The 108,226-nt window shown below is 38.8% G+C and overlaps 1 protein-coding gene across 2 annotated transcripts; it reads left to right on the top strand.

The window, feature by feature from the left end:
* The first annotated feature begins 13,476 nt into the window (after positions 1–13,476).
* Positions 13,477–103,793, top strand: LOC134538426 (putative lipid scramblase CLPTM1). 2 transcript variants are annotated; one of them, XM_063379748.1, is made up of 11 exons: positions 13,477–13,650; positions 13,789–14,013; positions 18,477–18,632; positions 27,537–27,752; positions 28,656–28,773; positions 35,452–35,554; positions 37,056–37,297; positions 80,045–80,220; positions 85,023–85,269; positions 86,196–86,363; positions 103,271–103,793. In XM_063379748.1, exons 1-11 carry the CDS (start codon positions 13,549–13,551, stop codon positions 103,438–103,440), a joined length of 1,923 nt encoding a protein of 640 aa, XP_063235818.1. In that variant the 5' UTR covers positions 13,477–13,548; the 3' UTR covers positions 103,441–103,793. The 2 variants fall into 2 exon arrangements, with proteins under 2 accessions (XP_063235818.1, XP_063235819.1); XM_063379749.1 differs by having other exon boundaries at positions 13,530–13,675.
* The last annotated feature ends 4,433 nt before the right edge of the window (positions 103,794–108,226 follow it).

Here is a 108,226-nt window from a genome sequence, read left to right as displayed (position 1 = left end):
TTCACTTTGCTTAAGCTTCGCTGGTCACCTAACCTACAGGCGAGCTGAGTTGCCTTCCTATTAGATGGTGCAGTGGGTTTCACGATGAAAAAAACATAGTTCATTATTGTAAAAAAAATGTAACGAGTAGGTTGAGAACACCTGTTACATACTGGTGTCTGGCAAGTGGCGGCGTTCAGTATCTGTAGCCATTTGTAGCCACAAGCTGACGCCGACCGCCAATGCTCCTGTATGTCGCATAGACCACTATGCCTCATCAACGTCTCACAAAGGTGTGTGCACCGAACGCGCTCGAGCGCGCACCAAAGTGTAGAGCGTGCAACGAGGCGAACGCCAGGCAACAAGTGATACGTCGGCGGAAGGATCCGGCCGGGTGTGGCATATCCCTCCGCCGAACTACAACAAATGTAATATATGTATTTTTTCCACAGGATTTTATTAGACATTATTTTTATCAATTAAGAGTTTAATTCCTTCAAAATTATGTTTCACTGTGCACCTTGTCCCGAACCTGGCCGGTTCAGTTTCCCGCGAAAATCACACGTTTCCGTGGGAGGGCTGGCAGGGGAGGGGGTCACGCGCGGTGAGAGCAGGAGTATCCTTCCGGAGCTCTGAGAGGCCAGCAGCCTCCGCGCAACACGGGACCAGCAACTTTTGTTTTCACCGACATGTAGTTTCAATAGTCGTAATTTTTCTCAAACTTTTCGTACAGTTCCATGGTCGGCCTCAATTTACCATGTGGTATTTCACTTAAATTATTCAGTGCTCCAAGACGAGTGTTCAGCATTATACGTAAGTACTGTGGGGAATCTACGAGAAGTTACATCGGCGCTTCACGCAACAACCTAGCCGACCGGCTAAATAGTTTCAGGCGACACGTGCCACCAAACTTACTAACGAGTCAATATCTGGGACAAGTCTAAGAGTCTAAGAGTCAGGTAGAGTCGCCGGAGTTACGGGCCTACGTGTCAGCCCAGTGTAATACGTAATGTGTAATAGTGAAGTGTTTTATTCGTCAGGGTACAATATGTCATGTTAGGGTTTATTCTGTAACCGCCGCGCGGTATCGTGCCACAAAACTTTCTAACGAGTCAATATCTGGGACAAGTCTAAGAGACAGGTAGGGTCGTCGGAGTTACGGGCCTACGTGTCATTAGCCCAGTGTAATACGTAATGTGTAATAGTGAAATGTTTTATTCGTCAGGGTGTAATATGTCATGTTAGGGTTTATTCTGTAACTGTCGCATCATGTGCAAGAGTATGTCCTTCACACGTAGTAAAATCGTGAGCCGCCACTGAGAAAGTGCCTGCGCGTGTGACTATTCAATTCGGGACAACCATTACGGCCAGGACAGGCAGCACTTTGTATAGGGCTGTGCTGTAATAAATTCATCAGGTATCAATCAGTAATTTTGTGTTATTCTTCAGGCGTCCCGAGTGGCCATAACAGCTCAGGGGGCCCTACTGCGTTAACCCCTACCTCTAGCCACAAGGCCGAACCTACCCTGAGATCACGAATCATATAAAAATCACATAAAACTCAATGGAGGTAGTGGGGATGGCGTCAAAGCATTGTCGCAGTGGCCCACACTTTTAGCGTGCAGATTTAAGTGTAAGGCTGCATACTTTTACCCATAAGCAAATCTGTTTCAAACAGTAGTTGGCATTGTTGGCAAGTGACTCACACCTCTTACTGCATCATGTTATTGGTTCATGGACAGTTCCACCTGGGACTTATTGTGATTTTCGATCAGCTGTTTACTATCTATCCTTATTCCCACACATGCATGAAATTTGAATGACTGCTGGCCTACTCGAAGTTATCTGATGCTCCCCAACCTGAGTCAGAACTCAAGGAGCGTGTAGTTACTTTCGAGCAGGAGGAGTGAGTGTGGCCACATTAGTAAGTTGGCCAGAGAGGTGACAATCAACATAAGAAGGAAGTGTTAAATTCCATAAACATTATTTGGCGAATATAAACAGGACTATGAAACAGATATAATGCATATGTTGTGCGATATTATAATGTGATGGCCATAAGGTTAAAATCTCGATTGAGTATTATATTCTACCTTCTGGTAATATAACGAAGACAACAGTAGAATGGGTGTAATGAATGACTAATAAACATTATTTGTAATAGTTAAACAAAATCTTGTATTAGTATAATAATTCCTCCAGATCACGAAACATTACAAAACATTACTCTTTTGAATTAATGTTGCCAATATGATAGCACACTATTGCAAATGTTCATTAACTTATGCACAACCTGTTATTGCTGTTATATGTTATTTGAATAAGATGCACTGTTAACACAATCGGTATTACATAATATCTACACTCCAGACCACTAGTCTTGGTATTAATGATGTAAGCATTATACAATTAAAAATTATAGAAATCTGCTAACACATATTATTTGAATAGACTTAACCAATATGTCCATTCCTATATGCTATTTTAGCATTTATTAAAATGTAGCTTCAATGTGAATATATATATATATATATATATATATATATATATATATATAATGACACTCAAATCAAAAATGGTCTCAAATCTTACGAAAGTTAATAAACTAACTGGCATTATCAACTATATAAGTGTTTTCATCCAATTGTAAGGAGTAAAAGTCACTTCATTTCAAAGCAGAAATAAGTTGCAGTTTTATATTTTTCAGAGATTTCTTCTATTCTCCTTTTAACCGTGTTATTTGATAGTGGTATTTCCCCTATTTTCTTCGTTGCTTCACCTCGAATCACGAACGCGACCAGAAACTGTGTCCGACTTCGTGACAGGGAGCGCTTCTCTCAGCTGCCTCCCATAGCAGCCCAGTTTCAAGAGCTCAGCTTAGGTTGGCAGCTCCAGCCATGCCCCGTTCTAATGTTCCAGTGCCATTGGGCATGTATCGGCATCTGGCATAAGAGATTTTTCACGAGCTAGCATATCCCACCCCTCCGTCAATTCCAGGAACACCACTCAGACTTGGGCCAGGAACCTCGCCTCCTCAAGGACACCGCGCTTGCCGGCGAAAGGACTGTTTCTGCCATCTCGCAGTGAAAAATACAACTACTAAACTTTAGTTCCAAGAACTTTAGCGGCCGTCAGCTCCCCTCTCCATAGTTAATTATTAGCATGACAGAGCAAGCACCAGTTAGTCCCTTAAGGATCAGACTTACGCTAGTTCCACCTCGTGGGTTTGCTGCGTAATAAAACCGAGACAGTTCCGCCTGTTCCCCGAAAGAGCACACTATTTTAAGAGCGCGACTACCCTTCGTTATTTTTCTTTTGGTAGGTGGAGCGATTCCTACGCGCACTATGTCCAGCTTATCAGAGGTCAGTTCCCCCACTCCCTTTGGCCTTTGGCCCAACTTTTAACTACATTCAGCCTTATAGTTTGAGAGATTCGTCCCCCTGTCGACACTTATCGCCCGCGACTTTATTCGCAAACTATCACGCCACGACTAAATTAAGGGATGTGATCCCTAAAGTTCGGGATTGTTCCCTGACTGTTTATATATTTTTATTTTCTAGTTGGATAGACGACATTAGGTCAGACTAGTAGCTATTTTTGTACCATGTCACGCGACGGGCTACCGCGAGCACTCGTATAGCCTCTTCCGAGAGAATGATTATCTTCATTCCACCCCCAGACTGGTACGTGTAAAATTCAACATCCTTTTGGCTATAGTTGCCTCCCCATTTAATCTTTTTCCCTAACTTCTCAATTTATTTTCTATTCTGACCACTGGATCCCTTTTTTGGTTTCAGTGGGGTTCAAGATTAATGCAAGATTTGGTCCAGAATTAATCGAAGAGATTATGCTAGAGAGCAGGCTTTTGTCCAGCTCAAGCCCATCCCTGAAGTCTACTAAATTTATGCCTGTCCCTCTGGAGTGAATTCTGCGAGTACCTCCCACTTATAGTCACCACCAGTGAACTGTCAACAATTAAATATTGTTTAATCAAATTATGTATAGTCCTGCACTGGTTGGACTAATAAATGTTTCAACTTATTTTTTTGTGAAAAAATGATTGTTAACCTTGTAAAATTTGTAATATATGTAATTGACAACTTCTAATGGCCCAGGCCCCTCCATCATTAATTCTGATCATTGTAATTTTGTAATTTTTAAGAATGTCAAAAGAAAAAAATGAAAATCTTAATTAACAATAAAAAGGGTAAGCTTTAAGCAAACTTATTTGGTTTTGTTTATTCACTTCAAATACGATCCACTTTTCTAGTTCATTTATTGTGAGAACTAAGTATTGTTTTTATTGTTTCTCCCTTGTGTACCTCTGAGTATACAGTTGTTACTATTTCACTCACTTAAAGCAGCTTCCAGAACTTTGATAACAAAATTGATATAAAGTTTTTGTTTAACCACACAAAACCTGAAACAGTACGAAACCATTGCAACCTTTGACACCACTCCCGCTGCCTGAATAAGGTTTTGAGTAATTATTAATCTGAAAATGATCTCAGGGGCAAAAACGGGGATTCGACCTCGTGGCTGCAGGCAGGAGTACGTCGCGACTTGAAAACTACCCGGGCTGTTTAGGCCACCCAGGACGCCTTGGAAATAAACGGTAAACTGATTGAAAAGACACTGCACTTTATTAAGACCGTTACACTTGCTTGTCCAATGCCTGGCCGCGTCTGTTGTCTGACCGTCGCTTCACGAGAGGTTCTATGCGTTGGCGATGCGCGCGAACAGGATAGATGGCAAAACTGTACGTAATGGTTTATCCTGTGGCCGTTACCGACGTGAAGGATGCGGCAAACTATCGCGGAGCTGATAGGCTGCAACGGTATATGCAGTGAATGACGTTAACATGTAGTACGGCAATATATAATTAAAGTTCCTACAGGTGATTGCAATCTAATCCACTACAAATGCGAATGCTTCGAAATGTGCGTAAGCCCGGCTAGATGAAAACATATGAGAGTCACAGCCACTTATTACAGATTAACAAAGTTATGATTTGGTTAGATTGAAAATACATATATTACACAGTTAAATAAGCTGAAAAGAAAACATGTAGATTAAAGAGTTAGTACATGACACACGAGGCTTGCTAGGAGCCCTTGACAAATAAAGATTCGCTGGCTTCGAAGCCTGGAAACTGCGTATGACTCAAGTCCGCTGTCAGAATACTCAGGACGTGAAAATTACGTAGTAAGTTTAAATATCCCTCTTGGAATTAAAATGAATTAAGTTAAGAGCTGCACGAAAAGACGTACGACTGAGTGGGGTCGGGCGCAGAGCTAAATGAAAAAGATATGATAAACTTACAACTATTGCGATGAACTGGACGTGGCGCGAAAACTGTAGGCTCTGCGTTCGCGGAGCGACCGACTCCTGTGAGCTCCCGATGGCAACTGGCGCGAGGGCGCCGCGCGACCTCGCGCCAAGACACGTGAAGGGCGGGAAAACAACTCCGACTAGTTTTGGACTTCAATTATATATTTGACATTACATGATCATTTAACATTTGTACATCATTTTCACATTATTACAGTATCTTTTATTTGTTATTAATTTGGTTGTTTTAAAAATAAGAATTACTGATTTAATTTAGCGCAATGCCACACTCGGCCGGGCGCTGTAGTCGACTTGGTGTTCGTCGCGGCGCACTTTCACTCACTCGGCGAACATCACGCTCGGGCCTGTTCGATGCACTTCAGAGTAAGTGTTGTTGGGATGTAATGGCCTGTGCGATCCAGAGGGAACACCGGCGGTTGGCGTCACCTTTATATTTAAGTCCTGTAGAGACATTTTTCATACTGGTCCTAGTCGATATAAAATCTATTTTCTTATTTTGAAAAAAAAAAAAGCTATATGCTTATTAACACATTCTGGGTGTTTGGTTGAAATGTGTCTTTTTAGCTTAGAAGGCTTAGTGATATGATTTGCTACTGGTTCTTCCTCTGTGCCTACAAATGTAAACCCATATTTAATATAATTGGTACCTACTGTATTTCCTGAAGAAAGTGTTTGATTTCTTTGTATTCGCCTGGACTTTACCCTTTTCAGATGGCTCACCTTCAATAATAGCTACTTGAGAAATTGTCCTCTTACCAAAAGATCCTGTTTTCAACCATTTGTCTATCTTTAAAATTTTACTAAACCAAAACACAACCACAAAGCGAAAACTCAAACAAAACACCAACTCACTGCACGATGTCCACAGTAAGACTGAGTGACTGAGGTTAGTAAACAATAGTGCTCACATAGCGTGACCTTAGGCAGTGTGGAGGTATAACTGGAGGGGGAGCGGCATTGCCAGAGTGTGCACCACCTGTGTGACTGTGTGAGTCATCTGGGGGGATATAGTGATTCTGTTGTCTGTCCCAGATACCAAAAATCAAGAACCAAGAAAACAATCAAAACAAAATTTGATTTGTTTCGATTTTTTTTTATCTTTTCTGGTGGTTTATTCAATGGTTTCTGATAGTTTTAGGATCGAGTTGCGACCCACCAGTTGGGAACCACTGCTATAGGCTATTTACCTAAAGATGAGAGCCAATGCTCTAATAATGAAAATAAAAGTCTGGTAGCACACCTGGCTGTAAAGACAGAAAATCAGCTGAGCTCGGGGAACTTAGATAGAAGGGGATGTAATCAGAATTATATGTTGGTAGATTGGGTAAGTCTTGGAACGATATGCTGCATACGAACAGGGCTGGCATTTGCAAGGAAGTTCCAAGGCTGTCTGAAATAAAATGTCTTTATCAACGATATGTACCTAAAGGGGCCCTCAAACTAGCAAAAATTTTACTCAATATTTTGAAGGTGTCGTGTTTGTACAAAAATATTGAGAGTGTGAGGAAATATATTGCGCAAAAAAAAAGGGGTGCTCAATATTTTGTGGAGTGTTCAAAAGTTTTCTGAAAGTTTAGAAAAGTCAATATTTTGTAGCACGAGAGTGCCGTGTGAGGGGGCTGACAAAATATTGCGCAATATTTTTTCATTCTGTCTGGAGCGTTTGACACGTGTACACAATGAGTGAACCACCTGTGAAACGAGTGAAAGCAGGGAGGAAGGAAGATGAACATTCATTTTTGCTGCAGTGTATTGAGGTAAGTGCCCTACCAAAAATTTACACTAGAAAACAAAAAAAAAAAAAACAGAACTTTACAACAGAAACCAACAGAAATACAATAGGAAACAACAAGATTTGCTATTTTCTATTAGGTTTTGTTGGTTTATGATGTTTAGCATTCTGTTGGTTATGTTGTATTTCAGTGTTTTTCGTGTATTCTGTTGTGTTTTGTTGGTTTCTGCTGTAAATTTTTGGTAGCGTGGTGGGAAACGAGGAGGCATAGTGGAAAATGTTTGATATCGCATGTTGAAACACTTATGTTTGTTGTAGGTGTATAGGTCACTTTCTGCCCTTTGGAAAGTAAAGTCCGATGAATACAGGGATAGGGACAAAAAGGCCCTGGCATGGACTACATTATTGGAGGTGTACCAAGAAAAATACCACTCTGCTATGGAAGATGATGTCAAAAAGAGGTTCAACTCGCTGCCTAGCCTACTAACTTCAGAGCTGAGTTGAACAAAGTACTTGCCAGTAAAAAATCAGGAACAGACCCAGACAGTTTGTACGTATCAACCAAATGGTTCTACGATGATTTTGCACAATTCCTGACAGACCAAGAAACACCGGCCCCTTCTATAAATACCATGGAGGAAGAAAATTAGGTAGGTAAACAATATAATGTTTTTCTTATCAATGTATTGGTTTTGAGTATGTAGGTAATATACATTGAACAACAGTGATAGGTACAGTGTACATATGATAAAGGAATGAACTAAATCATTAAACAATACCAATTGCTTTGTCCTGCCAAGAAACTACACCAGGTCCATTGAAGTACTCAGTGAACGTATCTCTAATATTTTTGCTCTAGTTGTCGGATTCCTGATATTACGACTGTTTTCAAGCAATGTGTCGTATATTTTCCGGTCTCCAAGAACCAGGAACATTTCGCCCAGTCTATACAACCTCCTGATCCACGGAGTCTGCTGGCATACATGCATTCGCTGGATGCTGTTGTAGAAAATTATTTAAATAACAACAAGCCAACATAATTTTCCTTTCTTTTTCTGGAGCAAGTTAAATAGGTGCACGAAAAATCTAAATCTTGAAGCCATTATCCCAAATACATTTTCTGAAATTCGCCGAGCCCTGTTGCATCGATAGTTGAATATTCGCTGCTCTCGAGAGATGCCAGTTTCCGGGTAAGGTTTCATGATGTTTGGCGATAAAGGAAATGCGTCATCACCAACAATAACATAAGGTGTAGTTCTCGGACAATTAGGCAAGGTTTCTCATGAGGAAGGCGTAGGCTACCATTCAACAGCTTTTCTCCAAACTGCGTGTATCCCAACAAACCACCATCAGAAACACGACCGTTTCTGCCACAATCAGCCATTAGAAATTCGTTATTAGCATTTACTACAGCTAGTAGTACAACACTGAATTTTCCTTTGTAGTTGTAATAAAATGATCCAGTGTTGTGGGGTTTGACAATTTACACATGTTTGCCATCCATGGCCCCAATGCAATGTGGGAAATTCCATAGCTCGCTGAACTGCTGTTCCACATTCTCCCACTCAGCATGGTACCTCGGTAACTGTAAAAAAAAGAAAACATGTTAACCAAAATCATTTTTACCTTAGCTTTAATGACTGACTGCAAAATATATCTGTGTAACTATTCTCTACGTATATGTGTGCTACTTGGGTTGTTTTTGAACGTTCAATGTAAGCAGATCAAATTTCTGTTTCAGGGTTTGGTTTTTCTACATACTGAGGACAGTGAGGACAGTGAGAATATCGAGCCTTCCAGCCAGCAGCCTCCTCCAGGCCAGGCTCAGCAGATTAACCAGGGTGCTTCGACTTCTCAGCAGCAGCAGTCACAGAAATCAAATAAGAAAATGAAAAATGTTGGTATTAACCAAACTACTGAGCTTCTTGAACTTGCATGCTCACGACTTCGACAATCTGCCTCTGCTCATGATCATATTGCTACAACTTGGGCACGAGAGCTCGAGCTTATGCAACCTGATCAGCAGATGTACGCCAAAAAATTCATAAGCGAAATCCTGTTTGAAGGACAAATGCATACACTTCACCACCATTCAGTGGTCATAAATCAAACAATGCAGGAAATATCAAGCACTCCCACAACTTCATTCTCCAGATCGACTGGGAACCTCTCCTCCGAACCATCACCAATTGATGACGGCTTCAATACCTTGCACGATGAACAACTGCCCATCAGTAAATTGTTTATTGTCAATAATAATGGTGGTCAACAGTTAGTAGTTGAAGAAACACCCCCACAAGGAGGAAACAACGATTCAATGACGACCTATTTCGCCAATTTCCAATGAACTCTGATAAACGAACTAAAATGTTTTTTTTCTCACTTTTCCCCACATTGTTGAATATGCGTCTCATACGATTTATTCTGTATGTAGTACACGTGTGAATTATATCGTACGTTGAGGTCAATAGTGGGACAACTAAAAAAAGGTGATTTTTGAGTTAAATGCGGCTGCTTCTAGAGGAATACGAAAGCTACAATGGACAACTGAAATGACTCTCCTAGGTACAATAACGGCCATCCAAGGAGTGATGGTTACATTATGCCACTTAAGAGAATGAAAGTTAAACGAAAACTTTCAACTCAATTTACTCGAAATGACTATTTATTAGTTGTCCCGCTATTGATCTCAATGTGCGATATGTATTTGTATTATACATAATTAAACGTTCCTATGTTTATATATTTGCAGTTTTCTTACCTTTATGTAATCCTTTAAGCATATGCAAAGTGCTTTGCAAGTCTCCATAACTATTTCACTGATAGTAGTCGTAGCTATGTACGTTGAAAATTTCAGGTCCTCAAAGCTGTTCCCAGATGCTAGGAAGCGCAGAGTGAGACTTAGTCTTTCAGTTGGAGAAATCGCTGTCCTCAGTCGTGTATCACGTTTTTCAATCAGAGGGCGAACCTTGTTTAACAGTTTCTCAAAAACCTCTTCATTCATCCTCAGGTAATTATGATAAAGTGTAGGTAGCAGGCTCAGTTCACTAAGTAGATTACGATGACCATGAGTAGGTCGATTCTTCAACCAATTACTGACCCACACTCTTTTCTTCTTCTTAAACGTCGCCTTCAACGCTGTACACAGTGTAACTATAATACTTGCAACCTCCGGGTCAGCCCTGGGTAAAAAAACGTAGGCGGCTATGACTGAGTACGACATGAGGCGCTGTGCTTCCATAAAGAATGTTAACTCGAAACTGAAAATTTGTGCAATATTTTTTTGTTGTGTGAGGGATCCAGAAGATTCAATATTGTTGTACAAAAATGAGCTCAATAATTTTGTGCAATATATTGAACGAAATTTTTGCCAGTGTGAGGGCCCCTTTAGCCTTCGGCGATGGGTGTTTGCAACACAATGTGTGGTTCACATATGCCACAAATTATCACTTTATACTAAAATACTTTGACGCCGACCGCCGGTGCTCCCTCTGGTTCGCACAGGTCGTTATGCCACAACAACACTTACTCTTAAGTGCACCGAATACGCCTGGGCGTGATGTCCGCCGAGTGTAGGAAAGTGCGCCGCGACGAACACCAAGACGACGTCAGCGCCCGGCCGGGTGTGGCAATGCGCCTAATTAATTATATAATTATTCTGTCAGATTAAAACAACTAAATTAATAACAATTTAAAAGAGGATTCATGTAAGGGAAATTATGTCTAATTGTCTTATAAGCATATATTGTGTAACTTGTCTTCAAGTCCAAAACTGGCCGGGTCGGTTTTCCCGCGTTCCACGTGTTTAGGCGCGAGGCCGCAGGGCGGTCTCATGCCCAGTTACCGTCGGGAGCTCGCAGGGGTCGGTTGCTCTGCGAACGTCGGGCAATCAACTTTAGCGCTTCTTCAACATATCAGCAATAGTGTAAGTTTTTGTAAATCCTTTAAACAGCTCGGCGCCGACCCCACCCCAGTCGCACGATATTTCGTGCGACTCTTAACTTATTAAATTCATCCCAACAGGGAACTTTACTTTTATACGTAATTCCATGTCCAGTTTAAGGACAGTGTAATAGTTGTACGCAGTTTCGGCTTCATAGCCAATTAATTATCATCATCGAGGATTCTTTGTAACGAGTGTTGAGAATACTACTGACTAACTTTCGTCTTTTAACTTTCACCATTCTAACTGTGTAATTTGTAACGTGTGTTTTAATTGAATAACTTTCAATTCCAAGAAACTTTAGCGTGTACGTCTCCCGTTGGCGTTTCTACGTAATTTTAAAGACATTAATATTTCGTCGCAGGCTAGACTGCAAACCATCCTGAACATAGGATTTTCTCTACGTGTTAACGTGTCTGCATAAGTTTGCCGTCGTCCGGGGTCTCGGGCTCGAGTCCCGGTGTGGCTCCTAGTGGGAAAAGGCGGTTCTTGCTACGTGTTGTCCGGGTGGGCGCCAGACTAGCTCGGTTCTAGTCGTGAGTTTGGGGTCGTGGATGTATGTGCCCCTGCGTGGCCCACTAGGGCCGGCGGCGGTGTTGCGTGAGATGATTTTAAATAATAGGCGTGGAGTTGAGTTGGTGGTGTCGTACCTTTTATTCATAGGAACGAGTCGTACACAATACAACACTCTACAGAGGTCCCTGGGGGGTTTTACTCGTTATTCCGTGGCGCCGTATGGTTTGTGTTCCGCGTTACGTGGCCTCGGACGCTGTTACGTCTCAGACGTCTCACTGGGTACGCAGGTAACGTAATTTCGTAACACAAAGGTGGGACACAATATACACTGAATTAAGGGGGCGCGCACAGGTTACGTGGCACTCGTTACTCGGGTAACGTAAGTTAGCAATACAAAATACGGGATACAAAAATACACTGAATTAAGGGGGTGCGCACAAGTTACGTGGCATTCGTTACTCGGGTAACGTAAGTTAGCAATACAAAATACGCGATACAAAAATACACTGAATTAAGGGGGCGGACGATTGGAGACGGCCAATCCCGTATGCAAATGTCTCGGCGCGGGTGTTGTGCCCACTGTGGTGAAACACGCACCGCAATTAAGTTTGTCCAAGTTCCCTTGCGGGTTTGTGGTCAGCGCCGTGCGCGTGACCTTAAGTAAAGTTCTGTAAGTTGCGGGAGGCGGCCCGTGCCGTATACTGAAGAGCAGCCCCGCTGACCAAGTGTGGTGCAGGGTGTCTTTAAATTGATGCGGCTGGATTAGGTCCTGGGCCGAAAAAAGGGACCGGGTACTCACGGAGAGGTTAAGCAATAAAAGGGGTTCTGTTAATTAGTGACTCCGGACGTTACTTTCGATGAAGACAAAGGATGTTGCCTCTCCGTGGGACGTAGGTCCGCCCCGGTCCGTGAGCTGCGCTGAACTGCCGAACTGGCATGGCGTCCGAGGGAGGCTCGTCCTCTCTCGCGCCAGGCGTGACCTCATTACGCCAGACTCCAAACGGGTGTGTCTGGAAGAGAATTTATTGTCGCTAAAATCCTAATTTAATGTTTCAGGAGGAATGGGTACGGTTCTTCTCTTGTCTACTCAGGTTTCCGCGGCTTTGCCTTTAATTGCTGTTCGGGTCGCCTGACTCGGGTGGGCCATGGCCAGGGGTGTGTTCCGTTAGCGGGAGCGTATACTGGCGGGTGCAGGTCGGGCTCTGGGGTGGTCGTCGGCCAGACGACGTCAAGTTGTTGCAACACCAGTTCCGTGACTTTCTGCCAAATCTTTCATAGGGACTAGTGTTCTCCGTCTCAGCTTGTCGATATTAGTTTGCAATCTATCCTGGTCGCGCACACCGTTTGCGTTCGGGGATACGCGTGTCACAGCGGTCCGACAATGGACGCGGCCAGTACCGGGACCAATAAATGTATCAATACTGAATAAAGCGCAGTGTCCTGTAACTCGTTTACCAGTCATTTACAAGGCGTCCTGGGTGGCCTGAACAGCCCAGGTAAGTTCCGATCCACGACGCGCTCCTGCCTGCAGCCACGAGGCCGAACCCCCGTTATAACCCCTGAGATCTTTTCCAACGCTAATATTTAATTAAAAACTTAAACAGGCAGCGGGAGTGGCGTCAACTTCACCTCAGTATTTACACCTCGACGCCGAGTACTAATGAACGCATTGAACATTCTGGCCATACTATGGGCAATGTCCAATCTAATTGGCAAGGAGCAATACCGCAGACAATAAAGCTGATTGAACAAACTGTAGCCTCCATCATTCAGTGCAGATACTGGATATGGCTTAGGAAACAATAACGCATGTATGTTCTCCACAAAAACATTTGTCAACTATGGTGGACACCAAATAAATAATAGTTCAGTAAAGTCTCTCTCTAATCAAATTTTCTAAAGTAATTTGAGAGAAAAAAATTGTTACCTTGTTGGCTCTACACGAATTTAATGTCTATTATGTGATTTAACTTATGTGTGTCGTCTCTTCTAGTGATTGTATCTATGGAGTTTTGAATATTGAAAATGGCTGAAAGTGGTAAAGTTAATGGTGAAGTAATGGATTCTGCACAACCAAATGGACAACTTGTGACAACAAATGAGAATGATAATGAATCGGAAGTTGATGTATGGGATCGCATTGTTTCTTACTGTAAAGTTATTTATGTGTTTTCATTGGTTTTCCATGGTTAACCTTTAAAGTGACTGTCAGTACGTAATTGGTGTACTTTGAAAAACTGAGTACATTATTTTCTTTTTCTTCAGGTTGCCGCGCGGATAAATCAAGAAAGGGAGAAATATCAGCCAACCAAATTGGAATCATTCCTAGCAATCACTAAAACGTTGATTGTGCGAGGACTTATAATATATTTCATCACATCATTTTTTAGGCAGCCAGCATCAGTTCCTAATTCCAGCAGCCGTTCAGACGTGTCTGGGACTGCCCCTCGGATACCAGCAACCAATATATTTGAAAATGGAACAGTCATGGTGAATTTCAATTTTAATTCTAAACAATTTTCTCAGTATTCTTATCTTGCTATAATTGTATCTTGAAAGGTTTTGTGGAGATTAATGTCATTGGGTCTGTATATATAATATAAGATTAGGAGTTATGAGTTAATGGCGTAAGAAAATACTTATCCTGCTATTTTTATACCATGCATGCTTTATTGTAATTATGGTTTTGAGTCTTATATTAAGTGCCTGTAAACACTATTTCAGCACTAAACTAACGTAGAAAATATTATTGTAAATTACAGACTTTTAAAAACAAAGCCATTAATTGGCCATAATGTGTTTTATTACTCATTTTCCAATAAGGAGATAAGATTTTTTTATGCCCACTGGAGTCAAATTTGGATTTTTTTTTTGTGGGTGGGAACAGGGAACCAATGTTTCAGTGAACCAGTTGGCTCTCTTGGGATACTCCCATTTCCCCCAAAAAATTGCTCCATCTCATAGTTTTCATCCTTCATCTGTCTTTAAGGCCTTGACATGGAACTTTGTTATGCCGATACATATTCATTTAATGTTCACAAGGCTATATTTTTTACAGTAACTTAGAGCTGTGTTGCTATTGGTGCATTTGTCACTGTATATGAGAGTATGTTATACATATATATATATATACACACACACACACAATTGAACTCAGCTCCAGTGTTTTCAGTTGAGTACTCTGACTGATAGACATCACCAGGTCTAGCTTTATTTTTAAAATATTTGGTTTGAAACTTGTCATTGATAAATGTTAAAATTTAATATGAAGATTCTTACACAGTATTTTTCAGCTTGGATAATGGGTAAATATTTACTTGGGCGATATTTCCGAAAAAAAATGTTAAAAATCCGAAAATACCTTTATTTTATGCTCTTCAACTTCCTCTTTTCATTAAAATCGGCGGAGATTAGAAATTCCAAATACTTTAGGAGATATCGAATTTTTAAATTTCTTCATATGTAGTTGAGCGGTATTTGCGAAAAAAAATGTTAAAAATCCGAAAATACCTTTATTATATGCTCTTCAAATTCCTCTTTTCATTAAAAGCGGCGGAGATTAGAAATTCCAAATACTTTAGGAGATATCAAATTTTTAAATTTCAGCACAAAACCAGCACATTCCTGTGGTGTGCGTTCACCATTGTTTCTTGTTTACGTACAAGTATCTATTTTTTTATTGGATAATGATGTCACGTGATTGTTCGTGATAGGCCAGAATTCAAATGAACTAATACGTGATTATTTAGTTCAATTATTGTTTAAAACTGTGTTTAATTACCGCCTCCAACTTAGGTGAGTTTTTAACGTTTCTAATTTTAAAGTCTTATTTGTTATTTTGATATTGTTGCGCAAGTAATAAGTAACAAAAAAATTTACGTGAGTTGTTACTGTACATCCTTTGTTACGGGTTTGTTAGGTAAGGTCAGTTACATTATAAATAATTTAAAAGTAAAGAATAATTAAAATTAATTCACATTATTTTTAATATCGCCTTAGTTTGAAAGTATTTATAATGTAACTGACCTGACCTAATCGACCATTTTAGTTTACTGTTCACCCTCTGTCCGGGTTTGTTTGGTCAGGTCAGTTACATTATAAATATTTTAAAACTAAACAGCCATTAAAATTAATTCACAAAATAATTTTTAATGTCGGCTTAGTTTGAAAGTATTAATAATGTAACTGACCTGACCTAATCAACCATTTTATTAATTACGCATTCACGATTCACGTATTCACGAACACACGGCAAAATAACAAAAATGGCGCCGCTCGAATGGTTCCACAGGTCTTGTATTGCAAAATTAAAAAAATCGATATCTCCTAAAGTATTTGGAATTTCTTATCTCCGCCGCTTTTAATGAAAAGAGGAAGTTGAAGAGCATATGATAAAGGTATTTTCGGATTTTTAACATTTATTTTCGCAAATACCGCTCAACTACATATGATGAAATTTAAAAATTCGATATCTCCTAAAGTATTTGGAATTTCTTACCTCCGCCACTTTTAATGAAAAGAGGAAGTTGAAGAGCATAAATTAAAGGTATTTTCGGATTTTTAACATTTTTTTCTCGGAAATACCGCCCAAGTAAATATTTACCGGATAATGCATGCACGTGTGCATTAAGTTTGTAATTGGTTTGAATGTCATTTTTGTAATTACTTTCCTCCAAAATGAAAGGTGAACCATGTCCCCAACACTGGGCAAGGATTACAAAAAATGGTAGAATCTAAAAAATCCTAAAAATTACCAATTTACCATTAATCACGTAATTTGACCACTCAAGAGGTGTTTAGCAAAAGCAAAGAAGTTGCAAACAGCAGAGTGCAAATATTAAGGCCTTCCGTTGGCATTTCGGTAAATGGAAAAAATGGCGCAAGACTTAGCTTATTGAATTTACTGGTGTAAAAATCCATTGCAATACAAACTTTTAACATGATGTTCAAAATCGTTATACTTGTTTTTGCAGTTACTTGAATTTGCTTAAATAACTTGGGTAAGCGACTAGTTAAAACAAAAAATATTATATACAAATAACGGGAAAATAATCATCTGTAAAGATCATTATTAACAGCACTGTAAGGGCTGTTATTATACTCAACACCAAAATTTTATAATGGAACACCTACTACGTAAAACCATAAGCTATGTCAGACGTGTGGGACCAAAGTGAAGTACTACTGCATAGTGGCATTGCTAAATCGCTACAAGGCAGAAAAGCGAACAAGACAATAAGGGAATAGTATTCCTACATGAAAGTGACTACATCTCGCCACAGACAGTGATTTGTCTATCTCGCCGCAACCACAAATTCCGTGTCAGGAAGTGAGTCGTGACTAGCTCGTTCGTGCACTGGAAAGTAACAGCCGCGAGCCGGCTTGATCTCGTATAGTTAAGGTGCATTCTCTGGTACCAAGGGGGGGGGGGGGGGGAAGAGAAGGAGCTATGCCGAAGAGATGGCAAGGAGATAGTAGCCTCTGAGTGGCCATAGGTCCTGAGCCGCGCTGCCCAGTTGGTTCCCAAGACTGCCGGCAGATGGCGTGCGTGGGCGCTAAGAATAATGACCGGCCGGTAGCCGATGGCTCTGGCTGCAGTTGCCACCTGTTGGGAAGGAGGGGAACTAACTCTGTCTTAGTACTACAGACAACCGACAGGTCGTGAATGAGAAGCACTAGCAGCATGCTTGGGGGTGTGGCTTTGTTCCCCAGCGGGGGAACTGGATTTAGGACAGTCCACAGGTCAATGCTCTTGACACCTGGTTCTAGGAAGCCCAGCGAAAAACAGGGTGCAAGGAGTAAGGGGGTAAAGCTGGCTTAGTGGGAACTTGGCGAAACTGGCCTCTCTGGGTGATGGCGAACAAAATATTCACGCCTGACTGAAAGTTGCCGACTTCAGCTGACATCTTAGAAAGTTCATGGTGATTCAAACGAGCCTGACAGGAGCAGTAACTCCGAGAAGGAGTCTCGCCCGGAGTCACAGTGAGGGAGAGAAATTACATCCAAGCCGTGATCAGGAGCGAAGAGAAAAGAATGAGCCATGCTGAATTAATGTGGGACTGCTGGATCATCAACGCGCTGCACTGGGAAACACAAACAGAAACCAGTCCAGCAAAGTTTAAGTTGGAGAGTACAGTAAGGAAAAGAATTTAAAATAGCTAGATCCATAATATATATTAAAAAAAAGAGGTAAAACTGTAAATTGTGCCAAGCGGTTACTGATTCGCCACACAATTTGCTACTGAATATAGATTTAAAATAATTTTGATTTAAATTAAAAAGTACATTTTCTGGATGAATAAAAAACATTAGTAGCACGTGGAAACACATTTTCAGAGGGTTTAATTTTTGTCGCTCTATTTGCAATGCCCCTAATATCCACAATTACTGTCATGTTCTCAATTGTTGTGGGTTTTATAGTGTGTGCAGGGCGTCCACATTTTGGAAACTCAGGGACTTCACTTGAATTCATGAAAAAGTCATTGAAAAATCTCTGTGATAATAATTCGAGAATGCTGTAGTCTGCCATCGCTCAGACTGTGACAGACAGTATTTTTTTTTCCCCCAGATGGTGTTTCAGTTGTATTTGTAAGGTTCTGTCTGAACTCGGCCAGCTATGGGGATAGTGGTGGCTGGATTTATTACTGAAAATTTTTAATAGGTTTATTGTTTAGAATATAATTTAGTAAGGGAAATTTGTAATTTAGGTAATGGAAAGTCAGGCAAATTTGTAATTTTGGTTAAAAAGGTCAGATAAATTTGTAAACTTTTGTGGAAAGTCAGATAAATTTGTAATTTTGGTTCATGTAAATTCAGGGAAATTATAGTTTTGGTTGTGGAAAGTCAGGGAAATTTGTAATTTCGGACATGGAAAGTCAGGGAAATTTTATTACTGATTTTCGTGGACACCCAGATTACTGTGTTGTGTGGTTTCAGCCTGACTTTTTTTGCAGGACATGTATGTGTACGTGTCAGAGTCGGAGTATCTCGCGAACTTCGACGATCCCTCCTCGTTGCTGTGGCTGGAGACGGGGCTGGTGTACGGGGACTGGACCGGCGGGCCCAGTGGCGACGGCACCCGCACCAAAACCACGTCGGTACCACCGCAGGTACCGTTGCTTATGCCATGGTCGCCAAGCATGCATCCAAGAACTCCTGAGTTAGGCCGGGTTTGTAAACTACACAACAGCAGTTCACGCAGTCACATTTGTTTGTAAAGCCTACTAATTGGCAAGACATTACCAACTCTGTGACTTTAATTTGTAAAACAGTTGATAATATTTTTTTTTTACCCCGGGCTTCTTTTGATAATTCAGTGTCTTCATCAAAACAAAAGGAAATATCAATAATTTGATTTTAAAAATTTATTTTCTATCTCTGTTTAAATGGAAATTTATACTTCTTAATTAGTATACTTCATAATTTGTATAGTTCATGAAGTATACAATAAAAAGAACATTGTCGCAGCTTATGCACATAATGTCTGCGTCTCTTCAATTAAGTTGAACTATACTTGCATTGGCTTATTGTCCCTTGCATAGTTTACAAATGTTTTTGTTTTTGTTTCGTGAACATCGGAAGAAAGTAGACAACATAACTGCAAAATATATTGTATTTGCCGGCGTATAATGCAAGAATGTTATGCTGATTTCAGCGGTCACGATTCAAAAATCATATTATATGCCGTGTCGTATTATTTTTGTATACAAGCGACCACTATCACGTGTGTGTAAAAATTAAGCGCGTATGACAAAGTTAATTGCGCCGGCCGGCGAAAGCTGCAAGCCAGTCTCGCTCTGTGTGAGTATACATCCACCCCTCGAAGTAATGCTGCTCGATTTCCACCAATTAATTAGGGCTCTTTTTGAAGTAGCGTTCTTTTTCATCCACAATTTTTTTTTATTTACACGCGCGCATAATGGCAACAGCACTCTTGTATCAAACACAATGCAACATAATAAATCTTGGCACTTGTATACTTTTAATAAAAGAACGAATTTAAAAAAAACGTTAGTTTTCACTTTTCCGTAATAGTTATTTAATTTTTTGATGCCTGTTTTCGTATGTCTAGTTAAAAGTTTTACAAGCAATAAAATTACGTTAATATATCCGTGGAGCGTGTTTATACAGCCATGTTTATGCTACTACTTCCATCTGGCGAGAAAGGTCAGAAGCTTTCAAGGTCAGTTAATCTCATGCATGCCAGGTTGCGCTAGTTGAAGTTGACAGTGCATTACGTTTCCAGAAAAAAAAAACTTTTTGACGTGACAACGTCTAAGCTGGACTCCCAATCATCCGTTTCATCCGTCCGTCACCCGTCCGTCCGTCAATCACGTGACCTGCAGCCAATCAGATGGCCCGAAAAATTCCATCCGTCCGTCCGTCAAAACCTTGCCAAGCTTTAGCTTTTGACGGACCAACGGATGGTCCACCGCCTTGTTGTCGATCGTCTTCAATACGACTTTCCGAAAACATTGTTCGATTTTTTTAATTTGCATTATATAGAAGGCTGTGTCGTATTGACTGATTATTATTGTCATAATAACGGTAAAGATTGCTTATGAGAATGAGCTTTTCGGAAGAAATGCTGATAAATTACGTCCGGGAAAGGGAGCATTTGTATAATATATATAGCAAAGACTATCGGGATAAGCAACTGAGGGAAAAAGCCTGGATATAAATAGCTTCTTTCTGTTTCTTTTGACGCAGTAATAAAAGAAGCATAATTTTATTCATTGCTGGCATGACTAATGTTATTTTTAAGACGGCACCCGTTTCATCCACTTGTCAAAGCACGGTTCTCGCCTGTCAACATTATCACATTCATAAAAACAAAAGTTAATTATCCCAAGTAAATTATTTTCCCCAAACGTTTACCTAGAATTTGAAAGTATGTGGCGGAAAGTTGTAGCACTGTTATTTTACAATAGTGACGGACGGACGGATGGCGGATGTTTGAGAGTCGGTAATAATTGCAGAGAGAAATAACGGAACGAAATTGACGGACGGACGGGTGACGGACGGATGAAACGGATGATTGGGAGTCCAGCTTAAAATAAATCGATTACCGCCGGCTGCACGCACGAAAAAGTGTCCCGTTACTCACATTGTTCCGTTATTAGAGCTGTAGCAAACCGTATGTATTCGGTACTGAGTAACGGGTGCACCATCTAGTAACGGGTAACGAAACGTTACACACGGCTGCATCTCGTTACTCGCATTTTTCGTATGTTTTACGCATGCGCGCATATTCGGTGAATTTACGTTACAAAGAACTATGTTTGTTTATTAAGTAAAGTATAATTTGGAAATTCGTCGTTCAAGTTTTTTACTGTTTATTAAAGGTATTGTGTGTGTAGACAAAGTTTGAGATTGGAACAGAAACCACGTAAGAAAGTATTTTTTACAAATTAGAAATATATATGTTTTTGTTTTTTATTATCGCGTATTTTCACGTATTTTTTTGTTCTTTAAAAAGCCGCTCTAATGAGATTTAATTGTTTCTTGGTTAACAAAAACTGTTTATTATCAAATATTGTTAATTGTTTATATTCTATTTATTATTATTTACGCGACGTCATACTGTACGCGTACGCAATACGACTCGATTCGTTGCTGCAACATAACATAGCATGTTAGGTGGTATCAGAAGTAACGAGTAACGTAACGATACGATAGTAACGAGTACTAATTGTTATAGTAACGAATACATACGGGTACGCTTTTTTTCGTTACTTTTACACCTCTATCCGTTATGCTGTGTCCCGTTACGCTCATTGTACGCTTGCGCCGCATCTATCTCTCTTCCACTCAACTGTTTGTTAAGTGAAGTGAAAAGTTATTATTCCTTTATTATTAAAATAAAAATTATTCAATTTTATTCATAAAAGTATGCAATCATTTCATCAATGTTTTGTTATGACGTTGTCACGTTAAACTTTCGTCCTTAAACCGACTTTACAGACAACCAATTTTTAAACAGGATAAATGTGGAGTATGGTACAGTAAACATACATATTTCAAAGGCGGGAAAACCAATTATTTTGTTTAACATGCACTCTTTTATGTTAAAAATTTATTTGATCAGCGCTGTTTTGATTAGTGCTCCATTTTTCTTTGGATGGATTACATTACCGTGTTACTTCGAGGGGCAGGTGTACTGTACTCTGTTGGACCGGAACTTGGTTGGCAAAATTGGCATTTGGCAAGTGGCATATCGCACGCAATGTCATGCGAGTTTTATTTATTTATTTTCATCCATTTGACCATACAGACATTCGTACAAGTGGTATAGGACACGTCAACAAATATAAGTTAATACACAAACAGTTTAAGATAAATATCCCAAAAATACCGACATGGGAAACAAAAATAATAAAAACAAAACTGGTACAGGTATATATACAGCCTCTAAAGATAAAAGTTAAAAATTTGACAGTTCCCATGTGGCAAAGATTGGCTGCAGTGTAAAGTAACCTAGAATGAGCTAAATTTTATCATCATAAAGGTATGCCTAACTTTTCTGTGACAAATTTTCTTGGAATCCAAGTTTTTGGTAAAAATATTTTTGTGAACATTTTTTGTACAATTTTTTTTAACATTGCTATTATCCTAATTAGTGATAGTGTAAGCTGTAAATGTACATGAAATTTTTTATTAGTGTACGGGAATTGTACAGGAATTCTGTGACTCAACATGGGTAGACACCCTGATGTATAACATCATTCAGTAAAAATTATAAAATAACCATGCATAGTATTAATATTGAGCATTCGTAAAAGCAAACGGTGTGCCCTCTTTTGAAGTTTTCAATTTACCAACTTTAATTCAAGCAAAACATATACAATACAAAAAAAAAACTTAAGTGTTTTCATAAGTGAATCTTTAGGCTTCTAATATTTCAAAGCTTTACAACAAATGCAAAGCTTCACATCGGATGTGAAGTTTTGCATCACAACCAGAGCTTCAAATAATACAAATAGCAAATTTCCTGGGGAAGTCAAATAAAATATTTAAAAGAGCTTCACTTGATTCGCTAGTCGAAGCTTCGCACAGGCCTAGTGAGGTATAGTGAAAGAGTCCTTGTGGCTTAGCCCTGTTATTGAATGTTTACAAATGTGTAGTTAGGAAAGCTTTGAAGGTTAGTGAAAGCTGGTGAAGGCGGATTGGTAGCGTCAACAACCGAGAATCTGACGTTAACTTAAGGCTGAAGGTCTGCTAAATTGTACGCAAACTGTTTGGAGTTTGTTTACATAGTGACAAGTCTGGTTATTGCACCAACTTCTCTGTTCAGATACACGAGAAAAGAAGGTCCCAAGAAGGAATACGTTACTCGTGTCAGTGCGAGAGTACCTTTGTTGGAACTATATAAAACACATGGTAGGGATTTGTGTGATTTACTAGGTTTTCTGCGATGTAATGTAAGAAAGCCATTCATTATCATAACTAAAAAAAATTCTTTAAATTACTTGCCGTTCTCTTAGTATGTTCCTTGAATGTTAAAACAACTGGTTTGGCAACATGTATGGTCTCTTTAGCATCACTTACACATTTTAAATTAATTAAGTTACATTATTTTCGCAGGACAATTTTTAGTGTTTTATCCTCCTACAATTGTGTCATGAAATTCACTGAAAAATGTAATAAAAGTGAAGGACTGGTCACAAAAGTTTGAATTATAAAATAAATTAATGCTGATTCTTTTGATATATGTTTTTTTTTTATGGTTAAACAGTTAATGTGCTGGCAGTTACAAAACTTTAATTTCACAGCCATGTAGGTATTAACTTGCGTTTTGTTTTTTTGATCTCACTTTAGTATATAGTCCCTCATTAAACAAACAGTTCACTTACTCATTATCATTGAAAATGATTTAACTTTCTAACATTAAAAACATTTCCTGCAAATTTTATATATATTTCATATTATATTATATTTTGCAAGTTGTACATAAAAATTAATTGTGATATAATAAAGTTGTAAGAAAATTTTATTAAAGGCCCTGAAAAATTCCTGAAATTTTTTCACCAGTTATTTGTAGAAACTATAAAATACATTGCAAGGCTTATTGTTTGCTGATGGAAACATTTTGGGTGTGAAGTGTAGCTACTCATTCATTAGTATGGCTGTCAAGTGATGAAAATATAAATTAATGAAATTTACAGTAACATAATAGCAATGACAATTATGATAAGTAAGAGTGACACTGTAACAAAATCTTGAGTGTAAGGTTTAATTGATTCTATTGATGTTTATACTGATTTTATATCATGCAAACTAAAAAAAAAATATAATTAAGTAAGTTAGGTGAGAGATATACAGATATTGAAAAAAATGTGGTCTAAAGAAATTAAAATTATATGTTTTGGGAAGTGACTCCTGAGGAATACGGTGAAAAATATCAGAAAAGAACATTTCGATTAAGAAAGAAGGGACAATAAAGACAGATGTAGACAGGAGAGTAATAAATAGGAAATAAAAAACTGAGGTTAATTACCATTATGACTTGCTGCAGGCTTAAATCGGCATTAAATGTCAGGTAATCGCCCAAGCAAAGCGAGGTCTTCCATTCAACTAGTGTGTTTGGCATTCTTATATGTGTAACTTTGTCCAACGATACCTGTCAAACAGTTGATTGGATTTTTGTAAATTTTGTAGGTAGCTAAGTATGGACATTGGAATTTTTAAGTTTGTTTTTGACCCAAAACAGTCAAGAGGTGTTGATATATTAAATAAATACACATTTAGCTTTCAAAACCACATACATTAATTTAATTTCTGGCTTGAATTCCAAAGAGGATAGCATCCATGCCTCAAAGTGAAGTAAAGAAAATAACAGGCAGTTATTGTACTGAATGTAATTTCTGGCTTGGAATTCAAAAAGGACATTGTCCATAGATATCTTCGTTGATAGACATTGCGAGGTCTGATTTTAGGGGCAAACTTCTAGTTATATTCATAATAGCCGATAAGAGAAATAACCACAGCAGTCCTTGATAGTTTGATAAATTTCACCAACTATATCAGTCAATACTGAACACACAATGAAATCATGGAAACCACTGCTTTCAGTGATCCTAGTAGGAGTTGTTTCTTACTTAATATTGAATGAGATTTGTTATGGTTGTGAATTTCGGTAAATATTAAAACAGAGTATATTTATGTAAAGGGATTTGTAGAACTATTTTTATGCGTCTAGTTAATATATTAATAATTGCAGCATATGTGATAATTTTGCCTGTTTTTGAATGTGTGTGTGTGTGTGTTCTTGCAATGTTGAAATCTGTTGGGATATACTGATAATGGATCAGATGCATGGAAAAATTGGTACAATTTGTGCTATTCACGGATGTAATAATTACAGAGTGCAAAAGAATGTGAATTTATTCCCAAAAACTGACATGTAATTTAATGTTTGTAAACCTTAATTTAATTTTTGTAAACCTTATTCATTCTGTAATTTTTCCCTTCAAAAATATCAAAGAATTTGAAATGCATGTTGATCATATAAATATAAATAATTAATAGGAGCTATACACAGTGATATAAAAAAAACGTATGTGTGGGTTTATATTTCAGGTATCACTGCTTCCATTAAGCATTATGTAAAAGAGGTTATGGATAGTTAAGTTAAAAACAAATTACAGGAAGCTTTTTGACGTGACATCTAATAAATCAATGAACGCCGGCTGATCGCACGAAAAAGTGCCCCGTTACGCACATTGTTCCATTACGCTGTGTCCCATTATGCTCATTGTATGCTTGCGCCGCATCTATCTCTCTTCCACTCGATTGGCCTATGCGTACGAGGAGAAGAAAGACAGCGGCTGCACACAACTTACATCTACACGTGAACTGTTTCGTCGACTGTTTATAAAGTGAAGTGTAAAGTTAATGTGGTTTTCATTGCTTATTACAACAACAATTTCGGCAATAAATGTTAATTATTCTTGCATTTTAAAAATCTGATTACTAGTATAATTTCAAGTATTTATTCTTGTATTATTAAAAAAAGTAGCATGTGGGGTATGTTACAATTGACTAAAAAATTATGGTGATTCATATAATTGATGATAGATATATTTGATTACAGTTTATTTATATGAAAACTTGTTCATAATTATATTTAAACTTTATAGCTAAACTCCAGTTATTAATATTAATTACAAGTCATCTACACATGAACTGTTTCGTGGACTGTTTATAAAGTGAAGTGAAAAGTTAATGTGGTTTTCATTGCTTATTACAACAACAATTTCGGCAATAAAGGTTAATTATTCTTGCATTTTAAAAATCTGATTACTAGTGTAATTTCAATTATTTATTGTTTTATTATTAAAATTAAAATAATTCAATTTTATTCATAAAAGTATGCAATCATTTCATCAATGTTTTGTTATGACGTTGTCACGTTAAACTATCGTCCGTAAACTGACTTTACAGACAACCAATTTTTTTTTGTTATAATTTCTACACAAGCTTTTAACAATAATACGAGGGTCATTCCAAATTAAATAACATTTGATCCTCTAGATGTTTTTATTTAAGATAATGAAACAAAACTTATTTTATAACACACAAAGTCACCACACAAATTTAAACATTGGTCGTAACGTAACCTATCACCAGCTTTTCTACGCCTTCTGCATACTCAGTTACCACCAAGTTGTTGAACCAGTCATTAATGTCCTCTTTCAATTCATCACTCCCACAGTGAAATGTCTTATCCCGGTGAATTGTTTCCTCAACCCTTGTTTTGAGTTTGTCGGTCACAACTGAAGGTCAGTTTGAGCGTTCTTCATAATGAATATTTGTTTGCCCGCCGTTAAACATGATGCACCACTTTCAAACTGAAGCTTATTCATCACATTATCATAAACCTCAGTTATCTTTGTATTAAGTTTTTATAGGCTGAATTTTTTCGTGCTTCACTACGAACCTCACACTTGGCAGACTGTAATTTTGTCACACATTTCAAAGTCACACCATAAAGAGTAAACGACAGTTGCAGCTCGCTGTTAGTCAGACTGGCGCGAAAGAATGGGAAGGTCCACGACTGTTCATCAGATCAAAATGTTCTTTACTTTTAGAATTACCCTCATATTCCTCGTAAAAACTTACAGTTTTTGAGAAAAATCCAAAAAACCAAAAAGTTTGACTTTTAACCTTGAATAACTTTTTTAGCACACATGGGATCTATGGGGACTTTTGGTGCTTTATTTCTACTGGTATACCCAAGGGGTCTACCAAAATTCAGCTCTATTGGAATTTTTGTTATTTGATCACTATTTTTATGTCTATTTTGACCGGACTAAAGTAACCAAGAGTATCGCTCAGAAAGTAACTAACAGGAGTGGGGCGCTTGATTGCAGTGGAACACTCAATTGCACGTTTGCAATGTAACAGAAAGGATTCAGATAGAAAATCTAGGAGCCAGTCTTACAGTGTTCTGCTCATTTAGATTGTTTATCACACATCATACAGCGGACAAGTAACAACAGTACAGCTCCAGTGTAGTGCAGCGTTCGCCACGCTCAGCTGTTTAAAGGTAGCGGTGTTGTCTAGTTGTAAATATGCAATGATTTTAAGAGTTTGGGGCACATTCGCGGAGAGTGAGTTCACTTTGGAGGTTTTATACCAAGTACTTTATTTTATCTATGAGCTCATGTTCTGATGTGCACCACAGATAAAATACACACACCAGTTTAAATATCTTCCTTCTCGTAGACCCCAGTAATTTGTGTACAGCAAGATATTGTAACAACAGAAGTTTCTGATGTTTTCAAACAAAAAAACATTGTTATAGCTTGGTATCTTGGCAGAAGTTAGTCGCCAGCAAGGAAGAGTTGGGCATCGTGATGACCTTGTGCCTGGATTTGTAGAGCCCTGATTTCGCACTTGCATACATGCATACAATTTCTTATCTGTCCACCTGTAAAGTTTCACTTGTAATGCATGTGGCAGCCAAGCACTAATGTTCCCCCCCCCCCCCTTCCCCCCCTACTCGGTGACAGTTGGTGGAAGTGCTGAAGAGCAACGGCTCGGTGTATCTGCACACGTTCGTGACGCGGGACGGCCAGTCCCCGGACCAGCGGGCGGGGAAGGGGTACGCGGGCAAGTACGGCATGGCGCACAACACCAGGAAGCTGAACAAGTACAAGAGGCTGCGGTACACCAAGACCCACAACCTGCTGACGGGAGAGACCGCCGCCTCTGCCGAGGAGATCAAGGTGACGCTTTAGCTAATTTACAGCCAATACGTAGAGGCAGGATTGTATGGTAAATAGTGATTAAAGCAAAATAACAGCTGAATGTAAGTCAATACACCACCAAGCACTGGAATCGTTGTGAATACACCACATACACCGAAATCCCAAGGCCAAACACAAAATAAAGAAAAATTCTGTTCAGTTTCCTAATTTTTTTAATTACATATTGAATTATTTTTATATATCTTTAGTTTAGGCTTTTATTTTAAAAAAAACCTAAAATATTATGTCCTAAGTAAAAATATTAGTTTATTTTCTACATGTGGTTTTTTCTAAGAAAATAAAAGCAGTCTATACTGTACAGATGTGGCTAAAGGCCTAGAGAAACATTACAAGTAAACATATAAGTATAATGATTTTTTGATTCATTTTGTAATAATAAAAACTTGGCTTTAGGCTTTGCAGTTTAAAAATTGTTTAGCTGTACTTTTAATTTTCATATTTATAACTTTCTCATGACCTAAGGAACTTATTGAATGTTTTAGTTGCAGTATTTGTTAAACTTTCATCAATATATGTATAATTGTTTTAAGTAAATATTTAAAATATCTTACTATGAAATGTTGAAGCAAATGATAAACGTAATTGGGATTGATATACTTATTATTAGCCTGCATGTGTTTTAATTTAATAAAAATGAAATCCATTATATTTAATAACAAAATTTTTCTTTTTTATAACACCATAAAATCTTGACTCCACCGATATGGTATTTCAAGATTTGAGCGTAATGTTTTAAAGTGTGTTTTAAATGCAGCCTGTGTAATACATTACTACTGAAACTATTTTTTACAAATTTTTCTGCTGAGTGTTTACTTCCTTGTGCATGGTACCTTTACTACCTTTATTTTTCCTTTGTCGTAGAAAGCAGAGACAATGAAGGAAGAGATCGTTTCCCACTGGCACCCTAACCTCACGATTAACTTGGTGACGGACCAGACAGCTTGGGTCCAGGGTTCGGTGCCACCTCCTCTGGACGAGTGTGAGTGTGTTCGTCTTCTTAAGAGTGCACTAGACATGAAACACTAATGAGACCACTTCTTTACTCTGAAATAAGCTACGTGGAATTTTTAAATGTGTACTGACGTATTGAGTGAAAATGCAATAAACTCTCAACTATCCGTGTTAGTTGGGACCTGCGGATGCCTGGATAGTTGAAATACTGGTAAAATAACCGAGATAATCTATTTCATGGTATGATGATAATTTGTCTCCAGTAAAATTTTGAGCACAAGTGAATTTTTTGGGTATTGTGTTTCAGCTTATTGGAACACATTAATACGGCTTTTGTGTCACCATGCGTTCTTTCTTTCTGCTGGGGAGGCTGCAGTCAACCATTCCTTTTCCCCCCCCCCTCCCTCCCCTTCTCACCCTTTTTATTTCTATTTAATTTTCTGCTTCTCGGTGGCAAGATATTCTTTCTTCTCAGTTCCTAGTCAATTCATAAAAATAGGACTTCAGTACATTAGTTTTTTTTTTGAGACGTGCTTTTCACAGACCTAACACACTAACACAGGAAAGTTTCCATAAATCAGAGTGATGCAGCAATACATGCGCATCTTGCTGAGCCATGGCTGTAGTGTTCGTCATGAAATGTTGCAGTTACGAGCATGGGAAATAAATAGCACGAGAAAACAATATTGTTGGTGTCATGAAAACCTGTCGTGATAAGACACGTGAACATTGCCTTCACGTATGTCGCTAGTTCACGGTCATTTACAATGTCCGGAGAGGCAATGTTAGATCGGCATTTCTCAAAATAAGATCGCGCCAACCATGCAGACACAAATTCTGACTAGTTTTTTTTTTTCCTGTGTCCTTCCCTCCAGCCAAATGCCAGCCAGTCACGTCACTCGCTGGGCTCTTGTCCGATTGACAGGCGGGCGTAAAGTAGCAGTATAAAGGCACGTGACACACTTAAGACGTGAAACGAACAAGCCGGTGACTGGAGACGTGAAGCAGCAGTCAGGGCATCCCCCTGGGGTTGAAAGTGTGACACATGTGACAGCTCAGGGGTTGGGTGACACAAAGGGTCGGTTCAACAGGGTTGTTAAAAATTTAGAACGGCCAGGTGAAGAAGTGCGCCTGAGCGATACTACCTTTTTTTTTTTATAGCTTCAGAATACAAAAAAAAACTAATAATTTAACACAATTTTAGCTTGGATAACCAGATAATAGAGAGTATACTGTAATTCATTTTTAACATTGTGTCACAGTACGTAGTTTCCGGTATGTAAGCCTGCACAGTATATTAGAGGTGAGGCCACTGGAACTGGGAGACTAGTAGGTTTATAAACAAAAGGAAGTGGGTTAGATTTAACTACCTTCTGTAGCATAGAAAAATAAACTATACCTATTCCAAAATAAAGATGACAGAAAAGAAAACCAACATGATTGTGAAAACAGTAAAAACAGTCCTAGTTAGTCAATATTTTTCAAAAATAGTTATTCCCATCCTTTGTACAACAGTAGCATAACTACCTCTGGGTGTTAAGTTTCCATGAGGGAGTCTGTTGGTCAATAAAATCAAAAAATAAACAGTATCACAGCTGAAATTAAGAAAACTTGAATGTCAAGCTAGTTTTGATTTTTTTTTCTCCCTTTATTTCATATACACACATTAAATATAAATAGTGGGAGACTTAATTAAATCATGTGAAAATTATCTTCAAAAAGGTTTTAGCATTTTAACATTACTGCGAATAGTAGATCTATTTTGTACTATGTTAAATTTTGCTTGTTATGTATGCAAAATGACCCTGTGATAAATAAAATAGCAAGAAAATTTTATTTAAATGTCCTAAATGATTCCGGGTCGTTGTAGATACAGTCCATGCAACAACTTCATAAGTACGTACTATGACATTAGATGTCCTGTTATAAGATGAGAAGCAGCTTGAAGCTCTTCTAACTTATTCTCGTTATATATACCAGTAAATACAGTAATTATGTAGAATCTTTGCCTTGTTTGTTTTATACTAAGTAAATACTTTTGCTGCTCGTGCAGAGTGATTTTAATCATAGCAAATTTATCTCAGGTTTCCCCGTCAACATGAATTTCTGGTTACACTTGTTCTGTTACTTGTTCGTAGTTACTTGTTATTTTTATTTATTTAATTAAATGCTTGGTTAGTTTTTCTAGTTGCATGTAAATAATGGCTGTTTATTTCTTATAAGTGGTATTTGTGCATTTGCCACGTGTTTTATAATCATTATTTACATTATTGGTTTTTTAATATTTTTGTGATGAAGTCACTTGAAGGTACGTAGTTTTAACTATTTTTGCTTACTCATTTAAGTTATGTGCTTTCACATTATATTTTTTTGGTGATATTTTCTGTCATTCTTAATCTGAAAGCGGGATGATGCAACATCTCATGACAAGAAAGTCAGTGTAGAAAGAGACAGTGATGGTCAAGTGAATTCTGTAAGCATGGGGAAGACTCGTGAGTTGGTTGATTGCTGTTGCTATGTGCCCATGATTGGAAGATTTTCAATGAATAATTTTGTGGTTGGTTGGAAAATACATCACATGAACACCCTTGGTTCTTCCTGAGGAAGAAAGGCGGCCATATTAGTCAGTTGTCGTTCAAGTACTGTGCTGAAAGGACGTATGGGGCGGTGGCTCATAAAAAAATTGGTTGTCTGTAAAGTTGTGATTTACGGGCGATAGTTGAACGTGACATGAAATGATTGCATACTTTTATGAATAAAATTGAATCATTTTTATTGAATTATCACTACATATTTTGTATGGATACAAAGAAGGAGTGAAATGAAATCTACACTTTGATTGATAAATTTTCTTTTATTTGCACTCATTAACAAATATGTTTATTACTTTAACAAAGAGATTATTTTAACTATAACTTTTATACATGTTTGCTATTTAACGTCTTCCATTGTGTTATTCTGTTAAGGATAGGACGATGATAGGAAAAGTAGGAAAGGAATGAGAGTGTTTAAAGTTTAATATGCCTCGAAAAAGTCAAATCGATGGTTGTTCCAATCGTGTGGAAGAGAGATAGATGCGGCGCAAGTGTAGAATGAGCGTAACAGGAAACAGAGTAACTGGACAATGTGCATAACGGGACACTTTTTCGTATGTGCAGCCGGCATTTATCGATTTATTAGACGTCACGTCAAAATATGAGCACATAGAGGTGAATAATTTTTCTGGGATTGGGGTCATTCAGCAGTCACTTTGTGTGTGTGTGTGTGTGTGTGTGTATATATTGGTGTTTTAAGTAGAAATTTAGGCCCCAGATTGGTATGTAATTTCAACTGGAGCAGTCTGTTTTACAACCAGTAATAGTTTTGAGTAAATCAGTTCTGGACAGAACTTTACACCGAACTACCTGCAACATCCGACAAAAATTTTTTCAAGTTTTTTCTATATGTTAAAGGAACTATAATCGTCTTACCCAGGCATTATTGTGACTTGTTATAAATTCTATTCTATTCTTTTTCTATTTCTTCTTTAACAAATTTATTCTTAAACAAAAAATAATCCATGTGACTGACAGACATGTATATAATTTGGCAATTAAGTTTTGGGTATGAGAGAATAATGGTTCACTCAATGGGAAAAAGCCTTTCAACATGGCCTTAGTATTTCACGAGAAAAGAGGGTATAAAAAAAGACCAACGTAAATTTAAAAAAAAAGGTAATTTTAAATGCCAAAATAGTTTTAAGTCATGATTATAACTTTTTTTCTGATGGCAAAAAATTAATAATTTAATGCTTTGTCGTGTTTATAAAAATTATCAAGTTTTGAATTTTCAGAAATATTAATTAATTTATAAACATTCATTATTCAATTATAAATAACATAGTGTTTTACTATAATGTTGCCTTGTAAGACTATTTCTATCATTTCAATTACACCCGCCCCTCGAAGTAACACTGTTCAATTTGCGAAGTTTTGAAGTAATGGCGGCAGTCAATTATGGCATGATTTGAAGTTTAGTGGTCATAAATTCAAAGTAGTGCATTTTTCTTTTACATGAATTTTTATTTGAATTTGCATACAATGGCAACAGCACTTGTGTAGCATTAAATACAAAGCAACAAATTAATAATGTGACAAATCAGATAACAATATTTGGTTTTTCCTTAATAGCTATGTATTCGCTTTCTTCATTGTGTATTTATCATTGACGAACGGCCAGAGTGTTCATCCAACGTTTACATTACTCCATCCCGTATTTCAGCGGCATTTCTGGAGAGAAAAACTAGAAGCTTTCAGGGCTAGTTTACCTCACGCCTACTAGGATGCACTAGTTGCAAATCATGGCTGACATGCATTTAGTAAACGTTTCGGGAATGAAATGTTAACAGGTTAAATAATCTCTCTACTAATATAAAACATTTAGTTAATGATTTTTCAATCTTATTACAATCGAAATATACAGACATCCTGTATTAATAACATTATTATTTTGTAACCCAAAAATGTTGTTAGGGCCTCTTAGCAATGTTATGCCCAAGCATTATTATGTAAACAATGTGGTCCGTGAATTTTTGATATGTAAACATCTTAGCTTTCAGTATATGGCATTTGGTAGGACGAATTTTGTGAATGGAACATAAATCAATTGGAATGGAAATGTGAAAACACAGTGCTGACATCTATGGTAGTCTCAGAAATCTGAAGAAAAAAATGGCAGACCAGTGTGAGTCAATATGTATGTATGTATGTATGTATATATATATATATATATATATATATATATATATATATATATATATATATATATATATATATATATATATATATATATATATATTAACTTTTGTGAACATCGGGGTTGTACTAATTGTTGTGCCAAAGTAAACTTTATGATGGTACAACTATCCTTTAATACTTTATGTTATAATTAATAGTCATAAAAAGAAATAATGACAAGTTGCAATTAATTATATCTTGTTACTATTCAAGTGTACAAAGTGTATTACAGGATAGTTTACCTATCATAAAGTTAACTTTGGCACACCAATACGCTTAGTACATCCGCCATTGTTTAAGAAAGTAAATACATACAAATGCATATTGCCACATGGATTTGCCATCTTGACCACTTTGGCTCGTGGCTATAGCAATTTTCTGCACGCATGAGCATCTGACTTTCAACTTGTTAAATTTCCTTTGTGAAATGTATGCTTATTTAATTAAATTTCTGGTGTGTACTAAAATTTCACCCTCAAAGCAACGAAAGAAATTGAAGGGTACAAAAGCTCCAGGCATACAGAAGTACTAATCAGTCCCTTCATGTAGGAACAATGTGAAAAGTGTTAGTTCCCCTATGTGTTTCAACATTGACGTAAGGAAAACCATTTCAAAGGCAAGGCAAATTTATTAAGGTACAAACAACAATAAATGCTTCTACACACCCTAATGCAAGGGTTCTACAAACAAGGCAATAATATGCGAAGCGTGTCATGCGGATGTCGATCATGATAAACAAATCTAATAGACTTGTGAAACCAAACTTTAATTTAGAACGTGGCCACGAAACAAAATTTAAGTATAGTACAATCACTACCACAAGTCAATATGCCACTAAGCCACATCGCGAACACTAACACCGACGAAGGCCGAAGACAGCCGAAGGCTCACTGTGGCGAACACAAGTTTGGCGCAAAATATAACCTCAAAAATATAGCTGATGATATTTTTAGTCTGGAGGAAAATGTCATAGGTTCAGCATTAAGGCATTTACATTCAAAGTGTTCAGTTCTCCTGTTCGGCTAGCCATGATAAATTAATAGTACCATCTTGTTGAACAGAATTATTGTTAGGTTTTAAAAAGGGAAAAAAATTTTACAATCTTTTTCCTAAAATTAAAATTTTTCATATATTTGTCATGCTTGGCATTATTTTAAAGCATTCTGCATTAAATTTTGTGTCCGTGTTTCGTAGTATAAGTTTATTTGCAACATGAGAACACATGATTTTTGCTCATTCCCGAGGTCAGATGTTTACACATCACTGGTGAGTACTGTAAGACTCACATATTTGTCAAATTTATTTTAATTTTAGGTTGTTTAATTTCAAAATGTTACTCAACTGTTACAGAAGTAGTTTCTTGATTAAAATTATTGTCAGCAAATTAAATTTGATTTATATATGCTCTTATGGAAAAAATTATTTTATTAGCGCTGTTTTGATTAGCACTTTATTTTCCTGGAACGAATTAGGGCATTACTTCAAGGGGAAGATGTTCTTAAAATGAAAACAAAATAAACTGGTATCATTAAACTGAAAATAACAGTGTGGCTACCAGTGGTGGAAATCACGAAAAAGTTTTGAAACTGGACTGGTCTCGAAAAGGTCCCTGAAGTAAACAGTAATGGTGCTGAAAGTTTCACTTTGCACTACACTTCCATTCAAATGTTGCTCATCTATGCCATTTTGTGCCTATCTGTATTTTGTGATTTCCATGTAAAATTAGATCTATGTTTATTTTATAAATTCATTAAGATATTATTTACTGTTACATAAGGAAGGTTATGTTTTCCAACTTTTTCACTTTTTTTAATGCTTAATATTATGCAGAATTCTGTTTTCTTTGCTTCATTTTCTATCTTTTTTTATATTACAATGAAGTTGTAGCAAGTATCAAACGTAAGTGATGTATTGTTCCTGTACATTTGCAGATATACAGTTCCTCCCAAAAGGAAACAAGTACAAGCCTGTGATATTCTACAATGATTTCTGGAACTTGTTGAAAGACTACAGGCCTATCAACAAGACAACAGAGTAAGTCAACTCCGTAACATTGACTTTCCATTTCAGAAGTAATAAATTAAGATTTTCTATAAACGTCTAGTGCCTTCAATAGTGTTGCATATATTGTCATAGATTTTTTTTTTTATTTCTTTTTAAGTGTATTATATTCTATACAGCAGTCATGTATGGTCGTTAACATTGCAGGCTGAGAGAACAGAATGTTATTTTTTTAGTAAAAAATTAGTATCATATATTTTAAACAAATACAAAATTAATTTGCCTGTCATCTATTCAGCTTGTGTGACAACAATGTACGATTTTGTCGCACAAAAATCATGAAGCTGTTGTGTTTGTTTGTAATTTATTCAGGTTGTGGCCACGTCTGCATGATTACGTGGTAACCAGGTGAAGCTTTTTTTTCTCTTTTTCCTTCCAGCTCAAGGTCTGCTCCAAGTTGTAGTGTTTGCATTGTGAAGTTTTAAGCAATAACTTTAACTCCTGTAATACTGTGTTCTCTTTTATTATACTCTGCATCGGTGTTATCTTACAATGATCATAAACTTCTTAATTCATTATTAAGCTTGCTAATGGCAGCCAAGCCATGGCGGTTGCGAAGTATCTACCTTAACTGCTTCCAGTGTTCTGAAGACTTTAACTAATCATCGCGCTTCCTGCCAAGCGCTCGGACCCTGCTTGGGTCCTACTTTGCGACTGTCCTCCTCCAGCTTCTACGAAAGACTCTCTCAACCCCGATAGCTTCATCTGCCTTTATTTCTACTCTGTCTCCACCCTGTGACCGGGGGGTCACTCTGTAACAACCTCGTGACCTGGAGGTCAGTTCCTGCCCTGTTTCTGTAGACATGGTTGCTCACATGTTTTTACTTCCAGGCCAAGAGGCTGTGTGTTATTTACCCAAGTTCCGCTACTGGTTCACGGTACATTTCCTGTTGTCCCGTGACATCAGGCTCCCGCAGATAAACTATTGACTCTGTACACACTCTGTCATCTCGACAACATGCCAGACAGCTCAAGAAGCTAATACATTAACTAAAAATAATACACATAACTCAATACATACAGTAAAAGTTTCACATCTATCACACTCTGTAGCAATGAAAATATTAAAATTCTATGTTTTTACCTATCTATGTTTTGTTAAATCTTTTTATCTTTCAGAGGGGTGCATTGGTATATAAAATCAAGCATATATTGAATTCAACGTTTTGTCGAAATTTCAAAGCAATCATTGAAGAACTTTGTGAGATTTAAGATTTTGAACGAATGAACGTTTACATATTTATTTATATAGATAATAGGCTAATATTATAATTGCATTTATTTCACCAATTTTGTCAAATCAAGATACAATGGCACCATCGCCGGTTGGTTTATTGAGCTCCGGAAAGAGCGGAAGGCTTGACAATCACCACTATGCTTCTGCTTTTTATTTCGCGTGTGACAAGGTAAAAAAAAGTGACTCGAACTACGTCACAGCATGCCGTCTCCAGGAGCGTGTGCGGTGTTTCCCCAGGAGGCTGGAGTTGTCGCTGACCTTCCAGCCGCTGTCGCTGTTCAAGTGGCAGGTGTACTCGGCCCAGGAGATGCGCAAGTCGTGGACCAGCAACATGCTGGGCGGGGGGCTGGCGGAGGAGTCGGACGAGGACCAGGACACCCTGAAGGAGGCGCTCCTCGAGACGTCCCCCTACCTGCTGGCGCTCACCGTCGCCGTCTCCATCCTGCACAATGTCTTTGAGCTGCTCGCCTTCAAGAACGGTGAGCCGCCCCCTGCTCCCCGCTTTGTCTCCACTGTGATAATACTCTTTTATTGCCTTTTAAGTATGATTATTTTTGTGTTTTTTTTACCGAATAAATGTAGATGGGCAGGTCTACAAATTTTATGTAGATTCAATCCAAGTTTAGTATTTATACCTTTGAGTCAAATGTATATTGTATATATATATAAAAGGGTGTCTGTAAAGGGGGGGGGGGCACTTGCTCCCCCTAGAGCCCTAAAGCAGGGTTGCCGTTTTTACGGATTTTATCCGTTTTCACGGATATTTTGGGGTTACACCGGATTAATGGATAAGCACTTTGAATCACGGATATTTTAATTGACGAACTCACAAACATAAATATTTACTTACTGCTTCCGCTCCACTTCATAGATAACATGTCATCAAGAGACACTTCACTTTGCTACGTCGTTTCAGTTTTTCTAAGATGATAACAATTCACGCTCTACCTTTTATGTCTGGAAGCATATTTTTATTTCACGGATGAAAGTATACATTGCATCGTAATATCTATGACAGTTGTTTTAGACACCGTGTTCTGTTTCTCTCTTCTGCGCAATGGTGCGTTCGTGCGTGTAATGGAACACGCCCAGTAATATTTGTGCGGAGTGATATCTGTGACGGAGTTTTTACAGTCTGTGTTATACCGTGCAATCACGATTTCTATGATGGATTGACGGAGTGTTTACAGTTTGTTGTTGATTTTAAAGTAATTGTTTCATACAAAAAATTCGGCTTGCATCTTTGTGGAGATTGTAATTGAAAGAAATGGAAAGAAAACGCAAGGCATCTCCAGATTGAACGCTGTATAAACAAAGATACAAACGTGAGTGGGAAGTAGAATTAAAGTGGCTGAAACCCGGTAAAACGGACTTTACTACAGTGTGTTCATTGTGTCAGTCGGACTTTAACATTCAAAAGGGTGGTCTGAAAGATCTTAGGCGTCACGAAAGCACACAAATACACCAGATAAATCAGAGGGCTGCTGAACAATGTACTTCTCTCACATCTTTCATCAGCAAACCAGACAACAAAATTGTAGATGCCGAGCTCATGTGGGCGAATTTTATTTGTGAAAACAATTTGCCAATGAAACTTAGCGACAGTTTCACAAAACTCGTCCCACAGATGTTTCCTGACAGCGAAATTGCTAAGAATTTTCACTACTCGCGTACAAAAACGAGCCAGATCATTGTTCAGGCATTGGGTTCCTGTATAAAGTGATTGAATAAAGTGGTCAGGCTAGTGGAGAAAACTTATTTAATTTGGTAAATTCTTCATTTGAACAAGACTGTATCCCTTGGGAAAACGGTCTCAGCATGTCCTCCGATGGTGCCAAAGCCATGGTAGGTGAATTTAATTCTGTACTTTCACGTGTGAGGCAACATCAGGGAAATGTGTGGTTTCTGCACTGCACATGCCATGTTGCTCATTTAGCAGTTTCCCACGCCTGTAATCAGTTACCAGATGTATGTGAGCAGCTTGCCAAAGATGTGTATGTTCATTTCAAGTCATCTGGCAAAAGAAAAGATGATTTCAGCACCATTCAAGATTTAATGGAAGTATAATATCATAGTATTCTGCGGCCTTGTTTTACCATGTGGTTGGCCCTTTTGAATTGTGTGGAGCGTCTCTTAGAACAATGGCCAGCTTTGGCAGAATACTTTGACAGACTGGATGGAAAAGAGGCCAATTCTGAAGCTGTTAAACGGATTAGAATTACCTTGCAGTCTGATGCAGCAAAAATTTATTTCTATTTCCTTCAGGCAGTACTCCCTAGTTTCACAAAATTTAATGTCATGTTCCAAAAAGAACGGCCTTGTGTTCACAAGCTCCATCCACAAATATGTATTCTTCTACGGCAATTCATTGCTAGTTTTGTACAGTTTGAAGTCATACAGAAATGTGAAATTACAGCTGTTGATTACAAGAGAGAAAACCAGCTCACAGATGCAGGCATATTCATAGGCCATAAAACAAGAAATTTTCTAGAAACTGCTGATGCATCCCTAGAAGAAATAAAAAACTTATTTTCAAGTGTGAGGGACTTTTATGAGACAGGAACCCAAGAACTGTATCTTCTCTTGCCCCTCAATGATGAAATACTTAAAAACATAGTTATTTTGGACCCTGCATATAAGTCATCAGTAGAGCCAAGATTATATGGTTTTATGCAAAATCGCGAATTTTCACGCGAAATTCATCCCAAACCGCGAAAAATGTGAAATGGTTTCTAACCACAAACCACAAATAAACACCTCAATATTGATTTAAATCGTTAACAACCGACTATTGGTTGATTGACAAAAATTCCGTATCTGTTTGTAGAAGAAATGGTCGTCATCCAACTGCAGTGTGGTGGTTATTTAATGCGTTAATTATTCATCTTAAAAAATTACAAGCTATCACAAAAATTGACGATTTCACGAACAAAAAAAAGATCGTTATCGGAGTTAGGTTAGGGTTTTTAAACGCATCTAGCCACTAGAGATCACGCAATATTAACAACTGACGATCGTAAACTAAAATTAACAAGTTAACAAACACAACAATGTGAAAAATCTCAGCACCTTGTTTGCTGTATCCTTTGAAATATACACGTGAACAAAAACTGCATTCATTAAATAAATACGTATGAAAATACAGACCTGCCAACTCTCACGATTTTGGTGTGAGGCTCACGATTTTAAGGTCCATCTCACGCCCTCACGCCAAAATAGTGTTTCCTCACGATTTTTTGGGGCCCCAAGATTTTGTTTGTAAAAGTTACTAAACAAGTTTTACGAAAGCTTACAGTAACGAGTTTCCATCAATACTCGAGTCACGTAAAGGAAGCAATTTTGCGTTTTGTAGCATGTGCCGTGCTGATTTTTCTATCTCGCATAGTGGAAGAGGAGACATTGTGAAACATATCGCTACAAAAAAACACAACTAATACGTGAAGTGTATTGCTTCCAATAAAAAAATTAATTTTGCTGTGAACAGTGATAATAGTGTTACACGAGCAGAATGTTATTTTACATCTTTTTTAGTTGCGGCCTTGCATGATCACTACACGACAGCGCTAAATTATGTTCAACTAAATTAAATCTGCAACCTATAATTTGTTGAAATAAATTTTGAAGCAGAGACCATGTAACATATGTACAGGTATGTCACTTAAATTTAAAGATTCTCATTTGTTGTTTTTTATTTCTAACTTGTATTTATGGGCCTGAAAATTTTTATCGAGGACCTCATGATTTTTTAAATTTGAATGTTGGCAGGTCTGAAAATAAAATAAAAGCGAATATTGATATTTAATGATAACTTGATATTTAATGAAATTTCACTGTAACGCAATTTTGTGTGCTTGTTGAATAAGCAGTTTACCGTGAAGCCTTCATTTTCATTTCACACTTCACAGGCGAGAGAGCCAAAATCTTAACATAATCGAAGTTTTCCGATCGCTAATGAAAAAGCACCATATTGCAAGGATTTATTTATTTTACGGTCATTAAATATTTTAAATAACGCTTACCTACCCAACCCTTCCGGAAAATAAATAAAAACATTTATTTCACTGACCTGACATAACCTAACCTTTTACTTCGGGTATAAGGCTCTCTCGCTTGTAAAAAGTAGGCTTCCCGCGGTTTATTTTTTCGCTACAACTTCAGTAAATACTAGTTTTTGGTACCTCCGGGCTTTGTTTACAAATGACGTGCATAAATGAAAGCTAAATTTCTTAATCATGCCGAAAAATAAAGCTACTGCGGCATCACGTGCTGACGAGTTTAAGAATGAGGGATTATACGTCAGTGACGGAAAAATACTTTTCTGTAAATATTGTAATTGCCGTTTGGAGCATGAACGTAAGGACACGGTAAACAAGCACATAATTAGCGACAAACGTGTAAAAGCTAAACGATCCCCATGCACTTTGAAACGACAGCTTTCTATCCCAGAAGCAGGAGTGGCGCAAATATGCGCAAAAAAACAAAAGGAAGATTTTGTTCTCGAAACTGTTGAAGCCTTTGTAGCTGCAGGTATTCCTCTTGAGAAACTTGACAACAGCAAGCTGACTGCATGGATGCAGAAGAATGTAAGTGGTGCTGGTGATCTTCCAACAGCGGATTGGATGAGGAAAAAGTACATTCCCCTACTTAGAGAGAAAAAAGAAGTGGAAATCAAGCAGCAGCTCTTGGGGCAAGATGTGGTCATACTCGCAGATGAAACCACTGACAAGAGTAATAATTGTGTTTTCAACATCTTGTTTAAAATTCTGAAACCAGGTGCTGAACAAGATGTTATCTTAGGGGCTTCTTGTGTCCTTGATGCAGCAAATGCTGTTTGTTGTTCTCGGGCAGTGATTGATGTATGCTCCAAATATGAAGTCAAGGAAGAAAACATAATTGCGTATGTTACAGATAGTGCCAGATACATGACAAAATCTGCTGGCACCCTTGAAGGTGTATTTGGTGACCACATGTACCACATACAATGTTGGGCCCATAAAGTAAACATTGTTGGGCAGATCTGGCAAAACAACTTGGAAGAACTGAACCTCTTCGTTTGTAAGGTAAAGATGGCCTTTCTTAACACCAGAAAGAGGAGGCATGCATACCTTCAATTTCTTCTCCAGAAACATGGAGAAAACAAGGCTCTGGTCAAGTTATTCCCCATGCCAGTTGTTACACGTTGGAACACATGGTTTGAATCTGTATCATACCTCGCACTCCATCTGCACGACATTGTGGAGTTCTTTGAGCAGCTTAGCGAAGATAACTCTGGTGTTAAATATATCAAGGGACTCCAGAAGGAAGAGTTACAATGTCTTGAGGCCACTCTTACATTTGTGGCTCAAAACTGTAACACCTTTGTAGAGTTAATTAATTTTCTTGAAGGAACAAAGTATCCTACTGCTCATCAGTTGTGCACAAAATTGAGTAAACTGCAAACTACTCTTGATGTCTTGGCTAAGGGAATATTTCCTGAAAATGTTGAAGACATTTTGGCTGAAATGAAAACTGTCAACTCTGCAGCCCTTACAGAGCAGTTCAAGAACACAGCTAAACTCAGTCTTATAAAACTGATTGATCTGGTGAACACTGATCCATCTCGTCAACTATTTCTGGGAATCAGCGCTCTAATGAATCCTCAAAATGTAGGAAACATTCGTGTGGAGGAAAAAGAATTCCAGAAACATATTGGGAACCTACCTTTCCTTTGCAAGGTGCAGAAGACCTCTGTAGCGACAGGCTACATAACACTCCAAAACCTGGTTTCCCAAGAGCAGAAGAAACCGCATGTGAACTATATAGACATGGTGGACATACTATGTAAAATGAAAGCGGATTATCCTGAATTTGCAGCTGCTGCTTTAAAGTTAATATGGATACCTGCAACGAATGTGGACTCAGAAAGATCTTTTTCTAAGTATTCTGTAGTTGTAAGTGACAGAAGAAGATCTCTAAAACCACAGAATGCTGAACTGCTGACAATGGTGGCTTTTTCCTGAGCTTAATTATATTGCATTTATAGAACAAAAGTTTAACTGTAGTTTATTATATTTTAATTAATTTAGACTCTCTCCTGAACTCAGGAACAGTACTTACCTGCATAAGAATACTGAATATTTTAGTTGTTAATTTTTTATGTACTTTTATGTTTATGTTTAATGTGCATATTTTAAGTCTCTAACCACGAATTATTGAAGCATTTGATCAAGGCAGCTCTGCTAGGTGTGTACATGTTATTACATGTGTTTTAATTTTTTATGACGATAAAGACGAAATCCACAATTCTTAATGACGAAAAGTCCTTTTTCATAACACCATAAAATCTTGGCTCTAGTCATCAGGTGACTGGAAAAAACTGGAAGCACTAGTGGTTAGGTTCCTGAATATCATTCCAGATGACAAACGGGACGAGCTACAGGAAGAATTCATCTCATACTCACTGAAGGAACCTGAGGAAAATTCATCTGTGATGGATATTGACACCTACTGGCACACTGTATCCGAAGCAGAAGAAAATGGAAAACCAATGTTTCCGTTACTTTCAAGACTAGCTAAAGCGATGCTTTTTGTCTTCCTCACAACAATGCTGCTGTAGTAAAAATTTTCAGTAATTTGAAAATTGTGAAAACTGCAAACAGGTCACGTTTAGAAATGCCAATGTTGAATGCATTGTTGCACTGCCACAACAGGACCAAAAATTTGGGGCTAGAATTCAAACCCACTGATGAGCTAAGAAAAAAAGCTAGGAACCTGAAGAAGTGAAGCAGTTGGAGTGTTCAGGCAAGAAATGTCTGCAAATATGTCATAGTCTGTGTGTATATTTTTTAAGTGATTTTTGTGAGAACCTCATACTGGTACTTAACTCTTTACATGTAATTCTTATCAGTTTTTTTTATCTACATTCATTATTATTATTTTTAAGTAGGCCTATGCAACTGAAATGAAGTAAAAGCTGATTTTTGAAGAAATATGCTTATAATACTTTGTTTTCTCGTGTCTTAGCTGTAAAAAAATGTTGGCGCGAATGAAAAACCTGTTTACATAAATTTTCTTCTTACAGGATTTTACAGGATTTTTTATGGTCTAATACAGGATTTTATAACCATTCTTGGTGGCATCCCTGCCCTAAAGATTAAAAAAAAAATAGCCAAATGCAAAAATATACATACTTTTCCCACAACTTCCCCCCCCCCCCTTCCTAGGCCATCGGCTAACGGCGCCCTTGTGTGTTGTGTGTGTGTGTACACACACACATACAAGAATGGATTATGCAACAATATTAAGGGTCAAAATTAATAATGCATGTTTTTCACTATTTATGTTTTCCTGCATTTAATGAAGTTTTCTTAAAGTAGTGATAATTTTACTAATTTCACTGCACAAAAAATGTAACACAGAACATATCCTTTTGAAAATGATAAATTATTAATTTTTTTAATTTTCATTTTTGTTTAGTGATTTTTTTCCCTTATTTATGGTAATGAAATGCTATAATAGTTATAATTTCACACAAAAATATGAAATTAAAAGTTTATACCTAATGTTTTCACTTTTTAAATAACCTAATTGACTCTTTTTTAGTACCATTGAATGGACATGATTAAAAATCTTTTCCTAAAATATAATATTAACTTTAAAAAGTGTAAACCCAACATATGGAGAAAGGTAACTCTTCCATTTTCTTCTGCCATGTTTGGTAAAATTATTGATCACTTCAAAAATGACAATCCAAATGCTTGTCACATTTAAAAAAAATGGTAATAAACTAAATGCAAAATGCATAAAGCCTCTTTTATAAACAAAACTAAAGTCGTCCAACATTTTGAATATATAATCAAAAATATGAAGATACAAGATGTGATACTTTTGGTTTTGCTACATTTGTGTTGAACATCAATACTATCGATTGACACTTAAGTATAAAAAAGTACACTAGAGAGATTAAAAAAATTTGTTTTGCTGTGTTGCATATCTATGGCAAACAGCTGACCTTTCATTTCAAAATGTCATTGATTTCTAGTATTTATAAATATAAAGAGTTGAATTTACATTTTTTGTGCAATGCAATTAGTCAAAATCACTACTTTAAGAAAACTTCATTAAATGCAGGAAAACATAAATAGTGAAAATGGAAATACAGGAGAATCCTGTTATAGCGAGCACGGTAATAGCGAGAACACGGCTATAACAAGGTCTTTTTGAGGAATTTACGGCGTGATCGCATGAAGCGCCCCTTTGTTATTTGTCTGCTTTATCTCCACCCCTCTCGCTCGCCACTAGACATCTTGCCGTTGACACCTGTCACATTCTTCAGCCTTGCAGTCGCCATCTAAGTGCGTGGCTTTAAAAATAGAATCCCGTCCTTTCTTTTATCAAACTTCCGCTTGGCTTCAAGGCCAAGGTATGCTCGACTCGAATAAATTAAGCCTTTGAATATACATATACAGTAGAGCACCCCTCAACCGGAATCATTGGGGGGAGGTCTATTCCGGTTATGGGAAAATTCCCGGTAAGGGGAGTTGCGGTGGGGCCGGCCTCCGGGCCGGTTGAATGACCTTCATTCAAGCAAGCTGGCAGGCACGTGTTTCTTATCTCTGTGGGTGGGTGCTTGCGTGAGCGAAGAGGACAAGAAGAGGGATCGGGGGAGGTAGTATGACTACAGCTGCAGTATTGTGTTACTTCTGTGTTGACGTGCTAGTGATTCACACTTCCGGAGAGTGTATAGTCACTGCCACGCACAGTTTACATTTCACTAGAGGTGTAAAAGTAACGAAAAAAAGTGTACCCGTATGTATTCGTTATTATAACAATTACTACTAGTTACTATTGTATCGTTACGTTACTCGTTACTTCTGATACCGCATAACATGCCATGTTATGTTGCAGCAACGATTCGAGTGGTTTTGCGTACGCGTACAGTATGACGTCGCGTAAATAATAACAAATAGAATATAAACAATTAACAATATTTGATAATTAACAGTTTTTGTTAACCAAGAAACAATTAAATCTCATTAAAGCGGCTTTATTATATTATCTCTTTTAAGATAACAAAAAAAACGTGAAAATACGCAGTAAAATACAAAAACATACATATTTCTAATTTGTAAAAAATACTTTCTTACGTTGTTTCTGTTCCAATCTCAAACTTTGTCTACACACACAATACCTTTAATAAACAGTAAAAAAAACTTGGACGAATTTCCAAATTATACTTTACTTAATAAACAAATATTGTTCTTTGCAACGTAAATTCATCTAATATGCACGCGCATGCGTAAAACATACGAAAAATGCGAGTAACGAAATGCAGCCGTGTGTAACGTTTCGTTACTCGTTACTGGATGGCGCACCCGTTACTCAGTACCGAATACATACGGTTTGCTACAGCTCTACATTTCACATAAACAAGAATAACACTTCAAGCATCTCGTTTAAAAACAGAGATAGAGAAATACAGGTCAATGTAGGCTGTTTAACCATATATTAACGTATAAATATGTACACAATACATATTTGTACTCTAAATTATTGTCTACAAACTGAAAGCAATACACGTTGGAAGTAAATGTTACTCGCTATCACGTGTGTCAGCGTGTGTAGTGGGAGTCGGTGTACATACTCTCGGGCCGGCCGGAATTTTCCGTTTACTTGACATAGTGAAACAATAAAACTACTTGTAGCATAAACATCTTTATAGTAATTCACGTCCGACGCGAAAACCAGCTGTATATATACGCAATGCGCGGGAAAGACCGGCTATAATTAGCTCTCTGACAGACGTGCACGCGCGCGCCTACAAGACATGTACAGTCAGGCAAAAGCAAAAACGCCTCGTTCCAGTGCGGAAATGTTTTGGAGATGTTTTTTAATGCTTTAATATTTTTTGGAAAATTAGTTCCGGATATCGGGAGTTCCGTTTGTGGGAATTACGGTTGAAGGGTGCTCTACTGTACTTGTATGCATTTCTTATCATTTAGAAAATAGACAAAATCTATTTTTTTCCCGCCATTAAACATAACAATGTGCACTTTTTTTTAAATATAAATGCTCTTAATTAATTTGTTGGGACCTTTTCATTAACGAATAACAACATTGTTTATAACTCTGTTAGGCCAAAAAAGTCAGAGTCGTCTTTATACTTGTTGCAAATAAATTGCGTTAATAATACACAAATATTTATAAACTTGTTTGGAATTATTTCAGTCGTGGCACGTTTACAAACACGTCAGGTTTTTTATTTTATTATTTGACAAATAGCAGGCTTTACCGTATTTATTTCCAAATTGCTAGGACAGTTTTCATGTAACTTTTGTTTCTGTCAGTTGTTGGGGCATCTGTCCGGGAAGGGGGTGTTGATAGTTTGAGTTTAATCCCAAATTTATTTTCTAAAAAAGTTTATAGGTTTCTTTAAATGAAAAAAGTATAGTTTTTCAGCGACTATTTCGTTTGAGGCGTACGTGCGTTGCCGCACTCCTGTTTTTTTGCAAGGAATTAAATCGTCCGCTACACTAGCGCCGTCTGTTATCAACATCCCGAACCAACATGGCCGCCAGCAGACAGCTCGTGTCGAAAATGATAGCAGGACAATGCTGCGTCGGCCGCGGATTGCGGGCTGAGATGCTATACTTACGTGGCGTGGTAGGGTATTCTGGTTATTTTGACGCAATCGGTGATCGCATCCGTACTTGTGGGGTATCATTTTAAAGATAATTCAAACATCTGCTCACAGAAAATAAGATTTCGTTAATATAACCTGTTATTTTCCAATTATACAGGTTTAAACACAATTTTTATGCTATTTTCGGTTTATTTTTATTTTTTGGGGGCCAAAATCTGTCCAATTCAGTTATAGCGAGGACACGGTTATAGCGAGGATCAAACCCGGAACCATGACACCTCGCTATAATGGGACTCTAGTGTACAAGGTTTCACTGTAAGGTTTTTCCAAACCAAAATTAGTGGTATGCACATGTTAAATACGGTATGTATCAAGTTTTAACAAACCCTGTCGAGTACAATTAACTCCACTTTCAAACTAAGTCAGACTAAATCTGTTTACTCAATTCAGTTTTGAGTTTTTGAGTCGCAGGCTATCCATGCAAATGAGCTTTGAAAACTTTATACTAGAGTTGAACGAGCGTGCAGATTTTTGTAGTTCAGTAATAATACCGTTGAGTCGAGTCCATGCTTGATATTTTTTTGGTTCAGTCGAGTAAGTGCTTAAAATCTAGCTCAAGAACTTGCAGAATTCTAGAGAGTATTTTTTTTTTCTGGTGTTAATAATGTACCATTAGCATTATATTAAAGTTCATATATGTTTTAGAGTGAGTAATTTTTGTTAAGTGAATAATGAATATATAACTATCAATCATACCTATTTATAATTTCTTTGAGAATTAAGTATTTTATAGCCACTGAATTCTGGAGAACTCAGTAGATTTAAAGGCTTTTGAAGTCAACGAAAATTGTGTGGTAAAGTGAATTTAAAATGAGAATATACCATGTTTTCTCGCATAATCGTTGCACATTTTACTCTAACATCAAGTTGGAAAATTAGGGGTGCGACAATTATGCGGGAAAAAAATTTTTTGTTTTTAAAGTTATTCATAAAAACAAAACCCATTCATGGAAAGTACGTTTATTTAAAAAGGGACGTATAAAAGAGCACGCCAAACAATTTAAATTAATAAGTCATACAACAAAAACCTTTATTCAACTTTAAATAGAAAAACATCTGTGATCCAAATGCAAATTGCAAGCTGAATGAACGCATAACTACCGTAGTACACAACACAAAACAATGCAGGCTATGAAATGTAGTTAACTCAGCACCTGATAAAGAGCACCTAATAGTCAATTACGTTAGGTTAGCTGCATTATAAATACTTTAAAACATTGTGGATGGTTGATTTGGTTAGGATAGCTACATTAAAGATACGGAAAAAAAAACGTAAACTTCGGGGAACTTCGGGTTTGTGCTCTCTCGTCTGTGAAAAGAAGGCTTCCCTGGGTTCGCCGGCGCGTCTCTTCGGGAACACGAAAGCCAGGGAGCGAACGAATCATCACATCGCACGCGAAGACCGATCGCAGTTTGTTCACCGAGCCAACACAGCTGAATCTTAGTGCAAATGTTTTTTTTTTTGTCAAATTGTATGCAATCGGCAAGATATAGATATTCAGCTACGTGCGCGCGCTCTATGCGGAAAGCAACATAACCAAACATTAATGATTGCAACGAGCGCTGGCTACAGTTTTGTACGGGATACACCGTAGCGACGCTGACGAACAGATGAAGGTTATAACGTTTAAAAAGTTTTTGAAAGACAATTTACACGTCAAACAATGTCGTATTTCCGTTAATTAAATAAGTAAGTGGTAATGTCCGAATATATATTAGATTTCTATTTAAAAATACATTGTTTTATACGGAAAAAATACCCACACAACGCGCTCTGAATCTAATAGCGGGACCAAAAAATATATTCGACGTTTACGCAAGAGGTTTTTTTGACGTGATAACGTCTAATAAATCAATGAACGCTGGCTGCATGCACGAAAAAGAGTCCCGTAACACACATTGTCCCATTGCGCTGTGTCCCGTTACGCTCATTGTACGCTTGCGCCGCATCTATCTCTCATCCACTCGATTGGAACAGCCATCGATTTGACTTTTTCGAGGCACATTTAACTTGAAACACTCCCATTCGTTTCCTTCTTTTCCTATCATTGTCCTATCCTTAACAGAATAACACAGATTGGAAGAAGTTAAATAGCAAACATGTATAAAAGTTATATTTAAATAGTAAAAGTTAAATAATGTCTTCGTTAAAGTAATGAACATATTTGAATTAATGAGTGCAAATAAAAGTAAATTTATCAATTAAATTGTAGATTTAATTTCTCTCCTTCTTTGTATCCATACAAAATAGTGATAACTTGATGTAAGTTTTTGGACATACGCCATTGCTAAGAACTTTTTCTGTTGAAGAAAAACTAATAAATAAAATAAATAAATAAAAATAAAAATAAAAATACTCAAAAAAAATACTCAAAAAAAGATACAAAAAACACACAAAATTAAGCAAACAATTGCTGTTGTCAACAAGGATATGAACACCACAAAATATTCCGAAACAGGAATATGGTCAGCAAACAAAAAAAAAAAAACAAAGAAAAATGTACTAAGAGAACGAAAAAATCCCCACAAATGATGACAACACAAAAATATTGAAACCCAAAATAATTCAGCACAACAGTTGAAGCGAGACAAAAAACATGACAAAACGAAAAAACAAACAAATACAATAGTTTTACCTAAACAGAAACAAGCGACGTTTCGGGAACTGCTATCTGCTCCCGTCCTCAGGCAGAGACGCACATGGTACGGAAACACAGGTGCGACTGAGAAGGGGCTGGAAAATGAGGGTATTTATCAGAGAAAGGGCTACATCTTGCTCAGCCAATGACAGACGAGCTGTCTCCCCATTGGCTGTGCACCATGTAGTTAAAGCGGATTGGTTATGGTGGGTTGAGTATTGGCTATTGTTTTGTGCTGCAGGGATGTTTCTCTCTTTATCAAAGGGATCCACATATTTTTTAATTCAACGCTCTGCTGGCCGAAAATATTTTTATTGCTAATAATGAAGGCTGATTCCCTGATTTTCCCTTTTATTTTATCGGATTCCTGTATGAGTGGTGTGGAGTCTTACCAGAGAATTTTGTGGCCATTTTCCCATGTATGTTCAGCAAGTCTGGATTTTAGGGTTTCACCCTTCTTGCAGTTGTTTTTGTGTTCTTTGATTCGGGTGGATAGAGCTCTGCCAGTTTCACCTATGTACATGTGGCCACATTCACAGGGGATTTGATACACACAGTTGTGAGTTTGTAATTTTTTTGTGGCTGGTTTCACCTTGGTAACAATACTTTTAATAGTAGATTTAGAACGGAATGCTGTTTGAAGTCCATATTTATTTCCTAGGCGTCTTATTTTTTCTGAAAGCCCTTGAACATATGGAATAACTAGGGTTCCTGCAGGTTTCTCAGTTTCTGTGGATTTGAGTGTTTTGTTGGATTTCAAATGCTGTTTGATGGTGTTGACAGGGTAACCATTGGCTATGAGTTCTTTTTTTATATGATTGTGTTCAACCGCAATAGATTTCTCATCAGAACAAATAATCTCAGCTCGGTTGGTTAGTGTGTGAATTATGCCAGTTTTTGTTGTTTTGGGATGGTTGGATGCAAAATTAAGGTATTGGCCTGTGTGCGTAGGTTTCCTGTATACTTTTGTTTCCAGGCTGTTGTTTTTTCTGCTGACTAGTACATCCAGGAAAGGAATGCTACCTTTGGTTTCTTTTTCATATGTGAATTTTATTGATGGCCTCAGAGAGTTGAGGTGGTTCACAAATTCCTCCAAAGTTTCAGGTCCATGTTGCCAGACAGTGAAGGTGTCATCCACATAACGGAGCCAGATTTTTGGAGGGCTATTACTTTTGCTAAGTGCTTCTTGCTCAAAGTTTTCCATAAATATATTGGCCATAAATGGTGAAAGAGAAGAGCCCATTGCCATACCATCGGTCTGTTTGTAGAAAATATCCTTGAACTGGAAATATGTTGTGGTGACACAGAGGGTAATCATTTCCATGATGGATGGGATTGGTATTATAGTTCTGTCCTTTAGGGTTGGATCAGCTTCCAATTTCGCCTTGACAATGCTGAGTGTTTCGGCTACTGGCACATTAGTGAAGAGGCTTTGGACATCAAAACTCACCAGGGTATCATTGTTTTCTATTTTCAGTGTTTTGACTATAGAAATAAAATGATTAGAATCTTTGACAAATGTATCTGTCTGTCCTGCTAGTGGCTCAACAATTTTCAGGAGATATTTTGATAGTTTCTGGCATGGGGAATTACAACAACTGATGATCGGGCGCAGAGGCATGTCGGGTTTATGAATCTTTGGAAGACCGTAAATGTGGGGTGCTTTACTGCTGTGTGGTGTCAGTTCTGATCTAGTTTTTTCTGGGATGTGATTCTGATGTTTTTTTAGAGTTTGGTACACTTTTCTTTCAATGCTGGCTGTGGGGTCTTTTACCAGTTTTGTATATTGATCTGTGGTGATCAAATCAGTAATTTTTTGCTCATAGTCTGGTTTGTCAAGTATGACTGTAGCACGACCCTTATCGGCTGGGAGGATTACAATGGTATGGTCGGATTTCAGAGTTTTGATGGCCTTTAGTTCATCAGGCGGCAGATTCGGTTTAGGTGGACCAGCTGAAGTGATTGCTGTACGCACATTCCAACGAAATTCATCTTGTTTGGCGGCAGGAAGTTTGTATATTGCACTCTCAACAGATGAAACTATGTCAAGTGCAGGAATGTGTCGTGGAGCAATGCTGAAATTGAGGCCTTTTTGTAAAACATTTTCCTCGCTATTGGACAGCTTTCTTGAAGATGAATTAACGACAGTGTTGATGCTCTGTGTTGTGGGATGTGTTTTTGTATTCATCTTACTCGTCAGTTTGGCTAATTTATCTTTTTGCTTCTCTTTGCACTGTAGAGACCTCTTTTGGACCAGATTCGTGATGGACTGATAGATGCGATTGAAATCTTTAGTATTGAGGGTAGACTGAATTTCAAGCTGTAGTGCCGAAATTTCATTGTTCAAATGTGATTTTTGGCAGTGATATGCGGCAATTCTTTCACTCGGAAGCTTTTGGCTGGCTTTCCGGGTTATTTGTTGAGCCTGTTTGCTGTTGACCGGGGATTTGATTGTGAGTCCTCTAGGAATGACTCCCTTACTGCGACATTTACAGAGAAAAGTCAAGTTGTTCGAACATTGTGATAAATCAATTAATTTCTTTTCCAACTTCCTCAGAGAAATATGCATACCGGGTCCATACCGGGCATTGATGTTATCTTTAAAAGATTTGTGCAATGGGAGTGCATGACTTGATGTAAGTTTTTGGACATACGCCATTGCTAAGAACTTTTTCTGTTGAAGAAAAACTAATAAATAAAATAAATAAATAAAAATAAAAATAAAAATACTCAAAAAAAATACTCAAAAAAAGATACAAAAAACACACAAAATTAAGCAAACAATTGCTGTTGTCAACAAGGATATGAACACCACAAAATATTCCGAAACAGGAATATGGTCAGCAAACAAAGAAAAAACAAAGAAAAATGTACTAAGAGAACGAAAAAATCCCCACAAATGATGACAACACAAAAATATTGAAACCCAAAATAATTCAGCACAACAGTTGAAGCGAGACAAAAAACATGACAAAACGAAAAAACAAACAAATACAATAGTTTTACCTAAACAGAAACAAGCGACGTTTCGGGAACTGCTATCTGCTCCCGTCCTCAGGCAGAGACGCACATGGTACGGAAACACAGGTGCGACTGAGAAGGGGCTGCCGCCGCCGTTTCCTCATATGCTCGGCCGGGAGCGTGTGACAGCGATACCGGGAACTATTACGTTCCCATAACTCGCTATGTGGTCGCCAATATAAATAGTGCAACCCCGTCACTTTGATCGAATCATTGGAAACGTCGGCGGGGCGCGATGTGTGTGATTTTAAGATTAAAGGTGGCTCACGGTCCAGAAGAAGTAAAATAGCTGTCGCATGTTGCTTGGCTCTATTTTTAATAGTGTAGGTGTCAGGCGGGGGGAGGTCACCCTTTCCCCTCAGTTAGTTGGCTAACTGATGCATGAGAGTGTCGTGATGTCTGTATTTAGAGGCGTGTGGAGTGTGCGCAAAAATGGCCTAATTAATCTCGTTGTGTGAGTGTAGTGTATAGCTCCAAGGCCGCACATACCCGGCTGACCAAGCAGGCATATCATCGTGTAAGTTTACCGATGTGTAGGAGAAATTACATAGATTAGTAAACACCTGGCCGCCTTAAGGACCGAACTATTGCGTTCCAGTATAGTTCGGTCAAAGTTAGGCTAAACCAGTATTGCTGTAGTTAGCCCCCAGGCTGTTGTCGTCTAAACCTGAATAATAGAGAGTGAAATTAGTAAATGAATGTCATCCTAATCTATTATTGTTCGAGCAGAGAGATGCCCTCGTCCAGTGTTTTTTTTTTTTTTTTTTTTTTTTTTTTTGTCGCAATTCAAAAACCCATGCCTTCCGAAACGCGGCCGGCACTGGAGGTGAAGCCTGCCAGGCGGGTCTCGCCCTTCAGGCATACGGAGTCAGCCCTAACACACAGGCAGTGGACCGCTGCATGGGTCAAAACCTACACCTGCATGCTTCGGACCATTTCGAATTAGCAAGAAAATGAAAGTTACATTAATGAATTAATTAATAATGGCTGGGGAAAACAACTAGCAAGGACTAGTGGAGGAGGTGGGGGAAGGAAAGATTTGGTAATTAAAGGAATTTGGGCCTGCGGTCGAGTTGTCGCTGGTTTATAATTAGAGCCCCGCTGGGTCAAAGGTAGTGTTGACGCAATAAAATAGAGCCCCGCTGGGCCAAAAGTAGTGTTGACGCAATATTTACGAGTCCTGGGCATGTCAATCATTGGCTAGTCCAATGTTGATTATTTGCACCGCAGGACGTAGACAGGCACATCGGGGCCAGAGAGAAACGTCTGCTATGTTTGCTAAGTTGCCCTGCGTACATGGGATGTGTGGATTCTAGTATAACCTGGCTTAGGCAAGTCGCGGTTTTTTAAACTGTCGCTGTGCAGCTGGGTCGTAGTCCGGAAGTGAATTCATATAAGTATTGGCATGTTCAGGGAGCTGGCCATAAAAAGACCTGTTTTGCCGTTTTATATATTCCTCTACATATTCTACTTTGAGTAGCTGGTGTACTTCTAGTGTGCTGGTGTACCAGCCGCAATCTGCAATGGCTCTAAGAAATTTATTTTGAGTGACCTGTACTTTATCGATATGGCATTTTGCTGCATAGCCCCAGATTTCGCAAGCATATAATAATTGAGGGCGAACTATTTGTAAATACAGCTGTAATTTTTTCTTTCTAGGAAATTGGGGGGCCTTAAACATTGAGTATAGGCTGCGCAAAGTGCCTCGCGCAAACTGTGTCACCTTAGTGGTGTGAACTTTCCAGGTGAGCCTGGTATCTAGAGTTAAACCTAAATATCTAGCCGATTTAACAAATGGTATGGCTTGATTAAAAATTTTTAATTCGCGGTCGGGGGCGGTGTATTTTTTAGTTAAAATTAAAGTTGTGGACTTGGCTCCATTTATTTTAATGCGCCAGCGAGTGTACCATTGTTCGAGTGAGGTAAGCTGCCTCTGAACTTTGGTTAAAGCAAACTTCAAATTCGGGGATTGATATATTATTGCAGTGTCGTCTGCATATAATTGCACGTGGGCATGTTCCCGCGGGATGTCGGCTGTGTAAACATTATAGAAAAAGGGTGAGAGTGGGGACCCCTGCGGCACACCTGCTGTCAGCTCCCGAGTGGATGATTTCGCCCCCTCTATTGATACAAAAAATTTTCGACGCCATAAATAGTGGGCCACCAGATGAATATACGTGTCTGGAAAGTTAAATGTAATTAATTTTTGAATTAAGCCAGGTATCCAAACTTTGTCGAAAGCTTTTTCCGCGTCTAGCATCGTTGCGACAGTAAATTTCGCTCGTGAGTTAAAACCGTCAGTGGCCTCTTCAATGAGCTTAATTAGGGGGTGAGAGGTAGAGTGGCCCCTTCTAAAACCAAATTGGTTATCTGGAATGACTTCGTGTTCGTCCGAATGGTGTTGAAGTCGTTTGAGTAAAATTTTTTCGAAAATTTTACTCATGCTATTTAGGAGGCTAATAGGTTGCCTGTTTTGTGGTAGTGACGCATTTTTTCCCGGTTTTGGAATGGTGATAACTTTAGCAAGTTTCCATGACGCTGGGTAGGATTTAAGAATAAAAATAGCATTTATTATTTTAAGAAAGTATTGTATAGCCTGAAATGATAATTTCTTTAAAGTATCATAGTTTATTCCGTCAGGTCCGCCTGCTTTATTTTTTGGTCGCGAGTGAATAGCTTCTAAGAGCTCTTTAATTGTTACGAGTTCCGGCTCGGCTTGTGGAACGATTTGTAAATAGTTATTAACAGCTACTGTCGTGGTCCTAGTAAACTGAGGCTCGTTTATGTCCTCGTTTGGTGAAAATTGTTTTTCAAAAATGTCTGCTATAGCATTTGCTTTATCTATCGCGTCATATTTAATGCCCGCGTTTGTAACAATGGCCGGTGTGGAGATAAATTTATTTTTCCCTCGTAAATTGCGTGTGAGCCGCCACATTTGCCGAGGTTGAGTTGCGCACTCTGTTATTAAGTTTCCGTATTTTTCTATTTTTAAATCTTTAAGTTTTCGCGAGACTTGAGCTTTAAGGCGATTGTATTCAGTCCTAGCTTGCAGTGTTCTCGTTCGTTGATAAGTGTTGCGCGCCTGACGTTTTAAAACGATTAGCATGTCTACATCTGGGTAATTTATTCGCGTAAATTCTCTTTTATTCACGATTTTCGTGTGTTTTTTGCGCACGTCTGTAATTGTGTCGGTGAAAAGTTTTACGTGAGTTTCGAGCTCATCTGCTGTGTCTATCGCTGGAGTTTCTGTAAAAGTTAATTCCAGGTCTTCGCGAAATTTGTCCCAGTCGGGAATACCAAAAGTGCGGCTAAATATCGCTGCGCAAAATTGAGCATTAAAAGTTAATTGAATTAGTACCGGAAAATGGTCTGAGTCAAGCTCATCTAATTTTTCTGAAATAACCTGCGCACCTGGTATGTTTGTAAGAGCTATATCTAATATGTCAGGCATGCCGCCATTCGTTGGATAGCAAGTTGGCGAGCCTGGAGCAAAAATTTCGTAATTATTTGCTACCGAATGATCTAATAATTTTCTGCCTGCTGGGTTAGTATTTTTGCATCCCCAGTCTTCGTTTTTGCTGTTTAAATCGCCTGCGATGAAAAAGTGTTGCTGTGGATTAATTAATTTATTTAAATCCCTAGAAAGTAGTGGCTTATCTGGGGGTTTATATACTGCCGACATGCAGACATGCGCATTTTTATTACGAATATTTATGCTGGTGGCCTCTAGGTGCTCTAAGCCAGTTATTTCTATCGGATGGTGATGAATCCCGTGTTTAATTAATATGGCTGTGCCGCCCCCACGAGTGGCGCGGTCAGTGCGGTAAGTGGTGTAACCACAAATATTAAATCGATGATGCGGTGATAGGTGAGTCTCGGTAATGAATGCCACATCAATCCCATATATTACAAGGCACTGTTCCAACTCGTACGACCGAAGGCGGAGACCACATGCATTAAAGTTTAGGAGTTGTAGTGTTTTCCCCATATTTACTGCCATTTACTGGAGCACTGTCGCGAGTGCTTCCAATAGAATGGTTTGGCGGTATTTAATGCTCTCGGTGGAGCGGATGCGTGCGTAATACGGTTCGAGTGCCTTCACTAAATTCCAATAATCGCACATGCGTAAGATCTCTGCGAGTTCCGCGAGGCTAGTGATATTATTTGTTGGCTGTGCTTCTGGCGCGGTTTCTGCTCTATGTTGACTTTTTTCGACGCGAGCCTGCACAATTTGCTCCGCCGTGCGCCGCGGTGCGCTTACGCCTGACGTAGCTGCCGCGTATGACGTGGAAGCTACTGCCTGTAATTGAGTTATGCCCGGTTGGCTGGCCTGCTCGCTGGGCCGTGCGTTTCGCGGACTGCGCTCTGTTGTTGTTGTTGTTCGGTGCACGTGTTCCCTGATGGGCGCGGGGGGAGGGGGGAAACTTTCCCGCGTCGGTGCGGCCGGCTGTGCTCGCGAGGCTGTGCGCGCAGCTTTCTGTGCTGCCTGTTCCGCGGCGGCCTGTCTCCGAGACTCTACGATCTTTAAAAACGCGGGGCACTGTCGCCAGGCCGCGGTGTGGCCTGTTTCCCTGCAGTTCGAGCACACCTTTGGTGCCTCCTCTGGGACGGGACATTCGCTGCGGGGATGCAAACCCGCGCACCTAATGCATTTCGGAACCTCCGCGCAGTTCTTTGTGGTGTGTCCGAAGGAACTACACCTCTTACAAAGCGGGACGTCCTCCGCGCGAGTCGTGTACCGCTCGATCTTTATTCCACTTGTGTAGTACAAGTGTTTTACGGCGTAGATGTCGTGCGCGCTTGGTGCCACGCACACCACGAATGACGGAGTTGGTTCAAAAATTTCCTGCCCTGAGTTGCGGTCTGTGAGCCGCCGACTAAGCTGTTTGATGAAGTTTACCTTGAAACCTAGCGCGGTGAGCTCCTCGGAGATCGCGTCTACTGGCGTGTATTTACTAAGGTTTTTAATTACAACCTTCTCGCCTCGCTCGCTGGGCTGGGAGAAGGTGTGGTAGGGCACATTGTTGGCCTTGAACCACGCGGTCGCCTTGTCTTGATCGGATTTACCGTCGAACGTGATGCGAATTTCTTGTCGTGAGAAGGGGCTGGAAAATGAGGGTATTTATCAGAGAAAGGGCTACATCTTGCTCAGCCAATGACAGACGAGCTGTCTCCCCATTGGCTGTGCACCATGTAGTTAAAGCGGATTGGTTATGGTGGGTTGAGTATTGGCTATTGTTTTGTGCTGCAGGGATGTTTCTCTCTTTATCAAAGGGATCCACATATTTTTTAATTCAACGCTCTGCTGGCCGAAAATATTTTTATTGCTAATAATGAAGGCTGATTCCCTGATTTTCCCTTTTATTTTATCGGATTCCTGTATGAGTGGTGTGGAGTCTTCCCAGAGAATTTTGTGGCCATTTTCCCATGTATGTTCAGCAAGTCTGGATTTTAGGGTTTCACCCTTCTTGCAGTTGTTTTTGTGTTCTTTGATTCGGGTGGATAGAGCTCTGACAGTTTCACCTATGTACATGTGGCCACATTCACAGGGGATTTGATACACACAGTTGTGAGTTTGTAATTTTTCTGTGGCTGGTTTCACCTTGGTAACAATACTTTTAATAGTAGATTTAGAACGGAATGCTGTTTGAAGTCCATATTTATTTCCTAGGCGTCTTATTTTTTCTGAAAGCCCTTGAACATATGGAATAACTAGGGTTCCTGCAGGTTTCTCAGTTTCTGTGGATTTGAGTGTTTTGTTGGATTTCAAATGCTGTTTGATGGTGTTGACAGGGTAACCATTGGCTATGAGTTCTTTTTTTATATGATTGTGTTCAACCGCAATAGATTTCTCATCAGAACAAATAATCTCAGCTCGGTTGGTTAGTGTGTGAATTATGCCAGTTTTTGTTGTTTTGGGATGGTTGGATGCAAAATTAAGGTATTGGCCTGTGTGCGTAGGTTTCCTGTATACTTTTGTTTCCAGGCTGTTGTTTTTTCTGCTGACTAGTACATCCAGGAAAGGAATGCTACCTTTGGTTTCTTTTTCATATGTGAATTTTATTGATGGCCTCAGAGAGTTGAGGTGGTTCACAAATTCCTCCAAAGTTTCAGGTCCATGTTGCCAGACAGTGAAGGTGTCATCCACATAACGGAGCCAGATTTTTGGAGGGCTATTACTTTTGCTAAGTGCTTCTTGCTCAAAGTTTTCCATAAATATATTGGCCATAAATGGTGAAAGAGAAGAGCCCATTGCCATACCATCGGTCTGTTTGTAGAAAATATCCTTGAACTGGAAATATGTTGTGGTGACACAGAGGGTAATCATTTCCATGATGGATGGGATTGGTATTATAGTTCTGTCCTTTAGGGTTGGATCAGCTTCCAATTTCGCCTTGACAATGCTGAGTGTTTCGGCTACTGGCACATTAGTGAAGAGGCTTTGGACATCAAAACTCACCAGGGTATCATTGTTTTCTATTTTCAGTGTTTTGACTATAGAAATAAAATGATTAGAATCTTTGACAAATGTATCTGTCTGTCCTGCTAGTGGCTCAACAATTTTCAGGAGATATTTTGATAGTTTCTGGCATGGGGAATTACAACAACTGATGATCGGGCGCAGAGGCATGTCGGGTTTATGAATCTTTGGAAGACCGTAAATGTGGGGTGCTTTACTGCTGTGTGGTGTCAGTTCTGATCTAGTTTTTTCTGGGATGTGATTCTGATGTTTTTTTAGAGTTTGGTACACTTTTCTTTCAATGCTGGCTGTGGGGTCTTTTACCAGTTTTGTATATTGATCTGTGGTGATCAAATCAGTAATTTTTTGCTCATAGTCTGGTTTGTCAAGTATGACTGTAGCACGACCCTTATCGGCTGGGAGGATTACAATGGTATGGTCGGATTTCAGAGTTTTGATGGCCTTTAGTTCATCAGGCGGCAGATTCGGTTTAGGTGGACCAGCTGAAGTGATTGCTGTACGCACATTCCAACGAAATTCATCTTGTTTGGCGGCAGGAAGTTTGTATATTGCACTCTCAACAGATGAAACTATGTCAAGTGCAGGAATGTGTCGTGGAGCAATGCTGAAATTGAGGCCTTTTTGTAAAACATTTTCCTCGCTATTGGACAGCTTTCTTGAAGATGAATTAACGACAGTGTTGATGCTCTGTGTTGTGGGATGTGTTTTTGTATTCATCTTACTCGTCAGTTTGGCTAATTTATCTTTTTGCTTCTCTTTGCACTGTAGAGACCTCTTTTGGACCAGATTCGTGATGGACTGATAGATGCGATTGAAATCTTTAGTATTGAGGGTAGACTGAATTTCAAGCTGTAGTGCCGAAATTTCATTGTTCAAATGTGATTTTTGGCAGTGATATGCGGCAATTCTTTCACTCGGAAGCTTTTGGCTGGCTTTCCGGGTTATTTGTTGAGCCTGTTTGCTGTTGACCGGGGATTTGATTGTGAGTCCTCTAGGAATGACTCCCTTACTGCGACATTTACAGAGAAAAGTCAAGTTGTTCGAACATTGTGATAAATCAATTAATTTCTTTTCCAACTTCCTCAGAGAAATATGCATACCGGGTCCATACCGGGCATTGATGTTATCTTTAAAAGATTTGTGCAATGGGAGTGCATGACTTGATGTAAGTTTTTGGACATACGCCATTGCTAAGAACTTTTTCTGTTGAAGAAAAACTAATAAATAAAATAAATAAATAAAAATAAAAATAAAAATACTCAAAAAAAATACTCAAAAAAAGATACAAAAAACACACAAAATTAAGCAAACAATTGCTGTTGTCAACAAGGATATGAACACCACAAAATATTCCGAAACAGGAATATGGTCAGCAAACAAAGAAAAAACAAAGAAAAATGTACTAAGAGAACGAAAAAATCCCCACAAATGATGACAACACAAAAATATTGAAACCCAAAATAATTCAGCACAACAGTTGAAGCGAGACAAAAAACATGACAAAACGAAAAAACAAACAAATACAATAGTTTTACCTAAACAGAAACAAGCGACGTTTCGGGAACTGCTATCTGCTCCCGTCCTCAGGCAGAGACGCACATGGTACGGAAACACAGGTGCGACTGAGAAGGGGCTGCCGCCGCCGTTTCCTCATATGCTCGGCCGGGAGCGTGTGACAGCGATACCGGGAACTATTACGTTCCCATAACTCGCTATGTGGTCGCCAATATAAATAGTGCAACCCCGTCACTTTGATCGAATCATTGGAAACGTCGGCGGGGCGCGATGTGTGTGATTTTAAGATTAAAGGTGGCTCACGGTCCAGAAGAAGTAAAATAGCTGTCGCATGTTGCTTGGCTCTATTTTTAATAGTGTAGGTGTCAGGCGGGGGGAGGTCACCCTTTCCCCTCAGTTAGTTGGCTAACTGATGCATGAGAGTGTCGTGATGTCTGTATTTAGAGGCGTGTGGAGTGTGCGCAAAAATGGCCTAATTAATCTCGTTGTGTGAGTGTAGTGTATAGCTCCAAGGCCGCACATACCCGGCTGACCAAGCAGGCATATCATCGTGTAAGTTTACCGATGTGTAGGAGAAATTACATAGATTAGTAAACACCTGGCCGCCTTAAGGACCGAACTATTGCGTTCCAGTATAGTTCGGTCAAAGTTAGGCTAAACCAGTATTGCTGTAGTTAGCCCCCAGGCTGTTGTCGTCTAAACCTGAAAAATAGAGAGTGAAATTAGTAAATGAATGTCATCCTATTCTATTATTGTTCGAGCAGAGAGATGCCCTCGTCCAGTTTTTTTTTTTTTTTTTTTTTTGTCGCAATTCAAAAACCCATGCCTTCCGAAACGCGGCCGGCACTGGAGGTGAAGCCTGCCAGGCGGGTCTCGCCCTTCAGGCATACGGAGTCAGCCCTAACACACAGGCAGTGGACCGCTGCATGGGTCAAAACCTACACCTGCATGCTTCGGACCATTTCGAATTAGCAAGAAAATGAAAGTTACATTAATGAATTAATTAATAATGGCTGGGGAAAACAACTAGCAAGGACTAGTGGAGGAGGTGGGGGAAGGAAAGATTTGGTAATTAAAGGAATTTGGGCCTGCGGTCGAGTTGTCGCTGGTTTATAATTAGAGCCCCGCTGGGTCAAAGGTAGTGTTGACGCAATAAAATAGAGCCCCGCTGGGCCAAAAGTAGTGTTGACGCAATATTTACGAGTCCTGGGCATGTCAATCATTGGCTAGTCCAATGTTGATTATTTGCACCGCAGGACGTAGACAGGCACATCGGGGCCAGAGGGAAACGTCTGCTATGTTTGCTAAGTTGCCCTGCGTACATGGGATGTGTGGATTCTAGTATAACCTGGCTTAGGCAAGTCGCGGTTTTTTAAACTGTCGCTGTGCAGCTGGGTCGTAGTCCGGAAGTGAATTCATATAAGTATTGGCATGTTCAGGGAGCTGGCCATAAAAAGACCTGTTTTGCCGTTTTATATATTCCTCTACATATTCTACTTTGAGTAGCTGGTGTACTTCTAGTGTGCTGGTGTACCAGCCGCAATCTGCAATGGCTCTAAGAAATTTATTTTGAGTGACCTGTACTTTATCGATATGGCATTTTGCTGCATAGCCCCAGATTTCGCAAGCATATAATAATTGAGGGCGAACTATTTGTAAATACAGCTGTAATTTTTTCTTTCTAGGAAATTGGGGGGCCTTAAACATTGAGTATAGGCTGCGCAAAGTGCCTCGCGCAAACTGTGTCACCTTAGTGGTGTGAACTTTCCAGGTGAGCCTGGTATCTAGAGTTAAACCTAAATATCTAGCCGATTTAACAAATGGTATGGCTTGATTAAAAATTTTTAATTCGCGGTCGGGGGCGGTGTATTTTTTAGTTAAAATTAAAGTTGTGGACTTGGCTCCATTTATTTTAATGCGCCAGCGAGTGTACCATTGTTCGAGTGAGGTAAGCTGCCTCTGAACTTTGGTTAAAGCAAACTTCAAATTCGGGGATTGATATATTATTGCAGTGTCGTCTGCATATAATTGCACGTGGGCATGTTCCCGCGGGATGTCGGCTGTGTAAACATTATAGAAAAAGGGTGAGAGTGGGGACCCCTGCGGCACACCTGCTGTCAGCTCCCGAGTGGATGATTTCGCCCCCTCTATTGATACAAAAAATTTTCGACGCCATAAATAGTGGGCCACCAGATGAATATACGTGTCTGGAAAGTTAAATGTAATTAATTTTTGAATTAAGCCAGGTATCCAAACTTTGTCGAAAGCTTTTTCCGCGTCTAGCATCGTTGCGACAGTAAATTTCGCTCGTGAGTTAAAACCGTCAGTGGCCTCTTCAATGAGCTTAATTAGGGGGTGAGAGGTAGAGTGGCCCCTTCTAAAACTAAATTGGTTATCTGGAATGACTTCGTGTTCGTCCGAATGGTGTTGAAGTCGTTTGAGTAAAATTTTTTTCGAAAATTTTACTCATGCTATTTAGGAGGCTAATAGGTCGCCTGTTTTGTGGTAGTGACGCATTTTTTCCCGGTTTCGGAATGGTGATAACTTTAGCTAGTTTCCATGATGCTGGGTAGGATTTAAGAATAAAAATAGCATTTATTATTTTAAGAAAGTATTGTATAGCCTGAAATGATAATTTCTTTAAAGTATCAAAATTTATTCCGTCAGGTCCGCCTGCTTTATTTTTTGGTCGCGAGTGAATAGCTTCTAAGAGCTCTTTAATTGTTACGAGTTCCGGCTCGGCTTGTGGAACGATTTGTAAATAGTTATTAACAGCTACTGTCGTGGTCCTAGTAAACTGAGGCTCGTTTATGTCCTCGTTTGGTGAAAATTGTTTTTCAAAAATGTCTGCTATAGCATTTGCTTTATCTATCGCGTCATATTTAATGCCCGCGTTTGTAACAATGGCCGGTGTGGAGATAAATTTATTTTTCCCTCGTAAATTGCGTGTGAGCCGCCACATTTGCCGAGGTTGAGTTGCGCACTCTGTTATTAAGTTTCCGTATTTTTCTATTTTTAAATCTTTAAGTTTTCGCGAGACTTGAGCTTTAAGGCGATTGTATTCAGTCCTAGCTTGCGGTGTTCTCGTTCGTTGATAAGTGTTGCGCGCCTGCCGTTTTAAAACGATTAGCATGTCTACATCTGGGTAATTTAGTCGCGTAAATTCTCTTTTATTCACGATTTTCGTGTGTTTTTTGCGCACGTCTGTAATTGTGTCGGTGAAAAGTTTTACGTGAGTTTCGAGCTCATCTGCTGTGTCTATCGCTGGAGTTTCTGTAAAAGTTAATTCCAGGTCTTCGCGAAATTTGTCCCAGTCGGGAATACCAAAAGTGCGGCTAAATATCGCTGCGCAAAATTGAGCATTAAAAGTTAATTGAATAAGTACCGGAAAATGGTCTGAGTCAAGCTCATCTAATTTTTCTGAAATAACCTGCGCACCTGGTATGTTTGTAAGAGCTATATCTAATATGTCAGGCATGCCACCATTCGTTGGATAGCAAGTTGGCGAGCCTGGAGCAAAAATTTCGTAATTATTTGCTACCGAATGATCTAATAATTTTCTGCCTGCTGGGTTAGTATTTTTGCATCCCCAGTCTTCGTTTTTGCTGTTTAAATCGCCTGCGATGAAAAAGTGTTGCTGTGGATTAATTAATTTATTTAAATCCCTAGAAAGTAGTGGCTTATCTGGGGGTTTATATACTGCCGACATGCAGACATGCGCATTTTTATTACGAATATTTATGCTGGTGGCCTCTAGGTGCTCTAAGCCAGTTATTTCTATCGGATGGTGATGAATCCCGTGTTTAATTAATATGGCTGTGCCGCCCCCACGAGTGGCGCGGTCAGTGCGGTAAGTGGTGTAACCACAAATATTAAATCGATGATGCGGTGATAGGTGAGTCTCGGTAATGAATGCCACATCAATCCCATATATTACAAGGCACTGTTCCAACTCGTACGACCGAAGGCGGAGACCACGTGCATTAAAGTTTAGGAGTTGTAGTGTTTTCCCCATGTTTACTGCCATTTACTGGAGCACTGTCGCGAGTGCTTCCAATAGAATGGTTTGGCGGTATTTAATGCTCTCGGTGGAGCGGATGCGTGCGTAATACGGTTCGAGTGCCTTCACTAAATTCCAATAATCGCACATGCGCAAGATCTCTGCGAGTTCCGCGAGGCTAGTGATATTATTATTTGGCTGTGCTTCTGGCGCGGTTTCTGTTCTATGCTGCTGGCTCTTCTCGACGCGAGCCTGCACGATTTCCGTTGCCGTGCGCCGCGGTGCGCTTACGCCTGACGTAGCTGCCGCGTATGACGTGGAAGCTACTGCCTGTGTTTGATTTATGCCCGGTTGGCTGGCCTGCTCGCTGGGCCGTGCGTTTCGCGGACTGCGCTCTGTTGTTGTTGTTGTTGCCCGGTGCACGTGTTCCCTGGTGGGCGCGGGGGGAGGGGGGAAACTTTCCCGCGTCGGTGCGGCCGGCTGTGCTCGCGAGGCTGTGCGCGCAGCTTTCTGTGCTGCCTGTTCCGCGGCGGCCTGTCTCCGCGACTCTACGATCTTCAAAAACGCGGGGCACTGTCGCCAGGCCGCGGTGTGGCCTGTCTCTTTACAGTTCGAGCACACCTTTGGTGCCTCCTCTGGGACTGGGCATTCGCTGCGGGGATGCGAACCCGCGCACCTGATGCATTTAGGTACTTCTGAACAGTTTCCGGTGGTGTGTCCGAAGGAACTACACCTCTTACAGAGCGGGACGTCTTCCGCGCGAGTCGTGTACCGCTCAATCTTTATACCACTTGTGTAGTATAGTTGTTTGACGGCGTAGATGTCGTGCGCGCTAGGTGCCACGCACACCACGAATGACGGTGTTGGCTCGAAAAACTCTTGCCCTGAGTTGCGGTCTGTTAGCCGCCGACTGAGCTGTTTGATGAAATTTACTTTAAACCCGAGCGCGGTGAGCTCCTCAGAAATCGCATCAACCGGCGTGAATTTACTCAAATTCTTTATCACTACTTTTTCCCCTCGCTCGCTGGGCTGGGAGAAAGTGTGGAAAGGCACATCGTTTGCCTTAAACCAAGCGGTCGCTTTGTCTTGGTCCAATTTGCCATCAAATGTTATGCGCACTTCTTGACGCTTCGTCAGCGTCATTCGGTTTTTGATGCCGAGTCGCGCGAAGGCAGGGCCCAAGCTGCCGATTGCCTGACTGTTGCGGATTACGAATGGTACGCGTTTGTAGCGCGGAGCCTCGTCAGTCGGTGTCCGTTGTTGCGGTGTCGGTACCGCTTGTGACGCATCGCTATTACGCCTGCGTTGTCTACGCTCAACAGTGGTGAAGCCACTGTTGTCGTCCTCGGTTGTGGTGGGCTGGAGCCCTGACGGTTTTTTAGACTGAACAGAGTGTTCAGTCTCTGAGTCGCTGCCCTCATGCGTGCGCTTCGTCGCGGTGCCGACCTCCATCTCCTCGTCGCTGCTACTCATCGCAAGTAGGTGCCCCGCCTTGAAAAAAGCAGGGCACACAACAGGCGTATCGTCCGACCTAACTAGCGTGGTATTCCTATCTGTTCGCCGCGTCCTAACTAGCTAACGACCTAGCACCTTACGCACTGGCCACTGACCTGAGCTTCCTTTTTAGGAACGCCAGGCTAGGCAAAGAGAGAGGCTGACCCTTCTCCGACCAGCACGCGGTAAAGAAAGAAGGGGCTGGAAAATGAGGGTATTTATCAGAGAAAGGGCTACATCTTGCTCAGCCAATGACAGACGAGCTGTCTCCCCATTGGCTGTGCACCATGTAGTTAAAGCGGATTGGTTATGGTGGGTTGAGTATTGGCTATTGTTTTGTGCTGCAGGGATGTTTCTCTCTTTATCAAAGGGATCCACATATTTTTTAATTCAACGCTCTGCTGGCCGAAAATATTTTTATTGCTAATAATGAAGGCTGATTCCCTGATTTTCCCTTTTATTTTATCGGATTCCTGTATGAGTGGTGTGGAGTCTTCCCAGAGAATTTTGTGGCCATTTTCCCATGTATGTTCAGCAAGTCTGGATTTTAGGGTTTCACCCTTCTTGCAGTTGTTTTTGTGTTCTTTGATTCGGGTGGATAGAGCTCTGCCAGTTTCACCTATGTACATGTGGCCACATTCACAGGGGATTTGATACACACAGTTGTGAGTTTGTAATTTTTCTGTGGCTGGTTTCACCTTGGTAACAATACTTTTAATAGTAGATTTAGAACGGAATGCTGTTTGAAGTCCATATTTATTTCCTAGGCGTCTTATTTTTTCTGAAAGCCCTTGAACATATGGAATAACTAGGGTTCCTGCAGGTTTCTCAGTTTCTGTGGATTTGAGTGTTTTGTTGGATTTCAAATGCTGTTTGATGGTGTTGACAGGGTAACCATTGGCTATGAGTTCTTTTTTTATATGATTGTGTTCAACCGCAATAGATTTCTCATCAGAACAAATAATCTCAGCTCGGTTGGTTAGTGTGTGAATTATGCCAGTTTTTGTTGTTTTGGGATGGTTGGATGCAAAATTAAGGTATTGGCCTGTGTGCGTAGGTTTCCTGTATACTTTTGTTTCCAGGCTGTTGTTTTTTCTGCTGACTAGTACATCCAGGAAAGGAATGCTACCTTTGGTTTCTTTTTCATATGTGAATTTTATTGATGGCCTCAGAGAGTTGAGGTGGTTCACAAATTCCTCCAAAGTTTCAGGTCCATGTTGCCAGACAGTGAAGGTGTCATCCACATAACGGAGCCAGATTTTTGGAGGGCTATTACTTTTGCTAAGTGCTTCTTGCTCAAAGTTTTCCATAAATATATTGGCCATAAATGGTGAAAGAGAAGAGCCCATTGCCATACCATCGGTCTGTTTGTAGAAAATATCCTTGAACTGGAAATATGTTGTGGTGACACAGAGGGTAATCATTTCCATGATGGATGGGATTGGTATTATAGTTCTGTCCTTTAGGGTTGGATCAGCTTCCAATTTCGCCTTGACAATGCTGAGTGTTTCGGCTACTGGCACATTAGTGAAGAGGCTTTGGACATCAAAACTCACCAGGGTATCATTGTTTTCTATTTTCAGTGTTTTGACTATAGAAATAAAATGATTAGAATCTTTGACAAATGTATCTGTCTGTCCTGCTAGTGGCTCAACAATTTTCAGGAGATATTTTGATAGTTTCTGGCATGGGGAATTACAACAACTGATGATCGGGCGCAGAGGCATGTCGGGTTTATGAATCTTTGGAAGACCGTAAATGTGGGGTGCTTTACTGCTGTGTGGTGTCAGTTCTGATCTAGTTTTTTCTGGGATGTGATTCTGATGTTTTTTTAGAGTTTGGTACACTTTTCTTTCAATGCTGGCTGTGGGGTCTTTTACCAGTTTTGTATATTGATCTGTGGTGATCAAATCAGTAATTTTTTGCTCATAGTCTGGTTTGTCAAGTATGACTGTAGCACGACCCTTATCGGCTGGGAGGATTACAATGGTATGGTCGGATTTCAGAGTTTTGATGGCCTTTAGTTCATCAGGCGGCAGATTCGGTTTAGGTGGACCAGCTGAAGTGATTGCTGTACGCACATTCCAACGAAATTCATCTTGTTTGGCGGCAGGAAGTTTGTATATTGCACTCTCAACAGATGAAACTATGTCAAGTGCAGGAATGTGTCGTGGAGCAATGCTGAAATTGAGGCCTTTTTGTAAAACATTTTCCTCGCTATTGGACAGCTTTCTTGAAGATGAATTAACGACAGTGTTGATGCTCTGTGTTGTGGGATGTGTTTTTGTATTCATCTTACTCGTCAGTTTGGCTAATTTATCTTTTTGCTTCTCTTTGCACTGTAGAGACCTCTTTTGGACCAGATTCGTGATGGACTGATAGATGCGATTGAAATCTTTAGTATTGAGGGTAGACTGAATTTCAAGCTGTAGTGCCGAAATTTCATTGTTCAAATGTGATTTTTGGCAGTGATATGCGGCAATTCTTTCACTCGGAAGCTTTTGGCTGGCTTTCCGGGTTATTTGTTGAGCCTGTTTGCTGTTGACCGGGGATTTGATTGTGAGTCCTCTAGGAATGACTCCCTTACTGCGACATTTACAGAGAAAAGTCAAGTTGTTCGAACATTGTGATAAATCAATTAATTTCTTTTCCAACTTCCTCAGAGAAATATGCATACCGGGTCCATACCGGGCATTGATGTTATCTTTAAAAGATTTGTGCAATGGGAGTGCATGACTTGATGTAAGTTTTTGGACATACGCCATTGCTAAGAACTTTTTCTGTTGAAGAAAAACTAATAAAAAAAAAAAATAAATAAAAATAAAAATAAAAATACTCAAAAAAAATACTCAAAAAAAGATACAAAAAAAACACAAAATTAAGCAAACAATTGCTGTTGTCAACAAGGATATGAACACCACAAAATATTCCGAAACAGGAATATGGTCAGCAAACAAAAAAAAAAAAAACAAAGAAAAATGTACTAAGAGAACGAAAAAATCCCCACAAATGATGACAACACAAAAATATTGAAACCCAAAATAATTCAGCACAACAGTTGAAGCGAGACAAAAAACATGACAAAACGAAAAAACAAACAAATACAATAGTTTTACCTAAACAGAAACAAGCGACGTTTCGGGAACTGCTATCTGCTCCCGTCCTCAGGCAGAGACGCACATGGTACGGAAACACAGGTGCGACTGAGAAGGGGCTGGAAAATGAGGGTATTTATCAGAGAAAGGGCTACATCTTGCTCAGCCAATGACAGACGAGCTGTCTCCCCATTGGCTGTGCACCATGTAGTTAAAGCGGATTGGTTATGGTGGGTTGAGTATTGGCTATTGTTTTGTGCTGCAGGGATGTTTCTCTCTTTATCAAAGGGATCCACATATTTTTTAATTCAACGCTCTGCTGGCCGAAAATATTTTTATTGCTAATAATGAAGGCTGATTCCCTGATTTTCCCTTTTATTTTATCGGATTCCTGTATGAGTGGTGTGGAGTCTTCCCAGAGAATTTTGTGGCCATTTTCCCATGTATGTTCAGCAAGTCTGGATTTTAGGGTTTCACCCTTCTTGCAGTTGTTTTTGTTTTTGTTTTTGTTTATTTATTTATTTTATTTATTAGTTTTTCTTCAACAGAAAAAGTTCTTAGCAATGGCGTATGTCCAAAAACTTACATCAAGTCATGCACTCCCATTGCACAAATCTTTTAAAGATAACAAAATAGTGATAATTCAATAAAAATGATTCAATTTTATTCATAAAAGTATGGAATCATTTCATCAATGTTTTGTTATGACGTCACGTTAAACTATCATCCGTAAACCCGTAAACCGACTTTACAGACAACCAATTTTTAACGAACAATGGTGTTTTACAGTTACACATAATAATTCAAATTACACCCGGGATCTTTTGCACAATGTTTTAAAAAATATTGTAACACATTATAAATAAGTTTGGTATATTTGGGATGCGTATTTGTTATAAAATCGTATTATAAAAACGAATTAATATTATTCCCCTACGGTGCCGCTATCTACGGTGATGGACGCAAACCGAACGAATCATGCTCTCTATCAGCTGCCGCGGGAACTAGGCACTCGTTAATACATATTTTCCAATGTTTATCACGATGGGCGTTATTATTAATGAATTATAAATAAAATTTTGTGCCCGGGGCCACAATTGCATATCATTTTGAGCACTGGAAGACATAAAAATGTAAAATATTCTCGGCGAATTTTAATCTGTGGTTTTGATTGCTTATTACAACAACAATTTCGGCAATGAAGGTTAATTATTCTTGCATTTTAAAAATCTGATTACTAGTATAATTTAGAGTATTTATTCTTTTATTATTAAAAATAGTAGCATCTGTCGGTGAGTGCAGTAATAATAGGTTATGTTACAATTGACTAAAAAAATTATGGTGATTCATATAATTGATGATAGATATTTGATTACAGTTTATTTATAAGAAAACTTGTTCATAATTATATTTAAACTTTATAGCTAAACGTCAGTTTTTAAAATTAATTACAGGTCATCTACACGTGAACTGTTTCGTCGACTGTTTATAAAGTGAAGTGAAAAGTTAATGTGTTTTTCATTGCTTATTACAACAACAATTTCGGCAATAAAGGTTAATTATCTTGCATTTTAAAAATCTGATTACCAGCATAATTTCAAGTATTTAATCTTTTATTATTAAAATAAAAATGATTCAATTTTATTCACAAAAGTATGCAATAATTTCATCAATGTTTTGTTATGACGTTGTCATGTTAAACTATCGTCTGTAAACCAACTTTACAGACAACCAATTTTTTTATCCAAATTTTGACGCCCTAAAATATGGGTGCGGCGATTACGCACGTGCTACCGTTATGCGATAAAAGAGGGTAGTGATAATAACTTAAAAAATATTTTTCTTGTTTCAATTTAGTGCTTCTAACACTACTGTTTCCTTAAATATTAATTTTGAAGGGGAGAATCTTTTCTAGAAAAAATTAGAATTTTTATTTTTTCTAAAAGAGTGTTGTGATACACGAAGTAGATTTCCATTGGTTCGCCTTTGTTTTCAGATTAATTTAACTACATTAAAAACATTGGGAATGGTCATCTGGATTAGCTACATTAAAAATATTGTAAGATCGTTAAAATCGTTAGCTATGTTAAAAAATACTATAAAGTAGTAATAGGGGAGTTAAAAATAGCCACCTTTTAAATTAATATTTCACAGTGTTTTTAACATAATCACACCCTAACCAACTAACTGTTCATACAACTTGACACAATTTTTTCATGTACCAAATCTAATCACTCGTTAAAACGGTGAACTAGTACTTACTACTGGTAAACTATTTGAAATATCACAGTGCCCTTTAGAGGACATCTCAGGAAGTTAAAAAAAAATTAATTTGCTAATTATTGGACGTCGCAGCTTTTTAGAATGGAAAGAAGAAGAAAATTGGAAAATCCCTAAATTTACTCTGAAGGAATGGTGTCTTAATTGCTACGGGTTTGTGAAAAATAATACTTTATAGCTTATATTACTTTACCAGCATTGGGTGTCGCGGCTTTGATTATGAAACGTAAATAAAAACGGAAAATATGTTTTTCAAGTACCTACTAGAGACATCCCTAAATTTACCCTGAAAACATGGTTTTTTAATTCCTACTGATTCGTGAAAAATAACATTTTGAAGCTTGCGTTAAAATTCCTGTGTTTTCACACTGCTGCCGCCAGTCATTGTTTACCTGCAATTGTGTATCTCTTTGTTTGGCACAATTGTAGCCAACTATGGAGAATTAAAAATACGCATATTCTTCCGTTTCATATACTGAAGTTTATCCTTAGATCCTGATGGCTTGATCCTACTAGTACATGATGCTTGCTGTTTTACTTCAGTACGTTGTAAGATCCTGTACATAAAATTAATTTTGTCACATAATAATGTATTATGATCGTAATTCGAATAAAAAGGATTTTTTTTCAACCTACACTCATATGTTGTTACGTTGTATGTGTGGCCCGGCTAAGCACACAGAGAAACTTAACAAAACAAAGACAAACAATGTTCTTTGGGAATTTTTCATTACAGTGGTTGCGTTCTACGTTATTTGGAAATAAAAGAGTTTATTAAATTACCTTTGTTTATTTCGTTTAAAAAAAATGTTTTTTGTCATCGTTACATGGCCTCAGTACACAATTTTACAAATTAATTTAGTTAGAAAACTTCGTTACTTGCACAGTTTTTTGTCTTTTCTTATACAAATTTTTACGATGTCTTTGAATTTTGATAGGATGAGGTCCAAATACATACCACAGCACCATACATCTTGCCGTTGACGGTCGAGGAGTCTTGTCACTCGCCAAAAAAAAAATATACTTTAGTAATGTCCCTTGGTTAACTACATAACTCAAGGTACCGTCGATCGCGGACCGTAATCCAGAGGTGCCAAGTTCTACGAATTGTCCGTAGTTTATACGAATTATTGTGGCTTGCTACGGAAGTACGGATTCCGTTTTTAAGCTACGGAATAATCAGCTTCAGATTTAAAAAAAACGGGCCATTGTCTTATGTCTTGTGCACGTACGCATCTACAGCTGTGTATATCGTATGACGCATCATTTTCCCACGCTCAGAGAGAGTTTTGTTTTCACTTTAAAATTGTGTGGAACTAGTCGAGTTAGCATATTATTGTGAATTATGTGTTTTGTTTATAGATAAGTTGTTTAAACGCGTATGGTGTACAACGTCCCGCTTCGCTTGTTCAAGATACTTCTGTATTTGTATAAGCACGAGAAAAATATTGATTATATACAATCAATCTGTGTATTGCTTCGGGCGTGTGGATTGGCTTTTCGACTAATTCATCGATACATCGATCCGTCCAGTTGTTGGTTGTTCTTTGTGCAGGAAGCGTCATGTGTAGTTATCAAGTTTTACATTTGAAGTTACCTTAAATATTTGGGAAATATAAATGCATGTGAACTCAACATGGCTTCCAAACCAAAAAATTCACAAAAGTATCGCAAAGAATATTCGCAGTTGTGGACAAGTCTAGCCGTGTCTAGTGTATCTGAATACCACGTGTTTTGTAATTTGTGCAAGTGCGATTTTAGTGTTCAACATGGAGGTAAAAACGATTGCCAGCATCACGTAAGTAGTAAAAAGCACATGGACAATTTGCAAGTAAAAAATGCTAATAAAACTTTGACGTCTTTTTTTAAAATTGAGACTGCTGATCCCACTACAAACGCCGAAGTTCTTTTTACTTCATTTCTCATCGAGCACAACATACCACTTGCTGTTGCAGATCATTTCAGCCCTTTATTAAAATCAATGTGTCCAGATTCAAATATCGCACAGAATTATGCTTGCAAGCGAACAAAGACTACTGCAATTGTGAAATCACTTGCAGAGACGTCCCAAGCCGAAATAATTGATAAATTAAAGCATTCAGCTTTCAGTATTGCTACTGATGGGAGTAATGACAATGAAGAGGTTACATTATACCCCATCGTCGTAACGGCCTACAGATCCGATATAGGAAAAATCGTTTCAGAAGTTCTTGCTGTTTGTGCTTGCAAAGTTCAAAACACAGGAGAAAACATCTTCATTTTGATTAATGAAGAGATACAGAAGAGGGGTTTGACATGGAATAACTGCTTGTCATTTGGCACAGATAATTGTTCAACAATGATTGGCAGACATAAAGGAACAGATTCCTTCATAAAGAAATAAAATCCAAATGTGTTCATGCAGGGTTGCGCTTGTCATTTAATACACATTGCTGCACAGAATGCTGCAAAAGAATTGCCAGTATGTATTGAAGATCTTTTGGTTGATTTGTACCACTACTTAGATAGAAGTTCTCTACGTCATCAGAAGCTGCAGCAATGTCAGGTTCTGTGCGATACTGCCACACACAAAATTCTAAAGCATACAAGCACTAGATGGTTATCATTAAATAATTGTATTGATAGGTTTTTGGAACAGTGGCCTGCACTACTCAGTTTTGTTTTTGGTGAAAAAAAGTGTGATGAACGTAATTTGAAACATACTGCTTGCATTTCAGCTGGTGGTAATGAAGTAGGAGAGGCTGGGTGCATACCTGAAATTACTAGTACTTTAGTTCCTTTGAATGACAAAGCAAGGCAAAAAACTTCAAATGTTACCAATATCAAGTCCAATTCGTACGTTCTTGAGAGGCCAAATGCACCTGACAGAGACTCCATACCTCGAGATGTTGCAACGTCTACAACTAAGAAGCACGCTTCGTCTAAGTCAAAGAATGATGAAGCTCCAGCTCAATCAAAACGCAAGATTGACATCTTGTTACGTTGTATGTTTTTGCCCGGCTAAGCACACAGAGAAACGTAACAAAACAAAACAAACAATGTTCCTGAGGAATTTTTCATTACGATGGTTCTGCGTTATTTGGAAATAAAAGAGTTTATTAAATTATCTTTGTTTATTTCTTTAAAAAAAATGTTTTTTCTCATTGTTACATGGCCTCAATACACAATTTTACAAATGAATTTAGTTAGAAAAACTTCGTTGCATGCACAGGTTTTGTCTTTTCTTATACAAATTTTAACGATGTCTTTGAATTTTGATAGGATGAGGTCCAAATACATACCACAGCACCATACATCTTGCCGTTGATGGTCGAGGAGTCTTGTCACTCGCCAAAGAAAAAAAAACTTAGTAATGTCCCTTGGTTAATTACATAACTCAAGGTACCGTCGATCGCGGACCGAAATCACACGAAGTCGGGCCGATGCCGACGCCTAGGACCTAAATTTCTAGTTAATTTTCCATTTGTCTTGTGACTTGCCGACGACGCGACCGAGTTCGGCGACGATCGAGCAACAAGTGACTTGGTCGACGAGATTACCTTGCCTTGTAAAGGTGAAAACAAGGGAGGCAACCCCGTGGGCCAACTGACCAATCAGCGCACATAATTCCAAAACATGACCATATAAGGAAATTTGTACGGGCACATCACTTGAAGCCAGGGCTCGCCCTGATTGGCTGGCTAGTGGTAGCCTCCAGAGACCCTTCCAGACAGTCGCTACAGCTGTGCGTACAACGTGACGCGTAAATCCCAAACACGCATTTACAAGGTGAAAAATAACTTTCTGGCGCCAGAGTGTCGCGCCTGTCCGCTCTTCCTTCTGTACCTTCCAGACTATTCTCAAGATATTACACTAGCAATATCCAATAGAATTTAAAATTACCCAACAAATTCAAATACAATGTTCAAAATTTAGTAAACAAAGTTGAAATTCATACCATATTAGAAACTTTTGTTTAAAAATGATGTCCTGTAAAATTATTTATTATGGACTGGAATTAACCCTCAAATTAATAATCAAGTATCTCAAGGAAATAAGTATTTTAAGGCTTTCCATGAAATTTAACCAAAGTAATTAATAACAATTCTTAACAACTCTGAACTATCCTTATCTACATATTAAATAATTACTATCTTTCATATCAAAATTATTCTTAATCAATATTCTTATGACCCAAAAAAATATATATGTATATAACAAATCCTCATTGTGCAATGCTACAATTTCAAGCAGTCAAAATCCAAAATCAGCAAAAAAAATAGCAACCAAGCCTACGCATCACAGTGTGAATGTACGACTTGATAGGATTAAGCAGGCTTTGTCTTCGCCTATTACAAAATTGTACTGTTTGTTCCTCCAAAACACTACCCCAGTGTTTACAAGAATTAATACGGTGCTGCAAAGTGAAGAACCGCTAATTCACATTCTCCATAGTGAGCTATTGTCACTACTCACTGAGCTTTTTATCAGGTTTCTGAAGCCTGAAAGTATTCGGAGTAACAAAAGTATTTTAGATGTCAAATATTGGGATAGGAATCAACAAAAAGACAAATAAGACCTAGTTATTGGTGCAAAAACAAGAATGTACATAAGTGATAAAGATGTGGGTTTAAGTGAAGAAAACATGGTGATTTTCTTTACCTGTGTGCGAAAATATTTTGAATCTGCTTGCAAATACATTCCGACCAAGTTTCCACTACAGAATGAAACTGTAATCCATGCTGCTGTAGCTGACATACAAAAACGTGAAACAGTTTCCTATGAATCTGTTCAGTATTTTTGTGCGAAGCATTCATTCTTGTTGAATGAGCAGGAGAGCTCTGATCTGGAAGTGGAATTTGCTAGGTATCAGTGTGAAGATCTTCCTCAGGAAATCAAATCGTGTAACAGAAATAGAATGGATGTTGCATGGCATTTGATTACAAAACTGAAGAATGCTGATGGACATAAGAAATTCATTGTCCTTCCTAAAATAATGTTGGCAATTCTTACGATACCTCATAGTAATGCTTCTTGCGAGAGAATTTTTAGCATGGTTAGGAAAAACAAGACAGAATTCAGGCCTACAATGGGTTCTGAATTACTAGAATCTTTGGTTATTCAGAAGACACACATGCTAACAAGTGGCAAAGCTTGCTTTGATCAGAAATTCTCAAGTGATGTGCTTATCAAAGCAAAGAAGGCAACACTCAATATGCTCCAGAAATCCTAGACTTAACTGTGAAGAAGTTTCATACAAACAACATGTGTAAGTTGTATACCTTTCTTGTTTTATTATAGGCCATGTGTGTGAACTATGTCGAACATCTACTTCCACCCCTCCCAAAGCTGGATCCGCCCCTGATTTAATTCACTCTGAAAATATTCTAAAACTACTGATTTTTTTTTATATTTACTACTGATTGCATTGGTAAATGGTTGGCACCTCTGCGTAATCACACGAAGTCGGGCCGATCCCAACGCCTAGGGCCTAAATTTCTAGTTACATTGTCCAAAGATAAAGAATTTAGGTTACAAAAATACGGCCTGGCCCCAGCCCCTAGGCGTTAAATTATCTCTTAGCAACTTTCCATGATGTCTTGTGACTTGCCGACGACGCGACCGAGTTCGGCGACGATCGAGCAACAAGTGACTTGGTCGACGAGATTATCTTCCCTTGCAAAAGTGCAGACAAGGGAGGCAACCCTGTGGGCCAACTGACCAATCAGCGCACAGAATTCCAAAACATGACCATATAAGGAAATTCGGGCGTGCACATCATTCCATGCCAGGGCTCGCCCTGATTGGCTGGCTAGTGGTAGCCTCCAGAGACCCTTCCAGACGGTCGCTACAGCTGTGCGTCCACGTGACGCGTAAATCCCAAACACGCATTTACAAGGTGAAAAATAACTTTCTGGCGCCAGGGTGTCGCGCCTGTCCGCTCTTCCTTCTGTACCTTCCAGACTATTCTCAAAATCCAATAGAATTTAAAATTACCCAACAAATTTAAATACAATGTTCAAAATGTAGTAATCAAAGTTGAAATTCATACCGTATTAGAAATTTTAGTAAAATTATAGTCTACACTGCTTTAAACAAAACAATTACTGAAATTAATTATCAAATATACAAATTAATTATTATGAACTGGAGTTAACTCTCAAATTAATAATTAAGTATCTCAAGGAAATAAGTATTTTAAGGCTTTCCATAAAATTTAACCAAAGTAATTAATAACAATTTTTAACAGAACTGAATAATTATCCTTATCTACATATTAAATAATTTTTATCCTTCATATCAAAGTTATTCTTAATCAATATTCTTATGACCATATATATATATATATATATATATATATATATATATATATATATATCCTTATTGTGCAATGCTACATAACCCCCCCTACTTTTTGATTGAATTTGTAAAAAATTAAATCAAAAAGTACAAAAGTGTCAATTGAAACAAAAGAGATACCTTGACATCATCAAAGTGTAAACAAATGCAACAATTAACCTGAACATAACTATCGCAATATATTTTTAACACAATAACATAACATTACTTTTCGTATGATTATAAATCCTTAAAACAAATTTACAAAATTATAACCCAAACATTGAAAAATTACATACAAAAAATTATTTCAATTCTCCATACCAATTTAAAAAGTGACAAATCAATCTTACAAAAAACACAATTAACACTTGATTATAAGCACTCCATACCAAATTAAAAAGTGACAAATCTATCTTGCATAAAGAACACAATTAACACTTCATTATAGAGCAAGTATAACCTTCAACCCACATGGGTAAACAATGCAAACAATGTATGTTGGCAATTGCGTAAATACATAGGTATTGTATTGTAAACTGTAAACTGTTATTTTTTCACAAACCAATAGGAATTAAGAAACCTTCCTTTCAGGATTAATTCATGAACGTCTCTAGTATAGGGAAAACATATATTCCTATTTGTCACGGGTAAACATTGAATGGCGGTGGCAGCATAAAAGCACAGGTAATGTAATGTAAGATATAAAATTTTAATTTTTTCATAAACTAGTAGAAATTACAAAACCATCCCTTCGGAGTAAATTTAGAGACGTGTATGTTTCTGAAAAGCATGTATTCCTAGGGTTTTTGTTTTTGTTCTAAAAAGCTGCAATGTCCCTTTATTACCATGAATGTTTAATGAACCGGCCAGATTTAAAAAAAAATAACTGCTATTGGCAGCTTAATATACTCACTCAAATATATATTTTTTCTGATTTTTTTTTTTCCTCGAAAAAGTGCTGGCTTTTTCAAGTGCATGCCAAAATCATGTTCTTAAACTATAACCTTCCTGAAAACATAAATGTAAACAAGCCGGAAATTACCTATGTATTAGTTTTCCTTATCTTCTGCCATTTTCTGGTTAGGAACGAATGTCCTGACTTCGAAAACGGCAATACCTAGGCATTTTCAAATGTTGCTTTAATATTTATTTTTAAAAATGCATTAAACTACATGTGCCATACATAATAACTCTTTATGTTGATAAAAATTAATTTGTCTGCCGTGGGTCCTAGAAAGTCGTAGATATAAAGATAATATGATGTAACACTTTCATGTTTGTGCCAAACAACTGTAGTTAAAAAGTATATTTGACATTAAAATATTTTCTGTTCGTAGTTTGTCTGCTGTGTAATAAATCTATGACGTACAGCAGATCATTCCAAAATGGCGTCTTTCCAGTCTTTTAAAAAGTAAATAGCGGAAGAAATGTAAAAAATTTTGGGCAGTGTAACTATGTAGGATTATCAGTACTTCAAGAAAATGGCACAAATGTAATTATGAGATAACGCTCTGAAATGTTTGCAAAAGATTGGTACGTGATTTTTTTCTCGTTCCACATTTCAAATACATATCAAGTTAACAAAAAAAGAGCTGCGTGTCTCATCCTATTGAGTATAATGAACTTGATTGTACTCTGGTTTTCTAGTTTCAGCCCATCCCTACTTAACACTATGTGTTTCTGTGGTTGTGTGTTCCAGACATCCAGTTCTGGAACAATCGTAAGTCCCTGGAGGGGTTGTCCGTGCGGTCAGTTTTCTTCAACGTGTTCCAAGCTGCCGTGGTGTTCCTGTACGTGCTCGACAGTGGGGCCAATTTCATGGTCACCATCAGCTGTTTCATTGGGTTGTGCATCGAGGTGTGGAAAGTGCACAAGGTACGTCACATTCTGTTTCTTGTTTGATTTACAGTAAAACATCACTAATATAAATACTGTTAATACAAAGTTCCTCTCATTAATACAAAGTTTCTTTACGGTCCCTAGAAATCACATAGGAGTTAAAGTGCTAAATAATTTGTTTAATAAAGGTATGGTTAATACTTATCATGTAATACGAACTGTTTTTCTTCCAATTACAACTAGTAAAGGGTGGTGCTAATACAATGTAAAGAAACCATGTCAAGTTTCAACTAATATAATAAGTACTGATGCTATTACTTTGGTTATTTTTATATTGGGGGAAAAAGCTTGGAAATTTTATTCTTCCTAATTTAATGGTAGTATGTATTTTTGTAGGTAATAATCTACAACTTTGCTTTATTCTTCTGTCTTAAATCCTTTACAGTGTAATACAGGAAAAAATATTTTTTTTTGGAGCCACAGATGTAGCCATCCTAAGATTGTCTTTTACAATCCCTAAAAAAGAAAGTATATTTGGTGCAGTATGTTGTGCAAGTTTTAAATTTATTTGAATATTATTTAAAAACTATATAATAATTGTGATTACATTTTGTAATAGTTTGGTTTACACTAACCTCATTATTGCAAAATGACAAAATATGGTCCCTTCAAGTTTATATTATTGACGTTAGACTTTGTTAATTGTTATAGCAACAGACCAAAACACCATGCAGTGAAAAGTTTTTGATGGGGATGGGACTGTTGTAAAAAGGAATCTGAGTTGATTTTCTTTGTCCACAGACTATAGCAACCTTATGATTTTTGACGGGATGGAACATATGGAAGGATAAATGCATTCTTATTGTGTGAGATCTCATTTCTGCAGCCAAAAAAAGAGCAACTTGTAGATATTATGAAAAGAATTTCAGAAGTTATTAGTGAACTGTAAATGTTTCCATCACAAGTACTTGCGAATGAAAGATGTACGAGACGGTCAACATCTTGTGATGCACATTGTAAGCTAAATACAGAGTCCGAACCTTTCGAAGCATGTTCTGTGCCATCAAAGCATCACGGGCTGTTGCTTTTTTTACGCGTTCATATCTTGAGTACTGTGTGTATAAAATGCACAATTTTCCACTGGTACTATTCTTGCTTTGTTACGCAACTTTTGAAGCTTACTACTTACGTTTATGTTCCCAACTCTCTTAACCCACAGTGCTTCTTAGTTTATTTTGGGCATTCTGATTTTAGTTTTCCACAGTTTCCCAAAACTATATTAGGTAAATGCTAGGAAGGTTCCTTACTAAAGGCCAATTTTATTGATTTCTTCGTCAATTTTAACGACCTTGTTTATGTGGCTTAAAACCAGGCCTGTGTGGTTCCATAATTTTTCAGTTCCAGTTGCAGTTCTTTTAAAATACCCATCTTGGAAAAAATTTTTCAACTCGTCAGTTTCGGTTCTTGGTCTTTTTATTTTAGTACATTTCTGTTATCTTGCGTAGCAATTTGTTTATCATGTGTAAAAGGAAAACAAACCCATTCTTTTAATGTTACCAATGTTTTTGGCAATGTAATAATGCACGAAAAATGTGTGGCATAGATAAGAGACCCAGAAATTTCTTGGAGCAAGAAATACGAAAATTTAAGATTACAAAAAGGAAAATCCTTGAGTGAAGCAAAACATTTACAGTGAAACCTCGTTAATAAAATACCGGTTATTTCAAAGTTCGCGTTTATTCAAACACTTTTAATTCCCCTTCAGACTGGGATAGCATATTTAATGTCAATCAATACGGTTAATACGAAATATTCGTTATTATGTATTACAAAGTAACCTCACTTCCGCTCACGTAGTGTACTATTGTTTTATTATCGGATAAACCGAATGAAATTTTAGAACAAGAATCGCACACTTAATCACGTGCACGCAGCTTCACTATAATTCTGTTAACGGCAAATAATTTGTACGGTAAATGGTCTACAGTCAAACCTCTATCTATTGAACTCGCATGTATCGATTGTCCGTGTTTATCGTATACTTTCTACGGTCCCGGCAAAATTGCCATACAACTAAGGTTAAAAAAGTCCGCTTGTACCGATGTTCGAATTATCGTTTTGTCCGCATTGATCGTACAAAATATGTGGTCCCGTCACTATAAATTATAATAGATGATCGTTTAACCATAAAGATTTTGCAGAAATAACCATTTCTTAGAAAGAAACCGTCATAAAAACAGTAACGATAGTATACAGTAGTAAAAATCAACTTAAATCTGCAGCCAAGTGATGGAGCACGTAAATATGAAGAAAAGACAAATGAACAACAACTTAGGAAGAAATTGGATGATGTACCATAACTACAGTACAAACCCAATTGTTATCCTAAGATAATTACCATAAAAAGAACTAAAGATTCTTTGTCGATACCATAATTACTACAGAAGCACGATAGCTACCACATTTGCACTACAGTTACCGTAACAACCGAGATGTATATTTACCGTGACGGTAATGTATTTATTTATGACATATTAAAAATAAAGAACATCATTGAAAAATAGGATGTTAAATTTTTATATGTACGTTTGGCACATGTAGCGAAGAAATAATGCGATCTGAAAAAATGCAGTACTACTACGAAAAGCGAAAAGGGTAATCGTGGATTTTTAGGTTATGGCAGTCTCTCTCGTTTTTCAGTAATATCGGCCGAAAATTGACAAGCGTATCGGAAGTCGGCAGAAATGCCGATTCAACTAAATATTGGCAAAATCGGCTTCTTCAGTACAGCTCTACATTTGATGACATGAGTAAACATATTTCAGACTTCAGGATATTGAAAAAGACTTTAATTTCCATGTAGATTTAATGTGCGTATGATTTTTTTTTGCAAGTGTAAATTGAATTAAGTAAAATACTTCCATTTTTATTTATTTTTCAACTGATTTAACTTTAATGACAAGTAACTGATATATTTCTGACACTAATTTTGAGGTTGAAATATTTTTTAAAAATTCTTAGAGTGAAGTCCACTTCAGCATTAATTGTCTTGGAAAATGTTCTGGCTGCTAGTGATGTAGACGCTGATGTCTTGTCTTCCTTCGACAAACTTTGCAGTGCAGTAAAGGACATTTATGCAACTAAATAGTGCAGATAAAAATCAATGAATTTTTCAAGCCTCTTTAATTCTCTATTTGACTAATTTTCGAGTAAAAAATCAATACTTGATTTTGTTGATTATTATTAATGTGAGCATATGCACCTGTTAATACAAACCTCGTTAATACAAACTGCAAAATTTTAGGTCCCTTCAGGTTTGTATTAAAGAGGTTTCACTGTATAAATAAACAGTGTAAATTAAAGGTTATAAAATGTTGAAGATAAATATCATATCTTTAAAATACAAACCTAAAAGACATTTAATATAAATCAGTTAAATTAGGTAAAAAACTAAAAACAAATGACTTAAAAATGTAAAAAAAAAACTCTTTAAATTCTATAAAACACTTTGCGTGGGTGAGAGACAATATTAAACACATGGCTAATAAGGTTCTTCATAGAAATATGAAGAAAACAGCTCAAGGTTTGTCAAATTCAAATTTGTTCTTTGATTGGTCAGAGCATACAAAAAAGTTTAGGAAAATCTTTCACATTCAACATTGAATACAGGAATCCAAATTTCTCCTAATGCACCATCCACAAAAAACATGTGCTTGGTGAGAAAATATTTTAGTGCTTTATGGACACTAATCACTTAATTTTTCTGCATTTGATCCTTAAGATCTATGTACAGTAAAACCCAGTTGGTAACGACTCATGGTTCATGGGAATAGGTCCCAATAAGGGGGGAAGGGGGTCGTAATAAACATTTTGGACCAACTAACATACCCCCCTTCCCCTCCCACACTTAACAACTAACATGCTTTTTTTTATGTTTCCTTGTAATGTTGAATAATTAGTTTGCCTATAAATTTAGGTTGACATTGTTATCAGTTGCATGCTGCACCCCATTTTGATAGTTCAAAAGTCTCAATGAAGCTAGGGTGCATCCTAAAATTGAGTATTTTCTGCAAATGGAGGGTGCCATTGATAGTAATGGATGCCCCATTATCAAATTATAAAATGCCAGGAAAAAGTAGGTGTCTGTTTTAAGTTGAAGTCACTCTGGTGAGCAAATGATTAGTAGAAAAACCATAGCTGTATAAAGTCCGAGCTGTAAGTGTTTTTAAAAGATTGAAAATAACTCACTAGAAATAATCATAAAAATTAAGCTGTGCCTATCGGGGGAATTTTCCGAGCATACCAATACCAAGGGTCGACACCAGTGCCATATTTCTTACATGTCGATAAGCTGAGAAACAGAACATAAAGACTTTACTTGTAACTGTGGAACTCTACTGAAGACAGATTATGTGATGCGAACCATATTCTAGGGCAATCTTTATGTGCTAACCTATAGGTGTGAACCATACACAGGGGCAACTCTTCTGCGGATAACTACGGTAGTTAATCGGCGTGAAATATCGGTGAGCATGATTCCGATCGCGACGATTGGTAAGACGACAATATCGGCCAATTGATCGGAAATCAATATTGGCCCAGCTCTAATATAAATGCCACCATGAAGTGAGTACCTATTGTTAAATTAAGATTTTAACCACACGTCAGCAAGGAATTAGCATTTAACTTCATTATAACCAAAAAAGGTTTTCATTTCAATATTAACATGACAAAATATACACACCCACTCCTTAACTTTTTACCGCCGTGGAATAAGGTGCATGTTTAATTGGAATAAATTCATTAAAATCCTAAGATGTGATGTGTGTTTGTTTGAGGTGATGGACGTGAAGACGAACTACGAGAACCGCCTGTTCGGGATTCTGCCGCGGGTGACCTTCTCTGAGAAGGGCTCCTATGTGGAGTCGAGCACGAAGCAGTACGACATCATGGCGTTCCGGTACCTCTCGTGGGCCCTGTACCCGCTGGTGGGGGGCTACGCCGTCTACTCTCTCCTGTACCAGGAGCACCGCGGCTGGTACAGCTTCACCCTCAACATGCTGTATGGCTTCCTTCTCACCTTCGGTAAGCTGCAGATAGGGTATAGGGTGGCCATTCGACCGTGAAAATCGGGAAACCTTGTATTAGTGGGGAATTTTTTTAGTGCCTGGAAAACCATGAGAAACTCGTTAATTTGTAAGCCATTAGGAATTTGTTTGTGTAGCTAGTTTAAAAGAACTTAGTTAAAAAGTTGCTCATCGTGGCAAAGAACTACGTCATTTATGCCATTTTTGAGCATTGTATGCTTTTTCTTTTTGAGCGCTGTTTACAGCTTAGTTGATAAACTACACGTCGTGCCCTCTAACTGTGTCACTTATACCATTTTTGAGCGAATCTCAGCAGTGGATGTGAGATGTGACACGTGTAAGATAACACTATGGATTGCCGTTGATTAGCCATGGGGTGTGGAAGTCTGTACTCAATTTATTTTCTTTCCTTTTACATCTGAAGATTTTCACAGCCAGTAATAATAAACAGAAAACAGGATCAAAAACTATTACATATTACAATAAACTCTCAATTATCGGGGCCCAGATTATCCAGTTTTCGGTTTGTCCGTGCTTAGATTTAGTTTAATTATTAGTTTTTTATATTCTGAAGCTGTAAAAAAAGTCATCCTTCTAGCACAATTCTTCGCTTGGCCAACTATTTGGTCCAGACCCTTCTTATCTCCCATCTCTCAGCTATCACATTTGTCACACTTCAAACCCTGTATACCCTACTAAACCCACTTCAAAAGTCATTATGATAGCCATTATTTAAAGAAATTTTGCTGCTTGTAAGTTGTAAATTTCTTAGGTTCTTCATTCTGTTGCTTTTAGTTACATGTTATTTGGATTTCTGTGGGTAATGGAGTTCACTGTACACTCTTTTCGAGTCATCAGTTCGTTAATCTTAGTTTTATTTCCTCTATATGTAAACTAATATGGTTGTGTAACTTTTTTTTGAAGGGTTCATCATGATGACACCTCAGCTGTTCATCAACTACAAGATGAAGTCTGTCGCTCATCTGCCATGGCGGATGCTCACTTACAAATTTCTCAATACCATCATTGATGACATATTTGCTTTTGTCATCAAGATGCCTACCTTGTACCGGATAGGCTGCTTCCGAGATGGTTAGTAGAATACATTTTGTATTTTGTTTTCCAGAATTAATTTGATTGGTGACTCTCCTGTGTAAATAATCACAGAATTGTGCCCTTTGAACATTATAATGAAAAAATTTAAACTTTTGGGGATAGTTTTTAGTATCAGTGTTATAGTGATAATGAACCATATTTGCATCAATTTTTAGATTATACACCAATCCCTCACTTAGCACAACTAATGCGTTCCTAAAATTGTTTGTGTTATCTGAAATCATGTATTCTGAAGCATTGGTCTCCATAAATAGCAAGGCTAATTTACTCAATGTGTTCCAAAATGTGTGGGGAAATATTCTTCACTTAATATAAATGCATAGAATAACACTCAATGATAAATATGTCACACCATTTATCTTTATAAGCATACTACTATTGAATACAAAGCCTACTATTGAATACTTTGTATGACAAATTTGACACCATGCAATGGGAGATACCGTATTTACTAGCGTAAAGGCCCCGCCCGCGTATAAGCCCCCCTCCTTGTTTTGTAAACATTTTTGAGAAAAAATTTAAAAACGTGTTTTTCTGGGTTTATCTGAGGGCAGGGCAGCTTGGCATGCATCAAACAACAAGCCATGTATTGTGACCGGCGGGAGGTGATTTTGTAAGCGGCAGTGATACAGAGACTAGTATTATAGTTTGTCCGTTCTCAGTAGGACCGTCGTGAGGCATGCCAGACGTAAGCAGTTAGTCCTATCTCAAACGACATAAAGATAAAGAAAGCTAGACTCGTTTTTTTTTTTTTTTTTCCTAACCTAAGTTAAAACTAAGTGTGTAAGGGAGGGGTCTAGGTAGGGAAGACTCTAAGTGCGTCTCAGGGCAAGCCCTATACGCTCTAAACATGCGGGTTTTTAACCATGCAGAAAAGGTCACGTGCATCATGTGCTAGGAGGGGATTGGCCAGCCATGGCAGACGTTTTCGCCATGACTAACTCCCCTCACTCTTAATTCTAGACTAAAACTAGATAAGTTGGGCCCAGGTAAAACCTCCATAGACAGAGGGAAAACCCTGGGATGTGGGATGCAAAGGTCATGCATTATTACAAGCAGGTGGATTACAGGAATAGAAGGATGGTCCTGGAAGAAGAGTGGGGCGTGGTAGAAGTTCTACTATGCAAGGGTGGGGCACTTGGACTTTTAGTCCGCATTGGTTTGGTCAGGTCTGGTCATTTTGGGGGCGGCTTATGCCGTTTCCCGTCGTGCTGCCAGTTAGCACTCATTGTCGCTGTGTAATATGATCGTGTAAGTGGGGCGGTCGCGAACTGTGGCGTCGGACTAGACTCCAGAGTGGTGACATAGCTTCAGGTCGACCTGTCGCCAGTAAAAGGCTGTCGGTCAGTTAGAGAAATTGCCACCATCTGTCATTGAAAAGTCCTAGCTGCAGTACTACGCTGTGTGAGCTGCGGTCGCGAGCAGGGCATCGAGCCAGACTCCAGAATGGTGACATAGCTTCAGGTCGACCTGTTGCCAGCAAAAGGCAGTCGGTCAGTTAGAGAAATTGCCACCTTCTGTCATTGAAAGACTCTAGCCTAGCATCTACGCTGTTAATCTTCGAAGGATAATTTACTTATTCCATTAGGGCCCCGCTGGGCCAAAGCACGACTATTTGATTCGCCTGATAGTTTGTGTTGTGCAGTGTGTAGTGGGATGATGTGTGCTTATATATAATTGGGGCCTAATATTAACTTAACTTAATATTAACTTAATGTACGTGAGCTGCCAGCTTGTGTGCGTACGCTCCGCGCGCGTGTTCTCGCGCTCGGAGCAGGGGAGGGGGCGCGCTGATTGGTCCGCGGCTGCCGGCCAATCAGAGAGCAGTCCCGCCGCGTCCGCGTCTACGGCGGGCGGTGTGACAGGATAGATTTTGGGCGTTTATATTTCTCATTAATGTCTGGATCATAATTTCCTAATGTAGAAATATGTGGATTTAAACTATTTGCGCATTTATCGTAAAAAGTTTGTGTAGTTCTGATGTAGAAGTCTTGTAAGGTTTCCGACTTCGTTTCACGATGTAAGGCTGCTACAGCACAATACACTGGGGCGTCTGTAACTGCCCGAATACATTTGTTTTGTACTCGTTGTAGCTTTATTAAGTGCGATTTTGCAGCAGTTGCCCATACTGGGGCTGCGTACGTAATTATGGGGCGAATGAGTGCTTTGTAGAGCAGCAGACCATTTTTTACTGTGCCTCCACATCGCCTACTCATGACTGGATATAGTGAGCTCATTCTAGCATGGGCTTGAGCCCGCTTGGCGTCAATATGATGGCGCCAGAGCAGTTTCCTGTCCATGTGTACGCCTAGGTATTTTACTACATCCTTGTGAGGGATTTGTTCGTTGAACAAATGTATGGGTGGCCTGCGTTCTACAGGCGGAAGGTTTTTGCGGGTAAACACAATAGCCTCTGACTTAGCTGTGTTTACTTTTATTCGCCAGGATGTGCACCATTGCTGGTACACAGCTAATGCATCCTGGAGTCTGGCCGTGGCCAGCTGGAGGTTATATGATCTACTGTAAAGTATAGTATCATCTGCATAGCAACCTATCTTTACTAGGCGGTGTTCAGGGCGTGGTAAGTCATATGTATATATGTTGAATAGGACAGGGCCAAGAATACTGCCTTGTGGTACGCCAGCTCTTATTTGTTTAATATCAGACAGAGCTCCTTCAGTTGACACTCTGAAGGTTCTGTCTGCGAGGTAGGACGCGACTAGCTTAATATAGCAGTCGGGGAAATTAGTTTGAAATAATTTGTAGATCAGCCCCGCATGAAATACCCTGTCGAAGGCTTTTTCTACGTCTAAAAACGTCGCAACTACATAGTTTTGAGCGTTAAATGCGCTAGTGATCTCTTCTGTGAGACGAACTAATTGATGTACTGTCGAATGGGTACTTCGGAAACCGAATTGCTCGTCCGGCAGTAAGTTGTGATCGTGTATGTGTTTGTTAAGCCTGGATAGTAGGATTTTTTCCGCGACTTTCGACACAGTGCTTAGTAGGCTTATTGGCCTGTAATTCTGAGGCAGGGTTTTGTCTTTCCCTGGCTTGTGGAAAACAATTACTTGTGCTTGTTTCCACTGGGTAGGGAAAATATGTAGTCTGAGCATTGCGTTTATGCATTCAGCTAAATATTCTAGTGCTTCGTCGGGGAGCTGTTTTAGGACAACTGCCTGGATGCGGTCGTTGCCTGGTGCTTTACGCGGCTTCATTTGCTTGATAGCTCGCTTAATTTCCTGGGCCTGTGTTAATAGGGGCTCGGAGACTGTGGGCTGGTGCAGTTTAGCGCGTAGTTCGCGGTAAATCTGCGCTGTGAACGGCCTATCGCAGGGCTCCATGTTGGGCTGGAAGGCGTTTTCTAAGACATTAGCGAAAGCTTGTGCCTTGTCTTGGGGCTGAAAAACTATGCCGTTGTTTGTTTGAAGGGGAGGGATTTTATCTGTTTTATTTAAGAGTCGCTTCGTCATGGCCCAGGCACTCCCGTCCTGGATCTTGAGTTGCGAGATCTTTGTTTCCCATTGGCTGCTGCGCCAGAGGGAAATTTCGTCGGAAATGACTGTTTGGATTTCATTTATCCGGCGTTTTGTGGCTTGTGTGCGCCGCCGAGTGTATTCACGGCGTAATCTGTTTTTTTTGCGATATAAGATCGCTGATGTAAGCTGGCAGCTCGTCATGTGCTAACTTAACTTCCTTTTCTGGGATGCACGCGTCTATACCGGCCTGGATTTTCACTGTGAACTCAGTTATCGCCGTTTCAAGATTAATGCTATTTTCTATAGTGAGTTCGGTCACATCCTGAAGGTTTGTGGTCAAGTAATTTTTAAACCCGCGCCAATCCGCGTTTTTATAATCTCTATACTTCCGTGGCGGCTTTGAGTCTGTGTTCGCGTCATCGAAAATTAGGTGAACAGGGAAATGATCTGAGGAAAGGGCGCGGACAACCTCGAGTTCGAATCCCGTGTTGACACGCTTGTTTATGGCGATATCTAGAATATCTGGCAAGCAATCAATGCTATTTGGGTCGTGAGTGGGCTCTGTGGGAGCATGCACGTGGAATTTTTTGTTCTGTTGATCGGCAAACAGTAGCCTACCATTTGCTGTGGTGCGTCTGCAGTTCCACTGTGTATGTTTGGCATTTATATCGCCTACTGCCAAGAAGCTCGGGGCTGCTCCGTACAGGGCGTTGAGATCGTCCTGGCAGAGGGACCTACCGGGTGGGGCGTACATAGAAATGATTTTAAGTTGTTGTTGGTTTATTGAGATATTAATTCCAACAGCTTCAAGGTTATGAAAGTCGGGGAGTTGGCATACTGAGTGCTTAATACTGTTATGAACTGCTAGGGCTACCCCGCCGCCTCTGTTGTTTCTATCGCGCCTATATATTACGTAATTTAGTATCGTTAGGCGATCTATCGGTTGTAAGTGTGTCTCGTTTATAGCCGCGATTTTAATTTTGTAATTTTCCAGGTGGTTTATAAACTCCGGTAATTTATTTTTTATTCCGCGTGCATTCCAGAAAAGAAGGGAGTGGACCTTAATACTATTGGTCGAGGTTGTTAAGCAACTCGGGACCGGATTAGTTGCTACCATTGAGTATGGTATTCAATCCCTGAACAAAGCCCAGCGTAGCTTGGACTTTTTTGGGTAGGTCAAAGCTAGGGTCGCACCATATCGCGAGGAGTTCGCATAGAGGGCCGATGGATGCTGCCAATTTCGGGTCGGTCATGAGTGTGTGGTTGCTTTCCAGGATTTTCTGGAAAACAGCCGGCTCTGCGGGGCTTTGTGCTGTGGGTGCGGGCGGGGCAGTTGGCGGCATCGGCGTCGCATCAACTACCATCGTCTCCACGACTGGAGCCGCAGTTTCCTGGCGCGGCGCTACAATAGGCGCTGGTGTTGTGGCAGCCTTGCTTGCCAGCAGCTTGTCCTGGGCTGGCTGCTGGGGTTTGCCCTGGCCATTTTTGTGGCCAGTCCAATTCTTTTTCGGCTGCCTCTGGTTGCGGCGGCGCGGGTTGTTAGCCAGCGCCGGGAAATTCAAATCGTCCCGGTAGCTGGGTTCGCAGTGTTGTTGGAGGGGCGCGTAGCGGTTTTGGAACGCCTGAGGCATGTACTGGCCCAGGTTGTTCTGGTGTGCCCGCTGGTCCCAGTGGTTGGGCCTAGGCGGGCCCTGGTGGCCTGAAGGGCCGGCCTGCTGGGGCGCGGGCTGCTCAGCTGCGCGCTGATTGGCGCGCATGTCGCGGCGAGATTGTTGCTCGCGTCCCTTGCGAGCCTGGGGCGGTAAGTGACGGCGGGTCTCGCGCTTGTATTCGTGGCAGCCGCGGTAATTCGCGCAGTGGGGCTCGCCGCAGTGTGCGCACTTCTTCTCGGCGGTGTCTTTACCGGCGTGGAGGCAGTTAATTGCACTGTGGTCGCCGCTGCACCACCTGCACACTACGTTGGCGTGGCAGCCTCTGCCAGAATGTCCGAAGCGCTGGCATTTTCTGCACTGGCTCGGGCCTGAAGGACGCTTGAAGTCGTCTACCCTTATACGTAGGCCGGCGAACTCCGTCAGTCCGTATACGCGTGCCTTGTCGAAGGCCTGTAGCACCTCGATGACGAGGGCGTCGCACTTTGAGTTGCGCTGTCGGCTGGTGAGAAACCAGTGGTTCTGCACTGGTAGGTTTTGCGTGGCGAATTCCGCAACGATGAAGTCGTTGGGGATATCGTGGTGAACTCCCCGGAGTACAAATTTGTTCGGCACTTCGTCCTTCTGAAGGAGGACGGAGTGTTGGGCCCCTATTGCCTGAAGGGCCTTGGTCGCGCGGACGTAGTCCGTTATCAATGCCGGGTTGACCTGGATTTGGTCGCGGCCGCGGTTCTGGCAGGTAAACTTCTCTGCCAGAGCTGCCTTTAGGACGCTGTATACCTGCGGGTATTGATGGCCCTTGTCCAGAAAGACGAACAAAGGCTTAATGCGTGGGGCGCGTGTTGTGGGCGCTCCTGTACCTGGCGCGGTCGCCTGGGCAGGTGTCCGGGCGGGAGGGGGGGCACGACATTCCTCGCGGTCGCTGTCGCTGTCTGCATCCCGATACAGGCGTTTCGCTCGCCTATTTGTGACGAGCTCAAACGGGGCGCTTGACGTGGTCGGCTCTGACGGAGCCTCAAAATTTGCGTCGTTATCGAAGCCCGGAAGGGGCGCGCTCATCGCAGCCTCACTGTCCATCGCTAGTCGTTTGTGTGTCGCGTCACAGCCTATATGCACTGAAGCACCCACTGACCGCTTCCCTGGGGCTAGTTAGCCAGGGTCGCGGCTAGGCCAAAGGGTGCTGCACCCTGGGTGTCGACAGTGCTTGTTGGGCGCTGTAGTCTTTGTCCGTATGTCACTCCAGCTTCTCTCTCCGAAGTCGTGTAGTCGGGCTGTGTAGCACTGAGAGGTGCTAGCACAGGCTTGGCGTCCTCTTCCCTCTCTTCACGGCAGCTTCGCGCAGGTCAGGCTCTCCTAATCCGGCTGGGCTGCTCCTCGGCACATCCGCTCCCTTCGGCTGCGCGCAGGCGAGTCAAGCTGGACTCGCGCGCTGTGTTGATGTGCAGTGTTGTCGGAGAAGAAGAGGGGAAGTGAAGGAGGAAGGGAAGTGGGTCAAGGATTCTAACACTCCTTTGTCTGGTTGGCTGGCTAGCTGGCAGGAGGGAGGTTAAGCCACGCCTCTGCCTCTCTCCCCTCCTGACACAGCGCTGCCTCTGCCTCTCCCCCCCCTGATATAGCGCTGCCTCTCCCCCCTGCGGAGTCGTTGCCTCTCTCTCCCTCCTGCCGCGTCGCTGCCTCCCCCGCCTACCTCATTCGAACAAAGGCGCACAACTTGAAAAGAAAAATCTATTTTTTCCTCCAAATTCGCGTATAGGCCCCCTCCCCTTTTTTGGAGTCAAAATTTGGGGAAAAAAGGGGGGCCTTTACGCGAGTAAATACGGTAGTTATCAATTGGCTGGTTGACTTGCCCACCTGGGCATGAACTTCAACTCACATCGCGTACCTTTCTGCGAACTTTCCATACCATCCTTTACTGGCAATGAAAACGATATTACTGTCCAGATATTTAAATTTTCATTTTTCAAAAATTAAAGTGCTTATTCGTGTATCACCGCTTGGTTCACATCAATCCTGTCAGCCCCATGATTTTTTTTAATTGCACCATTCATTTAACAACTTTTTCCATGTGAATCATGTTCATTTCTGTTCCGGTATCTAATGTTAAATATATTCCCACTAGTACGACCAACAGCATCAGACTTATATAAACGTTTGATAGATTCCTTATTTTGTACGATTGTGCGCACAGTTGACTTGCTTAAAACTAAAGTGCGACCAACATAAGTGTGGCCACATGACAATCTGCACGCCATAATACTTACAGTTTTGTCTAAAATACTTGAACATGAAGCATTATGCTCTCACTTGTAAGCTATGATTCCACTATGATTCCAACTGCAGTTGCTTGCGCACGTACAGTTACCGGCAGATGAATGCTCAGACATTGCTTGTGTTTGTGTGAGTTCCCTGCTACTGGCTTGATTGAGTTCATCATGGCCCAGGCTGAGGCCGGGAGACAATGGTATGACACGGTGGCATACGCCTGTAGGTAAAAATATTTGGTCCTTTACACTCCATAGCTGCAACTTAACTTGCCATAGCTGATGTTTGTACAACAACCAATAGCGTAGTCAGACCTGCTCTTCCCCCCTTGTATGGCTAACTACAGTCAAACCTCTCTGAAACGACCCCTCACGGTTCCCAGGAATAGGGTCGTAATAGAGGGGGGGTCATAATAAAATTTTTCCTAAATTTTCAGTTGATTTCATGCTTTCCCCCCCCCCCACTATACTCCACTCCACTCCTTTTCCCAAACCGCTACTCACTAAGAAACCAGCCGTACAATGGCAGGATGCTGTCACTCACAATCTCACAATGCTAGACAGCTTTGCTTTAAACCCACTTGAACCTTCATGACAAGTCCGTCGCCCTACAGGCCACCTCTAAAGAAAATATGTCAATAGACAGTTTATTTTTACTGGTTAGTTTACATGTACGTTTTCTGCTTGCCGTAGTTAAATACACTAGAACCCCGATGTCACGAACCCCGGATTTAACGAAGCAGTGATTTTACTAATACCTTCTCGGGAACCGTCAAAAAATTGGACATTTTGACCAAAATGTGAAAATCAGAAGAAAAAAATAATTTAAAAAAATACAAAATCTGTAAATTTTAACACACAGCGTATTTTTGTGTCGGCTTTAATACTTCCAATAATGTTCATGTAAGAATAACAAAAAAATAATGGGACATTTCCTTTAAAAATACGGCAGCAGTAGCTTGTGCAACGTAAGTGGGAGCGCGGGAATCTCGTCTAGACAGGCTGGCGGCAGCACAGGCGGCGGATGCATGACATCATACGGCTTACCTCTCCTTCCCTTGTCCAGACTTCAAGGTTCATCCCTCCCAGGCATACAAACCATCGTGTCTCTCTCCCCCTCCTCATTCAACGTCCTTTGGCATGTGAAACTGTCAACATCCTTCCTTCCCTTCTCCAAACTGCGTGCAACGAAAGCAAGGTTTGTTTAGTCCATTTCTGGTAAAATGTAAAATTTTTAGGGCCCCCCGCGACAGCCATTTACCGTTAATTGTTTTGATACAATTTGTTTGTTAGTTACACAACATTATTTCTGCTGGAAAATCACTGAAACTTCAAAATTTCTTTAATGGAAAAATTTAGCAGGGACGTAAAAGTATCCATTTTTGCCACAAATGAACTATACTCGCCCTTCCTGCCGGACAACATTCTCGGCTCGTGACGCATGGCAACTACAGTTGTGTGCCGCGCACAGCCACGAAAAACCTACGCGATTTCCAAACTACACTAGATATCCGACTGGAGTCTGTTTACGAAAAGCATTTAAGAATTTAATGCCCAACTGGTTCTATTGCGATAAAATGGCTAAAAGGCATGTTTTCGAAGTTTTAGGTGTAAAAAAACCCGTTACAAATTTCTTGAAAGTATCATAGGGAAATGTATTACACCTATATCTTTATTTTTCCGCCATATAATGTTACGGTCACCTCTCAAATTTCACAGTTATCTGACGGGAACGAGATGACTGCGCGCCAGTTCAGAGCCTTGCACTTAGAGGTTTTACCGCGCTAGAACTACTATTGAGCGTCGCTCTTATCATCCCGCTTCACTAACACACACGCTGACCAGACGGCGCCCTAAAGCTGATTAGAGGAAGCATGTAGAAATGCAAGGCAGGAAATTTTTCCAGCTTATCAATCAGGACCCGGGCAAGTCTTGACTATCAAGCTTTTCACATTAAAATACATGAGACTTGTATTGTGTAATTTCGGTGTTATTTAGCTGTTTTTCTTAAAAATCGCTTTTTTCGCATTTTCCATATAAATTCGCGGAAAATTTCGTGATTTCCCGATTCACCATATAATCGTGGCCCTAGTTATTGCTTGCGCGAGAGGCGAGACGTGGAATGTTAGAAGAAAGATAAATGCGGGGTAGACAGACGGCAGCCAGTGTGTTTACTGCGCGGGGAATAAGTAGCGTAGCCTTTTTTTTTTATGCTGGGTGAAGCGACCTTTTTCTGTCAACCCACGGGAAAAGATAATTTCTTGAGCTGTCAAAATAAACATCGCTGCGGCAGTTAAAACAAGTCGAGGCGGGCGTGCATCCAGTCGGTTGCTGTGTATTGTCAACCGATAGTAATCAAAATCAAGAGAAATCCAGCAGGTAGCTTTGCCTTAACTGCGTACCACACTAGACACTCGCAAAAAGCTAAACGTAAACACGTTGCCACAAAAACCTTTATTTACACCCTGCCGGCAAAGGGACGTGGAATGGGGGTTGTTAAGCGCTGACAGCGGTCGACAGGAAGCACTCGGCAAGAGAAACGCAGCAACACGTTACTCACCACAAGAAACTTATTTTCTGTCCGATTTTCTTCGGATTTTCGGCAACTTTTTCACGGTTCCTCGAAATAGGGTTGTAATAGAGAGGTGGTCGCAATAAATGGGGTCGCAACAAAAAGTTTTTACTGTATATGCCACTGCACATCTGTTTACAGAAGTTGAAACAGACTTCGTGGCATTATACTCAACTTTTTTTTTTTTCCTTTGGACATTTCACGCTAACTATAATTTACAGACGTGCTAAATGAAGGATTGGTGTACACTAATATAGGATGTTTTGGGGAGTTCATCAATAGTGAATAAAGTACACCCAGCCCTCGAAGGAATGCCTGATTCTTTCCATGAAAACAGAGTGCTAATCAAATACTTTTTTTCATTAAATGTGTATGTTAATCAAAATAAATCATTTTCTAATCAGGTAAGTGTGTTTGCTGACTACCATATTAATCAAGATGCTACTACTATTAATATTAATTTTACAGTACAGGCCTGCCACCGAATTCAATTTTAATTCCAGTAACTTTAAAACTATAATTTACATTTATTTTTCATGCCAATTTCAAAAATGCAGTGTAAACCAAAACATAATTTTAAAAAGTTAAAAGATAGTAAACAAAATATGTAAGATTTGCCACTTAATTTACAAACTATTTGCTGGTATCACAGTAAAATGAAATATAAGTTGAAAGTTTCGCTTCAATATACTTATGCTTAGTGTTCTTCTTTATTTACAAATTATTAATACCTCTATACAACTGAAGTTATTTACAAGTTTAAAAAATACACGTATTTTACATCATCAAATGGTTAATTTTTTAGATTTTGTGCTTTTTTTCCCGCAAATATTCAGTAGGCTTGTAAGCCAAACCTGTGGATTTTCTCAATTCTGCAATGCAACAGTGTGTTCAGCATCGGTGATTACATTAATAATCTGTAAGCTGTTTTCACCATCTGGAGGTTGCTGAAACCCATTTCCACAGTGGTATGTATTGCTGTGAGGAAGAATCAACATTTCTTTCGCCAGTTTTGAGAGCACTGAGAAAGCACCACCTCATGCTGCCTTTGTTGAGAGACCCTGTGCCATTGTGAATCTATTTCCTGGTTTGGAAGGCTGGTACAGGGTTCCATAATGAATATGAGATAAATTCACCATTAAGTTTGTCCATGTCATCTGGCCCAGTGACATTTGGAAACCTGTTGTCAAGCTTCTCCACTTTTTGCCAGGTTCCTAATGGCTTGTCGCAGGGATAAAAAATCGTAATGTTCTTTAACACATCATCCTCAAGAAGCAGGAGGCGATACAGCTCTTTAGTTGCTGTCTGATTGAATTATATGACATTCCCAAGGAATCTTTTTTTATACTCAGTAGCTGACCCGGCGAACTTTGTTCCGCCTTAGAGGCAATAAATGGCCAATAAAGAATCATCAAAATACTTGATTTTTTTATTTATATTTAATATATTAATAAAATCCAAAATCTGCTCATTTAATGCCTCTAAGGCGGAACAAAGTTCGCCGGGTCAGCTAGTATTTCAATAAAGCATGTTTTCAGTTTTTTAAGATGAATCGGATGTTAGAATTTTTTAATACTGATGATTACAGTCACGCAATAAAAAAAACAATTACCATTTTTTTTTCTTTGAAATGATCTTTGATACTTAAGGACATAACGCGAGCGAAGCCGCGGGTAAAAGCTAGTAATACATAAGAATAAGTATAGTATATTATCATTCTACTGTATTGTATGTAAGTACAAAAATAAATGAATACCTTGAACGTTGGATGAAATCCTCGTTCTTCGATAATGTCTGCCCCAAATGAGGTCATTTGGAAACAACTATTGTATTTTTGAGTGTTTGCTAGAAAATATCGTGATTCGGGTGTTTCGCCACGAAGCAATGAATGCAATGGCTCAGGTGGCGGAGTCAATAATGGCAATTTCACTTTCCCACTAAGGCAGCACAATCCTGGCGTTTCTCTGGAAAACATCAATGCGCCACAAAACAGGCTAACAACGTCCATTGGCCCAATGCGAACGCTAGTATGCAAGCAGTAATCAGTGCTGCAATCGTATCGAAACGCTGCTCGATTCAAATCAGTACTTGATAAATTTCTTCTTTGCGTCGAAAATTATTTAGTTGTTGATCTCTGAGGTTTGCTCGACGATTTCACATTGTCAACCGAGCCGTTTCACGGGCAGCCTCGCTTTGCTCTTGTGATTGAGAAGCACGAAGTCGAGCCATACTAACACGGCGCTCTCCACCTGCAATTTTTTGTTCTTCCTCAGTCCTTTCATTCGCAATGTTTCGAATCCTAGTTGCATTACGGCCTTGTCGGGAAAGATTTGATCGTCTTGGTCGCGGCATGGTATTGTTAATGATAATATCGGCACGATAAGCCAATAGAAACTGGTCAACACATCAACTGGTCAACTTTAAAATTTTATATTGTCAAATTTTCAACCATACTTAACAATAGACAACATTACGTTCAGCTGTCAGTTGTGTTTTGTTAATTGTCAAATTTTCAACCATACTTGACCATAGACAACATTACGTTTAGCTGTCAGTTGTGTTATGTTATTCCATGTCAGTTGCGTTTTGTTATACCAATTTTAACAAATTAACGGCTTGACTGATGTCATGACTGATAAATTTTTCGTTTTATTTTCAGTTGCGTTTTGTTATACCACTTTTTTTACACGCTTTATATTAGCTTCACCTGTATGCATGTTTGTTTGTATGTTTGTAACCGACTCCTTTGGGTGCGATTTTGACCCACTTTAAACGGCCAGATTTCATTCAAACTTTGTAAATTTATCGAGGACCGATGACAATACACTAATTTGATAAGATTATTCCATTATTAAATTTGCAAAATAAGATTTTCGTCAATTTATATAATTTCACAGTTTTTAGTAGGCTTTGTTTATATCGCGCCAAAGACAAACTGAAAGAAAAGAGTTCGCACATTGTAAAGAAAACCATTTCGCTCATGTGCGAACTCTTTTCTTTCAGTTTGTCTTTGGCGCGATATAAACAAAGTCTACTAAATATTGTGACATTTAATTAAATGAAAAGTGACAATTAAATGAAAATTGAGAGAGGGTTATGATTATTGTAAACAATATACTTTCTTAATTTTCTATTTTTTTAGTTTTGTTTTCTATATAAAGCGTGTTTTTAGTTTTTTTTTTAAATTTTTTTTTTTTTCTCCGGGTACAGGATAAAAAGTATCCTATGTCCGTCTCCTGGTTCTAAGCTACCTCCCTACCAATTTTCAGCCAAATCGGTTCAGCCGTTCTTGAGTTATAAATAGTGTAACTAACACGACTTTATTTTATATATATAGATGGCCAAATTACAGTTTTCCAAGAAATATCAGATTTTGTGACCAATAAAAATTAATTCATTTGGCTGTTGGTTTTCACATTTGTTGTCTTCTTTAGTTATACCACATTCCTGAATTATTGGAAATTTTACATAACTTGCAACAAATTACCTAAGCAGCACACACATTTCAAGATAGAGTTTATGGACGTGTGGTTTCTCGTCTTGAAACCAGGTGTTTCAATTTTGTTAATCTTGGCAGTACAGCTTGGAGGGAGAAAAAGTAAATTTTAGCCAAATCGGAGTGTACAAAACTAACAATGTGATGAACATAGTCTGCCTTGCTTTCTTTTCCATCCAAATTATCATAATACTTGATCAGTGCAGGCCACTGCTCGAACAAGTGTTCCACACTCTGTAGAAGAGCCAACCATCTCGTGAAACAAGGTCAAAGAATGTTGTGCGTCTCCAATTGCATTGTTTTCTGAATATTCTTGAATTCATCTTTCCGCTTTCCCGAGGTTTTGAAGAGCACATAGACATCTTTCGATATCTGTTCATTCACATCTGGCAGCTCACTGCTGGCACGAGATGCTGCTAGTGAGCCACGTGGCATGTGCAATGTAAGAACCAATTATTTCACTCTGGATAACATAGAATTTTGCTCCACCAGATGACATACTTACCGTATTGGTCCGAACATAGGCCAACCCCTTCTACAGCACACTCAAAATCAGGGGAAAATAAATTTTAACTAACTAAAATGATTATCAGCAGCATATTACCACAGTAACACTTCAACTTAGTTAGTATTTATTGAACTGACAAAATGTGTTATTCTTACTTACCAAAATATTTGAGAGTTCATATTTACATAGGCAGCTTCCACATTATTTGTGGTTTCTGCATATCTTATTACACTTACTTTGAAATTGACAGAAAAACTACATCTAATTCCCCTGCTAGTTGAAGCTATAACCTTTACGTGATCAGCCATTACGACCGAACAATGGCTTTGTGCACGGTACTCCGTAGAGTCTAGACCCAATAGGTGCGTCAAATACAGATCCGGGATACATGTTCAAAGAGCTGGATCCGGAGCTGTGTTTCCGTTTATCTTCACATTCTTTTGTAGTGGTGCCAACATTTTATACGGCAATGGCTACATTTTCTAAGTTCATAGAAATTGTGACGTAAAAACATTTAAGGTACATTTAATTTTGACGTAAAGAACCCAAAATGGTTTCATGTAAAACGTGTATGAATCAACCTTAAAACAGCCAATATTGCAAATAGGTTTTATTGTTCTTGTTACTGTTGGTATGTACCGGTATTTGTTTATTTGTATCACAACTACACGTTGCCAACACTGGTGCCATTTAGCATACTACGGTAAATAACCTTACGGCAAAATTGCTGTTTTTACTAATTGTTTACTGTAAAAACCACATTTTACAAGCAAATAATTACCGCAGCCTGTTAAATACAGTTCAAAAATAACCAGACCGAGCTTTTAAAAGCTATGTGCTACAAGTGACCACATCTGTGTAACTTAAAATATGATACGTTATTGGGGTTAAGTGTGTTTACTAAATTTCTAAGTTGGAAAAATTACTAATTCCACGTAAGTACGGCGTAATTTTAGTTCAATGATTTGTATATCTGATTACATTTTTATGCCATAAGTGATTTTCCTTGAAATGTATGTGTTTAATTATTCTATTTTGGCTAGTGCCCCATTATAGGCCATTCTAGATTTCAAGGTTGACAAAACTGCCAAAAAAGGTCGGCCTATTTTCGGACCAATACGGTATACAATTTTCCCAGGAAAATGTCATCCTCTTCAAATGAAGATTTCACCATAGCAAAGAGATTTTCTCCAGTTGCAATACACTCAAAGCCTTCACATTGTAGAGATGAGTTTAAACAATCTCGAGTGGAAAGAACCTTCCCAACACTATGTCTTGCTTAGTGACCTAACATCAGTTAATTCATCATCAGTGTGAAAAATTGTGGCTATGCAGCAGATGTACCCAAAGATTGAATAATTATCTGGCTAGTTAAAGTGCAAATACAGTACAGTGAAAGTTTCTTGCAATTTTGCTATCTGGAAACATTTGCAGGATAAGTTTCATGAAATCATCACTGAGTTCCACAAGTAAATTTTTGTCAAACGAAGTTTGCCCATAACAGTTCTGCATCAATCATTTTGTTTGATTTTGTAACAAAACTCGTCCAAGAACAACTCTGATCAGCAGCTCGTTGGTTTATTGCATGAACTTGTGTATTTTTGTGCCGCTGAAGATCCTTCAAGCCCCCTTTGTCACATAGTTCTAAGTTGCAAGTCGAACAAATGGCGGAAAATTTCTTTTTTTCATGCCTCAACATTTAAATTCTTGTTTCCATTCTTTACGGTAATGTTTTTTATACAATAACCCGTCTGGCGAAAGCTTTAATTTTTTTCTCCATCTTAAGCTTGCAAAGTCACAAAAGTACTGAACTTATTCATGTAAGTACGTCCAACAAATAAGGCATCTAAATATTTGAAGTGGCAAAGAATTCAAATAGTTAGTGATACCATGACACTTATTGTTTAATTGAACATACCAAAAACATTTTTCCCGAAACCAAAGCTACTTCTTTACTTCATGAAACCTTGTGCTGGAGTTTATGTTTTTGGTTTTTGGCTAAACGCTTGGAAGTGTCTTGATGCTATGCATAATGGGAGTGTTTTTACCGTTGGGCACTTCTATGTTTTGACAACTGCAAGTAGCTAGTGGAATGTAAATATTTTCAACATAATTCAAACTGTAAAATATTACCGAATCATTGTAAATATCTGTGAATGTCACAGTTTTTACTTTGGTCCATTTTAACCTTCCAATATCCGTGAAAATAGATAAAATCAGTAAAAAGGCAGGTCTGTACTAATATATATCTAAATTCATTTGAAGAACATTTAAGTAAATGTTAAATGACACTTAGATTTAAATTTAAAGAATTCATATATGTACTTCATTGTTAACATAATAGGGCTTGGGCATAAAATTCGTAAGGTTTATAACTGGAGATTTCATGTTATTTTTAATGTTATAAATTCATTTAATTTTTAAAAATAGTGTGTTTTCCAACAAATAATGTACTGATATTTCTTAATAATAAATTCACCAAAATAGTACCATTTTGACTTCTATATGGTGCTTCTTTACAATAAAATATTTCATAAGATGTATGTCTTTAGCAAAACTATTAGAAAATAAAAATAAATCTACAATTTATTGTGTGTTTGGAAAATGTATAGAGCAGACGTCAGAAATGTAAAAATGAGTTTGCTGGTAAGAGATCCATGTTCACAGTAAGATTAATTGAATTTAATAAATTAAAATAAAATTTTTGTGTAAGTTAAGATTTGCTAAAATGCTGATTAATTTCATGATTTTGGTTGAATTTTAATCCATTATGGTGAATTAAATTGCATTTCAGGTTGTTTAATGTTGCATTGACATGCTTTTCGGTTTTATCGCAATGCACCGTATAATCTTGTCCTTGGTAATGGTTGCTGGAGCTATGCACAGTCACCTTGCATTTCATTTTTTTTCTTTTTCAGACATTGTGTTCTGCATCTTTGTGTACCAACGCTGGATGTACAAGACGGATCCAACACGGGTTAATGAGTTTGGTTTCTCTGCGGAGATGGAGCAGGAAGCTGCCATCAAGTCGCAGGAGCAACAGAAAGAAAACGGCACAAGCAAAGCTCTCGCCAAAAAGAACATGTAAAATACGTATGGTTAACGTTGACAGTAGAAACAACGGTAATAAACACGAAAATTATATTTTTTAGTGTAAGTAACCTCTAGTCATATGTTACTTCTTTGTTCTTAGAAAAAAATTTCGTTATACTCTATGGTTTTTTTATGGTGATTTTGTTGTTTTTAGCTTAAAAAAATAAATTCCATTGGTGTGCCCCGTTCGCTGAAGATTATGCGCTGTGAATGTTGAAGATCTGTATCATACCATGTCTATATCTGTTGAGTCAATGCAGTATTATGAATGTATAAATACAATGTATATTGTGCATATTTTAAAATAGAAGAGTGAATGGGTGTATGCATCCATTATTGTTAAAACTATTTGGTGTTTTGTTCATTTCCTCTATGATGGGCAAACGTGCAATTTTACCTCCAGAGATGAGATGTAAAAGAGTTGTTAAAGCTTATGCTATACAATCTATGTTCTATCATCCAATCAACTTTTTTTTATTATTTTTCCATACATCTTTGGGTTTTTTTAAGTTATTGAAAAAAATTAATATACTAGAGTTGTTCTTATGATATACAATTACTGCGTGGAATGTTAAATCTGCTAAGATGGGGTGATATGGGGTGCATGTTTGATGCAATGGGGAGGGATGGTTCATTGTCTTTGCAGCTGCCAGTCATGACGTCATTGCAGTGACGCCACATCCCCAAGTTCAAGGCCGGCATATTGCCGGCTAGCATACGTGATCTGGGTGGCTTTTTGCATTGTGCATCATTTTGCTGCACAATAGAATTATGAAAACGGCCATATTTATGAACTAACGTTTTTATCGCATAATCGTCCCACTGTTATATTAAGGCATAAAATTTGGAGAGAGAAAAAAAATTCTCACACAATAGTTGCATGATTTTTGTGGTCCCGCTGTTAGATTCCGAGCACTTTTTGTAGATAGTAAATATGACAGGATAAAGCACAATGCAACACATTCGGTTTTCAAGTTGCTGTCAGGCAGTGTGATAGTTATAATGGGAAAGTACAGTAATAACAATTACAACAACACTCATTTAATATATACACGCACAAAATAAGAATTCCCGTCCCATATGGCCAAATGTTTCTCCCCCGCCATTTTCTCAATATAATATACGTTATTTTTTTCCATATAATATGTTGCCTAGAAACTTCTTTTCCTGTATAAAACGATGTATTTTAAAGTTTAAATCTGTTAGTCATTCAATAATACCGCTTTCTTATTTAATTAACAGAAATACAAAGTAGTCCGATGTGTAAATTTTCTTTTAAAGATGTTTTAAACCGTTATACCCTTTATCTGTCCGTCTTTGTTGCCACTGTGAAGCACATATAAAAATGTAGCCAACACTAGTTGACTTCATTCATGTTTGATTACGTTGATGCCTATAGAGTGCACGCACGTAGTTAAATATTGATAGCTCGTCGATTGCATGCAACATGCACATGAGTAAACTACATTTGATAGCCCGCACTCTTTCGTGGTTAGTGTGTACTACGACGATAGTTATGCGTTAGTTCCATCTCGCATTCTGGTTACGTTTCCGATTTTCTATTTAAAGTACCTATAACTATATATGTTTTTGTTTCATGACTTATTAATTTTATTTATTTGGCTTGCTGTTGTATACTCTACTTTTTAATTAAATGTACTTTCCATGAATAGGTTTTGTTTTTATGAATAACTTTACCTCAAAAATGCTTTTCTCGCATAAAATTCTCACCTCTACTTTCAAAACTTAATTTAGTATAAAATGTGCAACAAAGACACTTGCTGAGTCATCTCTGCTGGCTGCTACTGTCCATCCTTGTACAGCAATACATCCTATTGTAGGAAGAAGTGAGGTATTTCTTTTCCCCGATTATCATGGTACTGTTTACTTTTGAACTGTTGCTCAGTTAATGATCTCATAAAATTTTATTGGCCTGAAGGGACCAGGAGATTCTGATTCACAGACAAGTTTGTTCGCATTCTACGCCTCATCAACAGATGTTCTGGTGATATTCCAACACCTGAAACTAGTGTTTGTTGGTACTCAAAAAGAATGACTGCTAAAACATATATTTGCTCAGAACATCGTTTAAGCGTATGCTTGACCACTTGAAAACTTGTTTTCTGTCTGAACCATTCGACCTAGGGTAATGAAAGCTTGCAGTGATGATTTCAAATTCCCTGGCTGTTGAAAATTATTTATACAAGTACGAATTGAATGGCCTGTTATCAGATATATGTACCTTCGGTACCCCATGTGTTGCAAACAATGTCTTTATTTTAAGAATCACATCTTTTGCTTGCTTTAGATAGGCAGTACTTCAATCCACTTAAAGTAATACCCTACACCACAAGATAACACTTAACACCTTAGTCACAATATCCACTCCAACTTTCTCAAACAGCAATTCTGTAACTCATGAGAGTTGGGCTCACGTGAACATTGGTTTCACTAGTTTTTAAACAAAATACAGTTATTTTCAGTCGTTTGCTGTCTTAGGCCAATGTAGCAACTGTCTTGCCATTGATTTTTTTCCCTCCCCGTTCAATCCTCAAATGTCCCTCGTGAAGTAGCGACAAAATAACTTCTGCAATATATGTGGCACCAAGAAACGACAAACCTTATTCACATGCAAATCAGGCCTCTGATTGAAAAACATCTGTGCATGTTTGCTCATGTTCCTTTTGTGCTCGGGCCACCCCTCTCTACAGTACAGCATCACTTCATTGATGTGCCACAAATTAGACTAAAGTGACGGACTCATATTTAATTTTTTTTTAATTTCTGTACCCCAACAGACCCTTCCTATTTAAACTTTTGTCAGTCATTACCACCGCAGCGGCTTAATGTGGCCTTCGGTGCTCAGTCTCTTGAGTTGTTTCTTTTACTTTGTATGTTTCCCGTTTTCTTCAATTATTATCTAATGAGTACCTTGAAGGACCACCGAGTGGTTACATTGTGTACTTCTTCCTTGACTGCTGCACTTCTGAAATCTTCCTGTCTGGCAGTAGAAACTTGCTACACTTACCAGGTGCAATATTTCAGTTGATACTTCCTGATCTGTAGGGTCACACTCAAGCAAGCAAATCAGCCTTGAAAGCAGATCTGCCAAGTGCAATAGTTTCTCTGAGATATATTTCACTCCAAATGAATACTGTATCAACCGTATCTTCTGCAGCAGTCGTACAGAAAACACATCTGTTCGCACAGGTCATTATGTAATCTCACTAACTTACAGAGGACATGTGATAAATGAATGGTGCAGGTACAATGCATTGCAACGAGACGAGCAGCCACCAATCCAACGAATTGATTGTCGCATGAGCAGTAATCGACCAGTGTCATAATGGTACTTGTTTATTGCTATGTCACATTAAGGGCCGAATTCAGAGAGCTCTTTCGACGGTTATACACACACCGAAAGGCTTTTCCATTGAAGCTGCTCGGCAGAGACGTTTTTCAGTGGTTGGTTGACTGCTGGATAAGGAGAGCCAACCACTTGAAAGTGAATGTGGTCTGAAGCTCATTCGAATGCCTGTTCAGTTGAAAATCGGCGGAGCAGTTGATGGTTTTAATATATAATTCCCACATAAAAACGTGTTCATGTATGTTTGTAATTGTTTAAAAAAATTTTTGTCATATGGCAGATATGTAAAATATGTTTTGGAATTAAATATGCGTTTTTAAAGAAATCGTTTCGCCCGCTAAGTGTGCATCAGACACGTGTTTTGTAGCGATGGCAGAAGATTTGGATGAATTTCCAAATCACATTGACGAGGTTTTTGAATTTTTTGATGATCTTAAAAATGAAAATCCAGTTCCGCGAAGGTATATAAGAAATTTAGCAGACCCGTTTGATTTTTGTCGGGATCAAGAGTTCGAAACGCAATTTTTTTTTCTCTGTAAGAAACTGCATCTGTTTTTTTTGTTTTGTTTTCGATTACGGTTTTGTGCTTTCTCACAAGATCAAAAATAATCGCTTTTTCATCTGGAGAAAACACTATAATTTTAGGCAACGTATCCATCTTAAGAAAATTTCTCAACCTCGTGTAGGGTTACCAGACGTCCGGCAAAAGGAGGACATATCCTCCTTTTTATGTATTTTTTTGCGTCCGGCCGGATTTTCCTTAATGCTCCAAAATGTCCGGCTTTTTTATAAAGTGAGATAATTCCTGCAGTTACACTCTGGGCAAAGCGCGCGCTGTCCGCAGAGTCATCCCACTAGTAAGTAGTACTATGACAGCTTGACAGGTAGCAGCACATGCAGAAGCACGTGTTTTTAATATGCTGTATATGCGTAGTTTGTTTAATTCTTTATACTGAAACTGTATTAAATGCCATAACATTGTAAAATATCGTACTCCATTGTAATTAATTCATGGCTTTTTTAAAAATATATATATATGTTGTCCTCCTTTTTAGTGAAATGTCCTCCTTTTGCGAGATGAATGTCGTCCTTTTTTATTATCAGTGTCTGGTTACCCTAACCTCGTGTCCAATCCAAACAAAATATTATTTTCAGCAGGAGAGTAAACAAAAGACAATCGAAATGAAATAGGGCGCTTTTCCACACACACTCCAAGTACTTGATCTAAGAAAATTTTTGTGCCATGTTGCCAGATCTTCACTGAAAGTGGATGGGAACAAGCTTTCAGCTGGCAGTCATTCGAAAGGCGTTTTTGAAGTATGAGAGGTGGAGAGTCTGCCAGATGAATGAGAGTTGGATGCGCTTTCGAAGGTCAACTCTGAATTCGGGCCTAAGTACGTGTTAAAATATGAAA

This window comes from Bacillus rossius, chromosome 13 (genome assembly GCF_032445375.1).
Source record: "Bacillus rossius redtenbacheri isolate Brsri chromosome 13, Brsri_v3, whole genome shotgun sequence".
Taxonomy (NCBI): Eukaryota; Metazoa; Arthropoda; class Insecta; order Phasmatodea; family Bacillidae; genus Bacillus; species Bacillus rossius.
Note: the sequence above shows the minus strand (reverse complement) of the source record. Positions and strands in the feature narration are given on the sequence as shown.

What these genes read in the sequence shown, in the direction of transcription:
- LOC134538426 (XM_063379748.1), top strand. Translation starts at nt 13,549, where the DNA reads ATGGCTGAAAGTGGTAAAGTTAATGGTGAAGTAATGGATTCTGCACAA. An exon ending in ATAATGAATCGGAAGTTGAT is followed by an intron (nt 13,651 to 13,788) that starts GTATGGGATCGC and finishes CTTTTTCTTCAG; the next exon opens with GTTGCCGCGCGGATAAATCA. An exon ending in AGGTGTGGAAAGTGCACAAG is followed by an intron (nt 80,221 to 85,022) that starts GTACGTCACATT and finishes TGTTTGTTTGAG; the next exon opens with GTGATGGACGTGAAGACGAA.